Source organism: Leiobunum rupestre, chromosome 6, assembly GCF_980474605.1.
Source record: "Leiobunum rupestre chromosome 6, qqLeiRupe1.1.hap1, whole genome shotgun sequence".
Taxonomy (NCBI): domain Eukaryota; kingdom Metazoa; phylum Arthropoda; class Arachnida; order Opiliones; family Sclerosomatidae; genus Leiobunum; species Leiobunum rupestre.
This window is the reverse complement of record NC_143389.1, coordinates 23,104,782-23,235,049: the sequence shown is the minus strand read 5'-3', so window position 1 is coordinate 23,235,049 and position 130,268 is coordinate 23,104,782. Positions and strand designations below refer to the sequence as shown.

Below are 130,268 nucleotides of genomic sequence, written 5' to 3'. Positions count from 1 at the left end.
TTTGCTCTTGACGAAGATTTGAGTATGGACAACAATTTGGAAAGCATACAAAAGACCAGATCTCAAGCTTACAGAAGTCGACAACTGGTGGCGCTCACAAGTCCGTTTCTCAACAACAAACTCCAATACCAAATAATTCAAATGTTGCCCAGTCTCAAAAAATTCCAATCTCGACCCATGATCAGTCTCAAGACCACCTTTCTGGACATCCACAAGCCACTCGATTAACCAATCACCCGCAATTTCCGCTAGGAACCATACCGTCACCAGTTCACAACTTCCCGTTCCCGTATGGATGTTTCGCTCCACATTATCCTGTCTTGGACCCGCACCAACAAAATTACCGTGCTTTCCAATTTACGGGATCTCTTCCATATTGTTACATACCGCAACCACAGTGGGCGCAACCACAGCTAGCACAACCACAGCTGGCGCAACCCCAGTTGACGCAGCCACTGGCTATACGAGGTACACAACACTTTAACCTTCCCACCTCGAGCACCTGCCCTACGGATAAGATCACTTCGTTGACTTGTTATAATTGTGGCGGTCATCCTCGTGGACGTTTCAGCTGCCCTGCCATAAAGTCCACCTGTGGATGGTGCGGCCGTCGGGGTCATTTCGAAAGTAATTGCAACTCTAAACGCACGGAACTTGGAAACAAGAACGTTAGCACTATCACCGCAACCACAATTCATAGTTCGGACTGCCTTGATGAACGTGACAATGACTCCTACATCATTGGCGCGATAACCCAACACACTGCAAAACCAACATCGATGAACATGCCTACCATTCATTGGGCAGTTCGTAACAACGGTTGCAATGGGAAATTAGCAAGCTGCAGTAAAGTTTAACATATTACAACCTAGACGGAAAGCCTACCCAATACTTGGACGACCAGCGCTTCACTCCTTAAATATCCTCCCAGAATCTCAAACTCTCAACGCGTTAGCTCAGACGCCATTAACGACCGAGGAAGTTATTTCAAAACATCGCAATCTCTTTACCGGAATAGGAAAGCTTCACAACGTCAAAGTACGACTTTTTATCGACAAAAATGTCCCACCAGTTATCATGCCTCATCGCCCAAGGGCGTATTTAAGGGGGGTGGGTTCAAAACCCCCCCAAATGCTGTTAAATTTCCATCAGCACCCCCCCTTGAAATTTTCCCTCAAAACCCCCTGAAATAAAATCCTGGATACGCCCTTGTCATCGCCGGATACCGTTGCACTATAGCGATCAGGTTAAACGTGAAATTGAGCATCTTCAAGAAAATGACATCATCGAGCCCGCCACGGGCCCAACAATATGGCTATCACCACTCGTAATTGTCCCTAAACCTAACCGACCCAAAGAAATTAGAATTTGCGTCGACATGAGAGAGCCGAACAAAGCGATCAAAAGGGAACGTTATACTTCACCTACCATCGATGATATCCTTCACAAAATGAATGGTATGAAAGTTTTCTCACGGCTCGATTTGAACAAGGGATATCACCAGTTGGAACTCGAAGAAGACTCGCGATACATTACAACATTTTCTATGCACTTCGGTCTTTTTCGTTATAAAAGGTGAAACTTTGGAATTAACTCCGCAGCTGAGTTGTTTCAAAAATCCATTGAGGGAGTCATTGCAGGAATTGGAAACACCATTATTACCAGCGATGATATCCTCATAGCAGGATAGGATGAAGCAGACCACAATACCAAACTCACCGCGGTACTGAACCGTTTGGAATCCCACAAATTAACACTAAATTCTGAAAAATGTGAATTTGGAAAACGCTCCGTCTCATTTTTTGGACATGTTTTTACTAGCGAAGGTGTAAAACCAGACCCGCAAAAAATCGAGGCACTAAATCAGCTACCAGCTCCAAAAAATGTTCAAGAGCTCCGCAGTTTTCTGGGCTTGGCGACATACTGCGCACGCTTCATACCAAATTTCTCCACCATTACTGAACCTTTACGACATCTAACAAAAAAAATGTTGAGTGGATTTGGGATAGATCGCGGCAAACGTCTATGCTAAACATAAAGCAAAGTTTGAAATACGCCGTTAATCTCAACTATTTTGATCCGTCACGCCGCACAGTGGTTATTGTAGATGCCAGTCCAGTAGGTTTGGGCGCGATACTAACTCAATGCGATGAAGTCGGCCGAGAATACGTGGTAGCATTCGCCAGCAAATCCATCTCTTCACCGGAATCACGCTATTCCCAAATTGAACGAGAAGCGTTGGCTATCCTGTTTGGTTGCGAACACTTTGACATGTACCTGGCGGGCGCGACATTGGAAGTTTTAACTGATCACAAGCCTCTTCTCAACATTTTTAACAACCCCAGGTCTAAGGCGTCGGCAAGAATTCAGCGCTGGATTCTTCGATTACAGAAATACGAGTTCACTGTTAGACATCAACCCGGAAAATCTAACCCAGCCGATTATATGTCGCGCCATCCAAGTCTAACTTCTTTGCCCTACTCAGAAGCGTATATCGACTGTGTATCGCCATTGGGCGCTTTGACACTATCAGAAGTTAAACACGAAACGGAGATCGACGAATTGATCCCGCACGTGTTTACGGCTCTACAAAACCCTTCACATTGGGACAAATTCAAACCGATTGATAAACTGAAATCTAATTGGGAAATTTTTAAGATAGTTCAAAACGAACTGTCCGAAGATAACGGCCTACTTTTGAAAGGGAATAAGTAGTGTTACTTGCCAACCTCGTGGATAAAGCCATCGCGATTGCCTATGAAGGGCATCCAGGAATCGTACGGACTAAGCAAACTCTACGGGATAAAATCTGGTTCCCAAAAGTTGTTGAGAAGGTTAAAAGTACCATCGACCCATGCCTTTCATGTCAAGCAACTACTCCAAATACACCTTACGAACCGTTGGCAATGACCGTTTTACCAAATCACCCCTGGCATTTAGTGGCTATTGATCATTTTGGACCAACTCCCTCGGGAGAGTACATCCTAGTGGTTGCCGACGAATATAGTCGGTACCCAGTTACCCGCGTCGTCAACTCAACAGCAGCTTCTCCGAATATATCAGCTCTCAAAAACATTTTCTCTCTTTTCGGCGTTCCAAGTAAAGTGAAATCTGATAATGGAGCCCCATTTCAAAGTACCGAGTTCGCCCATTTCGCGATAGAATATGGGTCCAAACACCACAAAATTACGCCGAGATGGCCGCAGGCCAACGGATTCGTAGAGAGACAGATGCCCCTAATCGCGAAAACTCTTCGAACGGCACACCTGGATCGACTTTCATGGAAATCCGTACTCCCAACGTACCTCATGAATTATCGTGCCACCACTCATCCAACGATCGGAACATCGCCGGCACAGCTATTTTTCAACCGAGAAATTAAAACAAAACTTCCAACTATCATTCCCCCACCCAAACTGGACGACATCATACGACGAAATGACACCGAAAAGAAGGAGAGCATGAAAGTCCATGCCGATAAAATTCATAGAGCCAAACCCCACAGCATCGCCGAGGGAGACCTTGTTCTGCCCAAAAATATTGAAAGAAACAAGTTTGATCCGTTTTTCGATCCAAACCCCTGGACAGTATTAAAAGTTCGAGGATCACACGTCACCATACAAAGCCAGACTGGAGCGGTCCTAAATCGCAACGTTGCCATGCTGAAACCCCTCAAAAATAACCACGCGTATATCAAAAAACCTGAAGACATCTACGCTAACAAATTTGTTGACGTTTCTGGTCGAAATGCGCCACCCCGACCGAATCCTACCGCGACATCAAGTCAAACTCGACAACACCTACGAGTACAAAGACACGTCGTTGCAGAAACCGATAGTAACGAATTACAAACTCGCTCCTCTCATGGGCATAATTTGAGGAAACGCTATCGTAAATAACAACACATCAATTAGAACACTTCTCGAAGATGCTATAGGATTAGAGAGAAATTGTAGGACGGTAATCTAAAAAAAATGTGTGGCGTGTGAATATTATATTGCGTTTTTTTTTGTCAGTTGGGAAGGAATGTAATATTTTCGGCCTTTAAATGTGTTAGTACGTATTTAGCTTAGTGTCTGATGGTTCGTTAGATTAAGGAAATATAAGTTTAATAGCAAACATAAGTAAGAGCGTTGGCCACTCGCGGCCGTACACTACGGGCGTAAAAACAAGACAGTGGTTCTCGCCTCTCCTCTCCCGTCGCCGGTCAAAGGGGGGGTCATCCCCTTGACCGTCGAACGGGTTGCTCGAGAGAAAGTTGAGCTATTTAACAAAAGTAGTGACGCCATCGCCATCTATATCTTATAGTATTTGCGCGCTAACATTCGGCTTATCCTGACTATATTGAATCTCCTGATACAATCGTTAATGGTAATATTCGGTAAAATTAACAGAAAAAAAAAACAATGCAGTCATATTAACTTGATTGAAACAACGCAAAGTAACACTTCTAAAATAACATATAACTCAAATGAATTAACCCTAATCTAAAATATAGTCTTTTAAGAAGCTGGGTCTTTTATTGTTGCGCTTGCTTCGGCGTACCTGAACTTCGTCTTCATCGTCGTTTACAGGAACGCTTATTGGCGACATCTGTAGCGGTGCCGCTTCAGATTCGTCTTCTTCAGAAGATTCACCGGAGGCGTCATCTTCTGTGTTATCTATGATCGGAAACCTTTTGAGTTTGTCGACTGGCGCCGTATTCCTATATAACTTGTTCGTGCGCGGATTTTCTGGCAAATCCTCGATGAGGTATCTATCGTATTTCAGTTTTTCAGAAACTACGTATGGACCTCTGTACTTTACCGCTGTTTTCAAGGGTTGTCCGGTCGCTTGAGGGTTTCTTTCCACGACCACTAAATCTCCTGGCTCAAACGTTTGAGCTTTAGCTCTTTTAGCGTTGTACCGAAAACGCTGTTTCTCTTGATCAGCTCTAATATTTTAGATGGCTTCATCTCTCCGTTTTATCACCTCTTCGTCGAAAGTTTCGTCTACGGCAATAGCTACAAAATCGTCGGTCGGATTGCGAGACTTGAAGTTCAGCAAAAGTGAAAATGGGGTGCATTTAATCGCGCTATGGATCGTATTATTAAATCCCCACTGTATCTGGTGTATATGGGCATCCCAATCTTTTTCGTCCGGTCGGCTGCTCATACTCGCTATCGCTGGAGTCAGTTGTCTATTTACTCTTTCGATTTGACCATTCCCGCGTGGCGTCGCAGTGGCGTTCATGATGTGTTTGACATTTGCTAAACGGCAAAGGTCTGTTATGGCTTTTCCGGAGTAAGATGTCCCCTGGTCTGTGATCAACCGTTGCGGGGCTAGAAACATTCCAATAATGTCTTCCAAGAAGCGTCTCGTTGTGGCCATTCCAGTGTCCTTCACTGCCCGTAAAATCGTGAATTTCGTAAATGCATCTATGGCTGCTATGAGGTATGTATTTCCTTTTACGCTACGGACGAACGGGCCCAGATGATCGACGTGTACCGTGTGGAATGGTACGCCCACTTTGTCTATTGAGTGCAAGAATCCAGGTTTTTATACAGCAGGGCGCTTATGAAAAAGGCACTCCAAGTATCCCGAGATATACCTCCGTACGTAACGGCGAAGTCTTGGGAACCAGTATTTTTCAGAAATCTTGAGGCATGTCTTCTCTACTCCTACGTGTCCTATGTCGTCGTGGCAGTTTTTTACAATACGACACCTCGCTTGGTCTGGTACTACCCATAAAAGTTTGTCTTCGTTGTTTTTCTGGGAAACTTTACGGAAAATGCGACCAGCTTTGTAAACATATTCATGCCGAACTTGTTTTTCGTCTTTCGTCAGCTTCCCACTTTTCGTTAGTTGCTCTTTAATCGCTCTTAATTTCGGATCACTGTATTAGGCGGCTGCTAACCAGTCTTCAGTGAACACCTGGGTGTGTAGTACAAGAACTCCATTGACTATACCCATTTCTTCCGGTTCGTTTGCTGGTGCTCGACTCAGGGCGTCTACGTGAGCCATGGCTGTCCCTGGTCGATGGATAACCTGGAAGGTAAATTCCTGCAGTTTTAACCACCATCTACCAACTCTTGGTACGATGTGTTTCTTTGCTAAAGTTGATCGTACCGAGCTACAGTCCGTAACAACGGTAAACTCTAACCCGATTAGGTAGGCTCTGAATTTGTCCAGGGTCCACACCACGGCCAGTGTTTCTAACTCGCTGGAGTGGTACGTAGCTTCTTCCTTCGTTGTCTTTCTGCTGGCGTAAATTACTGGGTCCATTGTCTTGTCAGTATCCTGCTGCATAAGAATGCCAGCGATGCCCACCTGACTGGCATCTGTGTGGACTTCCGTGACGGCTGCTGGATCGTAGAGCCTCAACACTGGTCGTTGCGTTAAGTGCGATTTCAAGATTTCGAAGGCTTGTTGCTGTTCCACCGTCCATTTCCATTCGGAATCTTTTTCGCATAAGTCGTGAAAGTGGATCTGCTATGACTGCGAACCCTTTCACAAAACAAAGGAAATAACTTGCGAGTCCCAGGAATTGGCGAACCTCATGTACGTTCGTAGGTATAGGAAACTCCTCCACGCTCTGTATTTTGATGGATCCTGGTCGTATACCGTGTGCGTTGATTTCAAATCTAAGATAGGAGATATCGTTCTGCAGAAAATGGCATTTCTTTAAGTTGAGTGTAAGTTTCGCTCTTCGTATGACCTTAAGAACGTCGACGAGATGATATATGCCTTGATCCACCGTGGTCGAAGGTATAAGTATATCATCCATGTATGACAGTGCAAATGCGTATCGTAATGGACCCAACACTGTGTTCATTAAGCGCTGGAAGACAGCGGGACCATTGGCCAATCCAAATAGTAGGCTTGTAAATTCATAGTGCCCATCTGGCGTTACGAACGCTGTTTTCTCTTGCGAGTCCTTCCCCATAGGTATCTGGTAATAACCTGAAGCAAGGTCCAAACTCGTGAAGAATCTATTGCCTTGGAGTCGCTCTAATTGGTCGTCCATGAGTGGAAGTGGAGAGGCGTTTTTCTTGGTTTTTCGGTTGACTCCTCAGAAATCGATACATATACGCTCCTCTCCGTTTTTTTTTCTTCACTATTAATATTGGACTTGCGTATGGCGAATTTGACTCTACTATGATACCTGCGTCCAATAGGGCAGACATCTGTTCTCGTACTCTCCCTCTTTCAGCGTATGATAGACGATATGGTCTATAAGTAACCGGTTCGTCGTCTGACACCTTGATTTCCATGGTGACATCTTGGATTAATTAACACTAAGGATATACGGCAGAGGGAAAAATATTCAAAATGGCTGTTCCGAACGCGATCTATGGGCAGAAAAAGTCAAAACGGAAATGAATGCTTTTGCCGCGGCACACGTGACCTTTTTTAGAGCGTCTGCAAACTATGTCAAACTAGGATAAGCTTTTGATGGAGCTTGGAGACTGATTCCATAATTTTTGATATTAGTTTCAACAATGTATTCGAATATTACTTATAAAGTGTTAGGCATTAATACACCAAACGAGGTTAAAGAAATTTGCTATGACGATTTATCTTCAGGTAAGCCATTCAATTACACTGATATGTAAATATAAACTAGCAAAACGTTTAAGCCTTGGCTTATTTGATATTAACCAAAATCCATATGGACATTTAAATTTTCTTTTCATGTAGCACATGGTGGTTAATCTTTTATGTGAAAATATTTTAGATGATGATACTGATGATTTCAATGTCAAAACGGAAATTCACAACAGAGGTTCAAAGTCAGAGTCCGAGTCAGAAAAACGCTTTGTGGATCTCAATGAACTTTCAGATCTATCATCAAAGAGAAAAGCATCTCCTATAAAGAAGAAAACAAAGAAAACCTCACCAAAAATTAAAGAACCAGATTACTTAAATATAGACTTAGTAGATTCGGAAGAAGTACCCGAAAGTAAAGCCACTTTTGTCAAGAAGAAAACCAAAGGTCAATCAAAGAAAATTACATCAAGTGTGAAAACAATATCAAAACCAGAGCCAAAAGTAAAGAAATCATCAGGTTCAGCTTTGAAACTAATTAATGATTCGTAAGTTAATTTTACTCTGTAACTATACACTGAAATAAATTTGTTACATTTTTTCTTCATTAGAAATGTACCAGTGACTAAGAAAAAAACTCCGAAGGAAGAAAAGGAAATTAGGATAGTTGATGGTAAGTTTTTCATATATTACTTATTTATATTAGCCCACAGCCACCAACAAAATGATTGGAACACAAATACGTATGGGAGCTCACTCTTTCTATAGGGTAGTCATCTCTGCCAAGCCATTTAAGCCACCTAACACAAGTACTTAGAGTTCTACCAGGTTTCGGAAAAGGAATAAACCACACGCCTTTCATGTAATCTTTATAATGATAACGTGTATCGCTTTTACAATATTTGTATACGCAAATCTTGTCTCGAGCCATTATAAAGCAGCTCCTAAACGAAATAAAAAAGGTATAATATTATACCTTAAGCCTAGGCTATTTACTTTGGTTTTTAATTTAACTAACCCTAAAACAATCAAAAATTGTTCACATGAATATAAATTATTTGCGTTGTCTTCGTTTTTTCACATTTAAATATTTTAATTCGAAATAACAAATTATTCACGTAAAATTGGATTATTTTATCAAACTTATCCGAGAAATACAATTCGCTAGTAACGAAACGAAAATTTTCAAACCGTTTATATTAAAGTGCCATGATTATTCGAAATATGGCGCTGTGCCTCGAATTCAATTTCCGCTTGCCGCGTTAAAAGGGGGTAAAATGGGGGATGACGTTTCCAAGTTCGGAACAGCTAGAATTATTTTTCTTACTGAAGAGAACTACGTCTGCCGTATATCCTTAGTGTTAATTAATCCAAGGTGACATAGTCCGTTTTTCCCAATTCGTACAAATTATCGGCAAAACAATCTCTGAATTCGCCGTTAATGAGCTCGCATATACGTTTCTGGCTTTCGAGTGATACATTTTGGCCTACGTTAATTTCATCGACATCAAACCGTCGTCTCTTTCTTGGTTCGACATGTAATACATCCTCTGATGTTCGCTCGTTTTTTGCTTTGCAAGGCTCAGCTCGTACCATCCGTTGCCCACAGTCAATAGTAATATCGGACTCTGAGACGTTAACAACGGGTATACAGGTTTGTCCTTTCTTGTCCAACGTGTAAATTCCTCTCGGGACGCAATATTCTTTGCCCGGGAATAGTCGGATGTGTCCTTCAACGTAAATATCTTGGTCGTAATCCGGGTTTTCTCTCGAAGTGAGCTCAATGAATCCTACGTAATTTGCCGGTATTACAGTCGCGTCTTTAGCCCATAAGTTTACATTTCGGGGTTTTAGTTCGGGAACTTTAAGATTCTTCAGACATTCATCCTCGTCGTTGGACTTGTGATTTTCCTCAAATAACCGAATTGTATTTTGTCGCTTCACAACCGTGACGTACGGTCGCTCGGTTAAGGGTTGCCCAATAATCAACGGTATGCGTTGGATTTCGTTGTTGACCACTAAAACATCAACGTTGGCTTCCGCCTCGTCTACCTTAACCTTTGCTCCTCGGATTATTCCTTCCGGTTTCGTTTGACCGACGCCATAGCCCCCAATTCGGAAATTTTCCTCAACGTCTTCGTATGTCAGCCCTAATCGTAGGGCTTCTTGCTTTCGTATAAGAACGCACTTGCTCCCCAAATCAATATACGATTTGATTGGATGTCCGTTGAGAACAGCGTACTTGAAGTACTTTTGATTGTCATCTTGACTTGTTTTTCGGTCGTCAACGTGAAGGGTGTGTTTAGGGGTTGTCTTTTGATCGGTTCTCGTAGTTACTTCTTTACAATCTTCGGTGTCGTGTGTGGTACGCTTACAGATTTCACACCTTGACTTGCGTGGTGGCTTTGGGCAATCCTTCCCGAAATGGCCATAATTCGAACAATTGAAACATAAGGGCTCACCATTCTCGTTGTAGTGAGGTTTCCTCTTAAAAGTTGTCGAATTACCGTCCGTTGGCTTCACTGTATAGTTTTGTTCGTTACGCTTGTTCGGATTTTCCCTATTGCGGTCGAATGAGACTTTCTTTTTGACGTAGTTCGAATGCTCGTTGGGTGATTTCAATTTGTCGGAATGCTCGTTGGATGTTTTCAATCTGGATTCCAACTGAGTTATGCATTGTAGCAGTGCTGGTGGTGACGAAAATTCACGTACACTGAGAGCGGTGATCAGAGAGTCGTCATTTAATCCCGTTATTAAGTATTCTATCATGGTTGTTTCAGACAGACCACACATTCTGGCCTTGGCCACTTTATCATGGTAATAACGCTCAACTGCTTCGCCGGGCTTACGCCTTCGATTTTCCATCTCTCGGTACAGCTGCTGCGTGCTCCTTGTAGACGGAAACCATTTCGTTAGTTCCGCCTTCCACTCGTTCCAGGTACGTACAGCGGAGTCCAAACCATCGAACCAAATTCTAGCAGTTCCTTTTAGCTTCGGTAAGGCATTATTTATCGTGAGTCGTTCTGACCATCCGTACGCGGTCGCGATTTCGTCCACCTTTTGAGTCCACATCCCAGCCGTTTGATGCGGGGCTTTCTCCGGGTCGAAATCTGGAATTATTTGACTACCTTGCGGCAATTGTCCCCAGTGATGATGCTCTGTTTGAGTAGCAGAATTTTGATTGACCGCCAACATTGTCTCTTTAATCGTATTTCCGATGGTACATTGCATAATGGTGTCAAAATCAGTTAGTGAAATAAAGCCTGGTGGAGCTGCGCCTTCGCCGTTTCCGTTCATGTTGAAATTTCCACTCGGATGTGACTCAAAATCGTGAGAGCGATATCTTCTGCTGGAAATGTTCTGTTCGTTGGGATCGTATATTTCGGTTGAATTATTCGATTCGTCAAATAATTCAGTTAAATTTACTTCGTAGTTGCGTACAGCTAAATTATCGTTGACCTGAATTTCGTTTGCTTCTCGGCATGCTTTACACTTTTCAGCTTTCTTTTCGTGATCGTTGGGTTTAATTCGTGACCCCTCGTTATAATTTAATTTAGCTGTATGTCGATTGCTTCTTCGTAAATGCTTACAAATATCTTCCTCTCGCATTAGTCATTCGTCGCAAGAAAGAGATAAATTTTCGCTTACCGTATGAGGCAAATCTTCGGTGCCTCGTGTACATACGGCGATTTTCTTTTGTCCTGCCAATGCTGAAATTTTCAATCTGATTTCATCATTTAAATTTTTGGTCTTAGCGTCCAGTATCCCACTTCTGATGTGTTAGTACGTATTTAGCTTAGTGTCTGATGGCTTATTAAAGGATTACTCGTTCGTTAGATTAAGGAAATATAAGTTTAATAGCAAACATAAGTAAGAGCGTTGGCCACTCGCGGCCGTACATTACGGGCGTAAAAACAAGACAGTGGTTCTCGCCTCTCCTCTCCCGTCGCCGGTCAAAGGGGGGTCATCCCCTTGACCGTCGAACGGGTCGCTCGAGAGAAAGTTGAGCTATTTAACAAAAGTAGTGACGCTATCGCCATCTATATGTTATAGTATTTGCGCGCTAACAAATATTTAAAAAAAGAAAACACGCGGGATTTGTTACGTGGCTCGCGCTACGCTTTTGAAATAGGAAACGATAATTAAAAAACAGTTGGGGCCTAATATTGGAACGGAATGGAAAAAATTTCTTTAAGCTAACAAAGAACAAGAGGTTTCGTTATTCATATATCATAAAACACTACACCCCCTTCTGCGGCGTACTGCACGGTCGTTTCATTTCCGCAAACCGCTGTCGTATACGCGATTTCTTTGGACCCCGTTCCACTGACAAGGAGACGACCCGAGGTGATACTCACCGATTTTGTTCAAACTCGGGTATAGTGTACACCTCCATGTACCTTAAAAAACCTGCAAGGGAAAAGTTGCGACGGGCTTTCGTTTTGCCATGGCAACCGAAAACGTTTCTGACAACATGATTTGGAATTATTTCCATTGAAAATAACATGGGAATCTGAAGGATTTTAAGGGTCCCCCAATTGACGAAATTGCATTTAAACTTGATTAAATTTAATTTTTAAAATCAATTTAATTTTTTTTTAACGTATTTGAAATTTTTAATATTTTTCATTTGTTAAAAGGATCCCCAACAAATCCCGCTTCATCATCCGCGCGTATAAGGCCATCGTCGACTCGTTCGTTAAGACCTTTCCGCAGATTTTCAATGAGAACGGTCGCACTCGCGTTTCAAACGTCCTCCTTCACCTCTAACCTTTAACTTACGAGCCTCCACATATTTCGGAATTAAGTCACTAAAATTAACCGATTTCACTTTAACTAGAACAATTTATCAACTGAAGAAGGACCACGGTCCGAAAGCTCCGAATAAAATAAAGTTTTTTTCTAAGTCATGAAGTAGCAGCTTTTTTAAAATTTAGCAATTTATAATAAACCATGGCTAAAAGATTTAATATTTATAATTTATCAACTCTTGGCCCATCATGATTTCATCCTGCCCTCCCCCTTCGCACCGATTTCGATTTCAAATGGCTTTCACGGACGGAGTCTCTCTCATGTGGATGACCTCTCGAATTTGTACCTTCAGTACGCGTATGGAAACCGCTGTTCAGTGGCGTCCTTCTTCACCGGGCGCTGCCTTCGCCTTCTCGACTTTTTCACTTTCCGGACAGTGGTGACACCCCGTCGTGTCACTTCTACCCGGCCGTCGGTGACTTAACTAACGTGTACCTGACCTGCCCCATTGTCGATTTTGTCATTTTTTTTTAATTTCATTTATTGATGCTTGTTTAGTTACATATTTGAACATTAATAAATATCGCATCTTCCGATTGGCCATATGAGCAAATATTGCTCGTGCATGGCCGGTAAATATTAGAGTACAATTGACTTTTATTTGTAATATACATTATAAAGCCGTAAATTATAAATTAGGAAATAATTTTATGTATACATTCAAGAATTCATAACATTTTTTATATTATCGATCCCGAAATTAATCAACCATACATTCAACAAGGTTACAAAAGATTTTACAGTAGTACACTTTTTAATACTTTTATCTATTTTATAGTATAATTTTGTACCAAAAAATTTATATGGTTTTGACCGAGGGTTTTTAACATTTTTTTTGCTTCATTGATCTAGCGCTTTCGTGGATCGAGGAACTTTGCAGTCATTAGCATTCCAAATTCGACTATTGGTTCCTCGTCCAAAACTGGCAACATGATTTTTGTAATTTTATTTTTATCATAATGAAAAGAAGTTTATTGGAATTTTATTACTCGCTAAGAAAAGAAAATGTAAATTTTAACTTTAACGACCAAAGTGCCAAAATTTTTAAACAAGTTAAACAAATTGTAACTGCGCGTGTCTGTGCACACCGGGAACGCGCACCGAATCCGAACACTTACATATCTGAACTTGGTATAACCAAAAGTTTCCCTTGAAATATTAACTGCGAAACGTATGAAATGTACAATGTATATGTAATTGTAACATATTAAAGTCCTGTTTTAAAAACTAAACTCTCTCTCTCTCTCCATCTCTGATTTTGAAAAGTCACCTGGACGGCTCATGACTTATTTGTCTCAGTCGTTTAAATAATTCAAGTAGTCCTTTTCTAACTACTAAAGTGGGGAAAATTATTAAAAACAGGTTAGATGTATGTTATTATGTGTCTACGATTTACCTTTAGTCTTGCATCATCCACTGAACAAAAAGGAGCTTTATTTACTTTCAGATATCGAGATGCTTTAGTACAGTTCCTAAAATTGCATAAGTCAAATAATTTGTTGAATACTCTGAGGAATGCCAATTTTTCGTTATATCGCACTTTGTGATTCTTAAACACCAACTCCATTGCGACAGCAGCCGTTTCAATAAGGACCTATGTGGCGTAACTTATCTAAAGGAAAAAGTACAAAGTCAATGTTATCATTTATGATTCAGAATAATTTTTAAAAATCCATCCACCTTCATTTTAGCCTGAGAAGTTAGGAAAACTTAATAGTAAGTTAATTTTTAAATGTGCTTAAACTGTCCTATATGTCTTTAAGCTGCATGTAATACAATCTAAAAATCGGACTAGCATTAACAGCTTCTCCATTTTTCAACATCTTTCAACTTCAAGAGAATATTGCATTCATCGTAGTTTTCATTCATTAAGGTGCGTCAGATTTAAAAAAATTGGTCTCTCTTCATCAAATGAGTAAAATATTTAGTTGAAATATAGCACATTTTCATTTCCTCCCTCAAAATTTGTATGACATATGTGAAAAAGTTGCGGTTAGTGGCAGCTCCGTCACCAACTACACCAAGAATTGTGAATTCACGAGAAGCCTTCTAATAGCTTCCCAGATTATGGTGTATAATGCATTATATGTAGCTGTTGTTGTCGGAAAGTGAGCAAATGGAATCCAAATTATGGTGGTTATTTCTCTCAGTATCAGTAGTAACATATGAGTAGCAAGTGGAGGAGTAGAAGTTCCTTTTTCAACATCTTCAATATTGTCAAGATCATTGTGTTCTAGTGAAATTTCCTTAAATCCCCTTAGTAATGTAATATTTGGTGGCAAACTAAGTCGGCTTGACATCAAGTTCATTTAGTAGTAAGACGAAATATTTCTGGTGTTCTTCAAAGTCAGAAAACTTTGTTTCTTTTACCATTTTCACTAATTTATAATAATTGAATTCACTACAGTTGTCTACATTATGGCTATGGTTATACAACGTTCTGGTTGTGGACATAGGTATAACATTGGATTTCCTTATGATTTGATACGATGCTTTGGATTTTGTCCACGTAACAACACCAATTGAGCAAACAACGATCCCACCATATTCCGTATTTCGACGTTGTCATAGCTTTAATTTGTTCTTTAAGGAATACAGAAGTAAAAGATTCAGCGTCTTCCTCTTTGAGTTTAGAACTACATAACTGTTACGACTTTCAACTTAAAGAAGCATTTAATTTTAAACTTAATTTCAAACTTAAGATTTAATTATGAACTCTAACATTTTCTAAACTTAAGAAGAATTAAAACTAAACTATGGACTTTATATTATAACATTATATCTTGTCGTGTGCCGAACCCTTATTTTACGACCTCTGACCACCCGTGGTGAGAGTTTTTTCTTAGAAGTCCCCTTTTGTGAGTCACTCGATTTTATGGCCCTTCCCGGCCCAATTACCGAAAGGGACGTTGGAAAGGGAAGGGGACCAAAGTAGTCCAAATTTTGTAACAGAAGAAGAAAGTTGTAATTTTTAAAATTTGAATTGTTGAGTTTGATTTAATTTGTTGTTTTTGTCCGTTAAAAGTCTCGATTTACTCGTATAAATACCAAAATAACTTCTCTATCAACCGCCTTTTCCTTTCAGAGTTTTTAATTAATCTTATTTTATTAGCAAAATTTTTCACAGCGTTAGTGGCATTTATTTTCTTGGTTTCGATACGAAACCTCTTTTTCCTGAACGTTCCTCTGCAGATCAAACATTGAAGTTGGTCATTTTTATTTAAAATTAAGTCCGATAACGTTAAAAAATATATTATTGGATAGGTAAGGATTCAGCGGACCTACAACTTCGGTTATATCAGTAAATATTAAATTTAAGTATAGTTTTCAGGGTAATTGACGGGACCCCAATTTTCGTGTGTTTATATTTTCGCCTAAAAATCTACATAAGGTTCCTTAATTTAAGTCCGACTTTCATGAAAGTTATTTTTTTGGATAGGTGTGATTTCCATATAACCTAGAATTACAATTACGTTGCTTAAGTTTAATTCTTAGTAAGGTTTTTTGGACAGCGTAGACGTACCCCCTTAACTTCCAACATTGGAAATACGAGTGGTTATAGAGACCATACGCGTATGACCTGAAGTTTCAAATAAGTGTGACACTTATCGGAGGCCGTTCTAATATGACAAAAAAGAAACAAATAAGGGTGACACTTATCGGAGTAATACGCGATGCTTACAACGTATGACCTGAAGTAACAAATAAGTGTGACACTTATCGGAGTAATACGTTGTGCTTACAACGTATGATCTGAAGTTACAAATAAGTGTGACACTAATCGAAGGCCGTTCTAAAATGACCAAAAGTAAGAAATAAGTGTGTCACTTATATCTCCATCTGAGAGTTGGCATAACGTTCCTTAATTTAAGTCCGATTTTCATGTAAGTTATATTTTTGAATAGCTGTGGTTTCCATATAACCTAGAATTGCAATTACGTTGCTTAATTTTAATTCAAAGTAAGGTTTTTTGGGAAAGGTAGACGTACCCCCTTAACTTCCAACATTGGAAATATGCGTGGACTATAAGCGAGTTTATATCTGGCATTTTTCAAGGCCGTTCCAATATGACCCAAAGTAACACATAAATGTGGCACTTATCGGAGTAATACGCGAAGCTTGCAACGTATGATCTGAAGTAACAAATAAGTGTGACACTTAACCAAGCACGTAGATATAGAAAGTCTAAGGGGGGGGGACGAGTTATTACACAACCAGATGAAATCGCGAGCGTAGCGAGCGCGAAATTTTTCGTAAGCAATAAGTTCAATAACGCATATTTAAAGTACTGGCTAGACTTGGGACGAGTGACAATGACATTTCCGCATGTGTATCAAACGAAGTTTTTTAATACATTTGCGAGAAAATTATAATATTAATGATCCTAAATAAAGAACAGAGAACCACTGTTGTACAATAAACTTTAAAACTTTATTAAAAAGCTATGCTACGGCCGTTTCGGCGCTAAAACTGGCGACGTCGTCAGGCAAAACTAATCTAGATACAATTTTTGGCCGAGAGTTATTGAGAGAAACAGAGTAAACACGGTTCGAGTGTAGCCACAAGAATAACAACAATACATTTTATACCAAAGCAATATTCCCCTGGTTAAGTAACTGTACATAGTGCATAGCAATCTCCTAGGCGGGGACATCAATGTTGTTAATAAGTCGATTAGCAATTTTTAATTTCACAATTTCTATAGACTCTCTAATGTTCAATTTTATTGGGTTGTTTTCTTTGGAGATTAGTTTTGCATTATTGGTGTCTATAGTGTGTGAAACCCCCCGAACATGTTCAACAATGGCTTTGGGCCTTTTTAGTCTAAGATCCGCATTGTGTTCCTTTAATCAAAGAATATAAAGCCCCAGGAATGGAAGGATTGATATTTTTGGCCGCGTGTTTTGGCCGAACTAGAAACTTCCGGCAAAGTAAATCAGAGTAACCGGAAACGGTTAACGCAACCCGGTCTCTCTTTAAAAACGAGAGGCGCAAAAGTTCCACTAGACGGAGCTACACCTTCCATTCCCTGGGCTTTATATTCTCTGCTTTAATCTGGCTGATAGGCAACGTTTCGTTTGGCCTACGTAGCCCATTGAGCAACTGCATGATAGTAAATAGATTCCACTCTGGTCAGCCTTATCTACTGTGTCTTTTCTAGTTGGCAAATAATTTCCAATCTTGTTAATGGGTTTGAAAATCGGTTTAACGTGATTATTTTTACACAGGTGGCCTATTTTTTCTGTGAGTTTGCTATAGGGTAATATTATGAAGTTGTCCTTCTTATCAAACGGCTTGAGCTTGGTGGGGTTCAAGGTTTCGGCTTTATTTTGTACAAAATAAATGATCTTATTGACGAAATTTAAATCAAAACCCCTATTAAGTGCTACCATTCTAATGAAATTAATTTCGTGGTTATATTCCAATTTTTCGCTACAAATGTTAAACGCTCTTTCAACGTATGAGAGAAACGCAGATTTTTTCTGAGAGAAGGGATGTGTGGATTTGTAGTGTGGTGGTGCTACTATTGCAAAAGGTTTTCTAAAGACGGTCGTGGTAAACGATGTGTCGTTCTTCTGAATTAAGGTATCTAAGAATGTAATTTTACCCCCTAACTCCACTTCTACTGTGAATTTTATATTAAGGTTTTGTGAGTTTAAGTAGTCGATGAATATATTTAAATCGTTTACACTATGTTTCCATTTAGCTAGAACCCGATTTCTTTAGATCTTGTATAAGTTCTTTAGAATTTTTTACATAATATTTATGTTTATTTACTAAATATCCGAAGCATTTGACGATTCATTTTGCGATGCGTTCCGATGAAGAGTTGATGTTCGGGACAATCGGTCTAAACTTTAGTACTTCTTTGTGTATTTTTGGCGATAGGTAGAATCTGGGGGCTATAAACTTGGAGGGTATTAGCGATTCCTGTTCCTTATTGTTTAGTTGTAGGCAACTTTTCACCGTACTCTTAACTTTGTTGTGAAAACTATTTATAGGGTTGCTCTTTAGCTTGCTATACGTATCGTCATTTAAAGTTTCGTCAACCGCTTTTTCATATTCACCTTTATCCAAAATGACTGTACACCCCCCTTTGTCTGCTTTACAGATTATAATTGACTTATCAGAGACTTGAGAGCTGCAAATTCACCTGGTGTTAAGTTTGGGCTATTTTGGTTCGATCTGTGTTTTTCCAGCTCTCAAGTCTCTGAAAAATGATAAGTCAATTATAATATGTAAAGCAGACAAAGGGGGATGTACAGTCATTTTGGATAAAGGTGAATAGGAAAAAGCGGTTGACGAAACTCTAAATGACGATACGTATAGCAAGCTAAAGAGCAACCACAATGCGGATCTTAGACTAAAAAGGCCCAAAGCCATTGTTGAACATGTTCGGGGGGTTTCACACACTATAGACACCAATAATGCAAAACTAATCTCCAAAGAAAACAACCCAATAAAATTGAACATTAGAGAGTCTATAGAAATTGTGAAATTAAAAATTGCTAATCGACTTATTAACAACATTGATGTCCCCGCCCAGGAGATTGCTACGCACTATGTACAGTTACTTAACCAGGGGAATATTGCTTTGGTATAAAATGTATTGTTGTTATTCTTGTGCCTACACTCGAACCGTGTTTACTCTGTTTCTCTCAATAACTCTCGGCCAAAAATTGTATCTAGATTAGTTTTGCCTGACGACGTCGCCAGTTTTAGCGCCGAAACGGCCGTAGCAAAGCTTTTTAATAAAGTTTTAAAGTTTATTGTACAACAGTGGTTCTCTGTTCTTTATTTAGTTATAACATGTACAAGTTAGTCCTAAAACATATTTAGTTAATGATCCTATTAATATATTTAATATATTAATATATTTTACTGCGCTGCGTTGCGGATATTTCAATTCATTTTTACGTCTTACTGTTTATTTCTTAATGTTGCGCTCCTTTCGTAAGAAAGGAATCGAGTCCTAAGGGGGGTGTTTGAACCCCCTAAACCCCCCCCCCCTTATATACGTCCTTGCACTTAACGGAGGCCGTTCTAATATGACCAAATGTAACAAATAAGTGTGACACTTATCGGAGCAGTACGTGATGCTTGCAACGTATGGCCTGAAGTAACAAAGAAGTGTGACACTTATCGGAGTAATACGCTAGGCTTACAACGTATGACCTGAAGTAACAAATAAGTGTGACACTTATCGGAGGCCGTTCTCATATGACCAAAAGTAAAAGATAAGTGTGACACTTATCGGAGCAGAACGCGATGCTTGCAACGTATGACCAGAAGTAACAAATAAGTGTGATCAGAAGTAAAAAATAAGAAAGACACTGATCGAAGGAATCTTCTATGTGTAAATACAATTATGTGTGGCAGTGGATATATATTGGTTGTGATACCGGCGTTGCAGGTTGCTGTGAATAGCTAAAAAAAAACTTAACACATTAGAAGGATTGTGTGTATTCTGACCGTCGTACGTCTTGTTTTACACCTCTTACCTTCAGATTTAGGCGAAGGAAATTTCACAAAAAAAAACTCCAGGTGCTCCATTCACACTTTTAGTTTTTGGGTTTTCCCTTGAGTTACATGGACCATAGTAGCAAGTTTTACCATTATAACTTATTTCTAAAAAAAATTGAAATTAAATATTTAGTACAACGAAATTTACATGAGCGAAGTTGATGACTATGGTATTTATGCTTACCTTTTGGATGTTATCCAAATGTCATTAGTCATAGTAGTTATAATCATAATATCAACAGAAATTTTATATAAAAATTATTTATATAATAAAAACTTAATTGTGGATCGGAGAACACTAATCTAAAAAGCACAAAACACCTTTTAGTTAAGCCTTTCACTTGAGCTAACGAAAGCCGTACATGAGAATTGAAAACGTTTAAAAAATTTACCAATCACAGAAACCGGAAATAGCTTCGTCAACCCAATTCCGCCTTGAAGACTAGCGACAAACAAGATACACTAGATAAAGCTTCAGCTTCCATTCTATGATTGAGATATTGTTTTAGTACGCAGTTAGTTCGTTAGAAACCATTTGATTCTTAATAAATCCAACGCTTCATTAAAATGAAGAATGTTCATGGGCATAATTATTGATTAATCTCTAGCAACCTTGTAGTTATATATCGTCTTTTCAATAGACGAGTAGTAGAATTTTAGAGCCGGACCTAAGTGGTCAATTTTTTCAGTATCTCCCAAATGGAGAAACCCCTTAATTTCTAAGCTCCAGATGAGCACCTTATTGTAAAATAAAGTAGTTTTGTAATATTTCATTCAATCTAGTCGTCTCATTTTCTATCGATAATGAATCAAGTAAAAGACTCATTAGTTTTTTAGTCGGCTAATTGTGTTCTTATAGCTGCTCTCCCAAACTAACATAGTCCGCCCTAAACCTTTCAAGTGGAGTACACAAGATCCCACAGCCAGTACAAGCATTACTAAATGTTCCAGGGGGGAGGCAGGGTATTGCGGAAATTGTCACATTTCGTAAATTATAGTGGTTTTTGGTGATTTATAGATATATGATTAGTTATCTCAAGTTAAAACCATACATACATTGGGTTATTTTTTAAATAAATAGTTATTTTAATTGAAGGTGGTTCGCTTATTTGTTATGTTATTTAGGGTGCGGTCTTTCCAATTGTACTCCTCGTTACGAGGAGGGGAATGGTATCCCTTTCACCTCGCAGCAAAAGGAGCCAGGTTCGATCCCAGCTTGCTGCACTGGGTGAAAACTCAGAACAACTCCTTCCGCGTTGAGTTTGCAAGTTCTCTCCCCACTGGTTTAAGGGGTTTTTCCACGAGCTCTTCGGTTTCCCCTTCATTAAAAACTTTTTGAGGTCAACGGTAACAGTTAGTGTATGGAGCTGTTGGCTCGAGTGGCATGAAGGGCTTGCCACCACCCTCCTACGCATTGTAACCCGGCCACCTGAATTAATGGCTTTAAAATTCGCTGGATGACTTGGGCCTAAGGTGGTGCCTCGTGTATTAGCCTAACTGATTATTATCGAGAAAGTATTTTATTTTTTGGGTTCCAAGCAGCCTCACTTTGAAAAATATTGATCGCAATCGTATTTCTAGTTTATTGCAATCAAATTAAACAATGGACAATGCCAATTTTATGGCAGTAATAATGTATAATAATAAATCTATTTTATATACAAATCGATTCCAGCAATGATAAAATGAAGTTTGCTTAAACGTTGTAAATTATGATAACGGCATTTCGTTTGTTGTAGTTGTTTTATTCAAATGTCAATTCGATAGATTACCCCTACATGAGCCTCTGTAGTACAGGTAGGGAAGAGCGCCTTTTCAACAATGAAGGTACGTGTCATTCAAAGCTCGCGTTCAAGCCGAGCAGCCGGTTCCAAAATTACGTGTTAATTAAACCTCTACGATCATGTACAAAACCACAGTTCTATCGCTCATTCTGTGTACTTGGACAATGGAATATTTCGTCAAATGCCGAGACATTCATGTAGGAAGTACGACCCGGAAAGGATCGAATCAGTCAACTAAGTTGAACTCTCAAGTGATTGAAGCGTCTCTTAACCTGAACAGCGAACGTACGTCAGAAAGGCTGGTGCTTCCACACACGAATAATACCAATTTCGTGATTAACAGTAACAACAGCGAAAAACATAAAATATTCCTCAAAGGAAGTCGGAACAAAGAATTCAACGGTAGTTCAACATTAAAGTCTGAACAAAATTTAAAAAATATGTTATCTTCAATAAATAAATACGTTTATAGCGCTGAAACAAATAGCAACAAAATAATGCTCGAAAATTTAAGTAATATTTTACCCGGATTAACAATTCTTACCAAAGTTCGACTGGACCACGAATCATTTTTTCAATATTTTAAAGAAGTCTTTTCCGATGCCGAAGCGTTACTTAGCTTTTTAATTGAAAATGCCAAAAATTCACTGAATTCTGACACGTTTTATCGATATTTGGCAACGAGTGATGATTTGATAAACTGGAACCGATGCAAGAGTGATGTGTTATACGTTCTAAATAATATAAACAAAAATTGGGCATTGAGAAGTAAATATTATTTTAATTTTCTTACATCATAAACTTTACTGCTTTCGGCGTTCTATGATATCATTTCCTAATGGTGTATTCGTTACTCATACTAGTTAAAAGTGGAAAATTAATTGGTATAGTGTTTGTCCAAAGAACCAATAAGAGCATAAGAAAAATAATATAACCATATAAGTTAAACACCGCCAGAGACGTAATGCAAAAGTTGATTTCTTCTATAATTGGTTAAGTATAGTCGAACCCTTGTGAGAGGATAAGATACCACGATAAAATAGGGGTGAAACGGGGAAAACGAGTTTCCGACTGCAGCGCCCCTTTCGCATTCAGTAGAAACGAAAGAAATATGGCGCTCATTCAAGCTTCATAGTTGAACGTAAACGTTTTTCAAAATATTAACTAGTCGGTATTCAAAAGTAAGTTAACTACTTTGGTTTCAATAATTAGTTAAAACATAAGAAAAATAATATTTATTTTGGTTAAAAGCAAACCAAGTCTAAAAACAAAGCGTCAACTGTATTCGGAGACAATCGAAGCAGAGTCAGACAACCCAAAGGTTAATATTTAAGGTCAGCCGTAGTGACATCTGTAATATATATAAAACTCACACATTATTTAACTTACATTTAATTAATGTTTTAAGTCATTTCAGTTATTTTAGATCTTTAGAGATTTAATTATAAAATTTTAAAATATTTCAGTGAACTATAATAATGTAGTACTTTGTTTTGCCAATAGATGACACCACAAACGGCTTTGATTTTTTGAGGGAGAAGACGCGGTTTACATTACGTCTATGGCCATTTTTAACTTTTAGGGTTATACATGAATCCATACCTCTACTTGGAATGCTTATCGCGGCAGATTTCCATCTCGATGTCGCTGACGGTTTTTTAGACGTCACTATGTTTACTTAACAAACAACTACGTGTGAGGGAAGCGCGCGCAGAGAGGATTTTTTCCCTCGTAGGCTGGACCAACGCCGTCTGAGTTATCTTACCATACGCGATACGGCAGGATAAGCATTACAAGTAGAGGTAAGGATTTAATAATCAGCTGGGCCTAAGTCACCGATCGACTTTTAAAGCCTTTACTTCAGGTGGCCGGGTAACAATGCGTAGGAGGGTGGTGGCAAGCCCTGCAAGCCACGCGAGCCAACAGCTCCCTACACTAACTATTACCGTTAACCTCAACAAGTTTTTATGGAGCGGGAAACCGAAGAGCTCGTGGGAAATCCCCTTAAAATAGTGGAGAGAGAACTTGGAAACTCAACGCCGAAAGAGTTGTTCCTAGTTTTAAGCCAGTGCCACAAGCTATGATCGAACCCGGCTCCTTTTGCTAAGAGACCTAAGTGCTAAGCACTCCGCCACCCCACCCACGGGTTATATTATTTTGCTTATGATAAGAGTGAAATACATTTTGGGGTAATTTCGTAAAACGTTATTTTTCCTAAGCCCCACGTGAAACCTTTTATAATACATGCAACCTCTCGAGATAATTCCTAACGCGTATCGTATCGGGTTGGGATAACGAACACGGTCTACGATATATTCGTAGCCCTTGCTCAAAGATATTAATTCAGCAAGGCGGGGGAAGATGGCGACACAGTGCGAATCGTGGGGTGATTCAAATCAGAGAGAGGGGGTTATTTAAAAGGGAAAGGGAAATAGGAAAGATTCGAATTCAGAATGGAAACCCTTTGTCTGTAATCAATTACAAAATCTATATTTAACACTAAATAATAAACTAAACACTATTAAACAAAATAGGGATAAAATTAATATAATATTTTTTATATTTAGGGGAATAGTTCTATTTAACTCTCGTGGTGGTTAGGCCACCACGACTATTGTTATTTTCTCTATTCAAATACTTTAAGTGGTGGGATTTAAACATAACATAAAAATACTCTTTGACCTTAGTTTTATCAAGCCTATAGAAGAGATGGTTGAGTCACTTTGGCATTGAAAGAGTAACTTCCTTTCCCCACCTCGGTTTCTAGCTCTCCTGGGATGCGGTATTTCGTGCAATAGAGCCACCGGAATTAGAAATAGAAAATTATTTATTTACTCTAATAGCGCCTTCTAGCGCCCGCGTCAAGCTTCGGTTTGTCAACGAAGTACAAGATTGTTCTGTTTTCATCGGAAAATTCCATTTCCATACGATTGCTAAACATTTAAAGGTAAATTTAATTCAAAAAATGTTAAATAATCAATCAAAAAGTTTATATTTAACAGAAACATTTACATACATATATTTATTATAAATAAAAAATGAGTTATTAATAAATTAACTCTCCTTAGGCTTTGGTCAACATTCTGTAAGTACCAAAATGGTATCTAGTCTAGAAAACAAAATTAATAAAAACTTGAATTTTAAGAATCAATCTTGTTGATTTCTATTATTTAAAATAGGGTTTTATGCATGCTATTAAATGAATTAAAAATAGTTCACTTTAAAAATATCAAATATCAACCTTCACACATTAAAATATGTTTAATTTCATATTAATAATTTATATTTAATAAATCAATTGCTATAAATTTTAGAAATTAATAATGTGAAATTATTTTATATTAAAAATTGTTTTCCTATTTTTTTAAACCTTTAAATAGAAAATTATTTGAATAAAATTTTACAACGATTTCTTAAAATTTCAGTTTAAAAATATTATTTAATTTATTTATTATTTTCAAAAGTTAACACCGTTTATACCGCGATGTGGCGCTAAAAAGCGTATCTCGAGAGAGCTACGACTAAGGGGTCGCATGTACGCATAAAAATGCTATTGGACAAACCAGGTGACGTCACCTGTAACTTTGAGAAGGCTAGAATTTTCCGAACCAGGTGACGTCATGTACTTCAATAGAAGGCTGAGTAAAAGACCTAGAATCAGACGACGCATAAACCAAAACCCCCTTTTCGAGGCAACCTGTTCTAGTCTAAATTTTACCAAGCTTGAGCTACGACGAGAAATGGAAGGGGGGGGGGGGAGGGGTGAAGTGACTAGGCCATTCGTTTTTTATCCTATTGTATAGCGGGATAGTGACTCAACCATCTCTTCTATAGCCTTGGTTTTATCAATAGGCCTTTCTATAAAGTAACATTCGCCTTGTTGTTTAGATGTATCGGCCGCGTCATTCGTGACGTAGTAGTGACGTTTCACTATGATAGCCAATAGACGCTAGCTTAAACTCTATTTATGTCTTATTCAACTTGTTAAAAAGTTCCACGCGCGTCTTGATATTTTAGCGTAAATGGGCTCGAGCGATTTCGCGCGTGCTCCCTGAAATAAAACAAAATGCGCGAGCCTTTTACGCTATCATATTAAAGAGCGTGTGGAACATTTTAACAAATTGAATAAGACATGAATTAAAATTCCACGAGTCGACCTTTTTATATAGATCTTACCTTTGAAACTGAACTGAACTCCTACGTATCTCGTGACGAAAGCGATACATTAAAACAAGACATTACTTCGGCAAGTGAAATGACTTTATAGAAAGGCTTATTAGATTATTTATCACGATTTTCCATGGGATCAGTCCCTGCATTCATAATTTCGGGAATCTTGGGCTCGAAAGAGGGGGGGCAAAATATCAATTGATACACTAAACACCAAATATTACAATAAAAATACTACAATTAAACTGGTGACAATTAAACTCAATGGCAACTAACTCCAAATGATAAGACTATAATCCTAACTGTATAATCATACGAAACAGAATGTGTTCTCAATCTCGAGGGGCCTGTCTTAACCATTATTCTGACGATAGCGAGGGCTTAAACCTTTATTCTAAGAATTTTTCTTTGCGTTTTACTGGCGATTTCATACCTCGGGAAAGTTTTTGGAAATAATAATAATATTTATTCGCCCTAATAATTCCCTTTTATAACAGGGAGGAACCATACAACATGATTCGCGAGCACAAATTAACAAAATCAATTTCAAATGAGCATATAAGTATATCATTCAATTAGTTACTTTAAAGTTAAAATTGTGTTCAAAATAACCGATTTCAGTAGTGAGAATAGTTAATATCAATTTTAACACCGTTCCTTGCTTTCGACTCGCCCATTGTAACAGAACCCCCAATTTGGGGGGGGGGGGGGGGGTGGCACAAATATGCGTTTCGGTTTTATTATAGCAAAAAACCCTCTGAATAAATTTTTTAAATGAAATTTCACTATTTCTTAATGCAACTTGATGTTTTATTTATCAATTTTTGTTATTTAAATACACAGCATACGTTTTACACACTACAAATTGAAGCCCGATAAGTTCCGGGGTGGGTACACAGTTTGGAAAACACTGAGGGAAACGAATTATAAGAAGGAGCCCTATTATTTATTAAAATCTTTGACAAACATTGGGGATCATATTATATTTGATAAAGCTAGCCCAATATTAATTTAAATGTATTAACTCCGTGTAAAATTTAATGTAGTATTTGAAAAAATTTAAATATTTAGAAAGGTTTTGCTTATTTTACATATTTTGTAGGATTTGGGGCGAACTGGTTCAAATTTAAGAAAAAACGTGTCAGTCGAATTACATCATCCAGTGATTTTCTAAATGCATTACAAACCGAGGGGCAGGTCACTTCCTTCATTAACGATTAAATCAGATCTAATCGTGATTATTTTCATTAAATTCAATTTAAAATTATTCAATCCTGATTGAAACGATTAAATCTGATTGAAATTATTCAAACCGTGTATGTTCAGAAGTAATAAATAAGTGTGGCACTTTCTTATTAAAGGGAGAGTGACCGAAAAAAAAACAGTTGGTCTCATTCGATAGAACTCTTTAACGCGCACGCAGTGCCGTTAATTTCCGCCCCCTCCGACCAACCCCCTTAAAGGGAGAGTTACCGGCAAAAAAGTTGATTTCATGAGGGTGGGCGGTGGTGAATTTTATATCAAACAATAGGAAATCACATGGGCCCAACAGATTTTTTATTAGTTTGCCCACCCGGGTCAGCTGATGGTGGGCGGCATCCACTCTTTAACTTAGGGTGGCAATTTATTTATCAAACGATAATAAATCACGTAGCCTCATTAGCTTTTGTATTAGTTTGCCTACCTGTGTCTACTAAGGGTGTATATGTTTGTCCACTCTAATACACTGATGTGGAACTAATATTATGGCCTGGGCCGCCTTGTTTAACATTGGAATTTCTCAACGCACTGAGTGACGAGATAGTCTTTTTTCCGGAATTCGCTCACAGCGCGGTGAGAAAAAAATATACAAATAATATTTTAATGTCGATTTTTTTTATGAAATAATGTATAAGAAATGAAACTTTTTTCTCACAGCGCTTTGAGCGAATTCCGGGAAAAGTCTACCCCGTCGTTCAGTGGGATGATAAATTACGCGATCTCACTCAGCCCGCCGTCCGCGCTTTCTAGTGAACGAATTGTCCCGCCGCTAGGGTAAGCGGCGCTTAAAATTGAGCAGGCTAGCGCGTCGATCGGCCGATTTCGCTCACCGCGCCGTGAAAAATCACTGACTGAGCGAACTAATCGGCGATCACCCTGAGCTGGCTCAATTTCACTTTCTCGCTTAACAAGACCAACCGACCTTCGTATTTGAAGCGCTCACTCGTTTCAGTAGGATTTTCAAAAATGAACGATCACAATGTTTGCCCACCTCTGCACTAAACACCAAATATTACAATAAAAATACTACAATTAAACTGGTGACAATTAAACTCAGTGGCGGACTGGGTCTAATATTTTGGGCTGCCAGAACAGAAAGGGCCCCAGCTTTAACAACTATAACGCTATCATGTTTGAGGGGCCCACTTCATGAACGGTCCGTGGGGCCCACCTGCCATCGGGCAGGTTCACTCTATGGCCAGTCCACCACTGATTAAACTCATTGGCAACTAACTCCAAATGATAAGACATGGGTAAATACGAACTAAAAACGATAATCCTAACTGTATAAACATACGAAACGGAATGTGTTCTCAATCTCGAGGGGCCTGTCTTAACCATTATTCTGACGATAGCGAGGGCTTAAACCTTTATTCTAAGAATTTTTCTCTACGTTTTACTGGCGATTTCATACCTCGGGAAGGGTTTTGGAAAGAACTGGGCTTGCGAAGGGGGGGGGGGGGGAGGTGTATTGCACCACGGTCATATGACACAGAGATACATACTTAGTTTTTTATTTATTTTAAGAGAACTGTTTAATTAATTATATTTTATACCAGAGGGTCGACCAATTCTATTATCTGTATAAACTATATCTATTTCGTATGTGGCATTTACAAGTTATTTAAGATTAAGGTTAACGTTAATTTTAATTACAGCTTAAGAAGCGGGATTGTTTTTATTTACTATAAAGGGTGGTTTTATTTGCTCGAAAAAGTTATGTTTTTTCAAAAACTATATTTTCTAGAAAGTTTTTTGAAAATTGAAATTTTAACCGCCATGCAGGTGCTATAAGAAAATTGTCAATGGGAAAATTGTAGAGCGTCACCAAAAACGTACAAATAGCGTTTGCGCGAAAAATTAGACGTATTTTTCACTGAAAAAATACGACTTGAAAAAGTGACAAGTTGGGCAAGCTAAAATAACTTTTTTTGAATTCCATTTAGAGAGTAGTATAACTTTATGAAAGTCAGAAATTTGTTAAACTGGTGCTTAATGCAATAACACCGCTGAAAAATCGAGGAGGCGAATTAAAAAAAAAAACAAAGATACATTTTATTTATCTACTTACAAACAAAATTTATAAGTACGTTTCGAAAATACCACCTTCGGCTGCGATGCAGGCTTGGGCGCGAACAATCATATTGTTGAAGGTGGCTTGAATCATTTCCAGGGTTACTTCCCGGCAAGCGCTTACAATTCGTTGACGCAGCTCTTCAAGGGTCTCAACCAGAGCGGCGTACACCTTGTCCTCGACGAAGCCCCAAAGAAAGAAATCCAACGGAGTCAGATCCGGCGACCTTGCTGGCCAGTGTACGGGACCATTTCTCCCTATCCATCGTTGTGGAAATTCGTTGTTTAGGTAATCTCTCACGGCTCTGTGGTAATGAGGTGGGGCACCGTCTTGCTGAAACCACAGTCCTGCTCGTTGCGCCAACGGCAGTTCGTCAAGTTGTTGTTCTAGCTCATTTCTCAAGAAATCTAAATAACTCTGGCCATTTAGATTTTGCGGTAAGAATACTGGACCAATTAACCGGTTTACAACAAGACCAATCCAAACATTCAAGCGCCCAAATTGAAATTGGTGACGATGTTCATATCCCCAGTGTGGATTTGTGTCTTGCCAAGATGATTATTTTGGTTAAAAACTAATAGGAAAAGTCAATAGCTAAATGAGCCAGATTGTGGTTTCAAAAAGAGTGCCACGCCTCATGACCCCCGAAATGTGAAATACTGTATTTCAAAACGATGAATAGGGTGAAACGGTTCGGCACATTGGCCAGAATAGAAAAAGATGCCTATTTTTTTTAGCGCCAACGCTTTTTGTACGTTTTCGGTGACGCTCTACAATTTTTATATTGACAATTTTCTTATAGCACCTAGCGGTTAAAATTTAAATTTTCAAAAAACGTGAATATATTTTTCGGTTTAGATGCAATTTTGGTAGAAAGTGTCCCCCGGCACGTATAATGTATACAGTACAACTGTCATTTATCTAGAAAACATTGTTTTGGAAAAAAATCACTTTTTCGAGCAAATAAAACACACCCTGTAGATGCTAATTTCCTATACAGGGTGTTAGCTAAAAAACTATATAGGGCCAATAACTCAAAATCTGTTTTATCTAGGAATTTAAAAGTTTCAGGACCCATAGAACGTCGAGGGGGACACTTGACAACGAAAATGTCTATGACCTTGAACCATGTTTTCACGTGCATTCAAAATTTATCTCGAGAACCATTAGAGATACAAAGTTGGTTTCAATTAGAAAAGTGTTCCCCTTCACATTTTAGGTGTAAATAACTTTGAAACCACCTAATTTGACCAATAACAAGTCTAGTTAATTTACACAAAAATTTACAATAAAACACCCTGTATATATTAAGCTTTAAGAATACTTAACAATAGCTATCAGTAAATAGCTAAACTAGTATTGTAAATACACACAACGAAAAGGTCCAAACCAGACAAACAAAACAATTGAAGGTATGAGGGGAAGGGTGAACCTGAATCTTATACGTTAAAGTATAAGAGGTTTCGAACCCGAAAGCTTGCTAATTTTAATAAATATGAAATATTAAACCATGAAGTATCCGTCGAGAACCTGAATGCTTACATATATCTTCCATCCATCAAACCCATAATTTAATTACAATTACTTTAAAATTTTACGTAACCGGAAACCATTTTAAAGAAACATTCACAGAAAATTATCAAGTTCATATTTTAAAAGAAAAAAGTCTAAACATGAAATGTAATTTTTAATGTTGAAGATAGTTTTATGGTGCTTCTTAAATAAGTATTTGTTGTTTAAGCATAAAATGTAAATTTAGCGGAACCCTTAATGGGGGGGGGGGGGGGGTAGTGGCACAACTCTGTGTTTCGGTTTTATTATAGCAAAAAACCCTCTGATTATTTTTTTTAAATGAAGTTTCACTATTTCTTAATGCAACTTGATGTTTTATTTGTCAATTTTTTTATCGAAATACACGGTATACGTCTTACATACTACAAATTGAAGGCCGATGGGTTCCGGGGTACACCGTTTGGAAAACACTGAGGGAAACGAATTATAAGAAGGAGCCCTCTATTTTTATTTATTAGAATCTTAGAAAACCTTGGGGATCATTTTATATTTGATAAAGCTAGCCCAATATAAATTTAAATTTATTAACTCCGTGTATAATTTAATGTAGTATTTGCAAAAATTTAAATATTTAGAATTTCAAACTTGAACTCCCAAAAGATTTGGGGCGAACTGGCGTAGTTTTCAAAATAAAATATAAGTAAAAATGTGTCAGTCGAATTACATCATCCAGTGATTTTCTAAATAGATTACAAACCGAGGGGGCAGGTCACTTCCTTCATTAACAACGCACCCCTCAAAAGATTATATCCGAATTAATCGTGATTATTTTGATTAAATTCAATTTAATCACGATTATATTGATTAAATCACGTTTAATCATGATTAGAATGTTTAAATCAGATTTAATCATGCTTAATTGATTAAATCTGATTAAAATGATTCAATCCTGATTGAAACGATTAAATGGTGATTAGTATGATTGAATCGCGATTAGAAACTAGAACGAGAGTCAAACAATTGAGATAGAACCCTCAATATTAATAATTAATATTAAATTTTCGTACTTTAGTTTTGATTTTAATGATAAAATCTCGATATTACCGAATAGTACCGATTATATTGATTAAATCGTAAATTAAATGATTAAATCGTAAATTAAATGATTAAATCGTAAATTAAATGATTAAATCGTAAATTAATTGATTAAATCGTAAATTAAATGATTACATCGTAATTTAAATGATTAAATCGTAATTTAAATGATTAAATCGTAATTTAAATGATTAAATCGTAATTTAAATGATTAAATCGTAATTTAAATGATTAAATCGTGATTTAATCGTGATTAAATCTGTTTAAAATGATTAAATCTGATTAAAAAGATTAGAGAATGATTAGAATGTTTAAATCTCGTTTAAATCGTGATTAGATTTTATTATCTTGATTACCCCGATTTAATCACGATTGTTCTGATTTAATCATTTTGCTATGATTAAGACGCACCCAAAATGAAGTGACCTTCACCTCGTTACAATCGAAACATAAATAAGTAAACACCTGAAGTATGATTTTTATACACATGGAATTTTATGTTTGCGAATCGAAAAAACTTTTTAAATAAAACATTTCATTAGAAAATAAAATAACAGTACCAAAGTTTGAACAAATTGCGTAGTAGCTTTTCACTTGGATCTAGTTTTTTCTTCTGGCAGGCGCCGCGCGTAGAAAAGTTATCGAATATTCTCACCCGTGAACTTTGAACGGGCCGTTCTGAAGTTGTTACGTTAAAATAGGGGTGTATAGGATTTTCTTCTAGCTACCAGGCGAGCGTATGAACTCTTCCATATTATTTTGTTAAAAGATAGTATAGATTACAAATGCATAATACTAATTTTTCTCTAATTATGCAACAACACACCCGCAGTTCAAGGCAAAATTAGCAACTATTCGCTTCGAGCGTGAAGGCTCATATGACACTTTTAATAACCTAGAACAGTGGCTCTCAAACTTTGTCAACTCATCGAACCTGATTTCAGATTCAAAGTTATCGTGGATTCCTCACTTGTAACTTATTCCTCCAGAGCACAGCTCAAAATGTCGTTCGGCCCCTAGAATTTTAAATGGAGCCACATTTGGAAATCACTGACCTAGATGGAAACTCGTCTCGCAAGAAACACGCCATTAACTTCTGTTGTTAGGTATTTGATGTAGTGGTGGTTTATATATGTTTTAGCATGGGATAATAAAATGCTCTCAAATGTAGGAGTTCTATTATTTCTCTTGAGTTCTGCAAGTGGCTCTAATAGGCAGCGCAAGGACTGACGCAAATTTATTGAAATCTTAAGGTAAAATGCAGGAGTTATCCCTAATCACATTCCCCTCTTCGGGCAGAGGTTCATGAGCTAAAGCAGTTTTATCTCCATGTACTAGACATGATTCATCAATCTTGCCTGCATCGACAGATGCGTTAAACTTTTAAATTGCCTTTGAATTTATAAATAAATATTTATTCATAAGGGTGGGCCAAGACTATCGTCTCGAATAAAGAAATTCAATTAATAATAATTAATAGTATATGGTCTGCAAACACAATTTAAAAAATGTTAATCATAATTTTAAATAGTAAACGATTAATGAACGTAGTTTAATTGCTTAAGTTATTATGGCTACTTGTTCATAAACTAAATTTCTAAAAACAACTGTGATTTTACCATTGTGCAATAAACAACGTTGTTTTTTAAATTTTAGTTATTAATAGGTTAATTGGGAATCCAAATGATAGCTTATAATTATACCATTTTGAATGTATCAGTTTAATTAAGTTTAACAAATTTTATTTGTCATAAATAATGTTTAAATTATGAAAGCAAAATATTAGCTTTTCGTTTACAATTTTTTTAATATAAACCTAAAAATTACGCGTAAGTATCAAATTCTATTTATTTATAAAAGAAAATCACCATGTAAATAGCTTGTTGCACATCGAATGAAGAAATTTTGATTGGACTTCTTCGCAAGTACTTACGAAGGAGAATTCCTCCGTCGAATACTTGCTGTGAATTACATTCGGTAGACTTTTGTCTAATTTCAACATCATTTTCATTAGTTCTTTCACAACGTTCAGAATGTTCTCTTCGCTGAATTCCGAATAGTAAACCGTGGAAGAATTTTCCTTCAGCTCGCCAACTAGACTTAAAGCCAAATATAAGGAGGACACGGCCACCAAAGGCGGAGGTTTCCTCGAAACTGAGCCACTGAGGAGAGAGATCTCGAGGATGTACGACGCCAGCCAGTTTTGTTTGTCGCTGAAGGAAACGGCTCTAGTGTATCGCCTCAAAAAATGGCACGACTGATGAGGGAGTCGACCGATTGACGAGCCAATGATGTCTTCCATGTCTTCGAATTCTTGATATTCTATTTCGAATTCCGTGTTTGTGCACAGTTCCTCTACGATTTCCGGGAAGGGATTAGGGGCATTTTTGAGCGCTTGCGTCAAGCAACAGAATGTCAATAACGGCAAAGAAACAGATTTTTCATTCAGTTTCTCGCAATCGCCTCTAAGAACTTTGTCCAGTATGAATACAGCGTAGTAGAGTATATCTAGCTGCTCCTTTTTTACGCAGATTGAACTATGCATCTAAAAACAAGAAGCGTTAAAGTTAGCTGTGTGGTTGTAAAATATATTGAGGAACTGCGATACTTTAATATAGAACTAAAAAAAAGTATATCAGTACAATGTCAAAATACAGTGCGAATAAATATTATTTAAAATCAACCAATTATGGTACAGAAAACAAACATTCCTCGAGTGACTCGGGAGTGAGGAGCCCGGCGGATTTTTCAATTGGTTGTAGAACAATGGTGTATGATTTCAGACGTAGATAATAGAATCATGGACACTATCTCTAACCGGACGGGAAAAGCAGCCTAAAAGAGGTACCCCTCACTGTCCGTTTGCGTCTTACTTCGTATTAGCTGAAATAGTCGGCCGTTCTCGATTCTCAGGGCCGTCAAGGTCATTCGTAGGAATAAAAACCCCCATTTCAAACGGAAAGATTTGTCGACCACGTGACGAATTATATGGCCTTGACAGCCCAAAACTTTCGAAATTCTTGAACCTCCCCCCTTTACAGAGAGACGGTGGCGGCGGCAGGTGATTTTGTATGCTGGAAGCTACAGCTTTTCCCGTCCGGGTAGAGATACAGTGTCCATGATAGAATTTTACGACCGAAGAATTAATTTTGTATATAAACAAAAAACCAATATCTTATCATTGTTCAATAGCCGCGGGTTTGGGCCGCATCACGGCTTGTCATTTACAGCCATTATTGATGAGCTAGACACCTCCTATTACCGACAATAGGAACTGCGGACAGCCTTTGATTATTTAAAATCTGTAATAAGTTACGCATTAACATTTATCAGATCCGCGACGGGTATTTATTTGACTGTAGAAAATAATTTCGTATAGGTACATCAACTTATTTATAATACATACTTCCAACGATATTTGAGCTCGGGATTTGGATAAGATATTTCCTTTACATTTTTTTATATCCATAACCGAAAATTGTCGGAACAAAACTTATGTTTTGCATATTAATTCGTTTTACAACCGCAAATAATATCCAAAATAAACAGTTAACCGAAATGTTTCTGATGAATTAAAAATTTGGCCGTTGATTTATCTGCTTAGCTTTACCCGACTAAAAACTTTAGTTAGTCATAATAAAAAATATTTCGTGGTGCAATATTTATATTTCCAAACCGGTTTTAGAGAAACAAGTGGGAACCTCCGAAGGTACACGTTCGAAACAAATAGCACCATGAGCATGAATAGAAGGAACTTATCCCTAAGAGATATATTGCATACAATGTGATTATTACTTAGCAAGAGTTATCGATATGCATGGTCAGTATTTAAATTATCTTTCCTCAAAATATTCTTGATGGCCGAGACAAGCAAAAATTTTAAATCTTCCTCCAGTTACGCAGTTCTCCATTTTTTGACGAGGGCACGGTAGAGCTTAGTACCGCCGATCCAACGCCCCCGTCATAGATTTTTTACTCTGGCGTTGAACCTGCTGAGTCATTTATATTACAGCGCGCCTCCGATAAATTTTGAATTTGTTTTGAAATATTAAAAAGGGGGGATATTTTTTCCCCTTCGCTCCGTCACCGAGAATATTTTAAAAGTTGTTGCGTCGCGCCGCCGCTGTGGGTTTTCGTGAAACGCCGCCACTGACACAAATAAAATTGGCGCTATACTCTAGTGCACAGTAGCTCTGACTGTTCTAATTATTCTTACTCACTGAAATAAATGATGATGGTTTTGACTGTTATAATTATTATAATTGATGTTTGGTACGCATACTTCATTCAAAAACAGTTAAAACTCTCACTCGTTAAAAACATTAGAAGTGATGAACTAAAGTGAGGGAAGCAACCCCTTTTACAAGTAAACACCATTTCAACACCTAAAACTTTAATAAATTTTGAGTTAAAATATTAACGTTAAAACTTGCGTCATTACTTAACCATATATATATATTGGAATGACAAAGCGTAAGTTGAGACTTGGATTAATAATAGTAGTTCCTACCTGGATATATAACTTTAAAAAAAAAACCTGACAAGCAAATGGCTTTTGCGACAGCAGCGCCGCTTCGGCGAAGTTAACGGAGAATTTCTGAAACTTCCGTAACACGTAGCCTTCTACAAGCCAGAACTCGTAACAAACACTTAGCAAATGCACGCGGAACGCTAGAGTGATATATCCAGGTAGGAACTACTATTATTTATCCAAGGTTGAGACACGTCATGAATAGGCAAATGCTTAGTTTTTTTTAGGAAAATGATTTTCAAAATTTAGATTGTATTTGTTCAAGGAAGGGTTGATATTATTTTTGAACTTAAATCAAACCGTTTCAAAACAATTTCTAATATATTTATTTTTATAAAAGGAAAGGCTTTTTTCAATGTTATTTTTCACCCTTTAAGCCTAAATCACAGTGGTGGTACCGCTACTCTCAACGTAAAAAATATAAAAGCGGCTTCTTAGAGGTTAGTCAGTAAAAATAGACTTGAAACCTTCGCCTAAAAAGTATATACATTTTTCGGGGATAATAGAACGGAAATACATTTGTAATAAATACAAAAGAAACGATCAGCGTCAAAAAAAAAATTAATAGCCTTAACAATAAAAAGTGTAAGGCTTTTAAAAAAAGACTTCCAGAAAATAAATACAATGAAAATAGTTCTTTTCTTAAAATCAATTACACAAACTACGTTATCCCGTTTCTCTACCTGTCGCTTCTTGCGGAGAAATTAAAAAAAATAACTTTCCAAACGCTTGATTGGCGCTAGGTATTTAAGATTGGCGCTCGGTATTAAGGTACAATAAGTGTCTACATAAAATACGAGAGGTCTCGTGCATATTATTTTTTAAATTTGAAGTTCATGTGCAAAACGCGCGTGCCAATAAAATAACAAACTTAATTTTTATAAGAAATGGAAACGCCTATTAGTTGTCAGTTGAATACTTATCAAAATTTTACATATTATATTGACTTCAACCAAATTTGAGTGAGAATGCTTCCGAAACCCTTCGAAGTTCAAAAGAGCGCTTTTAAAACTTCGCCAAACTGCACGCGAAAACGTCGTTGATATTTATATTCCACCAACTCAAAAGTCAGGGCAGTAGCGTAGCCCAAAATTCATCACGGGTGTTTGATTAACTTAAATATTAGATCGGTTGTAGACGATGTGAAAGGTTTATAAACGCAATGCCTTGCTTAATGGGGTTATGAGCCAGAACTTCCGCGTTTGACTGTCACTAGAATTGACCTATGTTCAAGTGGTAGAAAAACAATGCCCCTTTTTATGAACAAACTTAAGTGCTGTAAAGTTAATTTTTTTCGATAGGAACTTCTAAAGTCATAGACCTTTACCCATAAACAAAATTTTTAATTGAGAGTAGTTGAAACTTTGACACCTCTAAAAACGAACCAGTTATCGGTTCGTTCGGTTTATTCGATGCAAACGACAACATAAAAATTAGCTCGTTGAATATTTTTAAAAAGTACGTAATTGATCACAAATTTACCATTAACCAAGGCTGTATTCAGTTTCATGTATCATGCAATTTGATATTGTATACCGTAAAATATTAAATTTCTTCAACTTTTAACTTGGGCATTAAAAAATAAATGAACACTTACAGCAATGAGCCATTCCACCATACGCCTCCGGGTCTCCTCTTTAATGTTTTTAACGAGACAGGTTTCCGTATTCTCCAGAAAGCACTCTAACAGTCGGATATCTGAAGGATCGTCGAACACGGAAACTGATAAATCCGTCGATTTCGAACTCACACTTACGGCGTCGTCGTTGTTGTCCGATTCTGGGACTTTTGTCTCTACCTTTAATAGATTACTATCGAGCCAACCCTTTGTATTGTTCCCTGTAGAAATGGTCGGCTGTCCAACATCGCTGTGGCTTCGGATAGTTAAAGTCGGCTTGAGTCCATCCGTTTCCTCTTCGTTCCCTGATGAGTCGTCGATGAACGCGGAGTTGAAATAAGCCGGAAGATCGTTCCTTCTAAAAGCATTTTTTCTCGCTAGTCTGTACTTGGTTCCTTCAATAGTACGACGAAACAGGTTTCGGTAACGCTCAAGTGGCGGCTCTTCGTTGCTATTTATTTGTTCGGAAACTATTCGTCCGCGAGGATCACTTCTTCTTATGGCGTTCGAGCGCTTCAATTGGCTGGCATCGAAATTGTCGATGCTGTCGTCGCCAACGTTCGAATCCGTAACGACAACGTCTATTTTCTTTGGCGGCTCAACCTCCGTCGAAGAATTCTTTACTTTGTTCAGTAAATCTTTAAGATTTACTTTCTTTACCTTCGACTTTATTCTTTCTTCGTATCCATTCGGCACAAAAGACAAATAGAACATCTTGAAACGGAACTCCAATTGAAATTTGAACTACCAAACGTCTCAAATTATTAGAAATGAAACCGATTCGGTAACCTCGCTTCTCCTTCAATGTAGAAAAATTCTTAAAAAAATGCGGTGATCGAAGCAGTTTTAAACGGGGTAACATCGCGCGGCTATGGTCAATGTCGTCATCATCTCAACAGTAAAAAACTAATGGTAGTTGCAGCGCCTCAACGAATAAAATAATTATTTTAGAAACGCTTAGTGGGTAATTTTTTATTTCGTTCTTATACAGGGTACCCCAAAAAAAATGTCCTTTCCCTAGTTTTTCGAAAAATATTTTTCTGGTTGAGATAGGGCAAAATAAATATTATTTTTTAAATACCCTGATTCTCTCACTAGAAAATTAAAAATTGTTCGAAGTTGCTTCGCCGCAGCGACACTTATGTTAAACGTTTTCTATGGCAAGGTGTGCCGAGTAAGGTACCGTTAAAAAGCGCGTTGCTATCTTTTACATATATTATCACGCAATGGACAGCGTAAAAGGACAATAATATTTAATGTATTTATATGTATTACCTCTATCAACCCAAGCGCCCCCAATAGGCGCTTTAATAAATCATCCTCCCAGGAAATCGCCAAATAGTAATATTTCCGAGAGTCAGAACCCGTGAGGTATTGTTTATATAGTGCTTGTGGAAATAATCTAAACTTTTCACCCGTAAACAAAACGTCGTGTTTTTGTCAGGTCTTAATATCTCAAAAAAGCTACCTGGTTAAAAATGCACGCCATGGGACAGCTTGGTGCTTCCGTAAAGGTGTAAAATTGCCATCATTATAACAAACACTATATGAAGAGTGACTTGCAGGTCCTGGCTCTCGTAAATATTATTTCTAGGCGATTTCCTTCGAGGATGATTTATTTAAGCGTCTATTATTTGTGGTATACAAAAATACGAAATTCATAGCGTACGTCTTGGCCCCATCTAGCATCTCTATCAGAAAAATTGTTTCGTGTACATAAACCTCCTCAAATACTAGCAAATGAAAGAACAGCTTACTTTTTTCGATATATTTTGAGTCTGTGAACCTTTCACGTTAGACGTTGCTGTTTTGGTCCCGATTAAAGACTGGGTCCGCAGACGCTCTAGGTTTTTATAAATATAAATCAACTGCCTAGTAGACGAAAATCCAGCATTTTATGCACTATTTGTGTTGGCCACTATGTGGCTCTATGAATGTGCTAACTGTCTTTGGTATATACTTATTACCCTTATTGTTATCTCTCAGTTGTCGTCCTTTACGTTATTTTCTTAAGGAACTCGTGTACAAAGATGGGCACTTGGTTTTTCCTATCTATCTTTTTACCTCTCAAAATCATTAAGATGGCGCCACTATCACTATAAAAACCCCACAACATTTAAATATCAATTTAAAATCAAAGATGAGTAACTTTCCTTTATCAATTTTCTTTCCTCTCAAAATTTTCATATAGCGTGTAAATATCAAATGAAAATCAAAAATGAGTACTTTCTATCAAATAGATTTTTACCTTTCAAAATTTTAAGTAAACACCACTATCAAATTCCTATCAATTTTTATCTAATGGTTAAGTCTATATATCAAATCAAAATCAAATGAGTACTTTCTACCAGATCAATTTTGTTCCTTTCAAAAATCTTTACAAGGTACCTCTATTAAATTCCAATCAATTTTTCACTAAAGTCACTTAAGTTTATATATCAAATCAAAATCAAATAAGGTCTTTTCTCCGAATAACTTAAATAGAAATTTAGAATAATATGAACTACGGTTTTGGTTTTGGTTTTAGTTTTACTTTGCCCACGGTCAACTTCGATGACGCGCTGTTCGCGCTGAAGCGCGTCATCAAAGTTGGCCGTGCTTTACCCATGCCGAAAATAATTCATTGCGCGCGAAATCACGTGACTCTCGTCAAAAAACATGTTTTAGAGGAAGCAGGGACTAACTGCCGTATAAAAAAACCAATGGTTTACCCCCCCCCCCTTTTTACGTAAGCAGGAAAATGAAAAAGACTGTTAGCAATCAACTTTTTAACCGAGAGCGGAAGATTATATTAATTTCAAATCAATATTTTAACTTAGTTTTTCGAAACTATCAAAAATTAAGTTTCACCTAACCTACAAAAATCAATCTCGTTTCAATTTTGTTCGGTAGATGGCGACCTCTATCACTTTCAAATCAAATTTCACTTGGCCTGTAAAAATGAATATCATTTAAATTTTTTTTCAATAGTTGTCGACACGTGTCCTATCCCATTAAAATAAAATTTTCGTAACGATAAATATGCGGAATCACAAATCAATCCATTTTTTTACGGTATTCTGAAACCTTTCAAAATCAATTTTTCTTTGTATAGAATTTTTTGTGTTAAAAATCATATCAAAATTGATAGCATTTTAAAGAAAAGTACTGAAATCGATCCAAAAAGATATGATAGTGCCCATCTTGCTCGTGTACATTACTTTCATCTTAGTTTCCACCCTCCGCCGCCACCGCTTTAGTTAATAAATCTTGACCCTCTTGTTTATATTGTTTGTAATGGTCTTATTTAATTTATGTAACTTGTGTATAATTTAATTTATGTAACTTGTGTATAATTTAATTTGTATTAATTGTGTAATTCATATTAAATCATATTTGTATTTAAATCTTAATTGTATTATCTTTAGAAGTGTAACCACGTATTAATACACGGTGTGATTGTCCTTCCTGTGACGGAGTGGCAATCTGAAATATACGTTGGCGAGTGAGTCCGTTATTGTTTAAGGCGGTGCTCGGTCAACGGCGTAATTTTTCATAAGGGATAAGCGTAACTATTTCCTCGGAAAGGAGTGGCTCGCTTGAAAAAAGGAGTTAACGATTAGAAACGCCCAAAGGAACCGCTTCTCACTTCATAAGTGAGAAAATTTAGATGTACTGGAACAAATGACCAAGCTTTTAAAGTTAATTTTGTGAAACAAAATGTTTGAAGAAATAATTAAGTTGTTTTAAGAAAAAGTATCCCAGACATTTTTCAGACGCTATCTTGAATCGGAAACCAAAAAATACCTATCCCTAGAGTCGCGGCTTTAGCTCGCCATTCTACAGCAGTTTCAAAAATCGCTTGACTCATTAGAGTAAATGATGCATTGATCCATTTGAAAAGTCAAGCCCTGGACATCGAAATATAAATAGTTTTTAAATTAAGGTTCGAGAAATTGTTAAATTTTCAAATTTACTGGTTTTAAAGGTTTCCCGATTTTTAATCTACGTACATTTTTAATTGTGCATAGTGGTTTTTGTGTTTCACATTATCATAGTTTTTGTTATTCTTAGTAGATTTTTTCACTACAATATAATTTGTTTTTAACAGTGCTGGATTCATTCGGGAAGCCCGAAAGTGGACTTCTAACTGGTTCGAATTCTTTTTTTGGTTCATTCAGAGAATGCATCAACGTTAAAGTACCAAAAAATATATCGGCTTCGTTCCAGGGGTTTCAAGGAAATCAGTGTTGGCTTTTATGGGAAGCGCATACCATGGTAAGGGAGATTAAATTGCAAAGCAGCAGTTTTAGTATCATTTTCATAATCCCGGTATGCTATCACCTACATCAGTAGATACATGTGAAATATAGGCTACAATTTTTAAAGAAACGTTGTAAGCATCTGCCTAGACTGATTGCGAAAAGTTATAAATGGGAATTTGCGCTCTAATAAACTTAAATTTGTTGAGTATGCACGACTGTTATTATTCTTCCGTCTGCTACTATATAGTCTGTGGTTATACAAGAAATTGTAGAACACAACTGAATTTTAAAATTTTTACCTTGAATTTTCCACTCACTATCTCTCGGAATTCTTACTTCCATAAAACCTTCTCCGACTTGTGTTGCACCCCTGCGTGCTAACAGAAACTCTATGTTAGATTTGGATCTGGATTATATCGTTCACCCATATTGCTCTAGCGTAAAATATTCCAGAAAAACCTGGGTTTAATGTTTGTCTATTAACAACAGACAGTTTTGATGATCTGCAGGTCGTTTATAAATCTTAGATAGAGCCCTGCTCTCAAACGGCAACTTTTCTGTACTAGATTCTAAAAGGCCAGTAGATTTCAATCTATTTTTGTTTATATTTTTAGGAGTTCGGTAAACATCTTTCGAGTTCCATATGCGTTCCGAATTCTTGCCGTTCAAAAGAGGTCTCTCAGCTTTACAAAATTTTCAGTAATTTAGTCAGTACGTATCAATGCATAAATGTCGCATTTAATACATTATTCGCAAGGTCTAGTTTCGAATAGAAAATCTATCCGTTTTTTTATTTGCATAGATTTAATTTTCTATTTTTCTAAATCTTAGATTAATGTTCGCTATTTTCGCTTAACCTATTCTTTTGTGTGAATGTGAGCGTTGTATTTCTTAAATTTAAATGTTGCTTTTTTAATAAAACACGGTTTCAATTATCTCTTTTAAATTGTTTAAATATAATGCAACATTTTTAAAGAATGAACTTAAATCAGCGCTATGTCATAGCAGTGTTAATATCTGACCAAACTTGAATTAACTTTCACGAGACATTAGCCACACTTGGTTTTGAGGGCACTAGTTTTGCAATAATTTGGTCTGCAAGTATAGTACGATTCACATTTAGCCGAAAAGGGGAATATAATTATTATTTTCACTACTATATTTTTACCATTTTTTCTCATTTTGCGACATTTATTAAATTCGAGTTAATAATTATTATTGCAGATATTTATTTTCCTGTTTTAACAGAGAATAACACGAAATTGCGATTTTCTTTAGCAAAATGTCACGAAGCTGAAGAGCCTTTATCCTCATCTGGTGTAGCTTTCAAGTAGTGTTAATTCGTGATGAAATTTATCACATTACACACTTCTTAAGTTCTTCTCTTTGATGTAGAGTTCTTATTGGAATCTTGTTCGTCACAATTTTCTTTTGCACGTTACTCGATAGAAGCTATTACGCCGCAAACAAAGCGCGTGAAAACAAGGATCACGTTCAAAATGAAGATTTGTTACGTTTTTCGAATGGGAAAAAAGAGGATAGTGTCAAACCGAATTATGAGCAAACAAATAAAACAGGCAAGTACCGCTATTTAGAAATTTTATTTATTCGACGATTTTAAACACACTTGACCAGTGGTACTATTAACAAAACTGGTAGAATGTCATCAAACAACCGGGAACCGCTCAAAACAATTTTTTTAAATTAGGTTTTGGTTGACCCTAATTTCAATGGCTATCTGCAAATTGACTCACAGGGAATAAAGGAATAATATAGATTTTAGAGGGCTTTTAGCTTCACATCACTGCCTACTCTATTAATGGGGTTGGAGGTTAAAATAAAGTGAATACTAATAATCAATCTATTTTTAAATGAAAATAAACAATATAATTAATTTTAAATAATATTAATATCAAGAATGTATTTATTTATACCTAGGGAGAATGTTTATGTCGAGACGGTTTTTAGCCTTTCTCTCAATCCACCCGTTGGTCCCCCCAGTACGCTCCTCCGTTTAAAATAAAACGAATAGTCCCGGTATTTCATTGGCTGCTTAAAATTTACGTCACCTAACGCGATGGTAATCAAACGCCGGTGACGTTTTGTCTTTCCCCCCGCGCGAGACGGGGGAAAGGCGTTCAACGTGCCCGGCGATTTTCGCAACATAATCATTCTTCCTAAATATAAATAAATACATTCTTGTTAATATTAAATAAAATTATTATTGAATAAAATTATTATTAAATAAAATTATTATTAAATAAAATTAATATGAAATAAAATTAAATTAAATTAAATTATTTGATAAAATCAAAATGAAATTGAATTAAATTATTTATTAAAATCAAAATTAAATTGAATTAAATTTGACTAATTTAAATATTTATTTACAGAGAAAATATTGAAATGCTTCTCAGTTTACCAGAATATTCGAACAATTTTAAATACGAAATCATCAGATTCAAACATGGGATGTTTTCACGGATTAAGATTCTTTTGCTTGACTTGGGTTATACTCGGGCACACTTATATGAATGCTTTACCCGTAGCTGGTAAGTGTAAATTAGGGCTGTGCGAGATCTCGATCATCATCGAGTACCCGACATATTTTAGGTCGGGTACCCGAAGTCGTAGCTCGGTTAAGAAAAATGCAATACTAGTCGATTATCGTGTATTTAAAACATACTCGGATACTCGAATACTCGAATAAGCCATCTTGCTGAATTCGTCGGGTTATTATTTTTCCCATCATGTTCGGGTACTCGACTATTCGACGAGTATTTAACTATTTGTAATTTACACCGCAATAATTTCAACACGATGCTCTCTGATATTACTTTACATGTATTAGAAAAGGTTTGTTATTAAACGTACAGTCAACTTTGATCTCGCGCTATAGCGGCCCACCCATTCGCCGAACTTCCGTGAGCAAAGCTATAACGAGCGTGGCGCTACACTCATACAATTTTTTATATTGGCTCCAATGCAAAAACTATTCTAAAAATAATATTCCGCTCGTGGCGCTCAAACCATACAGATATCTTAACAAAGAAACTTCAACGAATGGGTTGGCCGCTGTAGCGCGAGATCACAGTTGGCCGTGATAAAAGAGAGGGTAAAGGGAAGGTAGTGAGACAATGATTGAACGGTAGAAATCATTTAACCCCCTTCCCCCCCTTTCTATGAACTTGAGATAAAGTTCAGTTGACATTCGACAATCGTTCCGTCGTGCGGTTGCGCGATTTTGAAATTCATCGTTAGATTAATGTCAAGTTTTAGTTTTGGTTTTGAGCGTCACTTTAACACTGGAAATTCGTCTCCCTACGTTCGGATGCCGACTTGGCGGTTTCAGTGCCGTTAGGCCATTGGCGGATACATATGGGGGGCGCGGTGGTGTGCCTCCCCCCCTTTGACGCTTAAGCTTTGGAAGTGACTTGATGATTTGTTATTACACCCATAGCTCAAGATATCTTTTAGCGCCCCCCTCGAGTTTTTTCTGTATCCGCCACTGCGTTAGGCTTAGGTTTCTTAGAGTATCAATTTAGGGCCCGGTGCAGAGAAGTTTTTAAGTATCGCAAAATAGCGATTCCTCGCTATATTAACAGAATGGGGATGTGGTTTCGGAAAATCTCGAACTTCGTGCAGAGACATCTCTATCGCAAAAATAACAGGATCGCGTTCTGTTTATTTTGCTATGGCCGCCTCTATGCGCTCATTCCGCGTGCGCTCCCCCTCGGAGCGCACGCGGAATGAGAGCATGGAGGCGGCCATGATTTTGCGAGAGGTCTACGGCAGTCGCTAGCCGATGAAAAGCTCGCAAAAACAATGGCGGATTGTGGAACGCAAAGAGCTCATGAAATAAATTGAGAAGTAAACGCTTTTTACGTATTTCAAATAGATAAATAATACAACACGGTAGGTCAGAATCTTTTAAATTATTAAAATTTGAGTTTCTAGCTCATTATCGCTTTCCGAAAAATGTTTTTGTCAATTTATTGTCAGAGCCAAGGCCTAACCACAATCACGATTTACGAAACACTAAAATAAGCCAGCCACTCTTAGCAACTTGACAGGTAAGAATAAATTATAATAGGGAATCTTATACATTACTACTGTGGGTGTATTCTAAGCCTTGGTTTATTTATAGATCCTCATTTCAATGCTGTAGGTAAGACAGTAATGACACAGCGAATTGGTTCAGTGTATCAAAGATCTTTAGCTATCAACCAGCGTTTATACCAATTCATCTACCGAGAAAAAACCTTTCCTCAGGTAGACTAGGAGTTGCGATAAAAGATGTATTGGAATATTCAGTTTATTTGGCATGCATCAAGAGCTTACCGAACCAATTTGATGTATTACCTTAAAAGTGTTTGTCATATCATTTTTTATAATTTATACTTTGAGTAGGCTATGTAAATGCCAGATAGTTAGGTAGAACAACTTAAATAAAAAAGCAGGACCATTGTTTTACGTGTGATCAATATAGGATATTTAGCTAGAAATTGGTTTAGACTATTACCAATTTTTGTACACTCGTGAAATTTCTGTTTTGTTAATTACTTATTGATTTATTTTAGAATTAGATTTATTTTAATAGCTAAGTTTGAGATAAATATTTTCCCAAAAAGCAAATGATATTCCTCATTTTCTAACAGATAATTATTTTCGGAAAATGTAGGCTTATAATTGTAATTAATCTTATTTTCATTCGTTATTTTTTTGGTGTACAAACCATATTATAAAAATATATTTTTAAAATAACAAAACCATTAAACTGTTAAATAAATGCAACCAATCTAATAAATAATAAGAGTAAGAAAATTATATAATCAGAAGTAACTAATTTTTATGCACTATTTTATTGCTTTAAAAAATATTTTGGATAACCTCTCATTCTTCAGAAACTGATTTGCTTCCTTACGTGGATATTATATAAATATATTTTAATAAATTAACGGATTTAACTATAAAATTCTAAAACCTGATAATAAAATTAGAGTAAGAACATTATTAATTAGGAGAGCCAGGCTTTCATCGTCAAAATGCAAGCCAGCCATAGCTTCTTGCATCAAAAACCGAGCTCTCGTATTGGTCCGTGACTTTGGTATAAAAATTCGGAAAAATAACAGCGTCGCCGATGAACAGGAATCGCTAAATCGTCTCTGCACCTCGATTTCGATTGCGAGGATCGCAAAACGTCTCTGCACCAGGCCCTTAGAAGTTTAAATGTTCAATACAGTTAATAATTCATAGATGAGTTGATTAAGATTTAAATCTTTAATTCATTGTGAATTATCATATATGAAATTTAATACTGTTATGAATGATCAAGTATAGCGTTATGATTAATCTCAGAAAATTGTCCGAACCAAATTCGATCGAGTACCCGAACGTTTTTCTTAACTAATCGACTACTCGAATACGGAATTTTTTGCCTCGGTAACCCGACTCAGCAAAAATACTACCCGACTCGATACTTGACGTAAAAATTTGAGATACTCGGTACCCGACTCGATTGCCTAAAACCACTGCTTGCACAGCCCTAGTGCAAATAGTTCTAAGAAATATGCTGCAGTCGTAGTAAACATTTATTGTCGTAGTTCGTATTAATTGAAATTTTAACGTTTTTAATTTTAGACGAGTTCAATAAATATATGATTAAATTGAACTTCAACATTATAATTAGCAATGGTACTACAATAACGTTTTCGAAATATTTTTCATTTTATAGAAAATCTAGAAGTCATGAACATAAACTCCAAAAGATTGCATGGACTTTTAATTCAACAGGGTTTTTACGCGGTCGACACTTTTTTCTTTCTGAGGTAAATTCCGGGTTTAATTTAAATTTTCTATTCGATTTTTAAAACTGTTAGTAATAAATGTATTTGGTGAAGGTTTCCTTCCTTTTCGGTTTTTTCCGTTATCCCCGAATTTAAAATATTTAAAATATTGAAAAAAATTAAAATTAAAATTTTTAAGGCGGAGATGGGCAATATAAAATAAACGTGCTCTTATATTTTAAATTTGGTGAGCCACTAAACAAATTTAATAACACAGGTAACGAGGTCTGCCAATGCAAACAGAAAAATTCAGCGTCAGATCTACTCATCCCTTCATTTAACTATTCGTCCCATCCGTAAAAATTATTGTCCTAGGTGACGAATAGTTCGACGACGACTTATTAAAGGTCTTTTGTTTAGTGACGAGTTGTCCTAGGTCGGAAAATTTACTACATGTAACTGTATCTTATGCGCTTTTATGTTTAGAGGACTATAGAAGTCATGACCCAGTAATTATGTTTCAACAATCTAAAAACAGTTATTGCTCAAAAGTAGGCGGAATATTAGAAATTAATCACAGCAAATATACATTTTAATTTTTCGAAAAATATGGTGTCGCTGCCTTGGATTTCTGTTCATTTAGCGTAATGATAGTTGAAAGTTATTCATAGAGCGCTTCTTAAATATTTAAAAAGCAGCTAAGGGCACCCGCAAGCTTCATATTTAAGAAAAGCACTTTATTCCATGAAATTTGACTGTATGAAGTGACTTCCCTCTTAGTTGGGGCTATTAGCTTTTGGCACCTGCTATATTCAGAAAAAAACAGCTATTATTCAATTTGTTCTAAGATTTTTTCCTATTCAGATGACGTCATGTGAAAATAAAGCCCCACTTGATAAAAACCATATTCCCACCCACCATCTACTGCTGTATGCATAATTTTTTCATTCGCTTTCTACGTTCTCAAAATGTATTATGCCTCACGATTAATTTAATTCAATTTGAATTTACCATCTAGTGGGTTTCTTGTAACTTTTCTGTTCATGAAGAATAAAACAGAAATAACTGGAATCAAATTTTGGGCGAATTTTTACCTTCATCGATATTTAAGGTAAAACGTTATTTTTTTCCCTTAAACTTTATCTTTAAATCTGACGATTTGAGAGAAGCAAGCTAGCTCCAATAAATTCCAAGCGATTAAAGTAATTAGAAATTTTTTGAAGCAAACACAGTTCCAATCTGGAAGCAAAATTATCTTTTTTTTTTGGTTGAATGATATAACCGAGAGTGGATGGCAAATTTGAAGAACGATTTAGCAAAACGTCCGGCTATAATTTTTATTTTAATCCATATTCAGATATATAAATAAGCTGTCTTTTGATATGCCGTTTTTTGTGACCTAGTGGTTTTATCGATGAAAACCTTACATTAAGTATTATGAAAATATACTTTTTGCTTATAACAATGGAGCTTTGACCTCAAAATGTAACCATTGTTTTATTTTTAACACATTTTTTTCCGTTATGTGGTTTGATAGAATATGATGAACTCCAATATTATATGCTTTTTTCTCGAGTAAATAATATTAAAGTTGTACTTTTTACCAAAAACGTGATTTGTTTAGTTTGTCCGAAAAGTGGTTTAACACACAATCCCATAGGAATTTATTTGTACTATTTTCACCGATGTAGCCGCCGTTGTTCGTGCAATTACACTCGCACCTTTTTTGATAAAATGTTAAATTATAAGTCTATCGATAGTGCCTGGCCAACACTCGACAGCCTAATTTCAATTTCGGTGATCAGGGGAGGCGAGGGGGCTAGAATTGGTCATTTGCTCAATTTAGTGCTTTTGGACTGACTCAACAAGATATATTATTCCAATACAAGCTTTTATCAAAGGATCAGATATTTGTGATGTATATTTAAGTTTATTTCATAAATGTTGAAAATAATTATAGTCAATTTTGTAATATTTTCCTAAATCGATGTACACATTTATCAGATGGTTATTTTAAAACCCTTAGCATAAATTTGACCCTTAAATTTCATAATATTTAAAGAATCCCCGAAATTAGGTTGTAAAAATAGAATTTTAGTAAAATATTATATTATTATTATTATTATTATATTATTTTTCAATATCTAAAACTACTATCCGACGTTAGCCTTTTTTTCTGTTTTCGAAAACTAAATAGGTAAAATATAAATCTCAGGAAACCTTATATTTGGCGCTCATTGAAAAAGGGTTAATCTTGATAGTCGTCTTCAGTAATGTGTAATAAATCTAAAATTTTACTTTTATGGCGTTGTCATAACATAATTATCGTAAGTTTTTGAATTAAATTAAAATTGTGTGTGAAACTGTGAACATAACGGTTAAGGATTATGCAACGTTATATGCAAGTGAATTTTCGTTCATAAGTTTTCATGATAAGTTATGAAAAATATCTTCATTTAAATTTAGGCATGTGGTTATTTAAATGAAGTTGCAATGCCAGATTCAAACTAGTAGCACGTTAAATCTAAGATGTTCAGTTTTTTGAAGCTAAATCGAACGAATTAGTTATTTCTAAATCAAAAAGAAGATTCCCGTAAATTGATTTGTCGATGCAAATTCGAGAATAGTTCAAATTTGGGAATGGGTAGCTGAACCTCCAGGAGTTTGAATTCAAGTTCGAGATGCGAATTTGGGAAAATTGTACTGAGGAGTTCAGAATCACAATTCAGAATTTATTTCACCTAGTGGGAACATCATTTGACGTTTTTGCTTCTACCACTAGAAATAGTTGAATCAGGATCATGATTACTATTCAGTGACTAAATATTGATCTTATCACATACAATCGGAAACATCGTAAAAAATTCAACACCGTTTGTATTCGAAAGTTAGATTGACGTTGAATAAATAGCATTATAACTAGAGCATAGCGCCGAACCAATTTTCAACGGCGGCGGCGGTTGCGATAATTAGTTCGTCGGCGGCGTTGAAAAAAAATCGGCGGCGGCGGCGCCCAAGGGGAAAAACTCCCCCCACCTCAGAAATAGCGCCAGCCTTTTAATAGACCGCTAGAACTTCAACTTTTTAAAATAATACATTTTTAATATAATGTATTTTATTAATATAGGAACCACTTGTTTCCAAAACGAGAAAGAGGTAACTTTTGTTACATACTATCATATTTAACTTATTTAATCATAAGTGTGCCATACAGAACTTTTTCTCAATGAGACCTTGTTGCAAGGATATGACGTAATTGACGTCACTTCCCAGTCGATGACGGTTTTATCGTCATCAAAAGTAGTTCTGGCGGGGAGGGAAGTTAAAACCAGTTTTACGCGACGTTAGTCCGTATTTTCTTTGGCGGCTGTGAAACAAGGTCTCATTTAAATTTTTACTACAGATATGTTAAACAGAGGCACACTTATGAGTAACTATGTTACATTTGATACTATTAAACTAAATCATTTACGCTAGTAATAACAATACTGTACTAATTTACTACCATTTCACTAGTATTATTACCTATACACTCTTTTTAGGAACGTTTACTGGGCCCCTCCATTATCGTACAGACAACTGACGAGCCAGCCCTCTACCGCAGTAATTTCATCCCCCCAAAACCGGTTTTTACACACAATCCTAAGGATTTGTGTGTATTAGTCTCACGTACAGTGTAGCCGTTGCCGCCGATGCCGCCGATGGCGCCGTGTCACGCATACCTCTTCAACGGTTAGCCTTTAATAAAGTTTTCATATCGGAGCCCAAGAAGTTGGGAATTTGCCCAATTTACTATTTTCGGTGATTTCCTTTATGTGGTAGATATTTTGTTTAAAATTAAGTTCGATAACGTTAAAAAAATATTATTGGATAGGTTAGGATTCAGCGGACCTACAACTTCGGTTATATCAGTAAATATTAAATTTAAGTATAGTTTTCAGGGTAATTTACGGGACCCCAATTTTCGTGGTTTTATATTTTCGCCTAAAACTCTATATATTTAAGTCCGATTTTCATGAGAGTTATATTTTTGAATAGCTGTGGTTTACATGTAAACAAGAATTGCAATTACGTTGCTTAAGTTTAATTCTAAGTAAGGCTTTTGGGCAGCGTATACGGACCCCCGCAATTTTCAACATTGTAAATCCGCGTGTTTATAGAGGTCTACGCGCCCGTTTCCCTCTGGCGTTTTTCAAGGCCGTTCAGAGTGGGCCGCGCTTTCAACGTATGAGCAGAAGTAACAATTAAGTATGACACTGATCGGCCTAGTCTTCGGCGTATGACCAGAAGTAACAAATAAGTGTGATCAGAAGTATTCAATAAGTGTGATCAGACGTAACTAATAAGTGTGATCAGAAGTAACTAATAAGTTACTAGAAGAAATAAGTGTGACACTCAACGGCTGACTAGTAGTAACAAATAAGTGTGATCGGAAGTAAAAAATAAGAGTGACACTGATCGAAGGAATCTTCGATGCTTTCCAAGTATGACTAGAAGAAACAAATAAGTGTAAATATGTATATATGTGTGACCGTGGATATATTTTGGTTGCGATACCAGCGTTGCAGGTTGCTGTGAATAGCTCAAACAAACTTAACACATTAGAAGGATTGTGTGTATTCTGACCGTCGGACGTCTTGTTTCATCATAGATCGTAGTTGGTAAGGTAATGGCGGTCGATTGGGAAAGCCCGTTTAAGTCTATAATCACAAATTATTTTATCTTTGTATCAAAGGAATTTTTGTAATACAATAGACTAGTTATTGCTGAATGCAGCTGATACGTTTCTGTACTTAATACAAAATACTAGGCGAGGCAAATCCGGAGTCCAAAGCCGTTTTCGTTTATCTCTCTCCGATCCCAGCTGTCTGTGCAGAATATCTTGGTGCAGTGGTGCCAGATCTTTTCTAATTTTATAACGCGAGTACGGTGCACCCAACAGCCTAGAAATCGTAGCACTACCAATAGAAAAATCTATGTAGTTCGAATTTAGATGTCAAAACACAATTATTGTACTTTAATAATGGAAATTAATTCGGCGGCGAAATAAAAATGTTTCGGTGGCGGCAGCGTTTCGGCGTTATCTAAATAATGGCGGCGGCGCTATCCTCTAATTATAACTCATTTTCTCAAGATAATTGGCGGGGCCGAGCTAGAGGTATCTGAGCATTTGACAAGTTATATTTAATTTAAAAGGGTTAGAACATGAGCCACGCATTGTCAAGATCACACATTACGTCAGAATGTAAAAAAACACCCACACCCCCACCCACACCCACACCCACACCCATACGCGCACTACATACCGCACTGGGACCCCATCGGTAAATGGATCGACCAATAGTTGACGACCAAATAAGTACCCGCTTTATTTATCAATAACTTGCGTAAAAAACCTTTAACGATGAATCGGAAAAAAAAACGTGTAGAGGTGATCTTATTCCGATATGGAAAAACCAAAAAAAAAAACAGAGATAGCCCAAAATTCCTAAAAGACGTGTGTCTTCATAAAACTACACATATAAGGACATCAACTTTTATTTTCTAATAGTGTGTTTCATATGTATAGTTTCAATGGAACACAACAAAGGATCTCACAAGGTCGTTTCAAGACAAATTTAACACTGGAAGAGAAAAACAAAGTTAACGTCCTCATATGTATAGTTTAAATGGAAACACACAGAAGGTTATCACATTGCAGTTTAAATACAAATAATACACTTTCAGAAAACCAAAGTGGAGGTCCTTATATGTATAGTTGCAATAGAACACACGAAAGGTTCTCACAAAGTATTTTCAAGACAAATTTAACACTGGAAGAAAAACCAAGTTAAGGTCCTCATATGTATATAGTTTCAATAAAAGCCACAAAAGGTTCTCAAATAGTAGTTTAAATACAAATAAAACACCCTATCAGGAAATCATAATGAAGGTCATCATATACAGGGCCGTGCAGAGGTATCCTGGGGCCCGGGGTCAAACTTACTCGTGGGCCCCTTCAATTTTTACCCCCCCCCTTGAGCCCTGAACCTTTTCCCAACTTACCTTGATTTGCACCCCCCCTTGAGCTTCTTGGATGGGCCCTGCAGCTACGGGCCCCCCTCGTGGGCCCTTTTCATCCGGGCCCCGGGGATTTTGCCCCCCCCCTCTGCACGGCCCTGCTCATATGTATAGTTTCAATGGAAACACTCGAAGGGTAGCCATATGAGTTGAATTAATGTAAATACATTAATTTTACCTAAATTAACATTTTAGGTAGTTATTGAGGATATTATAAATGTAATACAGGGTCGTTCTGTGTGGGAGAAAAATTCCTGGGGCGGTGAAAAACTGCCCACAAAAATTTCAAGAGGGCCCACCGCCGTGCTTTCCGGGCCCCCAAAGCAATTGCATTAATAGGACGGAATAATTGGTTTTGAAAAATTCAATACATGCTATAGTGGTTTCAATTTGGACGATCATATTTTAACAAATCTTTAAAAAAAATTAATGTTAAAAAGAGCCTTCAAATCTAATTGGGCCCAAGGCCCCAAAAATCGTTAAGACGGCCCTGTTGCCAGCACCTCCATCGGATACTTTTAAGCAGAAGTGCCCAAGACTATATTTGGCAGAATTTTCTCTGTGCGGCCCTCATGTCGTATAATGGAATGTCTCAGGTTCCATATCAAGGATGGCTATTTGTGAAGTGTTTTATCACGCAGCGCCTTTAGTTCTTGGTTTAGTTTTGTTTACACAGTTGACCAGTTGTTCCATTCGCTCTTCAGTAGCAGTGCCAGGCAGTAAGCGAGATAAATTCACCAAGGGGGCCCAAAAATAATATTCGCTCAACCATTTCGCGGTTAAGTATTTATTTCCTGAAAACCATAAGCTAAAGAAGAGGCCCCAAAATGCTTCTAAACGGTCCAAATTTTAAAAACTTACTTTGCCTACCTTGCTAACACTTTCTGGCAACGCCGCTGCTGCTCTTTTACTATCCAACCAGTGCCAGTAGCCGCTTGGATTATTAAATTAAATAAGTGTGCCCTAGTAACTTAACAATGGCCTTACTTAATTACAACTTATTTTCTGTTAAACGCAGTTTTTCACGAGTTTGGAGTGGATGTACCAAACAATGTATATTAAAAAGCTTAAGCTTTTACTGTAAGGCACTTGTGCAAGATTGGTTAAATATGTGACAAAAGCTTTGTTCGTTAGTATCAATAAACAATTTCGAATTAACAAAAATATTTTTAGTTCACTAAGTAAATAATAACCTGGCGCTTTAGGATCGTCGTGTTCCCAGGGGAGGGGGAGCTCAGCCCCCCAGGTTTTATTTCAGAGGAGGGCTGACCGCCCTCTGCCCCCCGGATCGTCGCCGCTGCTTGATTCCAGATTCAAGGGAAATTATCACTACGCTACTAGAAAAATCACAATCAGCAATCATTTTGCTCAACGTTTGAGAGTTTTATTTAATGTGGCGTCACCAGCTCTAGAATTTAAAACTTATTTCAACGGTCAACACTTTTATTTAATCTTCTGTTATTGTAAAATTAAAAAATATATATTATCACTGTTTATTTATCGGTCCGATAATTTTACGGCAAAATTTGATCCGTTCATATGACTGAAAATTTTAGGGTGAAATTACCGTTCGGTTACGGTAATTTCTTAGAGTGTACGGTACGTTTGATATAGAGAGTGTAAGCAATGGAACGCTTTGCTATCTTGACTTTTGCTAGATAAGGTTTTGGCTCTGCTTTGTTATGATATTTAGGGTATTGCTGAACATTTTGTCGGATGTGCTATGTTGGATATTTTCGGTGTTAATTTTTAGTGGCACCCGTATTCTTAAACGGTGTTTTTGTTATTAAACAAACGAATGATATTGATTTTTTACTCGAAAAATGACCAGGCTATTGCGATCGTTGTTAATGCACTAGATTCTTGAGAAAGTACTGCTTTTGGTAAAAACTCTATTAAGTTGTTAAATCGTGCTTTTCAAGTTATTGTACAGGGCGGTTGAAATTTACGCTTAAGTTGTTATAGTTCATTTACTAATTTAATAACCATGGCAATTAAAATATTGTTCCTAGATAATGGACAGGGTGATTAATAAATCGTGGCCATTGGTTTCCTTGGAGGTTGGGTTGTGCATGCTTAGTGTTTTAGATGTTAAACTATAGGATGATTGACATATAGATTTTTTATACCAGATGGTTGTATGTCAAATTTCATAGTAGGTTATTATAGTACGTTTACTAAGCTAATGTAAAGGTGATTAAGGAAATATTTTAATAAAGGGAAACATATGGATTCAAAATGGTACTTCACTAGAAACGTCCTTAAATGTGAGTTACCTGTTCAAAATATTTTCCAACTTCGCTCTTTCTCTTATTGGAGCTCCGTCGACGTCATTTCAATAGAATTTAAAGTCGGGTAGACGTTCCATACATTATTTGAAAGCATTATAGAGAAATAACAAAAAATGGTGTATCAGAAGAAATAATAATTACACGGTTATATGAAAATGAATATATTTAAAGGCCACACTCTGTTGTTATTCAGTATTTTGTTTAAAGTTGACCCCGGTATTAAAAAAAACAAAAAAACGGTAAAGATAATAAATCTGTTATATTTGAATTAGTGTAGATTAACTCCATCATTTATCATTTTGCGTCTATGGGCGCAGACGCATTGGCTGCGAATCTACGATGGCCCTGTTTGGTTTGGTCTGAATACCTTGGTGAAGACATGTTCCAGTTCTTGGTTGCCGAGCCTCCTCTATGTGGGAAATTTCAATTCTTCGGCTGGACAGGTAAAAATAAATTTCGAAAATCGTTGAGCTTTTTCAAAGAAGCGGCTTTCCCAGAGACAATGAGAGATACACTTACTGGGAAAGATAATCATAAAATATTTTCACTATTAAAACCAAATATCATGGAATTCTAGAAGAAATTAGCATTTTAAAGTATTTATTATATGGAGATAAAATAATTTCATATTTACTTCATCAATTATAATCAATCATGTATTTATTATATGTGAAAAAGAAAATAGATGCACATAAGAAATATCGAGAGTTATTCATGGGTGTATACGTATTAATGCATAAAAATATCAATTCTTAAAACATAGAGTTTTTTATTCCAGTTAGTTTATGCAGTTGAATAAATTATAAAATTGTTTAATAATATTTTAAAATAAATTGCTTTAGTGTCTTCCTTGGACCTGGTATTTAGCGAACGAGTTCCAATTTTTCGCTATTAGCCCAATATTCCTAATAGCCCTATTGAAGTACGTATGTTTCTTATACAATTGTTACTAATAGGAATTGCCATACACTAACGTGGCTTTCTTGTTCATTTTTGTTCCACGTCTACAATGCTTCTCCAGCTTTCTCACTAAAGAGAGCTAAAGAATTGGTCCATAGGCTTGATTGCACTATCTCAAGAACCAGTTGGGCAGTCGTAGTGAATTTAGTAAAAAGCTATTGTGTGAAATTTAGTAATATTCGCTGTCTCACTAAATGCGTCATTTTGGTCGATCCAACATTGGCTCGTTTTATTTACGAAATGAGTTCGATTTATTCATTGTAGGATCGATTAAAAAAAGTGTCGGATCCAGTGTAGTTCAAGAATGATACGATAGATGCCATTTTCAGCAGCTCCTCCAACCTAATGCGTTTGGCCCGATTGATTAATTCCAAAACTTAATACGTACGGGGACTAAATAGCTGCTATATTTATATTTTTGCAAGGGCGCATGACCAAGGCTTTCAATCAAATTGCAATAATAGATTATAATAAATTATTTTCGATGTAACATAATTTAATTTAAATATGAAAAGTTGCGTATTTAAATTAAGTTTTTTAATAGATATTATAGAATATTTAGCATTTTGTTTCAACGTTACTAGTATTGTTCTTCGCCTTGTAAACTGAGAAATCACAGGAGTTTATGGTCGAGTGATAAATTTAAAATATTTTTTATAATACGTTTAAGTGTGCAAGGGGTTTTCTTTGAAGCCATACTTAATACCTAAAATTCAACTCAGTTGAATGTTTAGCTTAACCGTTGCAGTCAACTCGCTAAAAGTTCAAACTGATTTCGATTTGGATAAAGCCGAATGGCTTTTCAATTTCGGGATCAAATTTACCGAGTACAAGAAAATTATTTCCCTAGCCATTATTGAAAGGAATGTAAAAATGTTTAATAACCACTTAGAACATTCTGTCATCGGAATGCCGTCAATCTTAGTATTATTAAGATATTCCCTTTAAGAACATAAATTTATTCCGCTTACAACATCACAATTGCAGAAAACCTGAAATAATAAGCCTCTGTTTCGCTACAATACAAAATTACACTTTCATTTCATACCACAACAAACAACCCCTAATACTTGCCACCTTTAAGATTATTATTATAGTCAACATGCTTTTCTTATAACACCAAATATGGGTTATACAAATTAGTCTAGCCCCAATTAGGTCAAGTTTGATATTAGTCGGGGATAGAATTTATAAGAGGGTAGTAGTTACATTTTCGAAATAAATTGAAACATAATTTTACGTTGAATGCTTAAGCTTATAAATGCAATTATAAGTGAGTGGTCCACTTGTAATTCCTTTTCGTGGGGAGAATTTGTTAAGTTGAATACGTCATTGGTGCTGAATAGCAAAAAATTCTTTTTTTCCTTTTCCCTCGAAAATTTTTATATTTGTACGCACTCTTGTTTTTAACACACGCAAGGCTAATTATTTATAATACTTCTGAGCCACTTTCAAAAACCAATAAATCTTTTATATCTGATGCGGTGATCACGTTTTCATTTGATTTTTAAAATTCCATTTCATGATGTTTCTATCATCGATTATCTCTTTAGACTAATATTTTCGCTGGAATATGTGTAATCTTTAATCTGGTATCAGTGCTATTTATCTTCTGGGCTAGTTGCCCACAGTTTATACGTGCATATTAAACAAATGATGCCTGAAAAGTCATGGTAGTTTTATGATCTCAAAAATGTTTCATTTTTTCTTGACGTTAGGTATCCAAAAAGAACCCTTTGGGCTATGACAACTATAGTAGTATTATCAGTGGTAATTACAACCTCAATCAGCTATACGAATAAATTCAGAATGATGCCTTACTACGTCAACGAATATGTTCGGGACTCTGTTACAACATCTAGCAGGTATGGCAATTGTGGAATTATTTTATCCTAAAGCAATTTTATAAAGATTGTAATACATAAAATTTAAAGGTTAGCGGCGGTGACAAATTTGTTGTACGAGAAACCATACTGTCGTGTTGGACCTTATTTCATTGGAATGATCCTTGGATATTGGAAATGGATCACGTATAAACGTAGAGTTACTATAAACAAGGTGTTTCACCATCAGTTGCATAAACAGCGTGTGCATAGTGAGCACTATTAACGATCTTGAACACCTTTAGTGGAAACAAATAATCTTGTGGGTTTTATCCGTGACGACCATGCTCACTATTATTTTTGGAGTCTATGGTCAAGAGGTCATTACGGTAGAAATAGCAACATTGTACAACGGAGTGGCTCGTGTGACTTGGGCGTTAGCAATAAGTTGGCCCATTTATGCATGTTTAACTGGATATGGAGGTAAGCAATTTTTTAAAGGTTTTAAGTGTAATCCGAAGAAAGATTTTAAGGTTTTTGTTTTATTGCAATAGGTATTGTGAACACATTTCTGTCCTGGAAAGCATTTCAGCCAATAAGTAAAGTCAGCTATGCCATATATTTGTGGCACCCTGTTTTGATGTTTTCTTACTTTTTTGGGCTTGAAAAACCTTTTCAATATTCTGAACCCAACATGGTAAGATCTATTTCAATTAAATCAAATTAGTTGCGGATAGTTAACCAGATTATAGATATGATATTTTTATATTAATTCAGTTTCAGTTGTATGTGCTAAACTTTTGGACAGTTACTTATTTTACTGTATAAAGCTATTAATTTATAATTATTTCCAACAATCCTTAAACAAGGCTCTCTAAAAGTTTATAAGACGACTTCGGTAGAAACTAAATGACTAACAAACATCCAATAGAATTTGAACACATTTTAGATACCTTTTTAAACAGGGGTACAATACGAAAAGGAAATACTACTAAACACAAAATGTGTATGGCTAAGAACAATGAATTTGCTTTCGTATACCCTGATTTACCTCAAATATTTTTCATCGTATACCAGTACCGATTTTCCGTTGTTGTACGAGATTTAGACGCGATATTTACAATAAATTGAAGTTACTAAAAACTCTTACTCGATTTCTTGAACTGTTAAATGAAAATTTTCAATAATTTTTTAAATACAAGAAACATTCTACGACGTGTTACATAAACCCGACCCAAATATGGCGTCGCCTTCAAGTTATCAAATAACGAAATACGAATTAAAATCGCGAAAACAAAACCGTAGAAAATAATTAAAATAATCTCGACGTTGTCGTTCAAACTTTATGAGCTCTTCGCGTAAACTCTCTAATGCACGGATAGCAAGTGAATGCCATATTCTTCTAAACTTTCTTTGCTACGTTGTCCGTAAAAAAATAAAATGCATACCTTAATTTCCCTTCATATTCTCTGTCATAATTAATATTATTGATATTTTATTTTTACAGGTAAGCCTTCATATATCTGTAGTCACACTGTCAATTTTGTTTGCAATCACTTTCTCCGTTTTGGTGGAAGCACCTTTCATTAAACTGGAGAAGGTTCTCAGAAACTATTAAAAATTCTAAATAATACATGTTTAAATCTCATTTTTTTCTTCATACGGTCCTATAAGTTTCGAAATATTTGAAAACATCGAGCGTCGTTAAAGGCAGTATGAACGAAATTCACAATTCTGCAACAAGGTGATGGGCACTAAATAACTTACCTAAAAAATATCGCGTTACCAAAAGATTTTCGTTAACAAGGGACGTTCCTAACAAAGTACGTTCCTTACAAGGGACATTCCTAACAATGGACGTTCCTAACAAGTAACGTTACTAACAATGGACGTTCCTAACTAGTAACGTTCCTAACAAGGGACGTTCCTAACAAAGGACGTTTGTAACAAGGGACGTTCCTAACCAGTTACGTTCCTAACAATGGACGTTCCTAACAAGTAACGTTCCTAACAAGTAACGTTCCTAACAAGTAACGTTCCTAACAAGTAACGTTCCTAACAAGTAACGTTCCTAACCAGTAACGTTCCTAACAAGGGACGTTCCTAACAAAGGACGTTTGTAACAAGGGACGTTCCTAACCAGGATCGTTTGTAACAAGGGACGTTCCTAACCAGGATCGTTTCTAACAAGGGGCCTTTCTAAGAAGGGAAGTTAATAAAAAGGGAAATTCCTAACAAAGGAAGTTAATAACAAGGGACGTTCCTAACAAAGGACGTTCCTTACAAGGGACATTCCTAACAATGGACGTTCCTAACAAGTAACGTTACTAACAATGGACGTTCCTAACAAGGGGCCATTCTAAGAAGGGAAGTTAATAAAAAGGGAAATTCCTAACAAAGGAAGCTAATTACAAGGGACGTTCCTAACAAAGGACGTTCCTTACAAGGGACATTCCTAACAATGGACGTTCCTAACAAGTAACGTTCCTAACAAGGGACGTTCCTAACAAAGGACGTTTGTAACAAGGGACGTTCCTAACCAGGATCGTTTCTAACAAGGGGCCTTTCTAAGAAGGAAAGTTAATAAAAAGGGAAATTCCTAACAAAGGAAGTTAATAACAAGGGACGTTCCTAACAAATGACGTTCCTTACAAGGGACATTCCTAACAATGGACGTTCCTAACAAGTAACGTTACTAACAATGGACGTTCCTAACAAGGGGCCATTATAAGAAGGGAAGTTAATAAAAAGGGAAATTCCTAACAAAGGAAGTTAATTACAAGGGACGTTCCTTACAAGGGACATTCCTAACAATGGACGTTCCTAACAAAGGACGTTCCTTACAAGGGACATTCCTAACAATGGACGTTCCTAACAAGTAACGTTACTATCAATGGACGTTCCTAACAAGGGACGTTCCTAAAAAAGGACGTTCCTAACCAGTTACGTTCCTAAGAATGGACGTTCCTAACAAGTAACGTTACTAACAATGGACGTTCCTAACAAGTAACGTTCCTAACAAGGGACGTTCCTAACAAAGGACGTTTGTAACAAGGGACGTTCCTAACCAGGATCGTTCCTAACAAGGAGCCTTTCTAAGAAGGGAAGTTAATAAAAAGGGAAATTCCTAACAAAGGAAGTTAATAACAAGGGACGTTCCTAACAAAGGACGTTCCTTACAAGGGACATTCCTAACAATGGACGTTCCTAACAAGTAACGTTACTAACAATGGACGTTCCTAACAAGGGACGTTCCTAAAAAAGGACGTTCTTAACCAGGGACGTTCCTAACCAGGGACGTTTCTAACAAGGGGCCTTTCTAAGAAGGGAAGTTAATAAAAAGGGAAATTCCTAACAAAGGAAGTTAATTACAAGGGACGTTCCTAACGAAGGACGTTCCTTACAAGGGACATTCCTAACAATGGACGTTCCTAACAAAGGACGTTCCTTACAAGGGACATTCCTAACAATGGACGTTCCTAACAAGTAACGTTACTAACAATGGACGTTCCTAACAAGGGACGTTCCTAAAAAAGGACGTTCCTAACTAGGGACGTTTCTAACAAGGGGCCTTTCTAAGAAGGGAAGTTAATAAAAAGGGAAATTCCTAACAAAGGAAGTTAATAACAAGGGACGTTCCTAACAAAGGAAGTTAATAACAAGGGACGTTCCTAACAAGGGACGTTCCTTACAAAGGAGGAACCCTTCTCACTCAATACCTTCGTTGTTTTGGACCTCCAGCACTAGCATCATTTCTCACTTAGGACTTTCTTTATTTGAACATTTCTTTTTCGGGACCTACCTCAACTCGGGAATTCTCTTGCTTGGGACCGCTTTTACATGGGACCTCCCTCACTCTGGATCTTTTTGGCGCTGGGGACCTTCTTTACTTGAGTACCCCTTGCTTAAGACCTCAATTTTAGACCTTTCTTACTCCGAACATCTTTTACTAGCGACATCCCTTAATGGTAAAATCGCTTTCTAGGGAAATAACTTTTTTGGGACCACGCTCACTAGTTTTATCGTTCATTATGACACAGCCCTAGTTAATTTTTTCCTTATGAAATCGCACAAAATGACTCGCTCCCTAAGATCATATTCTTAAAGTTCTTTTTTATGCCTTTTGCTTAAATAAAATGAAGCAAGATCAGGTAAACAATTGTGTTATGATAATCAAATGTTTAGAGATAGTTCAAAAATTACGTAAGGCAGTATGAGGGAGGACCTGCTGAAAGTGACGTAACTTTTTTAATTTTTTATAGTTACCTTAATAATCAAATATTTGAGTTTTTACTTATTTATGTCTTTCAAAAAATAATTATAAATTTTCTTGTGGTAAATTCAATTAATGGTGTATTTCTAAGTACATTTTATAATTCTAAGGTTTATGGTGTGCACTATAATATTTGAGGGTAGGTTTCAGTATTTTTTATTTCATTTTGACTAAACTAGGGCTGTGCGATTAGTGGTTTTAGGCAATCGAGTCTGGTATCGAGTACCAATTTTATTTTTCATCGAGTATTCGAGTCGAGTAATATTGAAGTCGAGTCGAGTAATCGAGTACTTGATTAAGGGGAAATTTTATCTTATTCGAGTCGAGTAATTAGGAAAAAACCTCGAGTAATACTATTAACGAGTCGGGTAATTGATTAGGAGCTGGTTATATTCGAGTCATTAGGAATTAAATTTAGTATTTAAACTAACTTTTAATGCATATTTTAAAATATTTCTTTAATTTAAACAAACCACAGTTTTCACAACTTAAGTAACATTATAGTGACTAGTGGAATATAAAAGACTACTAAACTAGGCTACGAGCCTAATAATAGTAATAAATAGTAAAACAATATATATTTTTTAAACTATTAGGATTCAGGACGTTAAGACTCCTTCGCCCTAACGCCAGCTGACATCCGAACCAAATCAAATCCAGATCTTAATAATATTATTTGAAGAAAATCCGCGTAGGCGGGCTACGTATTAAACAGCATGATCCATCCTCAGAGTCTTTCCCTTGGTCATTCGAAGCGTTTGTTGTTTGTACGTCTTGTACGTCTTGCCAACCCAAAAAAATGCAAAAACCCCACTTTGAACTAACGAGTATAAAAAATCAATACTCGACGAGTTTAGAGGACATCCGATTCGAGTAATCTCGTACCCGACGTTGTAATTTTTTGGTACTCGATAATCGACGAGTATTTTCCAATTACTTATTCGAGGTCGAGTTCGAGTACTAACAAAAAAAATGACGAGTAATCGATGATGTTCGAGTACTCGCACAGCACTTAACTACTCGTCAACTCTAGACTAATCGCGGTGTTTTTAATATCACTATTGGTTTATTTTTATATGTATGCACGTAACTCGCCCTAAAGGCCCTATAAACCTAGTTTACGGTTTTCGATTTTTATTAAATAAATAAAGGGGTTTATAAAAAAATAACGATTTACAGATTTGAGAATACATATCATTTTCGTAGTTAAAAAAATTTAATTATTCTACCATAGCCCAAACAACCAGAAAATGGTTCCAAAAATTATATTAATCATCGCATTGAAAGGGTTTCCCTTTAAATTAAGAACTGTTAATTTTCGAAAGCAAATTCTAATGGGTTCGAACCCACCACGTGAGTCCCGCACATATCTAACCATACGCCCACACGAGCCGGAAGTAATATGTATATACATGTTTATATTAAAAAACTGTCAAAAGCTAAGATACATCACATTAACTCGCTTGGTTTGGCTCGAGCTCAGGTCGGTCATTTCATCTTTAGCGGTTGAATGTTCATGGACAACGAAATTAAAACAAAAGGTACAATAAAAAAGGCTTTTATTTCTGCGGCGGTAGTAGTATCACCATCTGTGGCTTTTTATGTACAATGATAATTTTTAAGGTTTAATTTCATAAAATTATGTATAATTATCAAAAGAGTCTGAAGTATACCCCAAAAAAGTCCTTGTTAATTTTAAACTTTATTACGCGAACCATTTTTAAGTTAAGGAATTATCGATTTCACAGTTATTTTCCCATAGCATGAAGCCCATGTTAAATTATCATACATCACCTTAAAAAATTTAGTTATTTTTCTCCCATAGCGTTAAGGGCTCAATCTAATGCAGAAAATATCTTTACCAACGTAGAGGTGTGCAAATACCATTTTTTAGGGATGGAATAGAATATCAAATATTTTTTTCAAGGCACGTCAAATACCAAATCGAATATTCATAACGTCAAATAATTTGGTCGAATATTTTTAGAGCAAAATTTTAAGCCAGTTAACTGATCAAACACCAAATAGTATTTCGAATACCAAATAATTCGACGTATTTGGTTTTGAAATAACCAAATAGTTTGCATTTTTGTTTATTTTACTTGCAATAGTAAAATACTAAGCCAAATGTATAATTTATATTTTATTTTATTTAATAAATTTAAACTATAATACTAAACTTTTTCAAAGAAAACTTTTACAAACAAAATTTAAAATACACATTTTTAAAGTTTAAATACGCCAGGTCCAAGTCAGCTAGCGACTTTTATTTTTAGTAACTACTAACTACAATTAAAATCAAAGGATCTGCTATATTTTTCATGCTTTTCAAACACTTCATTAAAATCTAGAGATTTTGAATATATGTAAAACACGAAGGAGCAGATCTTTTATTACAAATAAAAAAATAATATTTTATTTAATTTATAATAATTTTGAACCAATAATTTAGTGGACTCAAAAATTCAAAACCGAAAAATCCAAAAAGTTACTTACAGTACTTCAACCTTTCCCCCAGTTATTAATTTGGTTTTGAACTTGGTTTACGTTTTAGTTTATGAATAATGGACGTGCAAGTTTAGTACTCTTTATATGGTCCTTGCCGCTGTGGCCTAAAGAGAGGTGCCAGAAATAAGCAATAGTTTGGAAATTTCACAGCGTTCTTCTCTGATGGCCTTGAAACTCAACAAATTAGAAAAAGACCCGCGGTTATTCGACCATTTTGCAAACTATTTGAAAATACCAAATACTTTTTTCCTATCGTTTCGAATATTCGACTATTTGATCAAGAAAAACGAATATTCACGAACTTTCCCAAGTGCTATTCGATTCGACGAATAGAATATTCGATTTGGTATTCGATCAATTTATTTGGTCTAACCAAATATTTTTCACACCCCTAATACACAGGGATTAAGGTTCCGCCGTAGAAATAAATGATTTTCTAAGAGTTATAAAAGCCACACGATAACTAAAAATTAGACCATGACAAAAGTGGTTAAACACTGAAACCGTGCACGAGACGAGGGGCTAGTCACTTCTCGTAATCGTTGTACACGCTTTTACCTTTAACTATACTTGTGAGAGTCCGCGTACTCTTTAACCTAGGAGCAACAAACACAGCACCCCACACAAGGAGAAACCAACCCTTCTAAAATCGTGCATTTTCTTGCGCACATTTTTCATTGGTTAGACGCTTCAGTGCCTGCTGCCGTCGGAAGGGAAAATTCTGAAATTGTCTTCCCCCTTTCCGTAAAACGTTCAGCGTAAAGGCTCGTGCAATGTAATTTGTACACAACACTGCGTTAGCGTGTTTGAAGGCTAGCTGCGTTCTCTTTGTGTTTGTTGCTCCTAGCTTTAACGGTGTTGAGTATGCTTAATCGGTCTACAGTCTATCTGGCAGTAGTAAGCCCCTCGTCACGAGATCAGTTATTTCTAACTCGAAAGCATTCGTACGAGATTGCCCTTGAAGTTTGCAAATAATTGTCAAAGGTCAACCTAAAATGTAACTTTTTTAAAATAAAATACATGTTTTTACGAAGAATGTATTTAAATGACTATGCTGAGATGAATTTTAATACTCGAAGTGTAAACCTAAAAAAACCTTTATCTTCCGACGCGGTAAATCACACGCCAGTGACGTATTTACGTCCCCTGTCTCGTGTCGGTGGTAAAATTCTAGCATGAGGCCCAAGGACCGTCTCAAAATAGTGATTCTTCCTAAGTATTGAAAAATTAATTCTGGTTTTTTGAAAAGAAAAGATTTTTTGAATTTATGTTTCGAATTGACTGTCATAAAATACAACAGGCAATTATTATGTTAAATAAATTTATTGGCATTGTTTCGACGACAAACAATAAAATAGCTTGTTTAACAGGAACGTTTACGTCTTAATTTATAATACTATTGTTGCCATTGAAAGCACCGAATGATATACATATACATTTTACGAACTTACGCGAGCATTATGAAAAAGTGAGTAAGGATAAATCTGGTTCAAAAACAGAAAGACAAAATCATTTCAACTCAATCGAACGATGGGGCAAAAATGGCCGCTTTTGGCTTTTTTAGTAGTCGGATATTTTGTCAATTTATCTTTAAATGTTGATGCAAAAGGCAAAGGCTCAATCTATCGTGAAATACAAGATTTGTTGTCTACCGAAATAGCTAAATTGTCAATTGCGGGTGAATGCAAGAATGACTTACTGTACACTATGAAAAGCTTTCACGAAAACTGGGCTCTAAGAAGTAAGTGCCATTAAATGATCTGTTTTCTCTTGTTGGCTCGTTGTTGGTTTCGCAACGCGAGAAGGTTCCGTTTCTTGCTGAATTTCCATCTGCTCTTTAGCTGACGAACTTCCAGCATGTGAGATACTTTTTCGCTGATCCCTAAGTGGCTAACTCAATTATAACTGAAATAATTTAATGTAATGAGAGACATGCGTAATTACGGCACTAAATTAAATCAATTTTTGGTTAACGTTTTAATCAAAAATTCTCTAGAAACCGAGAAAGGAATTTGAAATGACAATTCTCGGGTGTTTTTTATTGAACCGACTCATAAATTTATTATTAATACGCTGAAGTGTATTTTCTTTATAAAGTTACTTTTGCTAATATTGAAGATTAAAAACAATTCTAAATGTTTGACCTTTTTTCTCAGATAGGTTCCCAAACTTTGTTCCTCGCGGAATTATTTTGAATGAGAACGAAAATCCGCTAATGGTCGGGGGGCCTGAAGCGATAGGCTCACGGAACTCCAGGAACTCTTCGTAAAACCATCGGGTTTTGCGTTACACTGTTTGGGAACCAGTGAAATCGGTTTTTTCAAAAAAATATTGAATGCCCATGAAACAATAGGAACTATTATAAAAAAATAATATTCTGTTTTCATTTGACCTTTAAAGTGCTAGATTCAATTGGAAAGATTTCAAGTGGATTTTTTCTAGGAGCTACATCATTTTACGGTTCATACCGACAATGCTTGAGTGTAAAGGTACCCGCCAATAAATCAATGTCAGTCAAAGGCTTCGAAGGAAACCAATGCTGGCTTATTTGGCAAGCGAAAAATTTGGTAGGTATGGGACGACAAGCATAATATATTCCTTTTAATAGCATATACCAAATGTTTAACATACCATTACTTTTTCTACTATCTTATTAATATAAAAGTATTCCACAAACTTATTTACATAGCGTTTCTCGATGCAGGCAAGGTCTCATTGTAAATTATTTGATATATGACCTGTCTAATTTTGAAAAAATAAATGCCCAAGACGGTAAAATGAATGATCCGTTTGCGAAGGAAATGGATATTGAACCAATTGCTTAAACTTTTAAAGCTGTAGCTAAAGTTGGAAACCCAAAGTCAGAATATCTTGATGTTGGATGTTTATGATATTACCGAAAACAAATTATAAAATGGAAATATTTAACGGGTTTCGACATTAAATAAACCTTGAAATCAAGGAATCATATTTTCTACTATTATTTTCGTTTACTTCTAAATTTCTGTTTTGTAAAACTATTGTAAATTAATCTGATTTTTTTACATAGAAGTGCGTATTTCATCTAATATAAATGTTGGTATTTTATTTCAAATATAGGAAATAAATAAGCATGTTTCCTTGACAATTTGCGTCCCAAATTCCTGCAAATCTAAGGATGTTTATCAATTTTCTTCTATCTTTAAGAAAATGCTGGGTAGGTACTAACTACAAGTACTTTAAATATCCTACCATACAATAATAAAATACATAACATTTCCAAAACAATTTGCCTGGAGTCGTTATATATTTATCATTACATGCAAAATTAATAACATTTTCAAATTATAAACCATCGTAAGATCAATATTCTTCTTTAAACCTTAGATATAAGTGTCTTAAAAGTGTTAATATTTTGAAATTATATCTATTGGTTCATGGAAAAGAAAATATAAAATAATTTCCATATAGTCATTACAAAAATAAATTATGTATTCGAGCTCTTGAATCGAACAACACTCTAAAAATTTAAGTTACCTTAGAAGAAGGAAAAATAAGCTCTCTAAATTATCTTGAAATTCAACAAAAAGAAGACACCAACAATGGTAAAATAGACCTTTACCGCTCTTCAAGAGACTAGCGACTGTGCCACCACACGCTCACACAAGTCAATGATTTCAAATAGCTATCAACCCCCTTTTTCTAAAAAGAACAATTAATTTTATTAATAAAAGAAAGAATATCAATCCTAGCTTTATAATCAAGAGATAACACTACTATTTCTAGATGTAAAGTTAGATCGGTCTACCCGCTGGTATGATTACTCAACGATAAATCCTTTTCGGTTGTCACCGTCCCCCATTTTAGATTAAATTTACGCCTTTTCTCAAAAAATGTCGTTAATTTACTTATTTATAGAGTGTTAAAGTAAGTGTCGGCTCGACGTGAAGTAGCTCTTTTTTCAACAAATGTCGCTAGGGTCGAAATCATAACAAAATAATTAAGCTACATTTTATCCCAAAAGGCGGGACATAAATGTATCTCTCGCGTTGATTAGCTCGTTTGTAAATTTAACAATATCTTAGTAATTTTATGTTAAAGTCTAATTATAATACACTACAAGGGTTCTCTGACAACGTGATTGTTTCGCTATTTTGAATTTTAGCTTCCTTTGCCATTAATACGCTCTCCAGTAAAGTCGTTTTTTTGAAGATTTGGATAGATTCATTGCCACCTCTAATAACCAGGCCTTATAATAATACAGGTGGAAATGAAAGAGCCGACAGTTGCTTTAAATGTTTGTTCTAATGATGTAGGTATAGACAGTAACATAAATGGGGTGGAACTTTCAACCGTCCCTGCTACTTTAAAAAACTAACGTCTAACTATGGAGGGAACACCGGATTGGTAGATATTTTTGCATGTCACCAAAGGACAAGCAAAAAGGACGTAAATCCTAATACACGTGGAGCCATCTATGTAAACTGTCCATTATATTTAAGAAAAATAAGGATTAACTTTAAATTTAGCTATAATTTTGAGCTCGTTAAACTAAAACCGAAATTATTGATTAAAATTAATCACCATAGACGTAAAACGGTATAAATGACCATAGTGACTATTGCCATGCAGTGGGAAAATGTTCCAGTCTTTTCAAATTCCCAATCTTCAAAAAAAGTTCAGAGATGGTAAAGCCGTAAGAATTTATTTAACAAAGTTTTTTACGTTTAATAGCAAAATATAGAGGATTTTCTCCCACCGTGGCTGATGTTGCTTTTAGAAACGTAAAACAGAAAAAAATATATCTACGCACATCTTTGGATGATAACAAAAGATTTGTCAATATACTAAACTATCCCTTAATCACGTCCCATTTAAGACCCATTTTACCTCATAATATATTTTTAAATTAATTTAAGTGTAACATCGCGTATGAACCACTAGTAGAAATTTAAAAACAAACGAGTTAAACTAAAAGTTTCACCTTATCTGTAAGGCACATCCGGAATCAATTGTATTCTTCGTGAGTGCTGCCCAAAATATTGAGGTCAAATGAAAAAAAATAGAAATAGGCTTTCAAAACATTTAAAAATAATATAGACGTCATAACAGAAGCGTTTATCGAAAATTAGTGTTTTAAATTTTTTTAATTGTCTTTTCGAAAAATATGAAAATAAATTGGTAAAAAGATTTAGCAATAACGGTTTAAAACAAACGTTAATTTCAAATGTATTTCAGCTACCTGTAATTTAACTACCCTGGACTCGCGAAACGCCACTTTGCTTGGTAGCTCTCACTTGTAATTCTTCTGAATAAAAATTGTAATTGTTCCAAAATATTAGGGTGCACAGATATGTCTCTTACTTGAGAAGTATTCACATAGGGTATTCAAATGAGTCATGTGAGTTCAGAAACTCGACGCAAATTCTATTGGACCTAAATTTTCCGCCAAATCGCGGCGCAAATGTAACTATGTATTACCTTGTCTAGCGATGTAAAACGTAAAGATTACACTCCCTTAGGATAGTTACTTTTTTCTTAACTTTATTGGTCGATGTAACAGTTTTAGAAACGCGCTATAAAATGTGTTTTCGCCTTATCGGTTTTCAAAAAGCAATAGGAGGCGGCGAAGGTGCCTGTTTCAAGTGAAAAAAATTAGTTTCCATAAATGTTTCATTATTTCTTTTAAATTCCAAGTAACTACTAGATTTTAACCTGTCGAAATACGCCACAAAATTATCAATATTCAGCTAGGCTAATACCTTAGGCCTAAGTCATCAATTCAGGTGGCCGGGTTACAATGCAACCCCTTCATGCCACGTGAGCCAACAGCTCCCTAAACTATCGATTACCGTTAAACTCAACAAGTTTTTATGGAACGGGAAACCGAAGAACTCGGAGGAAAACCCCTTAAACCAGTGGGGAGAGAACTTGCAAACTCAACGTAGACGGAGTTGTTTCGAGTTTTCACCCAATGTCAAATTTATATATGCGATATGAAATATGATTGAAATGCAAATTGATAAGAAGTTTTAAGAGATGGCACTAACGCGTGACATGGCGCGATATTCTTATTTTATTTATCGCAATTGACGCTTAAATAAAACCTGTTCAGCAATTTGTTATACAAGTAATAATACAAAGAGCCAGGACATACTTGTAAAAGCGTTATAATTTAAAGCACGCGCTGCTTAATATTTCAAAATAGTTCAATTTCGCACGCGCCTCCTGAAAGAAAAAATGCGCGCGTGCTCTCAACTTGAGCCTTACGAATAAAACTAACATTAGCACGTTACTATTTTATTCAGTGACTCGCGCATGCGCGTAGGTAGGAAAGAAAAAGAGAGCGACATTTATTGAAGCGCTTATTGAAAACTATCGCTATGCGTTCTTTTGGTTGTTGCCGAAAACTAGATAGGTATCGTATTAATAAAAGCTATTAGTGTTGGCAGACTATAAATCAGAGGCGTCACAGCGCCACCCAGACTCGTTTCGGAAACGAATAGATGGTGTCAACCTCAGTATATAAAATGTGAGGCTTCAATGGTAACAAGACGCTAAATTTATTGAAGAAAACGACGGTTCTTCTGCCATAGTATTGTGGTTTTCTCTGAAATATCAACATTTTTAGTTCCACATCGTGATATATATATATCGAAGTGGGACTATTGCTATGGACGGATTGTCGTTAAGTGTTGTGTGTGTGTTGTGTGTGTGTTTGTTTGTTTGTTTGTTTGGTGTGGAAAGCAACGACACGGCAGATGGCGCTGCGAAAATAATTTGCAGTTTTGGCGAAACCGGGATTCGAACTAACAGTCAAAAACTCCGATTAATGACGCCTTTACGCTCTCGGCCACTGGAAGCTTCCCAAAATTTGTTCTGAACTTCTACTGTATTCTCGTCAGTTTTAGCGGCGCGGGGGGAGTTGGCTAGTTAAGTTGTCGAAATTCTTGTCCGTTTTTACGCCTTATTTTACGTATATTTTCGGAATTTAAGGTCAAGTGAACCTCAAACTTCGCGTCAGGTGGTCGGTGGTGGGTGGTGGGTGATGGGCACACTCGCTTAAGATGCCTCGCTCGAAAGTGAGTACTCGAATAAACGAGCTCGAAAATTTTAAATGTTCGGGTGGTGAGCAGTGGTAAGTGGGCACACTCGCTTAAGATGCCTCGCTCGAAAGTGAGTACTCAAATAAATGAGCTCGAAAATTTTAAATGTTCGGGTGGTGAGCAGTGGTAGGTGGGCATACTCGCTTAAGATGCCTCGCTCGAAAGTGAGTACTCGAATAAACGAGCTCGAAAATTTTAAATGCCCTCTTCCCCATATGTACTTATAAATGCTCTAAAAGCCCCACAATGAGATACTTATTTTCTTATTTAAATAAATCAACAAGAGACATTAAAAAACTTCATCACTCGTTACACCAAACAAAAGGTTCAAGACAAACTACGAGTTCAATCCACACTGACGAACTTCCTTTTGGGTAATAAAAGCAATAGAGCCATAGAGAAACAATTATAAATTGAAGTCACTATCGGGAGATGGTATTATATTATTAAGAACACGCGTACGCTTAAAAAGTTAAAGCATTGAAGACTCTATTTCCCTTCACACACTTACGTACCGCCATTATTAATTATTGGACTTCCATACTCATCCAAAAACTAGGGGCATTCGGGCATATGTAGTTTTATATCTATGAAGGTAAATTTTTATTACGATAATCTTTGCCGTATACTATTCGCAAAACTTAGGTATATTAACTTACAAGTTCACGTAAAGACTACCCGTTTATAGCTCTACCACAAATAGGTCGAAATTTAAAATATAGCTTTTTGTCAAATTACCTTGCAAGTTAAGTCAATAAATGACCTCAACAGCTTATGAATTGATTTGCCCACCCATGTATCCTGAGGGTGGACGGTGGCCTCTCTTTAACATAGGATGGTAAATAGTATATCTAACTATAGGAAATCACATGGGCTCAGCAGTTTTTATATTAGTTTGCCCACCCGGGTCTCCTGATGGTGGGCGGCATCCACCCTTTCACTTAGGGTGGCAATTTATATATCCAACGAAAAGAAATCACAAAGCCTCAAAAGCTTTGTATTAGTTTGCCTACCTGTGTCTACTAAGGGTGTATGGCTTTGCCCATTCGAATACACTGATGTGGAACTAATATTACGGCCTGGGCCGACTTGTTCTTACTATTGTTTCGTTTTATTCATATTCTTGAGAAGTTAAGATACACCCAACATTATTATAATTATAAATATTTGAAAATGCAATCAATTTCTTCAATAGATTACGATTCAAAGTTTTTGTTTTGGGGTGCAAAATGCCACGAAGAAACCGAACCTTTATCCACTTCAGGACTACTATTCAGGTATGAATTTCCCTAATAATCTGATATCACGTGGTAAATCCTTCCTTTATACAATGTAAACGTGTTTGGACATCCATAGCCAATGCCAATTATTTTGTTCAATTAAGTGATATTGTAATATTTCTTGGAACTTCATGGTCGTACCAAATGGTTTTAATTTAGATAATAAGAACTAATTTTGCCAATTCTTTCAAAAACAATTTCAAGTCACTGTGCTAATTGTTTTATGGGTTCTTAATAATTATTTTGAAATCTCTATTTTGCTAAATGAATCTCATTTCCAAAACAAAAATTATTGAGGTGAGGTTCCCACAAATTCCCAAAACGTGAATTTACTAGCATTCTCAAATTCTACGTTGGAATTAGTCTTATATTTTTAAACCAATTGGCATGCATGTCAATTAGCAAAAAAATATTAAAATAAAACGTTAATTTGATTTATTTAATATAAATCTTAATTCCTGGAATAATATAAACACATTTTTTCAGATATTTCATTTCGGCGTTAATAATTATAATAATAATTTCCACGATTCTTGATCTGTATTTTTCCACACTTAATTCAAATATCGGAAAAAAGTTTTATCCGGGTTCAGATAATAACAAAAACAAAAAAGAAATATTAAAGAAACTGGGTAAGTTTTCTAAATTTAGTTTTTAGCTGGGATATTTCTTATGAGGATTTATCGCATTTATTCAAACGTTTGGGGTTGCTGGTAAAGTTAATCAATTAATAGAAAGAGGCGTAATAATTTATAGGAATTATTACAATTAAATTTAAATTAAATCCGGAAATGCTGCTTCAAAGTTTTGTAAAATAATTACAAAGCAACCTTTTGGCTCATAAATGACGAAATGACGATTCAAATGACATTTTCTTTACTATAAATTCTCCAAATGAGCTAATTACATTCCCTTATTGTTTATTACCATATATTTTAATTAAAAAAATTAAGAAACACTTACTTTGGAAAATGAAAGTAAATGTGATTGTGAGCCAAGTCATAAGTTTTTTTTGAATTTGAAGAATATGTTTAGAATTTCAACAATTATACAGGGTGTTACGGATAAGCAGGTCAAAAAGTGACGTGCTCTCTAGGTCATACTGAGTCTAAAATGTCAAATGAACATGGGTCCCAAAACACATTGCTTCCGAGTAATTAGCCTTCAAAAATCGGCCTCCAAAACGTCAATAAACAGTTTCTATTATTACTTGAACTCAATTGTTTCCTTTTAATAAGCTTTTTTTAATCGAAAACGATAAAAAAATTATTGAAAGTGTGATATAAAATTAGAATAAGTAGGATAAGCGTGTAAATTACATTTTACGTAAAACGAAGGTGTCAACGTTGTTTAAAAAAAGTTTCTAATTGAAATAGGATCTTTTTCTTCTTCAAACGTCATGAATTTAGTGAACAAATTTAATTTATTTACAAAAATTGTTCAAAATTACCACCTACAAATATTTATGACAGGGGTGAAGGCATGGGGGGGGGGCTAAGAGGGAGCATCCCCCACCATTTCAATCTTAAAGTTGGCAAATTTTGAGTTTCTATATGACCAATATTAAGGGTACCCCCTGTAAAAAATTTTAATTTTTGAAAATGCTAAAAATAGAAAATATAAATAAGAAAATAATGAAAAAGTTCGAAGTTGATTAAAATCTTTACAGGGGTACCCTTACATTTGGTCAGAATCCCATGTTATAATCAATAGGAAAATTTCCATTTTGTATTGTCAAAAACATTTTTGGTTGCCATGGCAAAACGGTTGTATATGGAGACATTTCCCTTTAGGTTGTTTCAAGTTACATGAAGGTCTACAAAACCCCCGAGTTTGAACTAAATCGGTGCGTTATACCTCGGGTCGTCTCCTTGTAAGTTACTTATTTAAAATAAATCCTCGGCTTGAATAGGGACCACGGTCCGAAAGATCGCCCATGTAAATAAATAGATTTTAGCCATGAAGTATCTAGTCTTTTTATAACGGAATTTTATTTTATTTAAAATTCTAATGCCATGGCATATAAAACTTTTCAAATTATAGATTAAGTTACTTATTTACAGACCTTTTTGTTCTCATAATTTGTTAAAATATTAGTAATTGAAATTATGTTTTGAGGGTTTAGTTTGGTTTGGGCAGTTCTAAAAAATTCTTATTTTAGCCCCTGATATTACTTAATTGAAAGTTGTCGCACGGGCCTAATGTTATCCTAGGTGCAGGGCTAGTATTTTTTCTACAATAGGGTACATAACGACGAAATAGAAATCACGAAATGCAGTCCAATGAACTTTTTATGATATTTGTTTTAGTATCGTCTAAGCACTTTACATTTCTTCGTGTACCCCGGTTTAGAGCAAAATATTTAGGGAATGCTCTATCTATCGAACTAATAGCCGATCTCCTAAACACGCTTCGTGTATCTTTTTAAACCATCGGCGTTAAAACTGGGTTTACAACCAATATTTATTTTTAATTTTTAGTGAAATTACTAAATTAAAGCCATTAATTATTAATTTAATTAGACAGTTGATAGTGAAAAATATATTCCATGTAGTTGTAAATTTTTTGGCTTTGAGGTGGAAAAAATTGAACTCCCCCCCCCACCCCCAACCTAAGTGCTTCACTACGCCCCTGTTTCTTGGACCCATTCGATGATTCATGGCGTGTTACGGATAGTTTCACAAGCATCAATTATTCGTGGTCGTAGGTCATAAATGTCGCGAACCAAGTCTTAAATTTGTCCCCAGAGATAAAAGTCTGTGTATAGCGCGGACCACGCAACAGTGACCCCTCGACCAATCCCTCTTAACGGAAACGTCGCATCAAGGTGAGATCTTCTCGGCTACAATGTGGTGGGACTCCGTCGTTCAATTATCATATGCACCTCCTCGTTGCTAAAGGACGTCTTCCAGTAATTCAGGCAAAGTATCTTGTATTAACCAAACATACGCCGCACCATTTAGCCTAAGTGGAAGAAAGTAGCTTCCAAATAAATGGTTACTAACAATACGACTACATTGCTGTTGGTGTGACTTAACACGTACTGGTCGCGACTCGCGTGACGTTTCTTTGACTCCATTGGTGGTTAACTTTTGTACACATTCAGTATAAAACCACGGTAAAATTGTTGGCCACTTATAATTCATCACAATTTAACGTTATTGGCAGGCACTCTCCCCCCCCCCGATATTGCCGGGTATTTTTTCTGAGATCACCTGTAAAAATTGTAATTACTTAAGTATTGAACGGTTTACGTCCATTTAAGTTCATAAAAAAGTGACGGAGAAGGGTAATTTAAATCTAGTTGTAAAAAGTATTTAGATGAACTACAATAAACCAGGGGGACATTTTCTTAATGTCGGTCATTCTTTTAGACTTTAAAGTTTGACAAACTGAATGGTTGATTTTCAAGTATGAAATAACGTGCTGCTTCGAAAAACCATTACTTTGCGTCAAAATTATGGCGAATTTCAATAACTCTAAGTACACGTATATGCATTTGATGGTAATAGTTTAGAAGTGAGCCAGTGATACTAGGAGCAGTTCCCCGAAGGACGATTGCCAGATAGATGCATGTTTGAAGCCGTCGATAGACGTTTACGAGAGCCTGGTCATATTCAACGAGCAAGTAATCGTGAAAGGACAGAAGATGTTCCAGAAGATGTCGAAAAAAAAGTAATTACACCTTGTCTTTAAAACTAGCATTATTCTTATAATCATTTCTTCGTCACTTATAATCTACCAAAATAGTATTTACTTCCATTTATTGATTACTAAATGAAGAGTCAATAATTAAAAATACGAATATTTAGGTGCTTAGCATTTTCGACAATGATCTCGAAAGAAGGACCCGGCAAGTGGGAAAGCAATTTGGGGGTGAATCACGTCAGGGTGTGGCGAATACTTCATGGTCACCAGTATCACCCTTACCATCTGCAAAAGGTCCAGTCTCTAAACCAAGCAAACTATCCTAGGAGAGTTGAGTTTGGCCAGTGGTTTGTGGACAGAGTCGCTGAAGATCCACATTTTCCGATTATAATCCTAATGGCTGATGAAGACCATTTTTTATTATCGTGACGGCATTATCGATCTGCAGAATAACCATCATTGGGGTGAAAGAAACCCTCACGCGACAACTGTTAGATCACACCAACAATAATTTAGCCCAAATGCCTTGTGTGGAATTGTTGGTAACACTTTACTTGGACCTGTCTTTCTTCCGCCCAAGCTACATGGTGAGGAGTACTAACGGTTTCAACGAGATACTTGGCCAGGTTTACTGGAAGACGTACCATTAGCAATGTTGAGGCGCATGTGGTTTTTGCATGAGGGAATTCAACCACACTTTAGCCGAGAAGTAAGAGCTCACCTTGATGAGGCGTTTCCTTTAAGATGGATTATCCAGACTTTAATCTCTGGGGACACATTCAAAGACTTGGTTCACGACATTGATAACCTATGATTAGGAATAATTGATGCCTGTGAAACTGTCCGTAACCTGCCTGGAATCTAATGTCTTCAAGAATCATATGTAGGTGAACATTTCAACTATTTTGGCCATTAAATTAAATTTCTACGTGTTTTATGACATTTGAAGAATAAAAAGATCCTATTTCAATTATAAACTTTTTTTAAACAACGGTGACACTTTGAAACACCTTCGATTTACGTAAAATCCTATATTTGTCCTACTTATTCTAATTTTATATCGCACTTTTCATACTAGTGATCATTTTCTTGTTTTTTCGATTAAAAACAAATGCTTAAAAACAGGAAATAATTCTGTCCAAGGAATAATTAAAACGGCGCATTTCCCCGTTTTTCGACGTTTTGAAGGCCGAATTTTGGGCCAATTACTTGGAAGCGATCATTTAGGGACCCATGCTCATTAGAAGTTTGCGGCTCAATATGACCCAAAAAGCACCTCACTTTATTTTTGACATGCTTGTCCGTAACACCATGTATAGATTAAATTTAAAAAGCGACATTTGCTCCTGAAGTGAAGGGTTTGTCCAAACCGGTGAAACATTAGGGCACTTGAGGCTACTGGGCGAATTTTGGGATACGCTACTGTTCCTTGCAACTTGGAATACCTAAAAAGTGGTAGTAACTATTTCAACAAAGCCATTGTTCTTAGCAAACTCGTATAATCAACGTTAATAAGGTATAAGAACCAATTACTAACTTAGGAAAGGGGAATATTGGTTAAATATAATATATTAGTTTAAACTGCATTTTCTCTTGATTTCCAGAGAAAATTGCTAAGTGTTTCTCTGTCAATCAGAATTTAAAGATCATTCTTAGCACAGAACGGTGCGATTCGAGGATGTCATGTTTTCACGGCTTGAGGGTCATTTGTTCGACCTGGGTAATACTAGGACACGTATGCATGAACGGTCTTCAAATTATTGGCAAGTTTTAACTTACATACTCTTTTTAAGTTCTTATGTTGCTAGCTGTCAACTATTTGTTATTCGGTAATGCAAAGAATCAGACATCAAATGTTCGATTTCGCCACAAATCCTAAATAAATATTGAATCTCGTTTACACTATTTCATCTAATTTCAATTCGAAGCTTTGACATTTGTTTTCATTCAAAGATGATTTTAAATACCCTGAAATTCGTGTTCATTTCAATTTTTATTCATCAAACGAATATAAAGCCCGATTGAAAGTAACCATATCAAAATATTTATATTGATAAAAAATTTAGGTTTCTTTGTCCGAATAAAATGTAAATGGTTTTAAGATCAATCGCTTAGCTTTATTTCACGAAGGACGATTCCTTACCTTTTAATAATTCAGTGGAAAATATACTCCATTTACGGAAATAAAACCAAAATATAAAGTTTAGCTTTTTGCATTATAAAAAAGACTTATTAATGAACTCCTTTATTTTCAACTTCACTAATTTGACTCCGTTGTTGGTTTAGTTTCATGTGTCTCTTCTTTTCAATAGAGAACTTGGAAACTATTGCTGAAGAATCTAAGTCATTGATTGGACTATTCGTCCAACAGGGTTTTTATGCTGTTGATACGTTTTTCGTACTCAGGTATAATAAAGTTGTCTATGAAAACTAATTTTCGCCTCTTCGAAAACTGGTCGGAGTTTCATGGTACGACATAATAGAATTATGTATCACTGAGTAGAATTCAACTGCCTTTATTGTTGAACCATACGAAAGAAATGCAGCCAGATTAAATGCAACTCGAATTAAAACAATCAGGTATAATCCACGGAGAAGGGCTGGAAAGTTTGCGGTTAAAATTCACACTGGTGATTGTAAAAACCTTTGCTTAAAATCCCAGCTAGTGAAAACTCTTATTGTATCCTTATTTTATGCCCCCTGTTTAATTTTTAGGTCTACGAATGTTTCCCAATATACCAAAATTTTCCCTTTCTTTTCTTCAAAATGTACCACACCAGCACTAACAATATCCTGCCCTTATATATTCTTTGGCCTACTCGACCCTTTCTAAACGACGGGGGTCAACTGCGGGGATGTGGCGTCCAAAGCTTTCCTCTCAGTCGACCTTCCATCACCAAAAGTTACCCCCCCCTTCAAGTTACCCCCCCTCTTAAGGTATAAATACTCAATGCACGACCGTTTTGGTCAGATTTCTCATGTACTCTCTCTCTTGGATTTGAACGTTGAAGGAGGTTTCCTTTAATAAAGATATTTTTAGACTTTTACTTCGTCTTTACTTAAATAACTTAGTAGCCCTAACGGAGCGAGGCAATAATACGGCCCTCTGACGTTTTTTCAGTCGGCGTCAGAGAATTAAACAAATAGCTCTCCCAATCCCGGTAGATAACAAAAACGAAATACTACAGTGATGAAATCACTATAAATCAATATCTTGTTATATCCATAGTTATCTACCATATTTTATTTTAAATCACCTTTAGTTAGAAGATAATATTCATTATTTTGGAGATTATTGAAAAAGTAATTAAAGCAATTCTATAATTACCGTTAGATTTGTATAGTGCCACCTGCTTTTAAAATAGATTTAAGAGATGTGTGAAAAATACGGTGGTGGTTATCTTATAATGCAAAAAAGATTGGTTGCCAGCTTCAGCGGCTATTGCAGTAACTTTTTGTTAATAATATAATTTAAAAATCTTGAATGAATTTTCTTTAATATATTACCAAATATAAATGCATCTAACCCGTTATATTTCTTATGAAATCTTTATTTAAAAAATACCTTAGAAAATATGATTTGGAAGCAATTTTATAAATGATATTAGAAATGTACAGAGAATTTCTAACCTTATAAATGATATTAGAAATGTACAGAGAATTTCTAACCTTATAAATGATATTAGAAATGTACAGAGAATTTCTAACCTTATAAATGATATTAGAAATGTACAGAGAATTTCTAACCTTATAAATGATATTAGAAATGTACAGAGAATTTCTAACCTTATAAATGATATTAGAAATGTACAGAGAATTTCTAACCTTATAAATGATATTAGAAATGTACAGAGAATTTCTAACCTTATAAATGATATTAGAAATGTACAGAGAATTTCTAACCTTATAAATGATATTAGAAATGTACAGAGAATTTCTAACCTTATAAATGATATTAGAAATGTACAGAGAATTTCTAACCTTATAAATGATATTAGAAATGTACAGATAATTTCTAACCTTATAAATGATATTAGAAATGTACAGAGAATTTCTAACCTTATAAATGATATTAGAAATGTACAGAGAATTTCTAACCTTATAAATGATATTAGAAATGTACAGAGAATTTCTAACCTTATAAATGATATTAGAAATGTACAGAGATTTTCTAACCTTATAAATGATATTAGAAATGTTGTTCCCAGTGGCTTTCTAGTGACGTACTTGTTCATGGAAAACAAATCAATAGCCAAGGGATGGCGATTTTGGATCAATTTTTACATTCATCGATATTTAAGGTAAATGTTTCCAGAGTTTTTGGCATTCGTTTTTGCGGAATCAATCAAAACCTTTAAAAATAATAAGTGGAAACAATGTATTTAAATTATTTAGATCGCTTACTCCAGTTACTTATTATAAAACGTATATAGGCAGTCTGTTAAGGTTATGTAACTGCTGCAATCTACAAGATATGGAAAAGCGAATCCTTCAATTTACTTTCAATCAACACTAGTATAGACGTAGTATTTTCGGTCGGTTTGATAATTATTTTTGGCAGATGTTTAAAAGGGTAACGTTTCTAATGTTTCATTAAATGTTTATACTTTCGATTCTTATGAATAATGAAGCTTTCCGATTGTTTCTTTAAAATCAAATTGTTGTAGCTTCATTATGTTTGTCAGATTAACTCCTTCGTTTCTGGTTTTACGTTTCTGGGCTCAAACTCACTGGTTAAGAATCTACGACGGACCAGTTTGGCACGGTGTGCAGGGTATGGTTTCAACTTGCTCCGAATCATGGCTAGCAAGCATGCTCTACTTGGGAAATTTCAATATGGCGGCTGGAAAGGTAAACACGGTATCTCCTCGCATTTTCTTTGTTTAAAATATAATTATTCAACGACTGTTACGCGTAATCTAGTGCCTTTCTTGGACTTGGTACTTGGCGAATGATTACCAATTTTTTGCCGTTAGCCCAGTTTTTCTTATCGCTTTGAAAAGGTATTGTTCACTTTTTTAAACGATATCAATCTTACTATTCCCCTTTATCTTTTAATTTTGAAATGCATATTTCTCAGGTCTCCGAAAATAACGATTTGGATAATGACGTTAATTGTTTTAGTTTCCATCGTCGTAACGCTCTACATTAGTTGGAAAAATAAATTTTTGATGATGGCAAATTATGTTGACGAATACATTCACGATGCCAGCCAAACTGCTGAAAAGTAAAATAGAAATAAGTTTCTTGTATGATTGATATACATATCTAAATTACAGGGCTGTAAAATTTGCTAGATCCAAGCAATTTTCTTCAAAAAATATTATAGAACGAACATTTTTACCATTTCTAATAGAAATCTCTTTTGTTAACTTAAAGAATATCCACCGTGAACATCGTTCTTCATATAAACACCAGCTTCTACGTTTATAAGAACATGGTAGCCCTATTTTAAAATAAATTGTCACCAAAAGAAAAACGATTGGACCGAAAACGCTTGATTTTGATTACGTGAATTAAAATGTTCAATTATTTTTGTAAGCTTGTATGCGAAGTTCGTTCATTTTGAAATCTTTATTGCTGCGCAGGTGCTTTTAGTTAAAAATAGCTCCGCTTAAACAAAGGCACAAAACAGTAGGGTTTGATCAAAATGCATTCTGAAAATGCAAAATGCCAAAGGGTATTCTGCATTTAATATTTCGAATTTTGAGTTTCTAAGAATTTTTTTGCATTTTGTGGGTTTGATATATGGAAAAATATTTTCAAAATGTTTTTACTCTGGTACCATCATTGCAGCTCTTGTAGATAAAGTTCGTTCTCAGAAGCAGTCGAACATTCGTACACTGCCACCGCTTTATTTCCCACGCTAGCTGCGAGGATGGTTTTGAAATCCCTACGTAATTATTATTAATTACTAAATAATAATAATAATTACTTATTAATTACTTATTAATAATAACAAACTAACTGTGGTAACTGATTAATAATTAGTTACCACAGTTAGTGGCAAAATGAAACAGAGTGAATTTGTAACTTTTATTTTGAGCTGCAAAAACCTATTTACATTTTCCATTAAGAAAAAACTATTTCCAAAATGCATTGGGTATTTTGCATTTTACATTTTGCATTTTGAGTCATTTTGAATTAAAAAAAAAGCATTTTGAACAACCAGGTCTGCCCATTTACCGATCAATTAATGAAGCTTCATCAATGTTTACTAATGGTAACTGCCGATCACTTTGGTCATTGACTTTCACTTTCAATCTCTCAATTAAATACAAGCAACAATTTTAAAAGTTACTAGGATTTTTTTATAAAAATGATAAGACTTTCTGTCAAAGAGTTCTTATGTAATCTTTAATCGTAAAAGTAAATAATCGATGAAAGCACTGAATTTTACGAAATTTGATTAGCTCTTTTATTTCCAGAATCGCGTACATGACTAACATATTATATGAGAAACCGTATTGCCGTATTGGACCGTATTTGATTGGAATGATTCTTGGATACTTTTATTTCATCTCTCATCGAACACGATCAATTATCTCAAAGGTAAACTGTTGGCACGAATTTAGTTAGCACATGTAATCTTGGGTATGGGAAGCTAAGGTTTTTGGATGACAGGAGTCTGTTTTTTTCAAGGTCAGGTAGTTTCAGTGTGATCATGTTTATATAAATGTCGAAAGTGGCTATGAGAAGTCGAAATCTGATGTGTAGAAAAAATATATTGTTAAAGCAATACGGTAATCAAGGAGCAAATAACAAAATTTGTTGAAATATCTGTCTGTTATTACGATGAATTTAGCCATGTTTCCTAAGCCTAATATCAACGTATTCCTCTTTTTCCTAAATCTACATGAAATACATTAAATACTAAATTTAAAGTAAACATTATATGAATTTAGAGAAATGTACAACTTTGCTAAAGTTCTCAAAAATCGGAATGTCTTTAACAGAGTACATTAGGTTTTACTAAGTAAAGCGTTAAGAAACAAGTTGGCAAGCCAAAATATACCTCTCCTCGGAAGAATTGTCCCTAGTGGTATTAATTTCTCGAGATAACCCTTAAAGATATATCTCCGCAATTTAGAGTTATTTGTTAAAAATATTAACCCATTTCTATCCCGCCCGGTATAAAATTTTTATTATAATTAAAATAATTGAGACGAAACGACCAATTTTAATTTATTCAGAATATCATAAGTTAAGTAGTTACAACAGTAAGTTAGACGTACTATAACAATGCACAATTGAATTAAACCCTTTTACAGAACAAGTTTATCAGTTAAATATAATACGAAGCAAATTTTAATGAAAGAAATATCTACAGAGGCTTTTTGGAATTACTCGCTTACGAAATACTTGCCGCATCTTTAACGCTCATTTTATTTCAACACTCGCCCTTGATGAAGATACCGTAGATATCTGGTAGTGGACGACTCGTTCACTTCCTGTTGACGTTGTGACGCATACAACATGAAAAAGACCAATGCCGTCCAATTTCCAATATCATATAATGACTCGCACACCCAAGAAATCATTGACTGCGTTAGAAATCGTAGATATCCAAATATCCACACCAAATGTATTTACAAGAAGCAAAAACCTTACCATCAACAAAGCACAGAGAGCCACTTGACAAACCGCCAGCTCTTAAAGCAATTAACGTTAAATTATCTCCTTTGAATTAACAGAACTATATATAGGTCGTTAAGAAAGTGGACCACCCACAGGGTCTACCCTTTAACCCTCTAATCTCGGCTGACTGCGCTAAAACAAGATTTAACCTTTAAAAAATACCAGATTAGGCCTTCATAAATTCATTAATAAAAAAAGACTTTATTACCTATTATGCTTACGATGCCTGTCTTAATTTCAGTGAATCTAAGCAGCTATCGGTGGTTCTGTGGTAGAGCGCTCGACTGCCAAGCCGAATGGTCTGGGTTCGAAACCTGGGTGGCGCATTTGTTTTTAATCAATAGAGAAACGCTAAATTAGAATTTCTTCGATGCAATAATTTCAATTTCAATTCTATTTCAATTAAACCAAAATTTCGTACTCTATTAAATACGCTTCCGATAAAGCTGAAGGTCTAATTTTCAATAAGGCGTAACAAGTGTCGGTGGTTCTGTGGTAGAACGTCCGCCTGTCAATCAGGAGGTCTCGGGTTCAAATCCCGCCCGATGCGATCGCAAATTGATACTAAGACGAATACCGTGTACAACTGGTGGAAACCCTGCCATTGGACGTTGAGAGGTAGCATTACACTCAGCACTCGGTCCGTCACAAAGTCATTAAGAAGAAGTTGGAGAGAAAACGCCCATATAAACACAACAGACTCAACATGCACAACCATCAGAACACAAACACAACAAATTCAACACTCACAACCTACGCATAAACATTACAAAAACGTAATACACCAAACCGTCACGACGGTGAGCGAAAAAACACCATCCAAACCAAACCGCAAATGCATCCGTTAACGCTCACCGTCACACGGTGGTTTTGCCAACCCTTTGAGAAACTGCGTACGCAGTGATTACACTTTGCACCGAAAATGCGAACGCGTTCGCAGTCCTGACAGACAGACCCACCCACAGACCCACCCACAGACCCACCCACAGACACGGTCGTTGTATAACCCCTCCTAGGGGACTTTGTCCCCTCGGAGAGGTAAAAATACACTATATTTGTAATTAGAAAATAGCACATTAGTTAATAGAAATAATTGGTTATGTACATAAGGCGCAACTGAATCGAAGGGTAGCTAAAATGAGTCGAGAGAGGGATGTTGTTCTTACGGATGTCAAACGGAATCTGCTAGGTTACAAAAACTCTCGAGTGTCTCCCACAAAAAATTCACAATCTCTTTTTTAAGTGTATATTTCAGAATACAAAATAAACGTGGCAAAACGTACACTTATAGTTTAAAAAAATATAAATATTCAAATTAGAGTAATAATGAAGCTAGTACAAATGTTCATTAAACATGCTTAATGCTTCAACATATCCATATTGTATAAGGCTTTTATGCTACTATTTAAAGGAGTATAATTTTCAAAAACTATTAAGTTTATTATTTCTTTAAAAAAGCGCACATCTTAAATAAAGCAAAGCGCTGGAAACGTTTATACTATTAAATTGAAATTGCTTCACTTCGATAGCACTGAAAAAGTGACATAATTTCGAAAGGTGGGTCCAATGCTAAAGATTGTAAAATTTATACTACCGAATATGTAGAGACTAAAGTGAACTTACTTTTTAATTCTTCACCGGTAGTGCTCATTTTAGAAACGTTACTATTCAGATGGTTTTGATTAATATATAGATTACATATAGAGCTTCGGTAATTTCGGTGTAACAGTGCGTTATTTAAGTTGAGCAAAACGGAGGTTTTCGAATGAAACTTTATAGTTACTTTGCTAAAAATTCTTAAAGAGGTTTGCTATTTAGTGACTAAGATTTAACAAATTTATACTTGTTGTATTTGTTGGCATAAAATTGACATAAATTCTCCAAATTTCTTACACATATTAGAGAAAACAACTTGTTATGTGGATATTGTCGGGATGTACAATGGCCACAATCATATTTGGAATTTATGGTCAAAAGACAACTTTGAAAATCGCCACTCTTTACAATGGTGTTGGTCGAGTGCTGTGGTCTCTATCAATATGTTGGCCTTTATACGCCTGTTTAACTGGATATGGAGGTAATTAATTTCCAAATTAAATACTTATCTCCATGGACCACAAATAATTGAATAGGACGATTTATGTTTTCGGGGTTTTTTAGTCCTATAGACAACTGGCAATGTTTTGACGTAAGCTTTTAAAATATGTTCCCAATATATAAGTAAAAATCTCTCTTTTTGGAGCAGCAAGATACATTTTAAGTTATTATCAATGATATTTGAGAAGTTGCTATTTTTTGTGATTCTGCACTGGCCCTAAATTAAACAATCATATTCTCATTTCAGGGTTCATATTTATCAGATATTTAAGAACACTCTTTTAAATTTATAGTTTTAAATATCCACATTATTCAAAAAGGGGTTTCTCAGTAACAAGAGACTTAAATATTATTTTCTGATTGCACGTCGTCTAATGGAAAATTGAAATTTTATAGGACTTCTGAATAAAGCACTCTCGTGGAAAGCACTTTTTCCAGTTAGCCGAGTAAGCTATGCGGTATATTTGTTGCATCCTTTGATTATGTATACCCATTTTTATGGACTCGAGAAACCGCTCTTCTATACTAAGATAAATATGGTAAGATTTATTATTTGTCAATAATTGTTAAAAGTAATTTAAAAGGAAAGCGTACAGGCAAATGAATTTACCATTAACAACCATTTATTTTTCTAAAAATTAGAATTTTAATACGACTGATGCACGGTTTCACGTTGCGTATGGTTCCCAATCAGCCTTTACAGTGAAATCGACTGCTCAGTATTGGTACTTTACCTAAATAAAAGGTGTTAAATCTATATATCGCTCAAACAAGTTACAGATTGTAGAAATACATAGTTTACCACTTTATCAAATGAATGCAATAAATGTTACGAGTTCTATAGTGAAAGTTAGATGTCATTTTTCAAGACAATTAATTCAACTCTGGGGGCTGATTGCGGGAGATTGAAACGGGTGAAAGAGCATCTGATATTTAATGAACCCTTCGTTTTACGTTTGAGTAACTCGGCGTAATACCGAAATTACTTAGATTACTACTGAGGCAGCTCCAAAAAAATTGTGCAAATCCTTTTTCTAAGCTTAGAGGTTACTAAAAAGAATGTAATCAAGAAACATTTGTAACACAAATTCTCCCAACTTTACGCTTTCTCCGTCTCTAAATTTCTATTCAATTAGAATTACATTCTATCATGAATGTATTAATTTTAACCATGAATATCAAACTGTATACTATTCCCCTATAGCATCAGTCACTAAGATGGGAGGGGCTTAGATATTATGACGTTGGTCACGCCCCGCCGCTCAAAAATTTAATTAAAGGGAATCATTTTAATACTTGACTAGCTTCAATGTCAAGGCTTAGCGTGAAATTTCGTTTCTAAAATATTAACACGCATCTTTTCGATTGAATGAAAATAGTTAAGAATATCAATAAAATATTTCTTTATTTATGATTATCGAGTAATTTTGATAAAGTGCAGGAATTTTTCTAAGAATCGCGAGTCATTGTCTTCTCCGGTTAAACGTGCAATCGCAGAAGCGTTTCGTGGATCGAGTCAACGACAAATGCCTGTCTCCCGAGTAGCTTAAGTGGTTCCATAAAACGCAGAAAAGCACCGGCCATCTTAGCCCCAGATGGTAGAAAGGGTTATAGTTAGATATTAATGGTTGAAATGAATACATTGATAAATCTATAACAAAAGTTAAAGCGAAAACCAAAAATATAAGTGAAAGCACTAACAAAAACTGCGTGGGCTCATGACGGCAACTCAAACGAAGCTGATGAAAATCAATGCAAATAATAAATCGTAGACATGAATTATCCCCCACATTATCAACAAAACAAGAAAAATAACCAATAGAAAAATATATAATAATAATCCAACCAAGTGACAAGTTAAATAAAATACTTGGGAATCAAGAAAAAGTCAATCTAAATTCTCACAGTAATAAACATTGTATTAGCTAAATATGCAATAAAAATATATATTAATAACCCAATCAAACAAGAGGTAGTTCAAATTCTAAGAAATCCAGAAAATGTCAATCCATATACCCAAGGTAATAAAAATTGTAATATAAAAAGCCAAAAACACCTTACCGTTTACAATTCCCGGCTTATAACGCACACAAAAAACCCTTAACTAAATAGTGAAGGCTAAACAACAGCGCATATCTCAAATAAATAAAAACAACGTAACCACATTAATGAAAATGTTTCACACATTTAAAGCCGATAAGAAAACACGTAAAATAAATTACGAAGAAACGAGTAAAGTAAGCAAAACGAATAAAGCGCGTTGTATACCACTTGAAATTGTATTCATAAATGACCCTTAATGGTTCAAAAATACCGATAGACAAAAAACTAACTAAGTGGACCACCCACGGGTCCTACCCTTTAATCCCCTTATCTCTGCTGACTACGCTAAAACAAGATATGACCTTATAATTTCAAAATGTAAGACTTTAAAAACTTTTAATATACTCTTTCGCTTAAGCTGAGTTTCTAATTTTCAGTGAAGCGTAAAATCAATCGGTGGTTCTGTGGTAGAACACCCACTTGTTACGCAGGTGGACTGGGGATCGGATCCCGCCTGATACTAGCGCAAATTGATTAAAATACGTATACCGTGAACATTTGGTGGGAACCCTGCCATCTGTACTTTGAGACGTTTACCGTTACCCTCAGCACGCGGTGCGTCCCATAAGTAAAAAATTCATCACGTACAATCGCAATTCACAAAAGAAGCTTATACTACACCCAATAACCAAAAGAGGGCACTCTCGGAAAAACATTTTCCAAGAAACTGCGAACGCGGTGATTTAGATAAACTGCGTACGCAGTTATTACACTTTGCTCCGAAAATGCGAACGCGTTCGCAGCCCAGACAAACATACTCACAGACACACAGACAGAGCCACAGACCACTTTATTTTAACCCCTCCTAGGGGACATAGAGAGGTTAAAATAAAGTGGTCCGTTTGACTTTAATGCTATACCGCTTTTATTAACTAGTGGCACAAAATTTTACAATCAAACCGCAAAGAAAAGCGAAGTGATCGTAACTCTCTTTGTAAAAAATTTCATGAAATCTTGTTTATTCATAAATTTATCGTATTGACGCCGTTGAATACTCCCAGCTTGAAAATCTAATAACATAAAATGTTTTTATATTTCAGATTTCAATTTTTGTCAGCGTTATGGTTTTAGCAATTGCTTTTGGTTTCGTGTTCTCCATCATAGTGGAATCACCAATTATAAATATGGCAAAAATATTTAGAAGTTCAAATAAAATGTCATTCGTTAAATCGTATATCGGTCTATGTTTTATTCAATTATCTTTGGTTACTTTTATACACCTAAATTATCGTACCGAAAAGATTAAAATAAGGTTTTATTTAAACATGGGCACTTATGCAAAATTTGGTTGTTTCAGGAACAGATCGAAACAGCCAGGTACAAAAAAACGAGGCACTGGGATGTGCAGGAGTGATCTACTATTTAATTTTAAGGCCTGGCCTACTAAACATTTCGTAGCGCCCTCTGTTGATTGAAATGCCAATACAAATATCTTTTTAAAATATGAAACAATTATAAAATTATTAATTGGAATTTTAGTAGTAATAATTATTTTTATTTATAAATATAATAAAAGTTTTTGCTCAAAAGTTATAAATTTCACGGCAGTGGCGTAGCTGATGATCCGTAGGGGGGGGCCTCGAGCTTCGGGGGGGGGCACTAACCATAAAAAAACTAAAAAGGGGGCCTCATAGAGATTTTGGCGGGGGGAGCCTCTGAGTTCTCAGCTACGCCACTGAATCACGGCTAATTGAATCACCCGCTTTTTATGACCACAATTACCTGGTCCCGTTCCGCTGCTATCTAATTACATTAAAAATAATTCGGTTTATGTAATTACAAATTCGGATAATTGGGTCAAAAAAATCGAAACGATAAGATAAGTCTTTCTATATCGTGCAATGAGTAAAGACGCGATTTGAGTGCTGGAGGTAAATTGGCCTTCTAAAGTCTTACGACGAGCTACCGAAGGTTAGCTAGCGGCAATCAGCAACTCAATTGGCCATTTTCCAATCTCAATTAAATAGGATTTTGAGAGATCGCGTTGAAATTAAACGGGTGGCGTATTGCAATGAAAAGCAAAACCGTAAAGAAAAAGGGTCTGAAAGGATGAAGATGTACAATTTGCTCTAAAAGAATGGGTTAAAAAGTGATGGACAAAGATGCCCGAGTAACTGGACCATTGTTACTTCGGAACGCCGAAGACCTAGCAAGAAAAATGGGAATTTTATTGCAACGGAAGGAAATGTGGGGATAACTGTTTCTTATCAGTTGCTTATTGTTTCTTCTTGATTTTTTTAAAGTAAAATAAGTAGAGTGTATCTGCATATTGGACCTCTGATTTCAGAGGTTGGTTTTTTCATACAACAAATGATATAGTAATCAAATTCTATGACCGTTACCTTACTTTATTCCGAATTCAATTTTATGGACAACTCCACGTCCTTTTTCAATTTCAGACCAATTTACCAGTCCTCATAGTCTAGCTTTCACTTTGCATGTTGTTAGTTTTTGCTTAAGAAAGCTCATTCGATATCAAACTACTACAATGGCACCACCTATTCCCAATTTTAGCGTTTAGGACTTCTCTGAGTCCCGCCATATTCCTAAACTGCCAACAAAGCCCCGCGCATTGAGAAATTCCCGTGGCCCACAGAGGATGTCCTTTGGGTTCACGACGTACTTTCCACCGTATGTGTTGTTTCCAGAATCGACCCGATGCTTCATACGTGATAAGCTCGCTGGTTGAAAAACATTCGTGAAGTTTAATAGCGTCTATATTGTTCGGCCCTAAACATATTTTTCTAAATAACCGCTACACGGCCACCCATGTAGCACAAAGCAATCGGCCCAAACGCTACGATTTTGGTAGGCACGACTGGCTCGGAACTAGGTCGGGGGTTGTGTCTTTACAATACTAGGCCATTAGTCAGGATGTCCTAACCGCGCCATGGTTGGCCTGACTAATGAAAGTCACACAAACTGGCCGACAGCATATTGACCACTTTGCCGACTAATAACTTGTGGGTAGCTCAGCTGGTAATTTTTTGGTCGACCCTACCGTTGGCCTTTTGTAAATATACAAATTAACCACCAATAGATCTTTAGTTGGTCGACATCAAAATGATTGTTTTCGATATTGGCCTACAGTATTATCTAACAGGTCATTTGATTGCCGAGCCTTCAGTATGATGGATATCACCCAAAATTGTCGTAATGTTCTATCCAAGAAAAGGTTGGCAAATTATCTTTCCGACCTTAATTTGGAATGGGCATCCAATGACGCCACCTCAGCAGCGGTAAGAAACTGCAACATATTTCGTTTTTTAATAAAATTTATAACTTCTTGATTTTTATGTAAATAAATTTATTACAAAACTAATTTTCTTAATAAGAACATTTTAGCACTTGAAAAAATAGTTTATATAGCTTAAGTGAAATGAAAGTTTGGTTTAGATGCAAACGGATGAGTTTAAGTTTAGATATTGAACAATTCACAATATAACAAAAATAATAAAACACTTTCGAGACTTCCAGTTGGTTATTTCTAGGAGCTAAATCGTAGCATATGTTTTGAAAACTTTCAATAACCAGGAATATACAGAAAAAAATAAACCTTTTTTAACAAATGCGCCAAAAACATTTACCTAAATCCATTAAAGAAAACCTGAAATAAGTTAAAAATTCTTAAGAATAATAATAATATGATATTACAGGAACTTTCAGTCGAATTTTTCAAACTGGCAAGAGACCTTGCACGTTAAAACAATAACACTATTGTCTTAAGCATTAATCGTGTTATTATTTCAAGTTTTGAAAAAGTATCTACGACCAAGGCTTAAACTCTTTTATGAAAACGTTTTAAAATAATTTTTAATTGGCGTTATATATTTTTTTCAGACCTTCCCAAGTTCTTTCCTTGGAAGAACAAAATGGGGTTTCAATGTGCTATTGACGATTTTCCCACAAACCAGCAGAAAAAATTCGGGTTCAGAGTAAAAAGTAAACCTAAAGATTTAAGCCATGGAATATCATTTCATGAAGTTCCAATAAAGGAACCCTTAAGAAGAAAATGGGAAAGTGCTCTGTAATTTCAATAACCTATTTGCAGTTTACATTTTAATCAAAATAGCTTCAGCATATCCACGAAAAGAAGAAACCTATTACCAGATGCAATACCGAAGATACCTCATAAAAAACCACGAACTAAGGGTCAAAACCTACCAAATGATAGTCAATTTCACAATTTAGCTATCATAAGAACACTATTAAGCCCAATTATTATAGTGAGTGAAAGTATTGAAAACCATATTCAGTAAGATAATGTGAACACGAAGTCTTACAAGCCTTACCAAAGCCACAATTCTCCAAAATCCCGAACAATGTGCCAAATTATTTCAACTGTTAATCCTACTACCACTGTTAATACAACAAGGAGTATATCACGAAAGATACTTTTCCTCGAAAGAAGTGTAAATAACAAAGACATGAATTTAAGCCCATCTACGCAAAAGAGGACAAGAACTGATATTGATCTTAAATCACCAATTCCATATCCTTTAACAGTAGCTGCGAAAAATATTAAGATAATTCATAATCAAGAATCACGTAATTCACAATATATTCCATCACCTCCTAAGGTCACTGTGAATTCTAGTTCAGAAAGTTCCCACAATAGTCTGCTGAGAAATTGCGAAATTTTTTAAAGCATCGAAAGAGATAAAGGTAAATCTGTAAATACATCGAACATTGCCAAAAAACCTAAAGCAAAAGTATCAACCCGAAAACAAAGCCGTTTGATTTCTAAACTAAAGAAGAAGCTAAATAATGCTCAAGAAAAAATTTTATCATCGAAAATTAAAGAATTAAAAAAACAAGCCTCATCTTATAAAGACTTAAAACTAAAATAAACGTTATAGCTGACGCAAGTGAAAATGTAAATATTTAAGCTCAGTTCTTGGGTGAACAAATACCAGCATTTGGCAAGAAAAAAAATCCTTTTCTCGAATCAACTCTAAAAATGTGCTCAGTTTGGAAGCAAAAATCACCAAGAGCGTATCGCTATGTTAGAGATCTAGGGGATTTTGCATTTGCCTCACCCTAAAACTTCAAAGAAGTACTTAGGTACAACTATTAGAGAAACTGGTGTAAGTTCATTGGTTAAAGCAAGGCTAAGAGCCGACTTCAAGAAACTAAGAAACGAACATGAAAAGGTTGGATCAATCATTTGTGACGAAATGTTCATTAAAGCCAAATATCTATATGATCGGAAACTGGACCAATTTTTTGGGGAAAATGATATTGCACCAGATGAAATAGGAGTCACTGAGCATATTTAGCAACCCATTTACTTTGTTTTTTATTCCAAGGCCTATCTACAAATTACCGCTTACCAGTTGCTTAGTTTTTTGTGGCTAAGCTTGATGGTGAAACGCTTCACAAACTGAGTCTTGAAGTAATAAAAGAGGTTGACGCTGCAGGTTTATCTGTAAAAAGAATGGTAACAGATAATGCAAAGACTAATGTGGCTGCCTTTAGACATTTGGGAATGGCATTCTAAAGCCGGTAGTCACTCATCCTAATGACAGTCAGCGTGAAATGTTTCTTTCATTTGATCCTAGTCACATTATTAAAAATATAAGAAACCAGTTTCTCGAACGAGATATGATGTTTATTGGCCTTAAAGTATCATCAGAATTTGACAGAAAACTATATCATATGCAAAAAAAAACAATGTAATTAAACCTGTAAGATTTTTGGCACGGAAACACGTGTACACCACAAATTTGGAGAAGATGAACGTAGCACGTGCTGCAGCTCTATTATCTCCATCTGTTACGGCAGCCCTGAAAACTATCGTCATGCTAAAAAATTGCGATTTTGATGAAAGATAAAATTTAGAGGCAACAATTTTTATTATGGAACTGTACCGTAAATGGTATGATTCATGATGTCTGCAATCTAAAGCATGGATTTTATTACCGAAATTAAAACAAATTTCCTTTTGTCGATGTCAATGATGAGCGCTTGGATTGGTTGAGAGAAGAATTTTTACCAATTATGAAAACCATTCAAGACAATGCAACGCAAAAGATGGAAAAACTCAGTGAAGGAACCTACGTAGAAGTTATTTTAACAACACTTTCTAAGGTTCTTCTAATCAAATATTTGCTTAAGGCTGGTTTCAAGTATGTGCTAACGAGCAAAACAACCATTGACTCCATTGAAATGTTTTTCAGCCATCTAAGACAGATGGGTGGGTATAATGATTCTATGGAGAACACAATTAAGATTGGACTCATTAAACCATCAAAGTTTGGTAACACCGTAACAGAAGGGCATGCTGAAAATGCAAATTGAAGCCTGTTGCAACAAAAAATCTTTAGAAAAACTACTGCCAAAGTTATCATATAAAATTTCAAAATCCATTGTTGTAAATAAGGCACTGGAGAAAATTCCACAGGACCTATTTTATATACTTCAGCGCATGGTAGCTTTAGACCCAAACAGTTAGTACTGATGTAAACCTTTTATTAAAGGGATGCTGAAGACGATAAATAACTTACTCTTATTCGATTCCCCATCTATAATTAAGCCTATTTAAATATTTCATTCGTTAAAATACTTTAAATCCATTTTTAAAAATAATAAAAACTTTGAGAAATTCGGGCCTAACGCGTCTACCCAAAAAGTTATGGGAAATTTGTGTATTCCGCGGCTGTACGAGCGTCCAATGAGAAGCCTCTTTCAACTTTTATAACACCAACCAATGAGAGAGCTAATTTAGGCGCATGCTCAGAGCCACTGCATTTTGCGTTTTTTTTGCCTAATGTTTGTTATGACAATGAAAAAAAATTGTATAAAAATTTCGAAAATTATCTGTTAAAGGGATGCTGAAGACGATAAATAACTTACTCTTATTCGATTCCCCATCTATAATTAAGCCTATTTAAATATTTCATTCGTTAAAATACTTAATAAAATTCTAAATAAAATTCGGGCCTAATGTTTGTTATGACTCTGTTTTTCAAAAATTAATTCGGATAACTAATTTATATAAACGTTTTGATCGGTTATTCTACTGTAGAATTTTTTTTACATCTATTCTTTAGGCCAGCGGTCAATGCAAGCGATTTTATAAGGTAAACAATCATTTTCACCACGATTTCCAATATATAAGGCCAAGGCTTAATGTGTGGTTTTGGTTTTCAGGCTAGCAGGGCCGGCTTTTAGGCCTGTTTATAGATTTGAATCTCCATAGAAGCGTTTTGATTGCCTCTTGACATTTGACAGTAAATGGCGAGCAGTGTAATTCAATTCAATTCAATTCAATTATTTTATTAATATTTTCAGGGTTTTTTAACGACTTTGCGTTAATACGTTTGACAATTATCGCCGGTTAAACATCTCATTTCATTAATTTCCGAAAGATCAACAAATAAGGGAGATATGGCAGCTCTAGGAAAATCAGATGATTTTCAATCTACTCCAAATTTGAGAGTATGTTCTGCTCACTTCACATCATAAAGTTTTCATCCGCGTACTGCTAAGCTAATCATATGAAAAAAAGAGCTTTATTAGCAATTATCACAAGTGAAAATAGACTGTAAAACTTAAACCAGAAATCTATTATAAACCCTTTTCGGGGAGAAGTATCCAACCGCAAATTTTCTAGAAACGTTCTTTTAACAATTTACAGCTTGTGGATGTGCACAATTTTATAAACAATTGAAAAATATTAAATGTATGCACTCCTTCCGAAAAATTTACATTAGGGCAATGTACGTTTTCAGGTTCTTTAAGAACTTGCTTATATACTATATTTTAATCCATTCTCCTGAATTTATTACTTTAATTATTGTAATTTAAAATGTTGTATATTATAAATCGTGGTGAAAATGATGGTTTACCTTATAAAATCGCGTGGGTTGACTGCTGGCCTAAAGAATATACGAAAAAAAATATTTCTACAGTAGAATAACCGATCAAAACGTTTATATAAATTAGTTATCCGAAATTATTTATGAAGAAAAGTGTCATAACAAACATTAGGACCGAATTCCTTAAAGTTTTTATTTTTTTTAAATTGATTTAAAGTATTTTAACGAATGAAATATTTAAATAGGCTAAATTATAAATGGGGAATCGAATAAGAGTAAGTTATATATCGTCTTCAGCATCCCTTTAACAGATTATTTTCGAAATTTTTATACAATTTTTATTTCAGCCTCATGTTTCACCGCGCTCAACAATTGCTCAGTAGCTTTTGTGGCTGGCTATATCGTTCAAGTTGCTGAGGAAAATACAGAATGTTGCAATTGCTTAGATAAACTAAACCAAGCTCGTTCGAATGCACCTGTTCTATGTTTAATTAGATTTCAAGATAATGGTGGGCTTCGATATCCTACATGCTTTTTTATAAACTTATTATCAGCAGTTGCGGATTTTGTAAAAGCAGCTATACCGTATCTTCCTCCTAAAGACACACTAATTAGAATTCTCAAGCAAGCTATTTATCCATATTTTTGCAGTGCATTAAAATGCACTTGCAATACCTATGGTTATTTAGCTAACATAATGTTAACAAAGTATGTTAGACCTATGTTGGACAACTTGGCAAAAGATGTCACTGATCGAAAAGAGTTTGTAAAAAAACTTTACAAAAAGCCATTATCAAGAAAACCTTTCAAAATATAGAAAAAAAGTTAAAAGGTTCTTGTGCATCAAATTATAGCTTAAAAGATTTAAGAAAAAGTACTGGATAAATTACATACACGGATTAGTCATTTTATTGAAGTTTGTTAATCTTTAATGCTGTGATAATGCAAAATAGTGGTTGCAATATTTAATAATAATAATAATAATAATAATTGGTTTATTTAGCTTCACTTAAGAGAAGTATATATACAATTGATATAGGCCAAGTCAGAAATGACTTTTAGGCCATGTAACCCCAGGCAAGTATAGGTGTGAGAGGTATAAAAATATCAAATACCAAAGAGGAAAAAAAAGAAAAAAAAAACTTACAGAGCAAATTCAAAAGAAAAAAAAATATATAAATTTTAAATAATGCAAAAAATTTTAAAATAGAAAAGGGTATAGTACAGTTACATCAATTAGATATTTTTAGTAAAGGGGGCTGTTTATTATGAAATTTTTCGCCTTTTTTTTAAACTGCGTTAGATTTTTTATTTCATTCGTTATGCATTTATTAAATAGATTAACACCTTTATAAAAAATAGATTTTAACATTTTGGCGGTTTTTACTTTTGGTAGGCTTAGTACATTGTTTTGTCTTGTGAATGTATTTTTAGGGTTATTTAGTATAAAATTATTATTTTTATAAATAGTCAATGATTTATATATAAATATCAAAGAACAAAAGTCATATAATTGATATATGGTTAAAATTTGCATAGATTTAAATAAAGGTTCTGTGTGGTCGAGATATTTCATACGACAGAGTGTTCTAATTGCCCTTTTTTGAATAAGGAAAATTCGTTTTAAATTCAGTTCAGTGGTGTTGCCCCAAGTAGAAATACAGTAAGTTATTCGAGAATGTATCAAAGCATAGTACAGCTGTTTACAAATGTTATCCGTTAGGAGAGATCTATTTTTTGAGATTATATAGGTAGCAAATGATATTTGATTGGCTAATGCAGAAACATGAGTGTTCCAGGTTAGATGTTCATCGAAGTTTAGACCCAAATATTTATAATTTGGTACTCTTTTTAGATTAACATTGTTAATTTTTAGGCTCTCGTTATGGCAGATATTCTTGTTAGGATTGGAAAATATTAAATAGACAGATTTATCAATGTTTAGTTCTAAATCATTTATAGTCAGCCAATTATACACATCTTTTAGCTCAACGTTGAAATATCGTATTATTTCATTTAAATCACTACCACCTTTTAATCCTAACGTGTCATCTGCATATAAGTAAAAATTTTCCTGCATTGAATTAGTCAACATATCGTTGATATATAGGTTAAATAAAATTGGAGAGAGGACAGATCCTTGAGGAACACCAGCCTGAATATAGATTTCGGTTGATAATACACCTTTTACTCTTGTTTGGGTTGTTCTTTTAGATAGGTACGAAGTTATCCAATTGTGGCTATTTCCTCTTATTCCCATTAAATACAGTTTATGAAAAAGCCTTTTATGATGTACAAAATCAAAAGCTTTTCGTAAATCTAGAAAAACTCCTACTACAATGTTACTGTTGTCTAAGTTATCAATCAAATGTTTATAAACTTTATTAATCGCCAATTCTGTGTTACTTTTCGATCTAAACCCAAATTGTTTTTCATTTATTATTTTATATTTTTCACAAAAATTACTTAGGCGTTTATAGAAACAGTTATCGAATAATTTCGCTAATACTGAGAGTAAAGATATTGGTCTGTAATTATTCGGCTCGTTTTTATCACCGCGTTTGTGGATCGGTATTATTACAGTTTTTTTAGGGCATCTGGGTATACGCCTGTATTAAAAGATAAGTTAATTAAAAATGTTATGGGCTTTTTAATAAATTGGGATGAAAGTTTGATGATTTTTGGTGAGATATCGTCTAATCCTGGGGAGGCATCCGACCGCAAGTTTAAAATGTTTGTTTCAGTTTCCTTTTCATTTGTTTCACACAAAAATAAAGTATTCGGAATATTTTTAACGTTATGGAATGAGTCATCGTTGTTTTTTATTTGTTGCTCCTTTGGGACTCGGGAATTGAAAAAATTGTTTAAAATTTCTCGACAAATATCGGTATCAATTTGATTTTTTTTTGCTTTTCCTATTAGATTATTTACAGTTTTCCAGATATTTTTTATATTGCCCTTTTCTAAATCTAATTTTTTATGGTAATAGTTATTTCGAGCGTTTCGAAGGGAGTTATTACAGTGATTCCTTGCTGTTTTAAACCTAGCAAGGTTAATATCATTTGGGTAAGTATTGTAACATTTTTTAAGTTTGTTTTTTGCTTTTATTAATTTTACGAGGTCAGGGGTAATCCATTTAGAAGCGACTTTATATTTTTTGATTTTACGGTATGGAAAATTTGCATTGTATATATTTGAGAGGATTTTAAAAAAAAAGTCAAACGCTAGATTTATATCTTTAAAGTTATATAAGTTTTCCCAGCTTGTATTACTCATTTCTGATAAAAATGTATCTATATTTTTTTGTTTAAAATCTCTACATTCTCGTACGGGTTTTTCGATTTTAGCTTCTTTGAACATAATGGATATGGGGTAGTGGTCAGATATTGCCCAGTCTTTTTGTATCGTAATTCTTATACTTGTGTTTGTGTAGCAGTGGTCAATTAGTGATTGCGTCTCATTTGTTACCCGGGTTGGATTTTGAACTAATTGGTTTAAGCCTAGGCTATTATGCATATCTAACAGTAGATTAGTATTGGAATTGGGCTTTTGAAGATCTATATTAAAATCTCCAATTATTATTTTTTTTTCATTTATATGGCCTAGGTTTTGTATAATGGTTTCATAATTCTCAAAGAAAGGCCTGAATTGTGTACCTGGTCTATAAATTATACATAAGCTAATATCGTTAATTTTTACACCATACGATTCAATATGCTCGTTATTAATGCTGACATTTTCTATTACTTCAAAGTCTATATGGTTCCTAATATAAAACCCTACCCCACCTCCCCTACCACTGTCTCTACCCCTTCCTGTAAATTTATAATTTTCCAAGAAATCCCCATAATTCCCATTATACCAGGTTTCGTTTATAGCATATATGTCAATTTCGTCGGGGATGTCAGTTTCAGAGTTAGCTACCAGTTTAAAGAAATTAGCCGACGCACTTTTCACATTAGCATAAACTATATTTAGCATAATCTTATAATATTTAGACAGATCTTAGTACAAAAAAAATTTTTTCGGTTCCCCTAGATCGGAACCACTTTTCCTTGTTCAAAGTCATATTTAAAAATTTCATTTCCTATCATAATTTTTGTGGCTCCAGTGATCTTAGATTTTTCCGGATATTTAGATTTGGCAAATAATCTTAGATAATACCTCGCAGTTTCTTGCTCCGGGGTGTAATCATGATTTAAATAAAGGTTGCTTCCCTTTAGTTTTGTGCTTTTCGATAATAATTTCACTTTGGTGTCGTAGTTTTCAGCTTTGAAAACAACTGATCTTATCCTATTCTGATTATAGGCTCCTTTCCTATACACTTGACTTGGTGTTATACCAATTTCTTCTTCTAATTTGTTATAAAATATCGAGCGTATATTCTCAGCTAGTTCTGACCTTGACTCAGTTTCATTGTCTGGTAGACCCTTAATGATTAAATTATTTCTCCTTATCGTAATATCTAAATTTTCCAGTCTTAATCTCTGTTTTTCTAATTTTTCTTCATTGTATTTAAATCTGGTATCAGTTTTCCCTTCTAGTATACCTATATCATATTTAACGTCTTTAATCTCGTCTGTAACACCATTAAGTTTTTCTTCTATATCATTTAATTTAACATTTGAATTATCTATTCTGTCATTTATTTCGTTAAGTGTTTTAGATTGTTCTTTTTGAGTTTCTTGTATCTTTTTAATTTCTGCTAATATTGCATCTAGACCACTAGTTTGCTGGCGGGTTTCCCAGGAGTGAACCACCCCAAATATATTTTTTATTTATGTTTTATTAAATGTTTTAAGGAAAAGTACCTGATATTTTTTTTAACTTTACATACTCAAAGAGTAGTCATTTTATTAAATGCTGTGATATGGTAAATTAATACTTGAAATATTTAAGCGAGAATGAATTTAAAAAAATTTATCATGTGCCTAAAAGATTTATAAAAAGTACCTGAAAAAGTTAAAAAGTAGTTAAATAAATTGTATTTTATTGATATTAGTTAAACTTAAGTGCTGTGATAATGCAAATTAATACTTGAAAATATTTAGGAATGAACCACCCAGCTTTGTTTACTTATTTTCCAAAACGAGAATAAACTGAAGACAATTCAACCAAAAAGTTAGTTTTATGACATGTGAGACTTTAATATTTAGTGAAATAAAGACTAAAATATTATATTTTCTTGAGCTCATTATTTTGTTTAAGTTTATTTAACTTAAGTGTTCTATTTTCATTAATTTGCTGATAACTACCAAAACGAATAGCGGAACATTTAAATATTCCGCGCAAAAATAACGTTGGAATGTACGGCATCTATCGTGTGTATCGCGATCTCTTCGAATAATAATGCCGCCCCCAATGAAAAAATATATTTCCAGGCCTTCTCTCATTCAGAAGGCTATGCTGGAGTAAAGTAAAACTAAAACCTTTGGCCACGACATGCAGCGAGCAACTACCGGTTTTCCCCTTCTCTCTCAGAGTCCTATGTATCACGTGGTACGCGATGGAAAGGAATCTGTATGGTATAGAAGTCTAACGAGCTTTAGTTCCACCGTTCAAGTCAGAAACTAATTCATGAGTCGGTAAAACCATCAATAAGTTGAGTCGACAATTACCTATCAGCAAATCAGTTCATAATCAAAATTTGCGGTATATTTATTTTACGTCGGCAGTGAGTTATTTAACCTGACATTTCGTATATCAATTTTAGGGTCGTTAATGACGACTGTAAATTGATAAACCGAAACAGTGTTGGTAAACAGACGGCACCTACTATACATATAAAACCAAAAGGTCAGTAAAAACGTCCACAAGATCAGTCGTACATTGCTTAGCCGTATGCCAGTTAATTTCACCGACCTAAGACCGATTCATTTTGAGGTCGGTAGATGGTTGCTTGAGCCGACCTCTCGTACTAACAAAATTGGGGTGGCTAATGCCGACTTTAAAATGATTATCTTAATCAGCTCTGGTAAATAGTAGGCACATACGAATACATTGAATTGGGAGTGTTGAAATTGCCGTCTGCCTAGTGCCCACCTTAACCGCCGAGGAGTACACCGGGATCTCCGGTGCCAGCTGTGCCGGGTAACTTGGGCTGCTGTCAGCTCGTCGTTCCCCTTTAGGAGCTCTTTCCAAAGGGCTTGACTCTCTGCCTTTCTAGGTGGGGTGTCGGCCGGCGTTTCTAGAGCATCCGTCCTTTATCCCACTTCTGTGCGCGAAGTGGCAAGCTGGTCGACCCATTGCTGCGCCTTCTGCTGGGATGAGCGGCTTGCGTCGTTGGTGCGACCATCGGTAGTAGGGTTCTACTACCCATGCTGGTTTTGTCACCTGTCCGGGCTTGTGGACGCTGGCGTAGGGCATTCTGATGAGACCACCGGTGTAGTAAGCTGTTTGATCGCTTGGAGCATCGGTCTATTAATTTCTGACCACATGGTCAAAGGTGCGCAAAGCTTGGAGCATTCCAGGATGCGTTTCAATGTGTATTGCCGCCTTTGCTACGAACGCGAGTTGTGGATAGATTGTCTGTGGTTTTAAGCGATTTTTGATAAGTGTTCCGCTGTCATCCCAAACATCTCCGTGTGCTCCTGATCGGACGCTCCGAAAAACTGAACCGCCATTGCGTTGAAGTCTATGCCCGCAGCTCCCGATAAAACACAAGTTTCAATGGGATTTAAAGGAATATTTTTCCAACTTATCGAGGCCTACGACCAGGACGCCGTCGTTTAACTCACCAGCCAATCTCGTACAAGGCTCGTTTACCACTGGTAGGGCTTCGAACACCGCTTCTTTGATCAGCTCCGGATAGTCACGAGATGGTTTTTAGAATTTGGTACACTCGATGGGGGACTTGTTTTGCGTAATTCGACATCGCCATCGTGCTTTTATTGTTGTAAATATTCATGACTGAAGTAAAAATCATCATTTTACAATTGGTACGGATATTAAATCAACAAATCAAACTAAAAATAATAGTCATAGATACTCTAAATTTGCAGAAGAATCTATAGCTTTAACATCAACTGCGAGTCGATCGACGGAAATTGATAGCGAAGAGACGATATGTCGTTCTGAATTACAAAAAACCAAAGAAATAAACTTAAGCCTGATTAAACGCTTCATCAAACTATCTTAAACGCTAATTTAGTATCTCTCCTAGTTGTAGCAGCAACTTATATAATACCACATGCTCCGTTGTATAATGCAATTCATATTCAAACAGATGGATTCAAATTAACATCGTTGCGTTAAAAAAACCCAGATGCGAATGAACCTTGAAATTCCAGATAAACCTCCGAAAAGCGCGGTTCAACAGGAATAAAAGTAGTTTTATCTAATTCGTCTTTAGAATATTTAATGGTTGTTCATGTTTAAGAATCCTGAAAAACGTTTAAAATTAAACATTTTTGAAACGTTAAAAAGGAAATACGAGATTTTTTTTGCTCAGTGAAAAACTCGAGCTTAAAAATTTTTAAAACATCTTATTAAAATTTCTAGTTAGTAAAAGCTTATTAAGCTTTCACATCTAGAAGTATGCTACCATTACGATTAAAAATAACAACAAGGTGATTTAAACTACCAACAGACACAGTAAAAAATTAATTTCTTTGTTTTAAAGTTTCTTGGAGGTTACATGTACTGTTAACTAACAACATCACATTGATCATTGTATTTACAAAAGTTGTTCGAAATGGCCCCCATTGGCATGTAGGAAAGATTGGGCACGTCTTCGATAAGATTCTCGAACACGACGAAAAATTTCCGCCATGTTTGGGATTGTTTCGCAGTCGTCAATTATACGTTGACGTAGGTCTTCAACGTCTCTAACTTTGGTTTTGGCTGTACATGTATCAGTTCTTCTTCAACCTATCCACCTTGAGGAAACTTGTAATCAAGAAGAGCTCTAACCCGGAGGCTAAAATGGGGGGGTGCATAAACCACTTTCGTTGTGTTATTGAGAGCGGTACGTCTTCAAGTAGCTCTGGTAAAGTGTCTTGTAGAAAGGTTAATTACGACTCACCAGTTAGTCTTGGTGGTAGAAAATAAGGTCCAGTTAAATGGTCGCCAACAATTCCGCACCAGACGTTGAGACTAAACTGCACTTGAAGTGACCTAACGGTAGTCGCGTGCGGGTTTTCTTGCTGTTACTTATGACGATTTTGTAAATTGAAGATTCCGTCACGGGAAAATTTACCCTCGTCAGAAACTAGGAGCGTATTTAACCAATTGACGTCGGTAGTCTGCTGCTGAAACCACTGACAAAATTCGACTCATCTTGGATAATCGGCCTTATATAAAGATTGAATCTTTGAAGCTGTCTTTGAGCAAAGTACTACTGATATAAGCGGCACGCTTGCAAAACATTTCCTGAGGGAGTCCATGCATAAGATGCATATCGGCATATTCTGCATTCGTGAAGTACGCCATAGCATAGCAGGTTTAAGATACGAAATTTTAATTTAAAGGAAAAGTCCAGGTTGGGTAAAACTTGGGTCTATTTGAAAGATCATGTTTAAATATACTAAAAAATATCAGTCGCAAAATTCTATCTTTTTTAATGACGATAAATTAATTTTTAAACGAGCGAAATTTACCGCCAAGCGATCTGTCATTTTTTGTTTCGGGGTGACGTTTTAGGACTTTAATCACGCGCTGTATGCGCTATAACAAGCTTTAACAGCGCTCTGTTCCCCGCGCGCGCTTGCTCCGCGTGCGGTCTGCGGAGGGAAGGCGAAAGAAAATGGCAGCTCGCTTGGCGGTAAATTTCGCTCGTTTAAAAATTAATTTCTCGTCATTAAAAAAGATACAATTTTGCGACTGATATTTTTTAGTATATTTAAACATGATCTTTCAAATAGACCCAAGTTTTACCCAACCTGGACTTTTCCTTTAATTATTGAGGCCCTTCAATTTATTGCAAATTTTAGCTTGGTACCCGTCCAAAAAAACTATTAGAACTTGTGTTGTAGACTAAAACATTTGATGTGGGTGACTATTTAATGAGACCACAAGTTACACAAGCGAACTACATTCAGAGTACTAGAATTTGGTGAAATAACATGGAGATAAGATAGATACGTTCAAAAACCCCTCGCAAGATTTTAAATTTCAATTTTTCTCTTTTTTTAATAGTCGTAGTCACTTAAAACGAAGTTCTCCTCATAGCTTACTTATTTCATTATATTAACCCACTTTTGATAATAGTTTTATTTCTTAACGAAAAAGAAAAGAAACCAATGCTTAGAGAAACAATTGGGTCCAAGGAATTATAGAAACTGCACATTTGTGCGTTTTTCGACGTTTTGAAGGCTGATTTTGGTTCAAGTTTTATTTAGGGAAAGGTTTCCTAGGACCTTTTTCACTCTTTGTTGCCCAAATAACACACCGGTAAATTCATGCCAGAACCTGTAAAGCTGAAGTGATATATAATTTATTTTTAATATAGGAATATTATAAATGGAATAATAACACAATAGGGAGGTATCATTATTTAACAATGTTATTTATTGAACCCAAAGGTATACTTCAGTCATTAGCGTCTTATCAGAAGTGCATTATACAGGGTGTTTTGAATTGCTCTGACTAGGCATTTTTTTTTCATAAATTGCAAGAGATAGAGTTGTGAAATTTTCAGGGTATTATTTCTAGTATAGGATCGCTTTAAACACTAAATTTCAGAAAAATCGGAAATAATTTCGGGTTTTTGTAAAAAAAAAATTTTCACCGGTAGGTGCTAGAAAAACGTTTCAATGAGAAAGTTGTAGAGTGATGTCGAAAATGTTCAAAGAAATTGGTTTCAATGGAACATAACACTTTTTCATAAAGATATGAGCTGATGAACTTTTTATTCGAATAAAAATAAGAATTTTACAAGTGAGGTTTATGATATCTCCGTTTGCCGAGATACATGTTTGGACACGATGAAGCATGTTTTGAAACGAGCGTTTGATGATCTCAGGAGTGACAAAATCGAAGGCTGCAATGATTCGGTGACGCAAATATTCGATGTTCTCAACGGGCGTCACGTCAACTTGTGCTTTGATGAACCTCCACAAGAAAAACTCCATCGGAGTTAGGTCCGGAGACCTCGCAGGCCATCGAACGTGACCGTTCCTGCCAACCCAACGCTGAGCGAACTCGTTAAGCGAACTCGTTAAGTTACTCCACTACACATCTAGGTATGTGGGGTGGTGCGCCGTCTTGTTGGTACCACATCTTTCTGCCAGCTTCCAGCGGAATATCTTCTGAAGCGTTTGCTATTTCGTTCTGCAAAAGCACCAAGTAGCGTTGTCCATTAAGACGAGCTTGGAGGAAAAATGGGCCAATAACTCAATCCCCGAGCAAACCCGCCCGAACAATCAGTCGGAGTTGTTGTAGATGATGGTGAGGAAATCGCCAGTGAGTATTTTCGTCACAACACATGTGGGTGTTTTGATGGTTGAAACACCCATCTCTCCCCAAGGAACACTCGTCGGTCACCAGCATTTGATTGATTAAATTTGTTCTCATCAGACATGGTTATTAGCCAGTTGCAGAAATCAAATCTACGTTCGATATCTCCTTCGTGCAGAGCTTGGTGGAGGGTATAGCTCGATACGGATGGAAGTTATGATTGCGAAGAGTGGTCCAAACGACGCTTGCTCGAGGATACGTAACAAAATAGGCTAGAACGGTGTCTTCCATATTGATGTTTTTATGACCTGGTCCACGAAATCTGGGTTTGACATTTCCGTAAGTCTGAGAGTCATGAACAGCTCCAAGAACCGTGTTGTGGCTGGATATCGAACGGTGAACAATTCACTTACGATTGTCTTCACCATAGAATAACACGACCATAAAAGCATGTTGATCACGAGAATAATTTAGTGGCATGTTGATTAGACTCAAAAAACGTTAGAGAATGGTTGAAATCAAAAAGATTTCACATTAAATACTAATTGAAAACTTGTATCAGTTGGCCTACTGATACGTTTTTAGGCCTACTGTAATAATAATAATATATATTTCTCATCTGTTCATCTTTTATGGAGACAACCCAGAAAGGGTAATAAGTTTTGAAGCTGGTACTATATCAATTGCTTTACTGCTTAGATATTATTCCAGTTTCTTAATTCTACCCCAAAATAATATCGTTTAAAAAAACGTTAATATTCTTTCACCGTATAACGTGAAATAATAAGCTTCCTATAATAACGAGCCGTAAGAGCGTAGTAGGCACCATTATTCGGAAGTCATAAAAATAGTATTATAGTAATTATATTAAAATTCATGGTACATTTTTATAGTTCGTTAGCTTTATTAATATAATCATTTCCTACATCTTCGAACGCGCTTGTTGGGCTGTAAGTTTCTCCTTTCACAAGTTGAACAACAACGAAATTTTCTGGACTTTTCGCGGGGTTTTCGTTGTACAGCAGACAAACGTGAGGTTTTCCGTCTATTTCATGAAGTTCGATGATAAATGTAGCTCCGAAGTCCATTCTTTTCCATTTGTACACACCCAGAACGCACATTAGTGCAATCACATTATTATCACTCTGAAAAATGCGACCTTTAATGTTTTTAACTAAACAGCTCTATCATAATGCTTAAAATTTCGTGTTTATTCCTTAAAATAATTTGTTAGCTAATGAACGGCATTCTTGTTATATTTGGTTAATGTAAACAAAAGGGTCAAATTTAAAACATTTGCTCAACTTCAGATTACAAAGTTTTTCTACTGAACTTGAAATCCTATAATTAAATAGTTTTAAAGTCTATACAATGAAATTGCGCAGAAAAAAATTCAAGTTAAATTAGTTATTCAACTTTGAGAATTTATTATGAAACTTCTATAGTTATTCAACTGTTTCTATTTTTCCAAAGGTTTATCTTTTTCGTTATTGCTTCAAGCTGATCGTTTCATTTTCAATTCATTAAAGCAAGTGCCGACTAAACGAGAAGTAGCTCTTTTTTAACTGATGTCGCTAGCGCCAAAATCCAAGCGATACATTAGCAACTTTTTGACCAAAAAGGCGGGATATTTAAGTACCCTACGCGTTGATTGGCTTATTTGTAAATTTTACACTAAATAAAATTATAGTATTTTTTTACAATATATTTTATAAATGATATAATTTAAGTTAACGCCCACTAGGTAAAATTCACTACAATTTTTCTCTGACATCATTAAATAACTAAATAGTGATACTGTATATCAAATACTGTTTTTTCAGAAGATTAAAAAAATATTTGTAAGCCATAAAAAAAATTAACTTTCATTTAGGTTAGTAGCCAAAACACCACCCAACTCAGCTAGCGACTTTCAATGCCTTTATTTCATGTGACCGGGTAAAATAGGGTAAGAAGGTGATGGCAAGTTCTTCATGCCACGCAAGCCAAGAGCTCCTTACACTTACTATTACTGTCAACACCAACAAGTTTCATGGAAAAGTGAAACCGAAGAACTCGATGTAAAACACTTTTAACCAGTGGGGAGATAACTTAAACTCAACAAGGAATGAGTTTGTGAAATGAGAGTAATTTGAAATTGATCAATTTATCAAAAACGGTCAATAATAATTTTTACGAATGGTAGGTGCCTTATTTAAAATAAAATATTTTAAAACATGTGATAGGTTTTTCTAATTATTCAGCTACGCTTGCCGAACTTGTTTTTATGTTGCTTCTACGTCACTATGTCATAGATAGTTTTAAAATCCGACGTTTCTCTCGCCTTAAGCGCACGCTCATAATTTAAAAAAATTAAAGACGTGACGTAGTAGCTACATTTAAACAATAAGGCCACGTTAATTTATAAAAACATCTAATTCCATTATTGATATAATCTTGGCTGTGTATGTTAAATCACTCTGCATTACGGATGATACCGTTAAGTTCGGATGTCTTTTAAGGAAATTATTGAAAAAAATCGTTGTATATATTTTTTTGATTCAACTTAATTCGTTTGATGTTGTATGATTTAAGTCAATAAATAAGAAAAATGAGTAGTACCGGGAATCTAAATATGGATACACTTAGAATGTTTCAGGAAGGCTATAGCGGCCTTTATGACTCTCATTGATACGGTCGTGGTTCATAGAGGAGATTAACGTACTAACACTTGTAAGCTAAACTCGGAAGGTAGTTGACGTTCAACCTGCTCTTTAACACAATTTCCCTTACTTTCTGAATTCTTTTTAGACCATCTAAGTACGTGTTATTACGCGGCACTAGATCAGTTTCTTGAAAAAAATGATTAATTTTAGATATTCAGTTTTGATAAATTCATTTCCAGATAAGAATTTTGTCTTCCTGCGACATAGTTTAAGCACTTCCCGCATCTCAAGAAAATTTAAGATTTATCCTTGGAAATTCTAACAAGGAGACATCCCGAAGTGTAACCCACCGATTTTATTCAAACTCGGGGGATTGGTAGACGTTCATGTATGATGAAAAAATCCTATAGGGAATTTATTCAATGGGCAACCGTTTTGCCATGGCAACGAAAAATGTTTTTGACAATACAAAATATTAAATTTTCCCATTGAAAATAACATGGGATTTTGACCTCAAATTGATCAAAATTTGATCAATTTTGATGTTTTTATTGTCAATTTTTTTATTTCTTTTTTCTTTTTTTGGCATTTTCGAAATTTGGAAATTTGTTAAAATTTTTCACAGTAGGGCCCCTAGGAATCGGTCAGAATCTCATGTTATTTTCAATGGGAAAATTTCCATTTGTTGTTGTCAAAAACATTTTTCGTTACCATGGCAAAACGGTTGCCCATTGAATAAATTCCCTTTAGGATTTTTCATGATACATGAAGGTCTACCAATCCCCCGAGTTTGAACAAAATCGGTGGGTTACACTTCGGGATGTCTCCTTGTAAGTGTATACATAGATAGTCTCCTGATGTATGTTAGCGACTGCCCTTATCCATAACTTACGGTGCAGTAAACGAAAGCCTTCGTCGAGGAATTTAAATCGTTGTTAGCGCTTTTGATATTTTTTAAAGTTTCTCTGAATAAGCCTTCTAAAACAAAAATAAAACGTTAAAGAGTTAAACTGTTTATTACAATAAATGAATAAAGCTAACCTCCAGCGGACACCATGTCCTTAGGCCTCGCTATCATTTCGTAAAAATATTGATTTAGTACACTATAAATATCCTCCACATGCTCGGCAACGTTCGGCGATAATTGTAACCCGTGCTCAACCTAAAGTATAATTCAAACCACCGAAAAATTGAAGTTACCAATTCCCATTGAAAAACTTGAGATATTTAATAATAAAGCTTTGTTTCTTTAGAACGTTTCGCATCCTAAGACACAAAAGTAAAAGATATGACTTGCCTCGGAAATGACACCATCGAGTAGAGAGAAGAATCCGATAGAATTTTCGAACAGTACTCCGGTTGCCCCTTCAAGTTTTTTCACTGACCTCTACATAAATTTAAAATAGTGTATTAAATATAATGCAGTATTTAAAAAAAGTTTTTTTAAATAAATATTTGACCAAATTACAAATAGGAATTTATCAAAATTTCAACCTGAGATTCCCACAGTAGACCGATTTCACCCCTTTGGGGCTCATCACTACTGTGTAGGAACTCTGGCTTTACTCGGAAATCTGCCGTTATCAGTAAAACTCATATACATCCTGGGTTCCCTATAAGTGAGCAGCTCATTGGATGTATGTTAGATATACTGATATCGGCAGATTTACAAGGATAGCCAAAGTTCCTACACAATACTAATGAGCTCCAAATGGTCGAAACCAGTCTACTGTGGGAATCTCTGTCTCGAAATTCGATTTTCGATATAATTATCTGTCCAAGCATATATGTACTGCGACCGTCATGCCATAATTGGTTGATAATAAGGCCGAAAAGAAAATGTTTATTCTACTGTCGGGCACTAACGGCCTTACAGGCTGGAGAGACGTCTGTTTAATTAAAACAAAGATTTGGATTTTAAATTTAGTAAAATTTGGAGAGAAAATCGAATGATTCGATTTTTATTTAAGTAGCAATTTAAATATTAAAAAAAAATAAAATTAGCATGGACTTATTTTCACATCTACAGTGGGATTTGTTTTTAAGAAAAGCGATTCTTATTTTCAGTCTTAAGGCCTCCACTAGTCAAATCTATAAAATAAAATCCTAATTTAAATTTTAAAGTATTAGTCCTTCTTTGGGTCATAATAAGACACGTCGTTTGTAAGGTATTTTTGAAAATTACACGTACTTTCAAATCATCGGTCAGTTGCGGTCTAGAGAATCTAAGTGTTATGCCCTTGTGATCGGTTGAATGAAGATCCTGCGAGTCATTTGAAGAAACAAAGTTATTTGGTTATAATTTAGTATAAATGAAATACATCGGAAATGGTACAGACCCGAACAAATACTTCGTATCGTTCTTACTGGCTACTGAGATATTGTACTACAGGACGAAACCAAGAAAAGCAAAATAATACCTTGTCCATTTCTCTGGGCATTGTGTTAATAGGTATAGGTTGCCAGTCTAGCTGCTCATTCCATTTGTAATACCCTTTCGGAGGGCAAAATGATGCCAGGAACGAACTTACGCTATCCAAACATCGATCTATTCCAGTACTCCTCGCGTATATCTATGCAAATATAGGAAAATCCGTATCCAATAACGGCTGATTATAACTCGTTTTATGAGATTGAACTTACATTACGTGGATTGAAATTTACAAATGATTCGTAGCGTTTGCCCAGTACTTTTCCCAATTGAAACATTTGAATTCTTCCTTCCTACGCACAACATGACATCAAATAATAATATAATTTTCCCAAAATTTAGAAAGTTATGAAGAAAGTGATTTAATTAAAAACTGAGTTATACTCGCTATTTGTTAAACACTGCTCTATTGTCGTGAAAAATTACTAGCAAATATGTAATACAAATTTAGAATAACAAACAAAATTGAAATCATCAGGGTTTTGGCTTAACGAAACAATTACTGTGAGCTGCCCCCATTTTTACTTTTTTAACCCACCAAATATTTACCAAATATTTAAGAAAGCGCGATGGCAAGTGGATAAAAGTATATCATTATTGAAATTCAAAATTGTTTTAATTGAGTATCTTATTGAATAGTACCATTCCCTCTTAGAATGGTTCATCAGCTTCTTAAAACACAGCTCTTTAACTTTATCACTCATTATTTTCCTAAGTCGATTAAAATTCTCGCGTAATAGATTAGTGCCAACTATCACCGCCATCTTGGAAAATGGCCGCCATTTTATATTCGCTTATATTTTAAAAACATTTTACCCAAACTCAACATATGAGGTGTCATTCTTCTTCACATTGTCTTATAAACTCTTAAAACGTCGATTTTATCAAAACGTCAAAGGTCACGAGCTAAAAAATTTAAAATATCTTTAAGTAATAATGAAAAACGGTATATTTCTTCCATATTGCTTATTACTTAAAACTTCTAGTAATATTTCAAAGGAGCCCTATTGCTCTGGAGAAGGTCAAAGTTTAATTCGATTTAATTGATTAAGTAGTTATTTTAATATTAAATAATAATTGACACCCCACCCTTCGTTTTCTAATAAAAAACGCCCCAGATTTAACGCCAATTTCGAATGTAAAATGTTCTAAGGCGAATTCTAAGACAAAATGTTGCGCTTAGTTTGAAAAAACTAGTTTCAAGACTGCCCGAATTGACATTGAACCACCAGAGGGCATTCTAGGTCGTTACGACCACAGCACATGCAGTTTCAAAGCGAACGGTACCAAAGATATTTTTGGGAAAAAAATTATAAAAATAAAAGTAAACATCAAATATGAATAAATAAATTTTTATTGAAACCGGGAAAAATAAATGTTCAGCGAAAAATTTATTCTTATCGAAGTTTTGACTGATATGAAAAAGGCAGAGAACATATTTTATTTTTACACGCAGCTACCGGGTGTGACACATCATCTGCTCTTTTTAATAAAGGTAAAAACATAAGAAAAACGAGAAGATTTACAAGTTGCAGCTCATGTTTTCAAACAACCTTCAGTTTCTCATGAATTGCTTGCTTCCAATGGAATACGGGTTATTTGGGCCATGTATGGGGCTCCTTTAACAGAAATTTGCATTTATGAATATCGTTTTAGATGCTTCACAAAATCTATACATAGAAAGAAGTCAGTAAACCTATATTTTTTCCACCTACAGAAAATGCAGCTAAAGAGCATTTATTTCGATAGTATTATTAAGTTCAGAAGTGGTTAGGTAATGAATTATATCCTACAGTTTTGGGGATGGATAAATAAAGATTATCTATTACAACCAAAAACCACCGCCGGCTCCGGAATATCTTTTGAACATGATTTTTGTAACTGTTTAAAAAGATGTGGACCATTAAGAGGTTGTCGAAAGCTCATACTTCACTGTTCATCAGTTGGCGCTAATTTTCACGGGCAATCATACCAAAATTGTAAACCTTTAGAAATAGATTCAACAGAAAAATAAGAAAAGAGCGATAAGGAAATAGACAATTCAGCAGAAAAATAAACCGAAGAACAAGATGAAAATTAAATTGAAGAATAAGAAGAAAATGAAATCGAAGAACCAGAAGAAAATGAAATCGAAGAACAACAAGAAATTGAAAATGAAGAACAAGAACAAAACGGAAATTAAAAACGAGAAGAAAACGAAGGACAAGAAGCTCAAAGCGAAGAATAAAAAGTTTAACACACGATAAATTTATCATTCGGTAACATCATCACGTGCGATGTGCAAGAGTGGTCGTTTTCTCAATCTTTCTAAATGTATTTATTAATTTATTTATTTATTCATATTTGATATTTACTTTTTTATTTTTATAATTTTTTTTCCCAAAAATATCTTTGGTACCGTTCACTTTGAAACTACATGTGCTGTGGTCGTAACGACCTGGAAAGCCTTCTGATGGTTGAATGTCAAGTCGGACAGTCTTGAAACTAGTTTTTTCAAACTAAACGCAACATTTTGTCTTAGAATTCGCCTCAGAACATTTTACATTCGAAATTGGCCTTAAACCTAGGCGTTTTTTATTAGAAAACGAAGGGTGGGGTGTCAACTATTATTTAATATTAAAATAACTACTTAACCAATTAAATCCAATTAAACTTTGACCTTCTCCAGAGCAACAGGGCTACTTCGTAATATTATTTTTGCCAGTCATTTTCACAGCCAAAAAAAAAAGTTCCATACACCCCAATGATGGGGACTTTTGACACAACTTTTTTAGGTACTAAATAAAGGTGTATGCAAAAATTCAGCCCGGGGTAATTTTTTCCGAAGTTTGGTCGATTTGTTTTCCTAAATTTACTGGACTATTACGCCAGAATTGTAATCGACTTAGGAAAATAATGAGTGATCAAGTTAAAGAGCTGTGTTTTAAGAAGCTGATGGAACATTCTAAGAGGAAATGGTACTATTCAATAAGTTACTCAATTAAAACAAGTTTTTCCGAAGTGAAATCCTAAAGTTACTGGACTTTAAGAATTAAAGCTAAGAGTTCGAAAGTTAGCTAGAGTGCTTGTGAAATAACTTCGAAACACAGCCGTAACGAAATAGCATATTTGTAATCAATGACCAATAACTTTACCTGGCAAACTTTGAAAAAAGGTCTAATCGAACTTAAAATCGTAGCTATTATATTTATAATAAAGTTTTTACCTTACTTAAGAAAATACTCACTTTGGTCAGTTGTCCAATTCCGAGGTCTAAAAATTCCTGGTTGGGATCGCCAGGGTAAACATAGTTTGAGAACGGGGTTCGAAGTCCGTGACGAAAAACCTGTGGTTTTAAATATTAATTTGCGGTATATTTTCGTAAAATAAAACGGGTATGGTAATAATAATAATAATATATTTGCAAACAAACGTAACGTATCGTTATTAATTTAATCAAGATATTTTTTGATTGTATTAAAGCCAATTAATGAATTTTGAATTTTCCCATACTGGCAATTGGCAAAGTGCCGCGATTTTACAAAATGAAAGTACGGTCTTTAAATGATCGTCGATTGTAAAAAAACAGCAAATCATAAATATTTCCTTTAAACGTAAGACGGTTTAATTGAAAAAATTAAAACTACAAACCGATTTTCATCATCAAAAAAGTAACTTACTATTTGCACCATTTTTAACGTTTCCAAATTTGGTAAGTTTGACATTTTTATATTCATAATTTTAATAATTTTCAATTTATGTTGGAATTGCAATCCACGAAAATAACTTTGAAAACTTAACGAGTACAACGAAACATATCGGAGCAAAATGGAATTATGTATCCGACCAAATCAAGACTGATTTTCAGCTTATCTCTTTGAACGAAATTTCGGAGTACGTGTACAGAATGAAAAAGCGTATTTATTTAGCGATGCTGCTACAGTAAAAAATAACGAGATCAAGGTCGAAAGACTCTTTTCATATTATTCTAGATAGATAGGGAGAACGACTGAACCTAGCGATTATTTAATTCCTCGAAACAATATATAACTAAACTAAAATATGTGAAGTTGCGATACGGCACTTTAAAAAGGAAAGTAACGTTACATTTTTCACCTAATTTCACATTTCTGCTATTAGCTTAACAGAACTAGTTGTAACTGGCGCTAGTTACTTGAAAAACAAGTCGTAAAGCGTAATTGATGACAATGTAGTTATTTAAAAGCAACGCTTGGTTTTTACTACTTATTGTTTAGACATATTTTTGGCTCATGGTTATTTGGAGTTTTTGTCTTACTTATTAGGGTTTTTAAGAAAAATTAATTAAACTTGAGAATAAAAATATGTAGTAAGATAAAATGACTAGGCCGCAATACACATTCAGTTTTTTTAGATAATGATATTTGAGCTTATTTAGGATTTTTTCCTTTCGACTTTCTTCTTCTGGTCGGGTGCAAAGAGTTTGGCTCGTTTCTTTGCGTAGGCTCTCCCGGAGTGTTTTTTTAGTCGTTCCATAAGCACGGTAAAGAAAGAGACTGCGTATCCAGCTCCTAACAGGATCAATGGACCTTTGCAAAGAGCAAATCCAAGTGATATTTCTTTATCTTTATTGTTGTTTTGTGCCAAACAGCGTCTGTATTCAATATTCACACCAGGATCCAAAAACCTAAGATAATTTGTGTCCACCGTCCATAAAATTCTGGAAAAAAAAATAGTTCATACTAATTTTATTTAAACTTAATGATTGTCTTGGTAAGAGTTGGTTCTTGAATATGGGAAGGTTAAACCGTGAATTAAGATATATATCGACGATTTTTTTTTATCCGAATCAAGGTAACAATTGAAGAAGATGCTATATTTTCAATTATATACAGGGTGTTTTTATTTGCTCGAATAAGTTAGGTTTTTTAAAAAATGTTTCCAAAAAGTTGAAATGTTTTGCTTATACTTGCCGGGGGACACTCGCTGACCAAATTTAATCGATTTCGTAAATTATTTTCACGTTTTTCCAAAACTTAATTTTTCACCGCTAGGTGCTGGAATTAATTGGTCAATGGGAATCTTGTATAGCGTCATTGAAAACATAAGAATATCGTTGGTTCGAAAAAATAACGACTTTTTCACTGAAAAACACGGCTTGAAAATGTGAGTAAAATAATATTACTAGAATCTAATTTATTGAATTAATTTGCCTAATTAGGTTTAAAAATTAATTAAGGCAATAGACCGATATATTGAACCAATTTATTTTGGAACCAATGGTAAAATTGATTGCATCGGACCAACTGAAAAGACATCTTATCCACAGAGTGTGCTGTATTTAAATAATAAATGTTTCCTCACATGTCGTTAACTTTGCTGATGAAGTTTGTAGGAAGTCCTTTGCGAAACGCCAGAGACAAAGTTATAGAACGAATGGGCTGTGACAGTTCGAAGTTGCTGCAGTCTTTGTTGACGCTTTTCCTTGACAAGCCCCTCAGAATGGCTTTCAACTCATCTATGTTTTTCATTATAACGTATTCTCCTTTCGCGACGCTGTCCAGGATAGAATCATCATGAAACCTATCCGGATGCAATATTTTACTCTCGCCGGCCGTTACGCTTCTCCAAATGTACTTCATAAGTGGATTTTGCGAGTTCTGAAATATGAGGTATATTCCCATTCGATCGAAATCCCATTCGACCGAATTCAATATGTTTCCGAAATATAGTCCAAAAGGCGGATTCGGTTCATTGGGACCTTTTGTTTTGTTTTTTACTTCTGCCCCGAGATATAGCAGGGTACGTAAAAAACGTTATACCTAAACAAAATTGCTACAGGTGTACTAACGGTAATTTTAGGTTAGGTTAGGTTAGGTTAGGTTAGGTTAGGTTAGTCTCTCACTTCCCTAGGGTGGCGCGCTTTTATAAATATATTTATGCTTTGATCTTTTTATTTATATCAAGAATACGATAATTCGAACAATTTCATTTTTTAATGTGAATGGTTAAGTTTGTAGCAATTGCGTCGAGTAAGGCTAAAGCGACTTCTTCAATGGACCTCTATGTAAACCAGTTACAAACTGATAAGAGATATCCAATAAGAAAGCTTTTTTATTAACCCTCCTTTGTGAGCTATTTTCTCCATTTTAGCTAACTGGCTCCAATAAGACTATCAACACTTATTTATATAAGAAGTAAACCTATTTAAAATATGTCTCATAAAAACGAAATTTGATGTACTATAAAAATAATATAAACGTGCAAAATTGGGCTGTAAACCGCACAATTGGGGTATTTTCGATCGATTGGGACTCAATGTTAAATCGTTTACGAACGAATGGGATTTCGATCGAATGGGACCAAAGCGAAATATGAATAATGTTTCCAAAAAAAACTAAAATTAATAAACCTTTTTATAAAATGCTTAAGTAACCAAATATCATACTGGTTATATAATTATTCCTAAATAATGGCAAATAATATACTTTTAAATTAATGTAACCTTAAGAAAGCTTTATATTAAATTTGGACTATCGTGTTTACAAGTATCTAAGAAAATACAACAGTAAATATTTTTATTTGAAAGAGCTAAAATGTTTACCTCTGCCTATTATGTCTTCGGACATTATCGACAACAAGAAGGATATTTATAATTATTTTCATTTTATACAAGTACCTCAACATATTTGGTGGTGGATGAACCTTTTGGCAAAATCACTTTCGTTTTAGAAAATCGTGGTAAATCCTCGATGGATTTGACGTAATCTGCCTCTCCAGACACTGACAATAACGACGTTAGAGCGCTGCTTAAGGCCGACATGAGCACGAACGTAGATAGAATCCAAACCATTATCAAAATTCTTCCGGAATTTGAAGAAGGAAAGAGTGTCGCCCCTGAAATAATTTTTCTCACATCAATTCAAATATTAAGTGGTAATTGGATTTCAAATTGTTTAACTTTAAATAACTATCGATATCCAGCGATGTCTCAAATTTCGTTATTCATAAATTGTTTACAAATATATAAAGTTTCATATTTGTCGCGCCCTCGATACTGTAAATTTTAGGCTCACCGACTTGTTTGGTTTTATGTAACCCGAGCGCTACTAGACGCGAAATGTGTTTTGTCCGAACCTCACCCGATATACAAATTCCGAACCCGAACCTAAACTAGCCCAAAACCCAACGATAATAGTTTTATGAAACAAGACATTTATCTCAGAAATAAATGAGACATTCTATGGTGTATCGGAGCTGGCTCACACCAGCCTGACGAGCCTGTAACTGTTTCTGTAATATGCTCGCGAATACCATTTTTCAAGACTATGAGGGGGAAAGGGGTTCACGTGCCATGTGCGAGTCGCCTCCTACGTTTTAACGAAAACAACACTAGGCTCTATCCTTGTGAAATCGACCGGAGTAAATATCACTAAATCAACGATTTATACATAGATTTTTTATTTAAAAGTAGGTTTGAAATAACGCGCATTTCCACAATTTCAATGCGTTAGATCTTTAATATTAAGCATTTTTTGTTTTTTTTTCCCATTAACCTACCAAAGGCTTCGCTGGTCCAAAAAAAATGGAATCTTTAACCATAATGTCCAGGAATTTTTTTCATTATTATAAGAAGTGGTAACCTAGTCACAAATAAGAAAGGGTATCCAAATCAATTCAATTTAAGGCCTAAAATCAAAAAGCAATTGGAAGTCATCGATTAGGGAAGTACTAATAACATTATTAGCCCGGAATTTGTATGAGCCTTAAGCTGGATCACTTCAATTACGTGTTGCCGATAAACCATTCATTCCCCCCGGGGATTTCCAATCTGAATGTCACTTTCAGGAGTACAACTCACCGAGGCGAGGCGCTATTGATGCAAAAGTTCAATTGCGACGTACTACTGAGCTCGGAGTTTGGTGACTAGAACGAGGTGGAGCTCAGTTTTTGAACCCACTCGCGTCGACGACAATACTATATTTAATCGTGAATTCCAAACCCATTTAACTAATTTAGGTTGACTTGGCTACGTAGGATCAACCTTAAAATAAAGCCAAGAAAATGATATTTTTCCATGTCACGTTTTGTTTACGATGATCAAGTCTATAATCTCTCCTGATCCCCGGAATTAAATGTCTTACAATTGTCTTTTTGGCCTACCAATTTCCATCTATACGTCATAGCCTTTGTTGGCTTGCATCTTTTGAAACCCCAAACGGAAGTTATAAAATAGAAAGATGGCAGGAAACATCTCGACGCTCTATCACGAGCTCTGTTAGAACCAGCGCCACAAAATAAATGATACCTTGCTAACGATATCTACAACGGCTCACAAGAACCTGGATCTAGCCAGTTCGACATTCATGCCTTACAGCGTGCACACCACCACATGGCCACCGTCATTGAGTTTTTTAGAACCCCGCCTGGTGCGCGCTCCATAGCCAGTTGTTCGAGCAGCCCGCGGTTTCAAGTTGACCAGTGACCTACTAAACCGAAAAGTTCATACAAATGACGAACTTAATTTAGTTTTACTGGTGCTTCAAGAAATTGGGATTGCATTTCTCTTTTCGATTCGAGATAACGTTACTTCTGGTCACTTAGACCTACACCGTAGCTTGGATCGCATACGACGCCAGTTGTTTGGCCAAAAATGTTGGCCAATGTCATGGACTTCAATCATAGAAATCTTTCCAACAACAGAATACACATCCCTTCAGTCCAGCATGACTCTAACAGCGATACGATCGACCAATAAACCCATTAACAAACAAGGGTCGTTATCTCAGTCCCACGATGGTTACGATCATGATTTGGTATACACGGAACCGTCGGTGCCAAAGCGAATCCCCGGAGTACCACCGAAGAAAGCGCTGTGACGTTATCTTACACTTCGGGGCCACACGAGAGCTAATTTCAGAAAAAGAGACTAAAAATGTAAACAGGCTTGCCGAAGAAATTCACAAAATAATTATTAATTTACTAGATTGGCAAAATCTTAAAAAATTTAAGAAAATCGAAGGTGAAGCCATTTCCGATTTTGGTTGTCAAGTAGACCGCCTTTAAATTGTGACTAGAGTAATGTTACTGAACGCTATGTAGAAATCGTTGAAATAGTGGTGAATACTCTAGTTAATTTTATATGGACTCAGTCAGATTTAAACTTTTAATGCTTAAATAAAAATGATTTGTTGTTTTATCTTTAAGCCCTGTGTGTTCTCTGGAAGGCAATGAAAAATGCTATGTACAAAGTACAGAACAAAAATGAAATAATGACTACTAATCAGGCTTACGGGATTAGTTTTGCAATCTGACCCGTTCGGGTTTACCACCTCCCAAACCCGAACCAATTACACTTCTGGTTGAAAATCGTTAACCCGAGCTCGAGCCGGGTTAACGATAGTTATTTCTATAGAAAGTTTCCTGATTTTTTTTACTGTAATCTTTCAGTAGTCATTTATTTTGAAAAAAACTTGCAACTTTTATCACCACCAGAGAAAATTGGCGGCAACAAACATTCTTTATATCAAGTAATTTAATACGTATTATATTACGGTGGTATTATATTTCCAGTGACTAAGGACAACTTTACCTTTTTGAAAAAATATAACACAGATAGTCCAGCATTTAACTCCGACATCCCATTCACTGAGAACGACGCTTATCAACTTTCCAAAGAAACAAATCAATAGAAAACAAAAACCAACAATAAAGGCTACCTAAAAATAAACAATCGTAATCTATCGTTATCACAAGTATTCCAAACTGGTTCGCTTATTATTTTAGAAACAATGAAATGATAATGAATACTTTCCTTTTTTTCAACCGCTTTCCAGAAGGCGAAGCTTAAATCGAGATCTTCAGGTACGCCAACTAACATGTTAGTACTGCTGATGGAGATCGTGGCAGACATTTCGACAGCTTCAAATCTTTCTTGTGAATGCGCAATTGGAACGAGCGCCATATCCGCCTCCTAAATGAGTAAAACAAAACAAATAAGATGTAGTTAGGGAGGCTACAAGTTGACGAGATTATTGAAATTGTGCAATGTGGTAGACACTATTTCGTCGATTCAAGGCTCCTTTAGTCTAGAATAAGGCCTTATAATAATTAATTCCAGTGACTGTTTCTTTCATGGTCAAGGGACCAAAGAAATGGTTCAAAAGCTATTGTCATTGTGTTGCCATAAAATACTCAAAGATAATTTATTAACTTCCATTGAATGTTACTAATATGATGATCTAAATATACTGATTTCTCAAAAAATATCATCGAGTATCATCAAAGCAATCAGGAAATTCCCCAAATGAAAAAAAAAAACTTTCATCTATTGAAAACTGAAGTGAAAAATTCAACAAATTACTCTGGTTTTCAACGAAATTGTTTAATTTTTGTCATCAAATGTAAATAAATTCAAATATCTGTAGGTGCAATGCGTGTCCTTTTGATAGCCGGTTAATGCTCCACGTTATATGGATGTTATAGGGGTCTGGGTCCGATGGGCCAAAAACCAAGCGATCGAAGGGGGTCGAATCTAAGAAAAGCACCAATCGATTGCAAGTTTTAAAAATGTTATTTTTTTAATAAAAAAATGTAAAAAGTTTCAACGAATAGAAATAAAATTATTTTTTTTATAGTTAAGGGTAAACGGTTTCAACGGATCAAAGAAATATGTTTTTTATAGTAAAAGATAAAAGGTTCCAACGGATCGAAAAAATATGTTTTAAAAGGCTGTATAATTAAATAAATAAAAGTCTTAAAAATATATGTTATATATTTCAATTATCGTTATCAGTGAAATCGAAGTAGTAGCCGCAAAACGCTGTGTTATAAATTAAGTATTGGCGCGAAGTGCCTCACCAACCCCATTCTTGCTAATCACGATGGGCTGTCTAGCATCGCGACCTAGAGGACAGTACCTAGCAAATTCGTCGAAAAACGCACTTTTGTCTCGTTAAATGAGGTTTTTTTTTCATAAGAATACCCGTATAATTCTCCATACATTTTGTCCCCATCCAAAGCCCCTTTTTTGCCCTGGTCCCGTCAGGATATTGGCAGACCTCTAAAATGCATTCAAATTGGCGAAAATGTGTTGATAAAACGTCAAAAATACGTTAAAAAAATGTGCGGTAAATTGCAAAACTTGCGTTATTCTCTCGAAAAAATGTCTTTTCGCCAAAAATACCCGAAAATATTTCTAAATTAGAAAACCAAGCCCCTTTTTTAAAAAAAAAAACTAATAATTAAATCATGCCGCCTTATTCGATCCGTTGACACCATTAACCTTTTACTCTTAAAAATAAATAATTTTAAATTTTCTTAGCGGTTTATTTCCTTTCGATCCGTTGAACCTTTTCCCCTTTACAAGTCTTAGAAACTTATTTTAACTTTCGACTGGTTGCACGATTTATTTCGGGCCGAGAGATTCCGATCCCTTTCGTTCGGTTGGTCTTCGGCCCGTTAGACCCACCCCGTTATAGGAATACATGCTTTACACTTAAGACAACTATAGTACATGACATATAACGAAGAAAGTACATATCACAAATAGAAAACATATATAGACGATACATGTCACAAGTTTATGTGCGAAGAAAATGTTATTAAGTGTTGTATAGGTTTCATAACGATTCGCAGTGTAGATTTGGGGTTAGAAAGGTCCAGCCACCATTCGTTTATTAATACATCCAAACTATACAAGGAATTTAGCGTACAGAACACAGTTGTTAGAAATCCTGTATTTGTATTTCACACGCTTCCAAAAATCGCACATTCATCGCCTATAAACATTACAACTATACCTCTACATCTTAAAATTATACCGTTTGTATTAAAAAGAGTAGGTATAATCCTGACATCTTCATATTTTCGTATCCTCAACTTTACCTCTCTCTGCAGCATTCCAAGCATTCCTGTCCATGATCCATTTTCAATTTTTTTGCCAAATGTTCTATCAGATGACACCAGTAATGTGTAACTAGAAAAATAGAAGTCGATAACCCTAAATCTTGCATTAAATTAAAAATACAACCCAAACATGATGTGATAACAGACCGAGGATAACACTGAATTTTGTGCTGTCTGCTTGCAGCAGAAATTTATAGCGAGTACAGACCACGTGGCAGATACATTTAATAAAACAATTGAAGCTTATATAATCCATTATGACCACTACCATATGTAACATAATTCCTCATAAGTATGCCAAAAAAGCATTTTCTTTGATGGAACCTTGTTCGCGGGATATGACGTAATTTACGTCACTTCCAACTCCATAACGAATAACGCGTCATCAGCACTACTGATGGTAAACGGAAGGTAGTGAGGTGGATTTTGAATCAATCGCGCGTTTCTGGCTTTGACAATCTACAGTTATGTCGTGCCTCGCGATCACGTGATTTCGTTACCATGGCAATATTTTCAATTGCCCAAGGATTATAATAATTTTTGCATTTTTGTGTCCGCTTATTGTATGTTCCGTGTGAAACAAGGTCTCATTGAAAAGGTTTCTATGGAAATGTTGTATAGAGGCATACTTATGAAGTATTATGTTACATATGCCACTACCCATAAATATATATTTTTTCTCTGTAATGATCTTTATGGGTCTATCAAAGCCAACCACATTCTGCAAATATATACCATCTAAATGTTAGAAGACTCAGAAAGCATTATGATGAATTTATGTTATTACTTGAATCTTTGAAAGTATCGTTAGATGTTATTGTTTTAACTGAGACCTTTGAAGTTGATGATATTCATGACTTTAAGATACCCGGTTATAATGTTTTTTGTTCCAAAACATAAAAATAGAAATGACGGTATAGTGATGTATATTAAATTATTATTATTATTTAATTGTCAGTGAAAATAATATAGAATTTGCAAATGCCACAACAAAAACAGTAGATATAGAATTTCCAAAAAATATAATTTACCGTATCATAGCATGTTACAGATCACCCACCATTAATATTGATGATTTTATATATGAAATTAATTAACCATGCCAGTATTATTTAACTTTTCTAATGTTATTTGGATTGGTGATATTAATATTGATATTCTAAATTCCAACGAACCTTCAGTATCAGAATATTTAACTACATTATATCAATATGGACTGTTTTCTTCTATTAATACTTATACAAGAGTTATACTTCGACAACAAAAACCTGCATTTACCATATATTTTTTAAAAATGTTGACGTTACGAATATATCATCGTTAACCCACAAAATAAATATAACATACCACTTTGCAGTTGCTATTAACATTCCGAACCTAAGAACTGTCAATAACGCAAATAATTAAAAAAAACGGATGATCAAATTATCTTCTAATTATCCAATACCAAAAAAGAAGACTGGTCCTCTGTAACTAGTGAACTTGAATATAACACAGCAACTAATATGTTCGATGAAATTCTACGAAAGCATATTAACGCTACGAAAACTAAAAGAAATATTAAACTTTGCCATAAAAATCAAAAACTAAGACCATGGATTACTAATGCACTGTTGACCTCAATTCGCAAACGTGATTTTTATTCGAAACAAGCTAGACGTGAACCATTTAACTCCAACCTCAGGAATTATTATCAAACTTATCGTAACAAATTCACAAGCTTAATTCGAACCAGAAAATATAACTATTTTAAAAATAAAATAAAAACAAACAACCAAGACCCCAAATTTATATATATATATATATATATATATATATATATATATATATATATTCGTTAAATACATTAGCCACTTTTTTAAGATTATTTTTTACAAGTATATCTTCAACCCCGTTATTTATTTTATCAATATTTTCATATTTATATATATATATATATATATATATATAAATATGAAAATATTGATAAAATAAATAACGGGGTTGAAGATATACTTGTAAAAAATAATCTTATATATATATATATATATATATAAATATGAAAATATTGATAAAATAAATAACGGGGTTGAAGATATACTTGTAAAAAATAATCTTAAAAAAGTGGCTAATGTATTTAACGAATATTTTGCCTCTGTTGGTCCTACTCTGGCTAAAAACATTCTTGATGGAAGCGCAAGTATTGATTTTGACAATTATATTTACGAATATCCGTGACCAAGAGTTGAGCCTTTTTTTCAAACCAGTTATTCCGAATGACATTGAAGAATATATTTCTAGCTTAAAAAATTTAACGTCTAAAGGACATGACAATATTGATATTAAAACATTGAAAACCCTAAAAAAATGTATAGCTTTACCTATTGCCCATATAATTAATTTATCGTTGGCACAAGGAGTTTTCCCTGATATATTAAAAAAAATCTATTATCGTGCCAATATTTAAAGCAGGTGTAAGAAGTAATTGTGAAAATTATAGACCTATATCATTATTAAGCAATATTTCAAAAATCTTTGAAAAAATAATAAAAAAACAATTAGTTAACTTTCTTGAAAAGACAAACTTTTTGTCAAAAAATCAGTATGGTTTTAGAAATAAATTAGGCTATTTTAGAATTAACAAAAAAATTATATAACTCAATAGACCAAAATAAAAAAATAATCGGCATCTTTTTAGATTTGAAAAAAGCTTTTGATACTGTGTCCCATTCTATGCTTCTAAATAAATTGTAAAAAGCTGCTGTGAGAGGTATCGCACTCCAGTGGTTTAAAACCTATACCTAGAAAGGTACTGTGATTGGTCCAATATTATTTCTGGTATATATAAACGATTTATGTAGTGCGAACCTCCCAGGCGAATTACTATCTTTCGCTGATGACACAACCATTCTACGCGAAGGAAACTCTTGGTTTGAAGCTTTGATAAAGCGCAAAATAGCATGACCATGATTTATAAAGTATTAAACATAAACTTTTTAACATTAAATATAGATAAAACTAAATATATCTGTTTTGCAGTTAGAACTAATGATAATTTTAACTATAAAATCCTAGTCCATTGGACCAGAAATTGTACAAATTGCTCGAATGATTGTTTAATATTGGAAAGAGTATTTAAAATTAAATATCTGGGTGTAATTCTAGATAGTACTTTGAAATGGAAAGAGCATATTAACATGATAATTAAAAAGCTTCGAGGGTGCCTATTCAGATTTTATACTATACGCAACTTCCTAACTGTCTATTGGTTAAGAGTTATTTATTTCGCACTTATTCAATCAATAAAAGGCTATGGTATGTTGGGCTGGGGCGGAGCCCCTGCAAGTTATGCAGAATAAGATTATAAGCATCTGTCTCAAAGCCAATTACCCAGAAAACCGTGTATGAATATATAATAAATTTAAAGTCCTAACGGTTAAACAATTATACGTTAAGCAAATTTTACTAAATACATATCAGAAAAACGACCCGATATTATGTCAAAATACATATAATACTCGAAATGTTGAAACGAGAAATATTAATACATTAAGAACTCATAAAGGCATTCGCCAAAGACATGTTACATACTTAGGCCCGAAAATATATAACAAACTAAACAATGATATAAAATTGTGTAACTCATTAAATACATTCAAAACTAAAATTGAACATTGGTTAATTGATATTGGTATGGAAAATTTATGTAAAATGTTAGAATCTTAATTTATAATATTTGTGTATTCAGAGATATTGTCTAATTAATTTATGTTTTTTTTGTAAAGTATTTGTATAGTGTAAGATTATCCGACCCACGCACAAGCAATATTGCTTATGCGGAACTGAGACGATGTATGATACAAATAGAAAAAATTGTATGTATTAAGACATCAATAAATTAATATTAATAATAATAATAATAATAATAATAATAATAATAATTCAAAAAGGTAAATAGAATCATTATTTATTAAATAAAATGATAGTGTAAGTAGTTCGCTGCTAAAAAGACATTCAAATAATGGAACGTGAGAAACAGTGTGCATTGAAAGTGACATATTTTAAACAATAATCAATAAATTAACAAAAATCCAACATATTAGAGATATTTTGACTGAAAACGATAATTTAAATTATGAAATTAAGTCATACTAAAAAATCCCTTTAAGTTCCCAAACAATTGTTTAAAAGATCAACAATGACGTTATTAGAATTCCTAATTGTTTGTTTCGAAAATAAACAGTGCTAATAAGTGGGTAACCACTAAGCCTAACCAGTTGTAGTACCTACTTGAAGTTCATGTATTTAATTATGTTGTTCAGTAGTTCTTTCATGTATCCTGTAAATTGTACAGTTCCATTTACGTTCGTCACAGTTACAAAAGGTGCAAACTATAATATTAAATATTAAATTATATTATATTTTAAAGGATTTATATAGTCTTTAATTAATCAGTGACGAAGGAAAACCGATAAATAATTTTAAAAGTCCCTTTACAAAAAGAGTGAAAATTCAAATTCACAATTAACCGCGACCACTACCGAACGCAGGAAATTTCCGACCTCCGCCAAAATATAGTCTGCTAAATAAAAGACAACTCTAAGATAAAGTAGATTAGTATTAGGTTATCTTTGTTGCCTGGCACAAAAATTTAATATGCTCTTTAAAGGAACTCTTTTAACTTATTATTATAAAACAAATATTTTCTAACATAATAATATCAGCTTTTGCGTTAAAAGAACACGGAAGCGATATTTTAGAAGAATATGTTACCATAGCCTCACAACTGGACAGAAAACATTTGAGTTCTTTTATTTTGTGATCTTGAGTGCAGAGTCAGCTTATTGTTAATTTTTTTGCCGCGTGAGTGCTCATTTCCACATACTGGCACCCAATAAACAACGATAGACATATAACGGCAATCAGTTATCGAAGTTTGTTACACATGTATACCAACCACTTTTATCGCTTGAGGTTAGAGGCAGGCTGGGCATGTGAGCAGGTGAACAGGTTAGCAAAATTATTCCGCTATTTAGAGCCCATGGCCGAACTCATTGGTGATGGGTGTTGATTTTTGCACATGATATTTTAATTATCTTATTATAATTAAAAAATGTTCCGAGTTGGCGAAACGTGGGGTTGTACGACCACCTGAGGAAATTGTCGCTAGTCCGCATCTGCCTATGGTACCATTAATAAGAAATATTGCTGCGCAGGTAATATATGTTAATAGAAGGAGTGATAAATCCTTTTTGTAAGGTGTAGGGAGAAAGGATGTGTAAAATCTGCACAAATGGGTTAAGTTGACCCTCTCTTGTAGAATTGGCTCCCGTCTTTGTACCGACTACGTCCACTGGTTAGTACAAAGTACGAATGATGAATTCATGATTAATAGAAATAAAAACCAAACCTTTTTCTTCGGTTGTATAA

At 35.2% G+C, this 130,268-nt stretch overlaps 6 protein-coding genes and 1 long non-coding RNA gene across 7 annotated transcripts; 3 read left to right on the top strand and 4 right to left on the bottom strand.

Moving 5' to 3' along the window:
- The first annotated feature begins 2,906 nt into the window (after positions 1 to 2,906).
- Positions 2,907 to 3,899, top strand: LOC149940420 (uncharacterized). Its single transcript, XM_090179246.1, has one exon. It carries the CDS (start codon positions 2,907 to 2,909, stop codon positions 3,897 to 3,899), a length of 993 nt encoding a protein of 330 aa, XP_090035372.1.
- Positions 3,900 to 13,156: 9,257 nt separating this feature from the next.
- Positions 13,157 to 19,958, bottom strand: LOC149940419 (uncharacterized). Its single transcript, XR_016481408.1, has 3 exons — positions 19,842 to 19,958; positions 13,736 to 13,951; positions 13,157 to 13,673 (listed from the first exon to the last, which is right to left on the bottom strand). It is a non-coding gene; the product is annotated as an uncharacterized LOC149940419 (long non-coding RNA).
- A 1,731-nt stretch (positions 19,959 to 21,689) lies between these two features.
- LOC149940417 (nose resistant to fluoxetine protein 6-like) lies at positions 21,690 to 60,706 on the top strand. Its single transcript, XM_090178815.1, has 15 exons — positions 21,690 to 22,415; positions 41,998 to 42,164; positions 42,766 to 42,862; positions 43,376 to 43,481; positions 43,547 to 43,728; positions 44,545 to 44,703; positions 47,886 to 47,979; positions 48,956 to 49,048; positions 56,566 to 56,731; positions 57,131 to 57,210; positions 58,967 to 59,113; positions 59,183 to 59,306; positions 59,377 to 59,554; positions 59,626 to 59,768; positions 60,579 to 60,706. Exons 1-15 carry the CDS (start codon positions 21,767 to 21,769, stop codon positions 60,687 to 60,689), a joined length of 2,496 nt encoding a protein of 831 aa, XP_090034941.1. The 5' UTR covers positions 21,690 to 21,766; the 3' UTR covers positions 60,690 to 60,706.
- LOC149940418 (uncharacterized) lies at positions 33,600 to 39,063 on the bottom strand. Its single transcript, XM_090178862.1, has 2 exons — positions 37,887 to 39,063; positions 33,600 to 34,303 (listed from the first exon to the last, which is right to left on the bottom strand). Exons 1-2 carry the CDS (start codon positions 38,619 to 38,621, stop codon positions 33,623 to 33,625), a joined length of 1,416 nt encoding a protein of 471 aa, XP_090034988.1. The 5' UTR covers positions 38,622 to 39,063; the 3' UTR covers positions 33,600 to 33,622.
- A 6,583-nt stretch (positions 60,707 to 67,289) lies between the features above and the next one.
- On the top strand, positions 67,290 to 95,537 carry LOC149940416 (nose resistant to fluoxetine protein 6-like). The gene is made up of 16 exons (XM_090179245.1): positions 67,290 to 67,593; positions 68,253 to 68,419; positions 68,952 to 69,048; positions 74,133 to 74,214; positions 74,704 to 74,849; positions 79,470 to 79,628; positions 80,178 to 80,271; positions 82,074 to 82,166; positions 82,551 to 82,716; positions 82,789 to 82,868; positions 82,946 to 83,092; positions 84,294 to 84,417; positions 87,406 to 87,580; positions 87,997 to 88,139; positions 90,744 to 90,874; positions 95,396 to 95,537. Exons 1-16 carry the CDS (start codon positions 67,383 to 67,385, stop codon positions 95,535 to 95,537), a joined length of 2,157 nt encoding a protein of 718 aa, XP_090035371.1. The 5' UTR covers positions 67,290 to 67,382.
- A 13,261-nt stretch (positions 95,538 to 108,798) lies between these two features.
- LOC149940415 (testicular acid phosphatase homolog) lies at positions 108,799 to 116,806 on the bottom strand. Its single transcript, XM_090178109.1, has 9 exons — positions 116,654 to 116,806; positions 116,221 to 116,319; positions 113,207 to 113,287; positions 112,984 to 113,136; positions 112,755 to 112,826; positions 111,861 to 111,950; positions 111,605 to 111,725; positions 111,456 to 111,541; positions 108,799 to 109,063 (listed from the first exon to the last, which is right to left on the bottom strand). The coding sequence occupies exons 1-9, from the start codon at positions 116,708 to 116,710 to the stop codon at positions 108,806 to 108,808; spliced, it is 1,017 nt and encodes a 338-aa protein (XP_090034235.1). The 5' UTR covers positions 116,711 to 116,806; the 3' UTR covers positions 108,799 to 108,805.
- A 580-nt stretch (positions 116,807 to 117,386) lies between these two features.
- Positions 117,387 to 129,172, bottom strand: LOC149940414 (glutamate receptor 2-like). Its single transcript, XM_090179244.1, has 6 exons — positions 129,129 to 129,172; positions 124,839 to 124,929; positions 122,763 to 122,925; positions 119,632 to 119,849; positions 118,317 to 118,612; positions 117,387 to 117,672 (listed from the first exon to the last, which is right to left on the bottom strand). The coding sequence occupies exons 1-6, from the start codon at positions 129,170 to 129,172 to the stop codon at positions 117,387 to 117,389; spliced, it is 1,098 nt and encodes a 365-aa protein (XP_090035370.1).
- Between the last annotated feature and the right edge of the window lie 1,096 nt (positions 129,173 to 130,268).

Excerpts from the sequence above, each read along its gene's own strand:
- LOC149940420 (XM_090179246.1), top strand. The coding sequence starts at position 2,907 with ATGACCGTTTTACCAAATCACCCCTGGCATTTAGTGGCTATTGATCAT.
- LOC149940415 (XM_090178109.1), bottom strand. The coding sequence starts at position 116,710 with ATGAATATAAAAATGTCAAACTTACCAAATTTGGAAACGTTAAAAATG. Across the intron at positions 111,726-111,860 it reads TCGATGGTGTCATTTCCGAG|GTTGAGCACGGGTTACAATT; the intron begins GCAAGTCATATC and ends ATTATACTTTAG. Across the intron at positions 109,064-111,455 it reads AGGCTTTCGTTTACTGCACC|AGTGATAATAATGTGATTGC; the intron begins GTAAGTTATGGA and ends CGCATTTTTCAG.
- LOC149940417 (XM_090178815.1), top strand. The coding sequence starts at position 21,767 with ATGTACAAAACCACAGTTCTATCGCTCATTCTGTGTACTTGGACAATG. Across the intron at positions 56,732-57,130 it reads TCAATTCTTCGGCTGGACAG|TGTCTTCCTTGGACCTGGTA; the intron begins GTAAAAATAAAT and ends AAATTGCTTTAG. Across the intron at positions 59,114-59,182 it reads TCTGTTACAACATCTAGCAG|GTTAGCGGCGGTGACAAATT; the intron begins GTATGGCAATTG and ends TAAAATTTAAAG.
- LOC149940414 (XM_090179244.1), bottom strand. The coding sequence starts at position 129,172 with ATGAAAGAACTACTGAACAACATAATTAAATACATGAACTTCAA. Across the intron at positions 122,926-124,838 it reads TTGGAATGCTGCAGAGAGAG|GAGGCGGATATGGCGCTCGT; the intron begins GTAAAGTTGAGG and ends TTACTCATTTAG. Across the intron at positions 117,673-118,316 it reads ATCAGCAAAGTTAACGACAT|AATTTTATGGACGGTGGACA; the intron begins GTGAGGAAACAT and ends TTTTTTTTCCAG.
- LOC149940416 (XM_090179245.1), top strand. The coding sequence starts at position 67,383 with ATGGGGCAAAAATGGCCGCTTTTGGCTTTTTTAGTAGTCGGATATTTT. Across the intron at positions 67,594-68,252 it reads CGAAAACTGGGCTCTAAGAA|TGCTAGATTCAATTGGAAAG; the intron begins GTAAGTGCCATT and ends TGACCTTTAAAG. Across the intron at positions 74,215-74,703 it reads ACTTCAGGACTACTATTCAG|ATATTTCATTTCGGCGTTAA; the intron begins GTATGAATTTCC and ends ACATTTTTTCAG.
- LOC149940418 (XM_090178862.1), bottom strand. The coding sequence starts at position 38,621 with ATGTTCTATTTGTCTTTTGTGCCGAATGGATACGAAGAAAGAATAAAG. Across the intron at positions 34,304-37,886 it reads TGGTGGAATGGCTCATTGCT|ATGCATAGTTCAATCTGCGT; the intron begins GTAAGTGTTCAT and ends TCTTGTTTTTAG.